The 144,179-nt window shown below is 40.6% G+C and overlaps 1 protein-coding gene across 1 annotated transcript; it reads right to left on the bottom strand.

The window, feature by feature from the left end:
- Nucleotides 1-62,031: 62,031 nt before the first annotated feature.
- LOC149792885 (uncharacterized) lies at nt 62,032-126,912 on the bottom strand. The gene is made up of 8 exons (XM_089966251.1): nt 126,622-126,912; nt 123,476-123,555; nt 87,282-87,593; nt 86,168-86,467; nt 85,255-85,512; nt 84,015-84,152; nt 75,816-76,151; nt 62,032-64,839 (listed from the first exon to the last, which is right to left on the bottom strand). The coding sequence occupies exons 2-8, from the start codon at nt 123,546-123,548 to the stop codon at nt 64,598-64,600; spliced, it is 1,659 nt and encodes a 552-aa protein (XP_089822377.1). The 5' UTR covers nt 123,549-123,555; nt 126,622-126,912; the 3' UTR covers nt 62,032-64,597.
- Between the last annotated feature and the right edge of the window lie 17,267 nt (nt 126,913-144,179).

Here is a 144,179-nt window from a genome sequence, read left to right as displayed (position 1 = left end):
ACTTCACATTTTCTAAAGTAGAAATCTTTACAAACCGTACAAAAGTTATATGACTTTGGCTTCTGACAGTTGTACAGACTCTTCACTTTATAAGTGTCACGAGAAAATTGTGTATCCAAGTTTTACCATTTTCCAAAACACGCACACACTTGCAACGTGACCAGAATCTGTACTTCTTTATTTGTGGATATCCAACAGACCCGTCCCAGCATATATAGCTGGTTAAGAACTGTAGGAATATCACCTCATTTTTTTCAGAAATATCAAAGCTTTTATGTGTATATTCCCTGTTCCACCCTTTATTAGTGCTTAGGTATATTCCCTAAAGACACAAACAATTTGGAACAAAATTAAATTTTAAATTAAGGTTTCTCTCTGTTTATACATTTTTTTCAAGTTGTTGGTACATGGCATATGACATCCAAATACTTTCTCAAACTGAGAGGCATTTCTACACGTCATTGCCTTTGTTAAATTCGGTTTTGTTGGTTAGTCATCGTTAATCTTTAATTCTATTTTTATGATGTATTTCTTTTTTGCTAGAAGATTTAATTTATTTATGTTGTTTAGTCTGTTGCTGCAAAAGAAAATACATGTATCTATAGTAAAGTGTTTAAGTTTGTTCAGTTTTTTATTTCAAGCTCTACAAAAGGTACCAAGTTTGTCTTGCAAGGGGATTGAAACTTTAAGTTACGCGGACGTGAAGGAAAACATACCTTTGTTACTACAATTTGGTGTCTTTGTGTTCGTTCTAATCATGCTTGCCTTATATCTTTTTGTTTTAGGATCACATTTCTTCTGATGTAAATACATACATCAATGGACAGACAGCTTGGGTTATCATCCTTGAGGTTCACTGTACTTTTAGTTTCTTTACTTCATACAAACCCCAAAATCACTAGCTTGAAGGGGAAAAAAATAACAAAACACTGACACCTGGTACTGTAACACATCTGTCTCTGTTGATGTGAGTGTGCTTGACAAAATGTTTGAGTAAGATTAAAAATGTTTGTCAGTTTCAAAACTCGAACCAGTACTGTGGCCGTTTAATATTTTGATGTGGCAAGAAGAAATGGTACAATACGCAACAAAGGGATTATACATTTACATTCCAATCTGTCTGCACTGCAGTGGTAACAACGCTCTTGCGTTGACATTATTTTGCCACACTACCTAAGAAAAAACAATTCATCACTCATCATAAACGATTTCATTGGCTATACTTATTTTCTTACCGCTTTCGCTTCGAATTGACTTCAGTACCTTATCGCACAGCGACAAGATCGGATTTGTTTTTTTTTTTTTTTATTCTGCGGCTGGTCGCTACACTACTTGCTCTGAATTTACAACCAAACATTGTGTTACGCATTGTAAGTGACTTCATTGGCCAACCGATATTTTACACTTCTGTCTCTTTTCATGTGAGTGTGCTTGTCAAAATGTTTGAGTAAGATTCGCACAGTGACAAGATAGGACGTGTTTTTTTTTGTTTTTTTTTATTCTGCGGCTTGGTCGCTACTCTACTTGCCCTGAATTTACACCCAAACAATGTGTTGCACATTGTAAGTGACATCATTGATCAGTCGATATTTTCCACCGCCTTAGCTTCAAATTGGTTTCACTTGTTATTCGCACCGCAAGATGATCAGACGCGTTTTTCTGTACCTGACCATTAGTCACTTCACAAACAATAAAACTAAAACACAAATGATCACTCCATGGGCGACTCATGGAAATTATGTTAGTCATGTTACAAAATATATCACGACTTGTTTGGATGTACTTTTCTGTGGTCACTCTTTAATCACATGCGTCTTCAGTTCACTCTTGTAACATTTTTTAAAGGGTGTATTTTTTCTATGGATGTGATTGTTATGTTCTATATGTTCTTTTATGTTTTCAGTGATTTTACTTTATATCTGTATTTTAATTTAGATGTATAGACTATGTAGTCTGAAATAAAGAATTCTTATCTTACCTTATGTAAGTGGAATGAGTGTTTCTTTGAAACTTTCATAAGGAAAATATACCGTAAAAAAACAAACGTACGTGTCGTGATATTTTAAAAGTAGGAATACATGCTCTCTCTCTCTCTCTCCCTCTCTCTGTGGTTTTGATTTAAACCCTAATGAAATATGTTCCCGTTGGAAGATACCTCTCCAAAATTGTGATCAGTGGTCACCATAATATTACGCGAACTGTTCCGTTTGTCATCTTATTTTCTTCAAAAGTTTACACTCTAAAAAATTGTAGAACGATTTTTTTTCTTCCATCAGTAAATCTTTGGATAAAATAAAAGTTTGAGTTTGCACAATTCTGGTATCTTAACTTTATCCTATTTTGGAACTGCAATATGTCACGGAATTTTTCTTCTTCTAACATTAGATTTACAGTTTTTCAGAAAAAAAGACAATCACAATTCTTTTTCAAGAATGAAGCAAGTGACATTGCACTGTATAACCCTGCCTATGGTTAACTCTGAATTCTAAAGCCAAAACATGGGTTCAGCAAAAAATTGTAACAATGTTCGTTCTATCAGATGAAGAAAACGTGTGTTAAAACAGGGTTGGTAGAATGTATTCAGCGACAAAGTAGAAGTGACTGAGAGAAGGAGACAACGTTGTCGAGTGGCGTAGTTTTCTGGAGTACGTACGTGTCCCAGCGACACAGTGGCGGCGTCTCTAGCTCTCTTGAAGACACCAACTGTCTGGTTTTTTTTTCTTGCAACTTTTTTCTTTCGTGGTAGGGTTTGAATCGAAGGGTCGTCAAGATGCATGAGGTGTTTAAGACGCACCGCTGTCGTTGGGCTCCTATATGCTTGGCTTTCACTTGCCCTTGTGAAATATACCAAGTCATTGTGACAACAAGAGGTAGAGAGGGTATATATGGAGAGAATGAACTTGGTTAAATCATTTGTGAATCAGCAATCGAGATGAAACGATCGCACGATTTCAGTGAGAGAGAAGAAGAACGTAAGAGACAGCGAAGTGACGTATCGCCTCACACACGAAAAGAAGTGTTCGCTCAAATAGAAGACATGAGCAAACCTGAACCAACACCTTCCACGTCTGCGACCAGACATAGAGAGCCCACTCCAAACCAAAGTCCACCAGTTAACCCTGAAAAGTACTATCACATTCGAGAGACGGAAACGCGACCCTCTAGAAAATTTAGAACCACGACTTACACCTACACGGTGAAGTTTAAAGATTTCAAGTCCGACGTACCATTGGAGAAAGCAGAAGGGTTTATCACCGAGATGTGGGATTCTTTGCTCACCACACTAAAGCGACAATGTCAACCCAAAGAAGACGATTTCTTGACACTATCCATAGATCACGACAGCTTGAAATCCCCTGTTTGGATCGAGTTTAGCAGACCCGCAGAACTAACCCCTTCCAAAGTCATGGACAAGATTCAACACGTACAACAATCTAATGATCAGTTTGACATCACCGATGGTAAAGCCACACTGAAAATGGCCCACGTCTCTCCTCCTCAAGGGACTGGACGCAAAAAGGTCTTATTGGTGGACGACCTTCGCAACACCAAAACAAGTCTCGTCCGAATTAACAACCCTCAAGACCAGATGTGTTTAGCCCGTGCCATCGTGGTGGGACGAACCTATGCCAACAAGAATGACACGGTAGAATGGAAAAGAACCTGGAAAACTATTCAACGATCCGACCGAGCCAAACAACGAAATGAAGCAGAACTCCTGTTACAACAAGCCGGACTGTCCAAAGACACACCCTGTGGCATTCCTGAGATGCAAAAATTGCAAGATGCCCTAGCTCCACGATACACCTTGAAAGTGCACCCTCAAGAAGTGCGCGGACCTCTGTTGTTTCGAGGCCAAGACTTTAAGGACGGAAAATACATTCATGTCTATTATCACGATGAACATTTCGATACCATTACCGCCATCCCCGGATTCCTGGGATACAGATATTACTGTGAGAAATGTGACCGTGGTTATAATAATCGAGAGCAACACAAGCATTGTGGATCGAAATGCTCAGGATGTTTGGCCTCTCAACCCTGTCTGAGCGAAGGGCAAGAACCAATGCATTGTCCTGCTTGTCTGCGCACGTTTGTCAGCCTTGCCTGTTACCAACAACATCTTAAGACGCAAGGTTCACAGCAGAAATGTGCTTGTCAACTCCTGAGATTGTGCCCTACCTGTGGACAAGGCATACGTACCAATAGTACCAAGGCACACGTATGTTCAGGAAAAAAAAAATGTCACATTTGTCATCACATCGTGGACTTGGAACACCAATGCTACATACAAAAATACCAACCCCAACCAGAGAAAGAGGATGGTCACAAGAAGAAAAGCAATTTCATCTTTTTCGATTTCGAATGCATGCAAGAGACTGTCATTCACATTCCTAATTTCTGCGTGGCTCATCGAGCGTGCGAGAAGTGCATTCAAGAACCTATCTTCAGTCATTGCCCTCACTGCAGCAAGATTCCTGGAGGACGTGAAAAAATCTTTCGGGGACCAAACACGCTAGCCGATTTTGCTCGATGGGTCTTAGACCCCATCGACAAGACGTGGAGCCAAGAGGACATCGAACGTTACGGAGATTGTCATCGTCATGCCACGGTGATTGCTCCCAATTTCTCCGGATACGATGGACAGTTTCTTCTCAGATACTATACGGAACATGGCACCGAACGTCCTAAAGTGACTTTGAACGAAGCCAAAATCATTTTCATGCAAGTGGGACAAGTACAGTTTAAAGATTCGATGAGCTATTTGGCCATGCCTTTGAGTCGAATGCCTAAAACGTTTGGAATGACAGAAATGGCTAAAGGGTACTTTCCACACTTTTTCAATACGGAAACCAATCAACACGCCGTTCTACCCCATTTACCTGAGGCTCACTATTACGACCCGACAACATGGGTACCGAACAACGAGAAGCTTTCTACGCTTGGTACCAGGCTCACGCCTCGGACCCTTTCGATTTTCAGGAAGAAATGCTAAAGTATTGTCGTTCCGACGTGGACATTTTACGGCGTTGCTGTGGAAAATTTCGAGAACTGTTCATGGAACACGGAGGGGTCGATCCTTTGAAAGAAGCTTGCACCATTGCCAAAGCGTGTTCCTTAGTGTATCGACAACGATTCATGCCTGAAAACACCGTGGCTGTCATCAGCCCTCAAACGACCAACTTTGTCAAACGTCAATACTCGGACAAAGCCCTACGTTGGTTACATTACTTGTGCGACAAGGAAAACAAATGGATTCAGCATGCCCGCAAGGGAGGGGGTGAAAAGACCATCGGAACGTATTCGGTAGATGGCTGGGACTTAGAAAACCCCAAGATCGTGTACGAGTTTAACGGTTGCTTATTTCACGGATGTCCCGTCTGTTACCCTGATCGTAGCACTAAAAATCAGTTTTTACAACGAACCATGGAAGACGTATACCAGGACACTTGTCAGCGACGCCTAAAGTTAGAACAGCAAGGATACCAAGTGGTGGAAATGTGGGAACACGAGTACGATCACCGTTTGAAACTCGATCCCGAATTTAAACGCATCGTAGAAAGTTACCAGTGTGTGGACCCCCTGAACCCAAGGAATAGTTTGTACGGAGGTAGAACCAATGCCACCTGTTTGCTGTACCAAGCCGACGAAGAGAAAGGAGAAGAAATCAAATACTTGGACGTGTGTTCGCTGTATCCCTACGTGTGCAAATATTGTCACTTTCCTGCAGGGCACCCGCAATTGCTGACGGAACACATCGACCTGAAAAACATTCGACAATACGAAGGTCTGATCAAGTGCAAAGTTTTGCCTCCCACGGACTTGTACCATCCCGTGCTACCTCACCATTGCCAAGGGAAACTGATGTTTCCTTTGTGCCGTACTTGTGCCGAAACGTGCAACCAAGATCAGCCTTGTCAGCACACCCAGGAAGAACGTGCCTTGACGGGGACGTGGGTTAGCGTGGAATTGTTCAAAGCTCTGGACATGGGATACCAACTGTTAGAAGTGTACGAAATTTGCCACTTTCCCAAGACACAACAATACCACAAGGGTGACCCCAGTCAGAAAGGCATTTTCGCAGACTACGTGGATGCCTTTTTGAAACTGAAACAAGAAGTCAGCGGCTATCCTTCCTGGTGTCACACTTCCGAAGACGAAAAGACATTCAAAGAGAAATACTATGAACAAGAAGGTATTCCTTTAGACCACATCGAGAAAAACGAAGGCAGGCGATCGTTTGCCAAAGTGATGTTAAATTGCTTGTGGGGTAAAATGGCACAACGACCATGTTTACCCAAGACGGAATATTTGACAGGACCTTCCCGCTACTTCCAGATGATTCACGACAAAACCAAATACATGAAACACGTGGACGTCGTTCGTGAGGATTTGATCTTGGTCAATTACGAAGAAGATCTGGACTTTGTAGAAGCCGACGAATTTGGAAATGTCATCATTGCGGCTTATGTGACAGCCCATGCTCGCTTAAAATTGTACGAAGCTGTAGAACTGTTAGGGGATCGTGTCCTGTACTTTGACACGGACAGTTGCATCTACATCGATCGACCGGGTCAGCAACACCCTAACATCGAAGAAGACCGTTTAGGAGCCTGGACAGACGAACACCCCGACGACAAGATTCTAAGTTTCGCGAGTGGCGGTCCTAAAAATTACGGCTACCAATACCGGGACAAACAAGGAGAAGTGCACACGGAGTGCAAAGTGAAAGGACTGACTCTGAATTATCGTACCAGTCGAGTGGTCAACTTTGGGGTATTGAAAGAAGCCTTGCAATCGGGAGAGGATGGAAACTTTAAAGTGACCACTCACCAACCGAACAAGATTGTACGTTTACCCACTCACCACATCGTCAGTCGACCCCTGGAAAAAATCTATCAAATCGTGTACCAGAAGCGAGTGAGACTTCCCAATCACTTTACGTTGCCGTACGGTCACATCGATATTGGTCAGCATATAAAAAGGGACAACGTCGAAGACCAATAGTTCATTGTCACTACCAAGACCAATCGACAAAAATGAATCCTTTCAAACAGCAAGTATAGAGCGTAAGACTCAAGTCCAACGAGAAACTCGGGTGTGATTCTATGCCTCACGATCACATCACCAATGCAATACCACATCTTAGTTGTTATGTACTAGTGCCATGACAAACTACGTGCAACCAGTGAAACTTCCAGACCACCAAACTTTACCTTATGGACATGCTGATATCACCCAGTATAAAAAGGGACGACTTCCAAGAACGACACTTCATTGCGAGGACAAGCGACGAGAAAGATGAATAACTCTACGCAGAAGAAAAAAGAGAAGGAACAAACATCATTGACCTCTTTCACCACCATACCGTCACAGCAAAGTGCATTCAAGAAGGGAAAGGATTCAATGGACCTAAAGGAGTATTTTAGCATCCAAATGACCCAGACAGCGACCTCGAGAAAATTTAGAACGACAACTTACACCTACACGGTGAAATTTAAAGACTTCGCGTCTGACGTTCCAGCCGAGGAAGTATCAGGTTTCATTACGGATCTACTTGACTCACTGTTAGAGGAACTCAAATGTCATTGCCAAGTCAAAGATGAAGGTCGTTTGAGCCTATCTATGTATCACGACAGTTTGAACTCGCCTGTATGTCTCGGATTTAGCACACCTGCAGAAATAACTTCTTCCAAACTTTTGAGGGCTATTGAAGACGTGCGGTCGGTGAGAGAAAAATTTGACATCACCGATGGAAAAGTGACTATTCATATGGCATATGTTGTACCTCCATGGGAAGAAGACGATCACTGCTCTTGATCTGCTTACCGATAAGTGTACCTAGCACGATGGACGTAACAGCAGATTTACGACTGACAGGGAATACGAGATGGGAAACATCTATGCTGGGACACAAGTGGTAGCTGACCAGATTTTAAACAACGTGTGTGACGGATAGAGAGACAAACACGAACTTTCTCTTATTTGATTGTTTGTTACTTGTTTTGTTTTAGCTTTTTCTTATAAACGAACATTTAATGTAAATTCGTTGCATATGAAGTGATTTTAGAAAGGAGTGAACGTTAATTTTAAACATTAGTTTACTAGAGTCAATAACTAAACAACTCGTAAATATGTTTCTTTTATGTTCAAATGTTTATGTATTTAATGGATAGTGCTTAGACCAAAGCACAGGCCAGAGAGCCCATGTATATATGTACTTGAATAAATGTTTTGAACCCATACAACAGACTTTTCTTTATCGAGTCTCTATTCTGTGAGTCTTTCTTTAGAATAGTTCTGTCCTCTTTTCTGTTTGTTTGAATGTATATTTGTTTGTTTCTGTATATCTATGTTTGTCCCTATCAACCCTTTGTCCCTACAAATACATTTCACCCTATAAAAGGTTTTGACCCTATAAACCTATGACGATACCAATGTTTAATTCCCATTGATCCCCAGGTGACATTCCCATGTTCAATTCCCCTTGACGCTCTACAGTCCCATCCATGTTAAAATGCCCCATGTTAAATTCCCGTTGTCGCCAGAGTGCATGGACCGTTTTTGCATGGTAAAGTCCATTGTCGCTAGGGTGGCCCCATTTACTACTTATATAACTTTGAAACATCGTGATTGGCATATGGTATTTTGAAATCATATAGCAGTTATCGGATCTAAATATAAGCATAAAATTTGAATACCGTTGTAAAGAATTCTTAGCATTTCAGGACGGTGTTGTTCAAATTCATGTTTACTTGATTCTAACAGAACTCTGACACCTTTGTATTTTAATACAGACATCATTCGTCTTATTTTAAAGTGCAGTCATCATAAATTCGTGCTGGCCAACAAGCAAACAATTGTAGTATAATAAAATTTCACCTTAACAAATTTTGTTTTATCACTGTACAGATTAATATAATCTATACTGCGATTGGTACCAAGAAAAGGAAATCCCAGTAATCTGAAAATAACAACAGGTAATAAATAGTTTTATTAGGATAACTGTTAACTTTCACCATTTCGAATTTGGAAAGATTTTGTGGTACCCATTGTCGGTATATTGGGCAAACAGCTTATAGGAAGTGTATCATGTCTGTAATATGTTTTATGTGTTGGACTATTATGGAGAATACTATCAACGTATACTATGCTATTATGGACAATAATGGATCTGTGTTACCGCTCCGGTGGCCTAGTGGTTAGACCGTCCGCCTCGGATGCGGGAGGTTGTGGGTTCGATCCCCGGCCAAGTCATACCAAAGATTTTAAAAGATGGTACTAACAGCTGCCTCGCTTGGCGCTCGGCATTAAGAGGCTAGTGTTAGGACTGGTCGGCTTGGTGTCAGGATAATGTGACTGGGTGGGACATCATGCTACATGTCTGCGGCATGATGCCCCAGTAGTAGTTAAGTGGGATACCCTACGGACAATGGAAATTCCAGTCAAAACACCCCTGGGACACTCTACGGACAATGGAAATTTAACATGGCGAAAAATCGTGGGACAATCTACGGACAAGGGAAATTTAACATGGGAATAAATCGTGGGACACTCTACGGACAAGGGGAATTTAACATGGGATTTTTTTTTAAAAAATTTTTAAAAAAGGGGTAGGCAATTCAAAGACTGTCTCTTTTCGAGAAATATGGCTGGCCCTGAAAAGGGCCTTTGGGTTTTCTTCTTCTAATTTCTTCTTTTCCTCCACCAACTTCTTATTTTATCTCCAACACTCTTTCTCTTCTTTTTTTTCTCCTTCTCTTCTTTCTTCTCTTCCTCCTCTTCTTCTTTCTTCCTCTTCTCATTTTCCTCTTCTTTTTCAATTTTTTCGTTCCATGTTCTTATTCTTATCTTTTCCTCTTCATCCTCCTTCTCCTCCTTGATCTCTTTCATTACACCACTAATCTTGTCCTTTGCTTTCCTTAAATTGTTAATTTCCATCTTTACACGATGGGGACTATAGGAATAATGGTCTTCAACCAGTCTTAATAGCATCTGTTCCATTATTCCTAAGTTGTCTAAAACGTCTTGCAAGGTTTGTAATTTGTCCATTTGGTTTGACGCCATCTTCTTTGTATTCTTTGCAGAATGGTTTGAACGACGAATACTGTGGGTTCTTATACGAAAAGCGCGAACGTGAAGGAAAACATCCCCTAAAACATAAAATGGATCTTACCTAGATGATGACCGAACATCGCGCGGACGTGAAGGAAAACATCCCACTTTTCTCATTTCATATAATATAACCCTAACTATACTCTCCACATTTGCTAAGAAACCCATAATCTACTATTCACACCAACATACCTGAGCTCTTACAAACACACAAACACATACACTTCCACTATTAATAAAGAGTTAGTGTTTATATACACACTACTCCACCTACACACATTGGCAAATTAATAGTTATTTCTTTTCTAGAGTATTGGGTAGCCCTGAAAAGGGCTGTTTTGTTTGGAACTTCATGGGCACCTGGTTAATGGTGGCACCTTCCAGGCCTGGCGCCACATACACATCTTATCCCCCAGTTACTTTTTACCTTTTGGGGGGAGAGAGCAGAGGCAGGATATGTCGCTTCAGAATCCCAATTTTCGCTCTCTGGGATTTTGAAATTTCTTCTCTCCTTTTCCTCCTCCTCTTCTTTGTTTCTTCTTTCCTCTTTATATCTTCTTTCTTCTTCTTCTTTATATCTTCTCTCCTCCTCTTCTTTGTTTCTTCTTTCCTCCTCTCTTATCCTTCCCTCCTCGACAATGGCTTCCGCGGCCAGTTCATTTAATATGCGCCTGGCATATTCCAGATGCACATGAAGCTCCAACAGTTTCTCAAGTCTCGTGTTCATTTTTTGGTGTTGATCAATCAACAAGGGTAGCTGGACTGCCGAACGAGTTTCAATTTATACTGAAAGCGCGGACGTGAAGGAAAACTTCCCCCTAATAACATATAATTCATCTTACCTAGATCATGACCAAAAAAAACAACAACGCGCGGACCTAAAAGAAACAATCACTCACTTTTTATGCTACCCATCACTATTGTAAAATTTTTTATAAATCACTTCAATTGACTATCCACATACGCAAGGCAATCCAATCTAACCCCAAATATACACCTCGAACAGTCCAAAAAAAGATATCATTTTAATCTACTATTCACACCAACTTACTTGAGCTCTTACAAACACAAACACACCAACACATACCCTCACATTTTTTATAAAAGTGTTAGTGTTTATATTCACACTACTCCACCTACACACATTGGCAAATTAATAGTTATTTCTTTTCTAGAGTATTGGGTAGCCCTGAAAAGGGCTGTTTTTTTTGTTTGCTATGGCATTCTTTTTTTAGTTTCTAAGAATGCGATGTCCTCTGAGGATAGACTTTCTGGCGATAGGTCTGCTTCTTCGGAAAGAGAAGAAGAACTCTTTGGTGTCGATACGGCAATCGACAAAGCCTCTGTCAGGTTCAGGTTGCTGCTGCTGCTGTTGTTGTTGCTGTTGCTGCTGTTTTTGAAGTCTGTACTTCTCCGTCCATTCTTCTTTCTCCCTGTTCACTTCTTCTCTAAAGAGCTCTTCTATCAGGTCTTCAGTGACTTTTAGCATTCTCACATTCTCTATTTCTTCTGGCTTCGGTATCAGATTGTGTCTGACCCTATGCAAATTCACGTAGGCTTCGTTGAGCTTAGCTAGTTTGGAGCACATCTTCGTAGGAGGATGAGTCGACAATGGATGGTTAGACTGGAAACAACCCCGGTTCTTAAAGTGAAAGCGCGGACGTGAAGGAAAACATCCCCCACACGGTTTTCGATTCGCAACGTTCAGTGATTTTCATGAGAGGGATAGTAAGAAATGAAAGAGCATCAATTCAACATTCTTATAGCTAAACAAAAGACAAAGGCATTTTTTTCTAAACACAACATTTTTTATTCAAAAATCACTTAACACTAAACAACAACTCTAACATTTTTAACAATAATCCAACACTATAACATCAAACAATTTTTTCAAATCACAAACATTTTTTTCTCAATACACAATCTACTTTAAACAGGGCTGACAACGTTGTGAATGAAATTGTGATTTCCACTGTTGGAAATCATTAGGCCATTGATGGACACTACGTTTCCTAGCTTGAGACAAAAGATAAGCATAATGGTCACAAAACCATCTATCTACTTTCACATCGTTTCTAGCAGAAGAACGAGGATCAAAATGAGTCACTAAATGTTCTAAGGAATAGCCCAGGCTGCGATGATGCAGAAAATACACACAGTACTGTCCACACACCAAGGAATCTGTGCCTTGTAATTTCACATTATTGAATCGGGTGGTTTGAGCATTTCTTCTCATAAAGTCAATGATATCGTCTTCCAAAGGGGGCAATCCGTACGAATCGAAATATTCCACACATCCTTCTTGAGGAAAGTAGACGGCTACCCAGTGGGTTCCTGGGAGATGACTTTCGTCCGTGTTGATCACGTAAGCTTGATGGTCTTTAGGTTTGCGATGAGGGAGTTCATCTTTAGCACAGACGACAGGATTCCAAGAAGCCGTATACGAACTGTGGTTCAAAAGGTAATAAAGTTCCCAGGTATCCATTGATTTGTGTTTTTTCTTCTTCTTCACCACAGGTAATAATAAGTCGTCAATTCGATCCTGACTTTTTGCTTGAAAATGTCTGACGAATAAACGGTTATTCGTTCTGTTTCCTCACTCTGATTCAGGAGAGCTTCGATACGATGGATCTCTTGAGTGGTTAATGGTGGACAAGAATGTTCACGCAAGTCTTTATACCACTGGTGCAACACGTCTTTGTTCGAGATGAGACTCCAAGCTTCGTCCAGATATTCGTCCAATTTTTCTTCTTGACTCAACATCAGGCATTTATCGTGTTTAATTTGACTGGGATGATCGTTTTGACATCCATAACAATTTTTCTTGATCAATTCCGTTATTTTTTCGACCAAGTGTTTGGCAAAACAGGAGACTAAATGGGCTTCTTGTTCTGGCCATCTCGACTTCATCATGACAATTTCTTCGTCTTTGTCTTGGGATTCTCCTTCCACGGTCTCCTCACATTTCATGTCCAAAGTTTCTTCACTAGGTAAAGAGGGATAACAGTCTTCCATGGCTTCTAGTAATCTAGAATGACTTCTCTCAAACTGTTGATTTCTATCGTATTGTCAAATTCTGCATACAGGATCACGTTCAACGTTGGATCAGCAGGGTCTCGATTTGCAAACTGAATTTCCACACGAATCTGACCAGATTTTATAGGGTGGAAATGTCCCTCGTCGCTGCCTTGGTCTGGAGTGAAATCGAAAGCCCACAAAGCATAGCCTCCTACATAATCCTCGTACGTAATACCGTGACTGGTGTTGGTTCCTAACTGACCGGTGGCTTCGTACAGGGACAAGTACGATCTCAAGTAATTGTTCTGGGCAAAGTTAGGCTCAAAGGGTCGTGTACACAAGGTCTTGCCGTCGCGACTGACTTCGATTTTGGACACGCTAGAGTGTCGAAACTCAAAAGGATTTTCGTTGTGAAGTCCATTGAAAGCTGAATTTCTGACGATACCAACGATCAAACGCTTGGGTAACTGTCCTTGAAACAGATGATCTTCGATCATGGATCGCTGTCCAACAGGAATGGTGAACGTTTTCACTTCCACACGTCGTATGGGATACTTGGCGGTCGTTCTGCTCAACGTTTGACTGGTGTCGTTTCCCACTTTAGGTAACACTTCCACACGGCGTACGTAAAGTCTGGCTTCTTGGATAACAGTTTTGTATTCGTTGGCATGGGCCATCAAATGGAAAGCGGCAGTGCTACGATTCAGTCTCAGGCGAATATCCACTCCGTTCAGTAAATACTTTTCTTGTAACCACATGTCCAAATGCAAACGATCCATCAGTTCTAAACTACGTCCTTGCAGAATTTTAGTTCTACGTGTGTTAAACCCCGCATTGTGAGGATTGTCATCTTCTGTCAGGGCTGTGTCGCTAAACGTGGCTGCACCTGCCGTGTCAGGTTTCCATACCACGCAAGCATCCAGATGAGTATTCTTGGCTTCTTTTCCGTACGTCAAGAGATTTTCCAAGTAGGCACGATATGGGTAAGTATCCATGCTGCTGCTGACCAGTTTGTTATTCAAGTACAAGTCCACTTCGCTGAACAAGGAATGCATGAAATTGTTGACGGGCGCTACCCTATCATTGGCTCCAGGATTGGTGTTGTCAGTTTTGATCACTTTGACTTTCAAATACAGGTAACTGCTATTCAGATCGATGTAATCTTCGGGTTGTCCTTTGATTTCGAACTCGATGGGAGCGGAATCCGTCAAAGAGGAGACGGGATGAAATTCCACCCACTGGGATTCTTGCATCGTCATCATGGTGGGGGGCATGGCAAACATATCCAGTTCCGTCTTGGAACAAGCACATGACTCTCGGTGCATCATTTTTTTTCTGTGTCTCAATAATCGAAAACGTCTAAGTCTCGAACGGTTCTTCTTTTCTTGGCTTTTCTAGCTTGAAGTCTGGTGAAAGGGTGTTTTCTTCGTCGTCTCTTTCTGCCTTGTCCTTGCTGAATGCCTGACTCGGTAGCGTGCAGGGCATTTATAGGTGTGTCTCGTCGGCCTAAAATGTCTTTACCCGTTTGCAGCAGGACATTTTTGCCTGCCCTCATGAAGGCTTCTTTAGGGTTTTGTTTGTCGATGATGACATTTTGGAGAAATTCTTTGCCTTGCGTCAGTGCCGCATCTTTCAAGGCGTGCAATCCGCGTGTCACCATCGGTTTCAACACCGGGACCACCGAACGAAAGGCCGATTTTAACATGTCTCCTAAACCGTGTCCTCGCTGTCGTGCAACCCCTTGGTACACTGGATACATGACTTACTTACGAATCGTGAGAGAACCGTTTTCTAAAATGGAGTTTCACCGTGACTTTTCCTTTGGTAAATGGAATATTTTGTCCCAGATCTCCTTTTATAGTAATGTTGACCGTGTCCAAATACGACTTGCTGACTGGCAAATAGTGAGGATGGACAAATTCGCGGTGGACGTGGTAAGTGTTTCCACCTTCCTCGTCAGCGTTCGCGGCAGAATCCACTTTGAAAGGAATGACACGCAGTAACGGTACGGAGGTGTGTCCCACCACGTTATACTCCACCGCATCGGAGTACACGAACATCAAATTCAGTCCTTGGTTCAGTTCTACTGGGGTACGAAATAACTTGCTAAAAGACTCGTTGTCGTAAACGATGGGTAATTCGTTGTTCTTGAGTATGCTCATTCTCAGGTTCATGTCTCCGCCCAACATGTCAAACAATTCAGGACAAAATAAAATGGACATGATTTTACTCCGCTCAAATCTCATCGAGAAGCGACGAGCTACTTTGTGGTACTCCATGGTGACACTTATTTTGGCATGCTCCAAAGCTTTCCCAAACACGCCATTAAACTTGGCAGCTATGACGTTGACCAAATGTTGACCACTGAAATAATAACCTGGGGGAATTAAAAAGTGGTAGGTCCATTTTTGAGTTTTCTCATTATAGATTTTATTGTCATACGTGACTTTCTTATTCAACTCCTGTTGCAATGACTCGTCATGAACTTCCACATTAAAAAAATTTTGATTGGGAAGGACATTGAGGACTTGGGTTGGGTGAATGATTTCCACTAAAGCCACTTCCCAATGGGCTTCGTGATCTAAGGGGATGGCCTGAGGTAATTTGGCCGTGTAACAGCACAACGTGTTGTGGGGAAACACCTCCATGGAACTGTCACTGGGTAAGGTTAAGTAAAATTGGTTTTGGTGACTCATAATTCCAGAGTTCTGTGGCTGTCCGAGGGAATATTAGTGGATGTCAGAGGTGTGTCTCCGCCCAAAATGGGGTTCTGGTTGTTGTTGTTGGAGTGGTGACTGGCACTGGCACTGGACACAACGTTCCCGTTCGAGGAGAATTTCAGGGAGGGATTGGGAAGCAGGTAACCGATGCAGCTGCTCAATAAAATGGTCCACAATTGTTTGTCTCCTTGTTGCAAACTCAAATTGGCGATGGCTGCCCCGATGACACAATACACCACGAAGATTTGGCAGAAAAAGACGATTTGCGTTTTAGGCACACGTTCTCCACACCACACCCACAAGGGTTGTTTTTGTAAATCTTGCACAGAAGAACTAGGGGAAGAAGGACTGGTCGACGTAGCTGCGTCTGCTGCTGTGTGAAAGGGCATGATGGTCACTTCTTCTTTTTATAGTCAATGACTTGCGAAGCGTCGATCCAAGAATCGAAACTGGGTGGATATCCTTTCCAACGTACTTTGACTTCTTTGACACGTCGTTTGCCCACTTTACGGGTTCTGCGTTCGAGAATGCTTTCGATGTCGTACACGTCGTCTTCTTTTTTGGTGACACGTTGTAACTCGGGCAAATAAAACGTTCCTTTGAGTACTTCTCCGTTCATGTCTTCCAATTTATAGACGGCAGGATGACGGCCATGTACTCGTCCAGTGACGCGAAACAATTCGGTCGTCCAGTTAGGTAAGTAACCTTTGTCGAAAGTGCGTTTGGTTTTGCCAATGCGCACCCAATCTCCTACGGTCAACTCTCCACTTTTCTTGGGGACAGCCCTCGTCGGGGACGTACCAAACAGGCGCTCGAACACCAGCACTTCGTTGTCGGGAGTCACGTCTTGCGGGGCACGTCCGATGCTTCGATGGTAAGATTGGTTGTACGCTTGCACCAGGTGCGGTAAGATGTCGATGTACTTCAGAGTGTGGTGATGCGTAAAATATTTCCACATGCGTTCTTTCAAAGTACGTTGAAAACGTTCCACGATGCTGGCTTTGGTTTCGGGATTCTCGGTGGTAAAAAAATGAATGTCACGTTTCTTTAATTCTTTTTGGAAAGCTTGGTTCAGAAATTCGGTGCCTTTGTCCGTTTGCCATCGAAGAGGGTGACGACCACTTTGTTTCAACACTCGTTGCAGGGCTCGCACTAACTCGCTGCTGGATTTGGAAGTCAAGGGCACGACCCAGGCAAATTTGGAAAAGACGTCGATGACACAAAACAGATATTTGTAGCCACGATTGTAGCTGGCCAAATGAGAGACATCGGCTAAATCGGCTTGCCATTGATGATCGATGCCTTCCACTCGGGTGCGACTTCTGGCAAACTTGCGTCGAATGGGTTTGTGCAAAGTGTAGGTAGCTTGTTCTTGTAACCATCGTTGCACTTGAGGTAAACGGAGACTTTTCAGTCGCGTTTTGGCAGCACGATACAATTTTTGAACTCCTGCGTAACCTGCAGGATGCGAGGGATCGTAGTAAATGCTAGCTAAGACTTTTTCCATTTTTTTGTGTTAATAAGGCACCCACTCTTGGAAGAGGCTACTCTTTTTCTCTTGGGGTATTTTCTTGGATTGCAAGGCTTTGCGTGTGCGACCAGCAATAGGTGTCGAAGAGGAGGAGGATGTCTGAGCGGGGGATATCAGTTCTTGTTTCACTTCTGTCTTCACTTTCTTTTTCTCTTGTGAGGAAGAAGGGGTGGCCATCATCTTTTTAATCCATCCAATTCTGGAGGTAGGTGGTGTTGTTAACTTGCGTACTTTTTCTGGTGGAGTTTGAAACCCTTCTTCTTCTTCTCCTTTTTCTGTCTTGACCACTGGTACTGGTACTGGTACTGGTGATGGTGCTGGACTTTTCATCAAGGTCTTAAAATCTTTCAAAGTGGGTAAAGCTGTTTCGTCTAAAGCTTTCTGGTGAAAGAGTTGCAGTCTTTGCAAGAGTTGACCGTACTTTTGCGATTTTTCTGTTTCGGACAAATCTTGGCGATCCATCAAGGATTGCAATTCGTGTTGTAACTGGGACATCTCGCTCAAATGGGGATTGGGAGGTAAATGCGGGGTGCGTTGTTCTTGCCACCGATGGTATTCCATCCATCGTTTGTAAGGCACTAAAGCTAGTTTTCGTCCTTCCATGGGGTTGTCAGGGGTCAATTCTGAGATCTTGGAACTTCCGAGGCCTTTTTATCTTGCTCCCACCAGTCCTCCCAACATGGTTCCCAAGACTCCTTTCAGTATGGGGCCTAAGAAGAGAGGTAAAATGCCTCCACGTTGGACCAACATCTTCTTTTTTTGACGAATGGGAATTTTCTTTTGAACCATTTGGCGAAGAACGTGACGATGTTTGCCTAAGCATTGTTTCTGGTGTTTGGACAAAGGGATCGTGCCTTTCAAAACGTTCAAACAACATTCGCACACGGTATCGATGACCTCTTTGGAGGCCGTTTGAATGAGTTTTTTTCGTAGGGGTGAAGAAGCTTTGGACAGGACAGATAACAGGTCCCCATGTTTAGCTAAACGTGGTGGCAGTCCTTTCCTTTTCTTTCCTTGGGGTTTTCTGGAGGGTGACATTTTTTGCTTGTGGGTTCCGGGACATTCACCGAACAGACACTAACGTCGATGACTTAACGCACGCCCTTTTATCTTTTTTTTGGGACTATCGCTTTGTCATAAAGGTGACAATGTTTTTCCCAAAATCACCAAGGAATCCTCCCCTTTGTTGACGCCTCTTTTTCTTGGAACGACTGTGTCTTTTCTTAGGGTAATGTCGATGCTTGGCTAAGCGCTTTGTCGGATGACGCGTCTGCCTTTGTCTCTTTCTTTTGTGGCTTCTTGGAGGTGACATCTTTTTTACAAGTTCACTGATACCCCGACTTGGTCACAGGCTCTTTTTATACTGGAACGCGTCGCCACTGATTGTCTTTACGTTTTATCAGTTTGAGGACAGGCATGACACGTCGTGCAGGGGTACGCAACGGACTAAATCGAGCCAGTTCTTGCTTGGACAAATCCAGTAAACTTTGTAACATGCCCGATCTTTCTTGGACTTTGATTTTGGGAGAAGGTACTTTGTGAGCAGCAGCCACTGCCACTAAATTGGAGGGTCCTGCCACTGGGGAAGTTCTTTTGGGGGTCATCAACGGAGATGTTCTTGGTGTGATCAACGTCTCCAAGTACTCTTCAGTTCTGGGTGTCATCAACGGAGAAGTGGATGAACGTGAGGATGCCGGAGACGCAGTCACTGCCGTGGCAGGTCGTGGTTTGCGAGTGTAAGGTTGCGTCCTGGCCGAAGTGCCTCTCTTGCGACTAGTTTTCTTCTGTGGACTTTTCTTTTTCTGGGGACTTTTTCTCTGTTTCTTTTTATGGGGGCTTCTTTTCTTTTTCCGGGGTGGTGGTGTCTGGTAAGAGGAGGGTCCTGCCACTGGAGAAGTTATTCTTCTTGGGGACCTGGTCTTTTTCTTTTTCTTCTTGGGGCTTCGTTGGACTTTTGTCTTGGGGATAACTTTGGGGGCATTAGGATCCCATCTTAAGAGTGAGCGAATGATGACCCCTCCTAGAGTACCGCTCCCTCCAGGTTTCAAAATGATTTGTTTTTTGGTTTGAGTGTCGATGCGGGGATCGGCCAGTTGGACCAAAGCGACTTTGTTTCGATCGAAAAAACGTTTGGTTTGATGAGGAATCTGAAGGATTCCTTGGAGTAATTGACGTGCCGTCACCGTGAACCATCGTAAGACTTCTTTGAGACTAGCTTCTAAGACACGGGCTCGTGTTTGTGGATCTTTTTCTCGACTGATGCCATACAAGGCACGAATCAATTTGACGGGAAGATGCGACTGAAGGGACGTCATGTTCACACTGTGTGAGACAGACGAAAAAGGGTCTGAGGTTTTTATAGATTTTTTGATGGGGAGTGAAATGAAGTCGAGGACGGAGACGTGTACAGGACAGGCCCTCCGTCTTGGCACCAGTGGTCAAACAAGTGGGTACGAAATCGCAAATCCTCGGGGGTCGTAGGTTTCAAATCGACGAGTAAATAGGCGTGTGGTGTTTGAGTGGCATCGTCGTACGCCTGAGTCAGCCAAGGCGTTCCTAACTGTTTGGCTAAGACTTGCACTTGCGATTTATCTCGAGGGCTTTTAAACAAGACCACGTAATGCGCATTGAGACTGATGGTGCGATGGGCTTTACTTTGTTGAAACAAATTTTGGGTGATGTAAATGACACTGGCATTACGGTGATGCCCTTTGCGCGTGAACCACAATTTAATTTCTTCTTCGTCTTCTCCTAACATGTCGTCGAAAATGACCAAATGGGTTTGACGGGAGTCAGAGACGATGCCGTCGTCTTCTTTAGGAATGCCTTCCACAAACACGATGGAAACGCCTTGACTTTCTCGCAAGAGGCTGTACGCCGATTGCCACTCTTTGTAACACCACACGATCCGTTGAGGGGGTCGATCGATCAAATGATGTTTATGTTCGATCAAACGTTTGACGAATTCGGTTTTGCCTGAACCGCTAGGTCCAGCAATGAGCATGTTAAAGGGATGGCGAAGATACAAAGCCTCCCAACTGGCACGATCTAAGTGTTCGTCGATGACTTTGACAGTAGAGGAAGAGGGAGCAGAGACAGCAGAGGTAGCCATGGTGTGAGAAATGTCACTTGTGACACGAAAACGAACAAGACAAGAGTTTATATACTTTTTTCAGAACACGTTTATTGAATGTTTTTTATCAAACATGAATACGAAAGACAAAAATACATAAAAGCCAAAGGCTTAAGTACAAGAATAAGAGGCACATGATAACGATGAACGTGGAATAAACACAAGTGTCTGTACAACAATCACATGTTTTGGGTAATGTTCTAACTAGTTCAACAGGGGGTAAGGTCACACAAGTGTCCTCCCGAAAAGGTCTTTCAGGTCTGTCCACGAAAGTCCTGTCTTGGGTGACGGGTTCTTCTGGCACCGTCACTAACACGGGTTGAAAAGTAACTTTTTTCCTTGAACAACTCTCGTGCATACTGGGCCACTTCTTGGGTCCAAGCCTCAAAATCCCATTCTTTCCAGGCACGGACATCTGTCCAATGGGGATGTAAGTCACAAGCTACACACACATCGTCATACACGTCTTGGGTAGCTAAAAGTTGACGAATCTTTTTTTCCTGTTGAGGTCGAGAAGTATCCAGATGAAAACGCAAGGCTTTGAGCAAAAGGAGTTTTTCGTGACCATTTAAGGCCATGGAGGTGGTAAGTACTGATCGTAAAGAGTCCACAAAGAATCGGCTGGTAAACGAAATCCCAAAAAACAAGTCACTAAGACACACACCACTTGTCGTCCCAAATTGAATGGATACAGTTCTTGTAATAATCGATGGTAATGATCCACGGTTTGAATATGGTCATTGAGTTCCTTCCACGGAATCTGTTGGATGACATGTGACATAAGTCGTGGCATGGCAGCCTGTTTTTATAGTCTCTTTGTTTCGGAAACAATACACGTACTTTCTAGCCAGAGATCTTCGTTCTCCAGTAGGGAATCTAAATCTTGCATACTGTAACCGAAACTTCAGAGTTCGTTTAGAAGTTTCCTCTTCCTCTAAGTGGATTCCACGTAAAATATGTTGATAATCCTTTAACTTGTCTTCCTCAATGTATTGCTGTAGGTGAATCTCGAAGTAACCAAAATCATGAACGTTTCGATCATTCACTAACTCAAAGTGTTGAACAAGGTCTGACCACTGAAACAATTTCTGACTAATCAGTTCTCTTATACCATTCAGGTACCAGTGGTTAAAGATCTGGTGACGTAACGGATGCAATTGTTCTTTACGTTTGACTTGTATTTTCACAAGCTCTCGGTAAATGCGTTCTCTCAACTCCACAGGCAAAGCACGAATGTTCTCTTGTAAAGTATCCATGAATAGGTCATACTAAATCCTCTTTGGTCTGACACAAGAAATGTACTCTTTGCACAAACATGGTTTCACTTCAGTGTCAAATTTAAATCGTTGAGTCACTAATCTACACATTACAATTCGTTCAGAAGTTTCCTCTTTCACTAAGTTGACATTGTGTTCAAGATGTTGGTAATTCGTTAACTCTTCCTCTGGAATTCGATGCAGTACGTTTACAATGTAGTAACTACAATCGTCCATACCAAACCATTCCTTTTTATAACCAGAAGGTCGTTGATCAATGTCTGTCCAATGGAACACTTTCAATTGAATCAGTCCTTGTATAGCCTTCAGGTACCAGTGGTTCAAACACCGGTGACGTATCGGATGCAATTGTTCTTTACGTTTCACTTGTATTTTGACCAGCTCTCGGTAAATGCGTTCTCTCAACTCCACAGGCAAAGCACGAATGTTCTCTTGTAAAGTATCCATGAACAGATGATTATGGTAAGAAGTTACTTCAATGTCTCGGTCCCACTAAAGGTAAGTAATGACAATTCGGTGACCATCGAGCATGTTCTACGTAGGCCGAATCTTGTGGTTCCCAGTGGTGAAGTGACACACCGCAACTGAAGCACTTGACTTTATCTCCTTCGCCCAAGTAGAAAAATCCGGCTCTGGCTAATTCTTCGGGGGTCGGTCCTCCCAGATACTTTGGCCATTTTCCTTTGAACGATTGAAGACGATTTTCAAAGTCGCAGTATTCCGACAAACGCACAGGAAACGAATATTCGTTTTTCACAGGTTCGTTTCGATGAGGGTTGAGTGACATGGGTAGGAGTTTGCTCAAGGCTGGATGACATCCGTAGGGGGGTAGACGTGAAGGTGAACATTCCCCTTTAAAACGAAACCCAGTAAAATGTCCAAGAGGACGAGCGGCATCACTTTCGCATCCGACAGGTTTGACACGCACAGCATCACTTTCCATGACAGGGGTAGGGGCACTAAAGTTCCCATGATGCTTTACGGCATCGCTCAGGTCACAACGTACAGCATCGTATCCATCGCAAGGCTCACAATCGCACTCGTCTGCAAACTCCGTTACGCAATTACAATGGTAACCACATGGACAATCGCAGTTTCCTTCCGGACATTTTCCGTCGCAATGTCTGGGTCTTATCCATCCAGTAGAGAAAGATACAGCTTTTTTACAATCCCCAAACTGGAACGATGTCTCTTTCAAAGTATTCATCTTGTTAGCTTGGTCTTGGTAGTCACAATGAACTATCGATCTTGACCATAGCCCCCTTTTTATACTAGTCGCAATGCAGTCTCCAGTTTGTACATCTTTCCTTTTTTACGTTTTTTATGTCTTGTTTCGGAAGGTACCGTCTCTAAGGTACCGTCAACATTGTACCGTAGTGTAATGGGTGGAAAGGCCATAGAAAGGTAAGGGCAGTGCGGAGACCATCGAGTATGTTCCAGAATAGCTGAATCTTTATAGATACATAGATCCATTCGTAACTTCAGTCCGCAAGCGAAACACTGTACCTCGTATCCCAATCCTGACTCAGGTCCCAAGTAGACAAATCCTGTTCTAGCTAAAACATGCGAAGAAGGTAATCCTTCCCTATCCGTAGGCCATTTCTGAAACGTGTCCAATCGACGGGCACAATCACAATAGTCAGGTAAGAAGACTTGAAAATGGTAGGGTTTGAACTTGGAGTTCTCATCGGTTTTCTCACTCGATTCTTGCTGTGGCGAAGTCATCTTTCTGGTGGGTGGCTATCCTCTTACAACCAATGTTTTATACCAACGTGTCCATACGGTAAGGTGAAATGATTGGGAAGTCGAACTCGCTTCTGGTACACGATTTGATAAACTTTTTCCAAAGGTCGACTGACGATGTGGTGAGTGGGTAAACGTACAATCTTGTTCGGTTGGTGAGTGGTCACTTTAAAGTTTCCATCCTCTCCCGATTGCAAGGCTTCTTTCAATACCCCAAAGTTGACCACACGACTGGTACGATAATTCAGAGTCAGTCCTTTCACTTTGCACGTCGTGTGCACTTCTCCTTGTTTGTCCCGGTATTCGTAGCCGTAATTTTTGGGACCGCCACTGACGAAACTTAGAATCTTGTCGTCGGGATGCTCGTCTGTCCAGGCTCCTAAACGGTCTCCTTCGATGTTAGGGTGATGTTGAATCGGGTGATGGATGTAAATGCAACTGTCCGTGTCAAAGTACAGGACGCGTTCTTCTAACAGTTCTAAAGCTTCGTACAATTTTAAGCGAGCATGGGCTGTCACGTAAGCCGCAATGATGACATTTCCAAAAGGATCGTCTTGTACAAAGTCCAGATCTTCTTCGTAATTGACCAAGATCAAATTCTCTCGAACGACGTTCACGTGTTTCATGTATTTGGTTTTGTCGTGAATCATCTGGAAGTAGCGGGAAGGTTCTGTCAAATATTCCGTCTTGGGTAAACACGGTCGTTGTGCCATTTTACCCCACAAGCAATTTAACATCACTTTGGCAAACGATCGCCTGCCTTCGTTTTTCTCGATGTGGTCTAAAGTGATGCCTTCTTGTTCGTAGTATTTCTCTTTGAATTGTATTTGGTCTTCGGGAGTGTGACACCAGGAAGGATAGCCGCTAGCTTCTTGTTTCAGTTTCAAAAAGGCATCCACGTAGTCGGCGAAAATGCCTTTCTGACTGGGGTCACCCTTGTGGTATTGTTGTGTCTTGGGAAAGTGGCAAATTTCGTACACTTCTAACAGTTGGTATCCCATGTCCAGAGCTTTGAACAATTCTACGCTGACCCAGGTTCCCGTCAAGGTCCGTTCTTCCTGGCTGTGATGGCAAGGTTGGTCTTGGTTGCACGTTTCGGCACAAGTACGGCACAAGGGAAACATCAGTTTGCCTTGACAATGGTGAGGTAAGACGGGATGGTATAGGTTCGTGGGAGGCAAAACTTTACACTTGATCAAGCCTTCGTATTGTCGAATGTTTTTCAGGTCGATGTGTTCCGTCAGCAATTGCGGGTGCCCTACAGGAAAGCGACAATATTTGCACACGTAGGGATACAGCGAACACACGTCCAAGTATTTGATTTCTTCTCCTTTCTCTTCGTCGGCTTGGTACAGCAAACAGGTGGCATTGGTCCTTCCTCCGTACAAACTATCCCTCGGGTTCAGCGGGTCCATGAACTGGTAACTTTCCACGAGGCGTTTAAACTCGGGATCGATTTTCATACGGTGATCGTACTCGTGTTCCCACATTTCCATCACTTGGTATCCTTGCTGTTCTAACTTTAGGCGTCGCTGACATGTGTCCTGGTACAAGTCTTCCATGGTTCGTTGCAAAAACTGATTTTTAGTGTCACGGTCAGGGTAGCAGACGGGACATCCGTGAAATAAGCAACCGTTAAACTCGTACACGATCTTGGGGTTTTCTAAGTCCCAACCATCGACCGAATACGTTCCGATGGTCTTTTCGCCCCCTCCGTTGCGGGCATGCTGAATCCACTTGTCTTCCTTGTCGCACAAGTAATGTAACCAACGTAGGGCTTTGACCGAGTATTGACGTTTGACAAAGTGGGTCGTTTGAGGGCTGATGACAGCCACGGTGTTTTCAGGCATGAATCGTTGTCGATACACTAGGGAACACGCTTTGGCAATGGTGCAAGCTTCTTTCAAAGGATCCACCCCTCCGTGTTCCATGAACAGTTCTCGAAATTTTCCACAGCAACGCCGTAAAATGTCCACGTCGGAACGACAATACTTTAACATTTCTTCCTGAAAGTCGAAAGGGTCCGAGGCATGAGCCTGGTACCAAGCGTAGAAAGCTTCTCGTTGTTCGGTACGCATGTTGTCGGGGTCGTAATAGTGAGCCTCAGGTAAATGGGGTAGAACGGCATGTTGATTGGCTTCCGTGTTGAAAAAGTGTGGAAAGTACCCTTTAGCCATTTCTGTCATTCCAAACGTTTTAGGCATTCGACTCAAAGGCATGGCCAAGTAACTCATCGAATCTTTAAACTGTACTTGTCCCACTTGCATGAAAATGATTTTGGCTCCGTTCAAAGTGACTTTAGGACGTTCGGTGCCATGTTCCGTATAGTACCTCAAAAGAAACTGTCCATCGTATCCGGAAAAATTGTGAGCCATCACCGTGGCATGACGATGACAATCTCCGTAACGTTCGATGTCCTCTTGGCTCCACGTCTTGTCGACGGGGTCTAAGACCCATTGGGCAAAATCGGCTAACGTGTTCGGTCCCCGAAAGATTTTTTCACGTCCTCCAGGAATTTTGCTGCAGTGAGGGCAATGACTGAAGATAGGTTCTTGAATGCACTTCTCGCACGCTCGATGAGCCACGCAGAAATTAGGAATGTGAATGCCGGTCTCTTGCATGCATTCGAAATCGAAAAAGATGAAATTGCCTTTCTTCTTGTGACCGTCCTCTTTCTCTGGTGGGGGTTGGTATTTTTGCACGTAACATTGGTGTTCCAAGTCCACGATGTGGTGACAAATGTGACATTTTTTCTTTCCTCGACATACGTGTGCCTTGGCATTGTTGGTAAGTATGCCTTGTCCACACCTAGAGCACAATCTCAGGAGTTGACAAGCACATTTCTTCTGTGAACCTTGTGTTTTCAAATGTTGTTGGTAACAGGTAGGGCTGACAAACGTGCGCAGACAAGTGGAACAAGGCACTGGTTCTTCGCTCAGACAGGGTGGAGAGGCCAAACATCCTGAGCATTTCCATCCACAATGTTTGTGTTGCTCTCGATTATTATAACCATAATCACATTTCTCACAGTAATAACCGTATCCCAGGAATCCGGTGATACTGGTAATGGTATCGAAATGGTCATCGTGATGATAAACATGAATGTATTTTCCGTCCTTAAAATCTTGGCCTCGAAACAATAGAGGCCCGCGCATTTCTTGAGGGTGCACTTTCAAGGTGTAGCGTGGAGCTAGGGCATCTTGCAATTTTTGCATCTCAGGAATGCCACAGGGTGTGTCTTTGGGCAGTCCGGCTTGTTGTAACAGGAGTTCTGCTTCGTTTCGTTGTTTGGCTCGGTCGGAACGTTGAATAGTGTCCCAGGTTCTTTTCCATTCTACCGTGTCGTTCTTGCTGGCATAGGTTCGTCCCACCACGATGGCACGGGCTAAACACATCTGGTCTTGAGGGTTGTTAATTCGGACGAGACTTGTTTTGGTGTTGCGAAGGTCGTCCACCAATAACATCTTTTTGCGTCCTGTCCCTTGAGGAGGAGAGACGTGGGTCATGTCCAGTGTGGCTTTACCATCGGTGATGTCAAATTGATCATTGGATTGTTGTACGTGTTGAATCTTGTCCATGACTTTGGAAGCAGTCAATTCTGCAGGGGTGCTAAACTCGATCCAAACAGGGGATTTCAAACCGTCGTGTTGTATGGAAAGTCTCAAGCGATCGTCTTCTTTGGGTTGACATTGTCGCTTGAGTGCAGTGAGCAAAGAATCCCACACCTCGGTGATGAACACTTCTGCTTTCTCTAACGGCACTTCGGACTTGAAATCTTTAAACTTCACCGTGTATTTGTAAGCCGTGGTTCTAAATTTTCTAGAGGAGCGCTTTTCCGTCTCTCGAATGGAATAGTACTTTTCAGGGTTGACTAAGGGTGGTGAACTTGGTTTAGAGGGTTCGGATTCTGGTTCACTCATGTCCTCTTCAAAATCACTGGCATGAATTTGTGCCAAGATTTCAGCCCTGGTACGAGGCGATAGATCACGTTTCTGCCTCTTACTTTCTTCTTCTTTCTTCTCGAATGAATGGGATCGTTTCATCTTGAAAGCAAAAAGTCAAATGACTCAAGTTCAAACACCATAAACTACTTTATAGTCATAGCAGACCAGCGTATATAAAAGGGTGCGTGTCTTGTCCTTTCACTATTCATTTCACTCTCAAGCCGAGCACAACGATGGAAGAGACTAACCAGATGGAACGTTTCGTCAGAGCTTTGCGAGGGGTCATTAGAAAATTCTCTTCAGACCAGCCTACGGACTACTCTCCTTCCTTTAGAGATAAAAGTCAAGATACTTGCTATATCTGTCAGAAGAAAGGGCATTGGTCTTCAGAGTGTCCAGACCGTGCAAAACGAAAAAAAACAGGGGATAAAAAAGACAAAAGTCAAGATACCTGTTATTATTGTAAAGAAAAAGGACATTGGTCTCCAGATTGCCCAAAAAAGAAACAAGAGGAGTCAGAAGAAAAGAGGGATTCTTCAGAAGAAAGGGATTCTTTGAAAGAAGAGAGGGATTCTTCTGAGGAAGAAAGCAGACAGGTGAAGAAAAAGAAACAGGAGAAGAAAAGAAGAAGGGAAGAAAGTGAGGAGGAAGAAGAGGAAAAGAGTGTGACGGTGAAAAAATTCAAAAAACCGAGAGACTAAACAAGGAGAGAGAAGAAGTAAATGAACTTTTTATTAAAGTGTTGTATTGTGAATTGAATTGTAAAAAATGGAGAAAAGAATAAATGAATGATATAAGGTAAGTGTCTTTGAGTTGTGATTTTAAAATAAGAAGCTACACTCACGCACTCATACACAGACACGTACTATAAGGGTAAAAATGGGTAAGTTTTTTTGAGTTATTGGCAAATTGAAATTGTATTTCTTTTCGAGAAATGTGGGTGGCCCTGAAAAGGGCCTTTTTTTCTTTATGGTGTAGGGGTGAGTTTAAGCAATCAACTTTAACTGCCTTAAGCCTTTGCCACGGCCAAGGCCTACTTCTGGACTGCGTAATGTTGATGATGATTGGGTTGAAATCACTAAGGGTGGTACGGTAGGCTTAGTCACAGGGTTAACGTGTTTAGCTCGGGAAGGTCGTATTCTCTTCGGTCGTGATAAAGAAGTCTGATACATTTGTTTCAGACTTCTTAACTCTGCTAAAATGTCCAACAGTACCGTGACCGTTTGATTTTCACCCTCTTGTTTCTTTGCTGCTACTTCTTCTTGCTGTTGCTGCTGTTGTTTTTTTCTTACCTCTTCTTCTTCTTGTTGCTGTTGCTGTAGGAGAAAAGCCTGTTCCGCTTCCTTTTGTCGTTGTATAAATTTCTCCAATTCTTCTTTTTGTCTCTGTCTAAAATTCTCCACTTGCGGTAACGAAGAAGGTAACGAAGGTTCCGGAACAAATTCTTGCGAGGAGAGAAAATCCACAAAATCCCAATTCACCTCTTCTGAAAGTAAGTCCGAGTTCCCTTGGGCAGTCTCCCCTGATGGTGCACCCCACTGGATCGTTTTCTGAGTTTCCGTCATGTTGAATCACTGTCGCATAGATTGACTGCACACAAGCGCTAGCGAATCTATATTGACTACGTGACGTCACAGACTGCTCTCTTCGGATTGGATGCGAGCTGACTAAATTCTGTAACGCGTGTTCGGATTGGTGAATGAACTCAATCCGTTTCAATCCTTTCTGTCCCTATAAATAAGCGCCGTTCACTGCATTGATTCACCTATTCTCGGAGCCTCAACATGTGGACCGACGTTGAATCTTCCACCCTTGTGTCAACAATGATGTTCAGGACGGACATGCTCATGTATGTCCGATCCAAGTGGACCGTTGTCCACAGGACCAACAGCAGCCTGTGGATAAGAAGAGTCTATATAGAGAGACAAGGTTGCCTCAAGAGGACTCTGATGTATGGCCCTGCTGTAAGACGAAGTTTGAGAACAAGAAGATGTCGCAAATGCCCTTTATGTTAAGGGCATATTAACATAAACCAAAGGCCCTTTTCAGGGCCAGCCATATTTCTCGAAAAGAGATAGTCTTTGAATTGCCTACCCCTTTTTTAAAATTTAAATTTAAATTTAAATTTAAAAAAACTTTTTTAAAAAAAATCCCATGTTAAATTCCCCTTGTCCGTAGATTGTCCCACGATTTATTCCCATGTTAAATTCCCCTTGTCCGTAGATTGTCCCACGATTTTTCGCCATGTTAAATTTCCATTGTCCGTAGAGTGTCCCAGGGGTGTTTTGACTGGAATTTCCATTGTCCGTAGGGTATCCCACTTAACTACTCCCAGTGCTATACATCACTATAAACTGTCACAATACAGACATCGTAGCGATATGACTGAAAAATTGTTAAAGCTACGTTAAAAATCCAAATCACAGTCACACACACACACAGATCTGTGTTACCCTCATATAGAACAGATGAAACTGCATGTGCCATAAGATCACCACCAAGTATTAAATTCTCCTCAAACACAATATCCAGCTGAAAACATGAGAATGAGATTTCTAATTCATGATTTTCTTGGACATTTCAGTTTCCCATCCTGGAAACATGGCAAGTGTAGCTATTATTAGTGAAATTATATGCTACAGGGAACTATATTGGTTGAATAGCGTGTGGACTGATGAACGAATCACGCTGATTCGAAAGTGCCGGCGTTTTCATTTGCAATTGCATTATGTTTGATTCGCCGAAGCGGTTATGGGGCGTTGAACAAAGTTTGAAGAAAGCAGCTTGAACACAACACATTTTTGATTATTGCCAAATTCGCTGTAGTTGTTGATATAGTTTTGATTTTTGTGACCAGTGCCACTGATGTGTATATCTTATACCTGGGAAAGTGTTTTCTGTTAGTTTCTATCAAACATTTTCTCTCGCTAGAGTTTTTTTTTTTTTTGTAATATGTTTAAATGTCAACTTGGGCGAATTTGTTTTCATAACCTTTTTATTTTCATTAAGGTACTCACCTTTCTTGCCGCAACTGGTGCCCATAAAGCTACATTGCTCACTTGGTCCAGGTGCACCCAGATGGGTTTCAAGGGTTAGGAAGGATGGAGAGTCAGGTCACAAAAATCATTGGGACGTTTGTTATTTTATAGTTTGTAGATGCAAGACACCTATCTGGAGAAACAGGGTTAGCGTACATTTTTTTTTTAAAATTGCTTTTTGTTTCTTACGTCGCCCGTGTCATTGTCATTGTCTGTCTCTTGTTAAACTTGAAGTATTTATGAGTCACGCTCTAAAGAGATATCTCCCCACTAGTTGTTTCTGTATTCTTCTCCCTCTCCTCGTACCCGAAAGTGCGATATCTAGTTAAACCATAACGTGTTAATAAAGTTCATGGTATGTTAGGATCCAACAAGAAGGATTAAGCTAACATGTATTAATGTGATCAACACTTATGGCCTTAGCAGTTTTGAATTGTATGATACAGTTATACTTATGAGCAATACCAAACCGGTTATATTTCGTTTGTGTGTTTGTCTGGATTAAGTAATACCAAACAGGTTATATTTCGTTTGTGTGTTTGTCTGGATTTCTTTCGAAATGTTGTGTATGATGTGTTATTAATGTTGGAAAGGCATTAAGCTCTTTTATGAGTGAATTTCCCTTTGTTTATTGATCCCTTGAGGTTCTTGCAGTTTGAATTTAAGACAACTCTGTCTGGCATAGCGGCAGACAACATGGGTTTCTTCCCTTGAAAAGTGGTTCCTAGCGCATGAACACCTTGACTTAAACAATTTAGACCTCTGGCTTATCTGGTATTTTGTATTTTGTCTAACAATTTTTGTTTCAATCTTTCTGTAATAAATTACGTTTTGATCAGCTATTTGCTTTCCTGTCATTTTCTTTGGATCATAGTTCCATCATCAGTATAACATGATATACCGAGTGGGTTTTTCGTTATTGAAGGTAGAATGAATGACAAGATGTAAAATGACATTTTACAGTCTACATGTGTATGGTAATAAATTCATTATTACACTCTCATATAAAATTATGATACCACCAAAGTAATAAATTTCCATCTTGTATTCAATTTTGATTAAACAATTGCCTCTTAAAATGTACATGTATGTACACTAAATACTGTTGTTTCAATGACAAGCTTAATTCAAAATAAAATAATTCCAATTCTTTATAAATGAAACGGATTTTCTGCAATACGATTTTTTGTAAACGGTCACGTGATATTGATCTGGAACTTTTTACATATCGATAAATTCTGGGACTACTTTCGGTTTTTGTAATGGCTCCTAAAATGTACATGTATGTGCACTAAATAATGTTGTTTCAATGCCATGCTGAATTCAAAATAAAGTATTGAGACGTTCTTTCATACGCTGCACAAATAACTACATACATTCGCTTAAAATACATTAGCATATTCATATGCATGAATAAATATTGACAAAAAATATTCTATTAACATAACACATCAGACATTTTTCTGTTTATTTTGGCAAATTTCAGGAGGTAGCGTTGACCCATCAGACTTTAGATAAGCCTAACAAACGGGTTTACCTGCATTACCGGAGTCAGATAAGTACACAAATGAATTAGTACATTTTAGTTCAAGCACCAAAATACATGGCATGCATGCTTGCTCAATATACGACCTGGCTAAACATTAAAACTATTCTCGATTAAGAACGACTATGTCGAGTTAAACGGTAAGCAGGTTGGTATATGAACTTATTTACAACAAAAATAATGAAACAGGATTATTGACACTTATAATGCTTTTGCTATATGCACCCAACGGAATTCGATCCAAATGTCAATTCAGATGAAAATATGACTGTAATATAAATTTACGATATTAAAGCCGATAGCATTTTTTATTATGAATTATGTCTGGCCAAATGGAACTTCGGTTGAATTCCGAAACATTTTCAAGTGGCAAGCTGTTCTATCAAACACAAATGATATAAAGTAAATACGAATGTATACATGTCTTACAGGCCTATACAGCTGAAATGTTACTTTCTTAAAAATGCTGAATTCCTGGCATAGTGTAACATTATGCAGAAAAGTATCTTGTACTACATTTGTACTTGATGGTAACCACATATAGAAAACATGAGGCGACTTCCTACCAATCCTACTGTAATAACCTAGGGTATATACTATTTGTAGTTATCACATACCATTTAATCTCTCAGACTTGATTATAGCAGTTCAGTCCCTATTTTGTGTCATAAATATAGATTCGAACTAATTAGATGTCTTCTATGACATCCGTGCATCAATATTTTCAAACGCAGTGAATCAAATGTTAATCAACGCCAGCTCTTTTGCATTTTCATTTATATTGCAAAGCTGAAATATTTCAAAAGCGTAAATAAGGAATATGAAAAATATATAAAACCTCATCCTTGTTTTGTACGAAAGTGCACGTTTGTTAAAGCTTATAAACATATATCTGTCTGATGGATTATCCCGAAGCCATATTAATCTCTTTCTTTCTGCCGAATCAGTAGAAGATTGTAGTGATTATTTATTGACTGTTGGGAGTCGTTGTTGGAAAGATATTTATCATGTTCATTATTTGGATAATTTATAGTAGCATACATCATAATGTACAATAATAACGACACTTTATGTATCATTAGAGAGGAAATATAATGTACACGTGATTTGATATAATACTAATTCCTTGTTCTAGGTGTTTGGTTCGTGTTTCCTGGTGTACGGCGTATAATACTTGACTGTGTATTCTGCTTGGAAAGCCTACAAATATACAAATATGAAACAAGAAAAAACAAGCAAGTGTTAAGTTATAACTTTGTCCCACACACACACACACAGACACACGCAGGCACGCACACACACATACATACCATATATATATATATATATATATATATATATATATATATATATATATATTAAAGGAGTATTCAATATGCAAAAGAAAGGATGGATGTTTTACCAATTTGCAATCAAATTCAGTTAACGTTCAAAATATTGGCACAAGTTTGGATACTTTTTTCCTCCGTACAATCGTACACGAGTGGGTGTTTTCGCTTTTGATTTGTTCATCAGTTATATTCTTTGTAAGGGTGTTGGCTCTCTACACAACATGTATGTGTTATTTTTAAATGGTCATTGAACAAAAACAACTTAGATTAAGTTCAATAGATGTTAACTGCGAAAGCTTGGGACTTGGACAATACAATGAAGAACACTTTGTACATGGTATACTAATGTCGTAAATGTATTCATTGTTATGTTATGACACTGTTTCAGCGCTGGTCTTGACAAGTTTATCAATCAAGGACTAGTCGTTCCAATGTATTATTTCTTAGAAATATTGACAGTGTGTAGGACAATGGAGTTAAATCCTAAAATGGACAGCAAATCGGAATAGTCTTTTTTAAGTAGCGACGAAGTAGAAACTGTTCTATTTTGGGCATTGAAGTGGGATATAATAGTTTTCATGTCCACATAAATCACAATGAGGAGCGTTCCGATTGGCTGAATTAGATAAACTGTGCAACCAATGAATCACTGTTACAGGTTTCACTTTACATCAACCATAATTTCGACATAACACAGAAATTCTAGGATGACGGCCACACATACAATAAATTCCCATATGTGTATTCCTTTGTCGTATCTACTAATGCTTTGCATATTTAAAATTATCCAGGTTCAGACAACTTAAGACTTTCCAAAAAAGATATATATCCATCCCTTATAGAGCCAATAGTATATTTCATTCATCTAAAGTAACAAAGCTTCCTAACTAAAGAGCACTTCAAGTTCTTTACGGTGTATGCATTATTTCAGAATGAAAATAAAAGCAAAAGTATGATATATGTATATATGTACATAGAGCGTCTTTTTTGCAAAATTGATAGGCGTGGCTGTGATCTGTCTATCAGTATCAAAGATGTAATTTATCTAATGACGATTATTCTGCCGTAAATATTAATTTCATCTGAGTTTACGCAATTCGAGGATCTACACAGTGTAGTTGCTACTTGATCTAAATTACATATTGCAATTACAATAAACAATTTATCATCCTTTTTTTCAAGTTATCCACAAGTTATGACACCTGCTTTGCCCCCGAAATGTACACTTATGATAACGTACATTCAGTTATAAACCGAACTAATTTGTCTATTAAGAGAGAACTGTTTAACAGAATAATAAAAATTAGTAGCAAATAAAATCGATTATAATATTATAAAATTATCATTATTTAAGTTATGAATGACGAAATTATACTTTTTAAGTGAAGACAAGTATAATTATAGAAGAGGAGGATGCAAAGAGAAATATTGAAATATTGCATGATTGTTCACGATTGCCATTAAGTGGGGGCCACCATGATATTATGCTAATCGTTATGTAGAGTTCCGCAAGGAAATCATGCATGGTTAAGGACTCACACGTTTTAACCAATAACTTTCTGTAGTTTAGGCCTACGTAATTACATCTTTATCAACGATCAATGATCACTTAAAAGCCTATATAAGTTAATCACCTACCTGCACATAAGTGTATAAAATTAAGTTTACCTTGATTAAAGAATTTTAACACTTGTGTTTACAAGACTAAGAGTGCATTGAACATGCAATCGTGAAAAGTCTGGAAAGTCTACTGAAAAGTGTGACGTGTACTGAAATGTGTGACGTCTACTGAAAGATGTGACGTCTACTGAAAGGTGTGACGTATACTGAAAGGTGTGACATCTACTGAAAGGTGTAACGTATACTGACAGGTGTGACGTCTACTGAAAGGTGTGACGTCTACTGAAAGGTGTGACGAGCAAGGATAATATCTTATCATGCTTGTGTTTTTTTTGCGTGTATTTTTTTGTTGTTGAAATAAAGTATCTTAATAACAGATTATATTATGACTCTTAACAAATTAGTAGTATGAAATCAGTTATAGATAGGTATACAATCAAAGAAAGGATTAATAAACATACTGCCATGGCATAAGCCTTTTCACCAAAATTCATCCGGACGACATTTTCTATTATCGAACGAAATATTGAAGCTACACATTATACTTACTTCACTATTGAGATGTGTAGCAATTAAAACAAATTTTGACAACAGAAGAAGTGTACTATATTATATCCCATTTAATTACTCATTTCTGAAACACTATATTGTACTTAATTCTCACAAATACAAAACTTTCATGCATATCGTTAAAACCGCATTTATTCAAGAGTATTGCTTGAACATGAATTTTGAAAATATTAGTATTTTACACACGTTGGTAATCCAAGAGTAACCGGTTCGACAATTGCTCACGATGGCTCGCTCTATGACGGCTGTTTTATTTTTATTTAAATTTTTTACATAAGGGACGTAACTCATTTCCTCGATATAGCACAGTCAGTACGGTGGGTTAAAGGCCTTTTCATGCATGTACTTTGTCGTTAATAACGAATTAATCAACTATACCTCAAATAGCAAGATATGCAACTGCATAACGTTTAACTTTTGCATCAAATATTTAATTAGTCTCATGCATAAATGTGTGAGCCAGTCTCCTATCCGTACCAGGACAAAAGAGTTTCAAAGAATATGTTACGTGGTTATATGTTCAATAAATTCTATACAGGACTTGACAGCTACATCATTTTCACTTGCTCAGGTGACATACGTTCGTGTTTCACCCTGGTTAGTATTGCGTATTATACTATAAAGAGCACCATACAACAACAACAGCTCAAGAAATGTCACCAGAACAAACAAACCTATCTATTAGCCCTATTTCTAATTTGGTTGGCGCTTGTTGGTCATGGAAGAATCCTCATCTTTAACGGACATTTGATATTTCTCAGCAAGGCATCCCCAGATATCTTCCGGCAACGCTTTCATGTGAAGCAGAAAATATCGAGAAGTCAAAAGGGATTCTTCCCTTAAAATGCAGTTCCTAACGAGTGGACACTATGACGGCGGAAACCGGGCCGAGACAGCCAGACTGAGACAAGACAAATAAGGTTAGCAAATCAGCTAGATATCTCTCTCGCATGCGTGCGAAAAACTGTGTTGCATGATATGGCTCAATTTATATTGATTATATAGTTTTTAATATGACGATTATTTATCAGAAATAATCTTATAGCTACTGCTAAGCAAAATACAATGTTCACCTATAACTCGTAAATATAATTTACTTCTCTTGTGACCCCAGCAAAAACAATTAATATTTATTTAATAGCTTATATTTTAAATCAACTGGAAATTCTCTCTTCATTTCTCTTTCCGTTTTAGTCTCTCTCTCTCTCTCTCTCTCTCTCTCTCTCTCTCTCTCTCTCTCTCTCTCTTACGTGTTCTGGAATAGCAGGCCCATCTAGCGTATTTTACACAACCTTTCGACCACTGGAACATATAGCTGTAATAAAATACGTTTTGACCAGATATTTGCTTTCCAGTCATTTTCTTTAGATCATAGTTCTAGGTCAGTAGTAAATCATAGACCAAGTGTTTTCTGTATTAGATATGATACATAGTTGTACAAAGACATATTGTTTTACAATGCACATGTGTATGTTTATGAATTAGGTCTTTCACTATCATATCCCATTATTATACCAACTAAGTAAAATAATTTATATATTGCAATCAATTTGATTACAAAATATCTCCTAAAATTTATATGAGCGTGGTTTAAATACTGTTATTCAATGACAAGTTGAATTTAACATGACGTATGTGAGCATATTTTTCACATGTTGCACAATTAACTATATTCATTAGCATGTAATATAATAAATATTAACATCACTTACGTTTACACAGCACAATTGGCATTGTTCGTTTCATTCTTTTACAGATGTGAGGAGGAAATTTGTTACCTTTGACCTTATTTTGGGCCAAACAAATGGTTGATCAGATTAACGGCGTCAATTAATATATACAGCTAAACTAGTGCATTTTAGACCAAGCACAAAAATATGTGCTATGAACGTTTTCTCAGTAAAAGACCAGGCAAGCCATTGAAGCTGTTGTCGAATAAGAACGTCTAAGAAGAATTACACGGTAACCAGGTCGATATTTGAACCTACCCACAACAAAAACAAGGAATGGAATTATTGAAACTTATAATTATTTTCATTGTTTGCTAAATTCGTCACATATAATTCAATCCAGCTTGTCAATTCAGATGAAAACACGAATGTAACATAACTAGACTATATGAAAGCTCGCATCATTTTCTAATTCGAATTTTGCCTGGAACAATGGAAAGTTCCGATTGATTCCGAAACATTTTCAGGTTGCAAACTGTTCTATCAAACGCAAAAGATATAAAGGAAATAGTAATGTTGGCACTTGACACCTATACAGCTGAAAGATTGCTTTCACAAAGATGCTAACTTCCTGGCAAAGCATCTACGCAGTGTAACCTCATACAGAAAAGTAGCACTCAATACATTTGTACGTGGTGGTAACCGCATACAGAAAACACGAGGTGAGTTCCGATCTTCGGTACTTTTGAACGTCCCACATTTAACATTTTAACCAGTTGAGTATGCCTTTCATAGTCACGTGACCTACGTTATGGGTAATATGGTACGTGGTAAAGAAACACGGACTATAAATGTATTTCAGCATCCAATTCAATTTTCTTTCAGCACAAAATTCGGTGGCAATCATTATTCAGATTTTAAACTAGTAAATTGAGATAGGACTAATTCGGTATGTGTTTCGTGGTGCGTAGCGTAAAGTACCTTTATTTGACTTGGAACTCTCAACAGACAGGCCATGCAAATGTGAAGCAACGAACAAAGTATGAAATTATAGTTTCATGAGACATATATTTATTTGTATCTAAACGTAGTATTGACTATGCTAAAGAAAGGATAGATGTTAAACAAGTTTCAATAAAATTCAAGGAATGTTCAGATATTACCACAAGATTTCATAATTTCTTTCTCCGCCTTATATTTAACCGTGTTGTATATTGATTAGTACTCATTGTAAGAGCGTTGGCGCTGTGCACACACGAGTATGAGTCATTCTTGAAATGGTTATTAAACAAAGTACAACTTAGATTATGTTCAGTAAATAATAACAGCAAAAACTTAGAAATTTGATAATGAGTTGCAGAAGAATTTGTTTCCTTGGCAGCAAATGTATGATAGGCTTCTTGAAGTTCCACGAAATGTATGTCCATCTACTCTATATGCGCATCTAGTGTATATGTGTATCTAGTCTATATGTGTATCTATTATATATGTGTATCTAGTGTATATGTGTATATGGTCTATATGTGTATCTAGTTTTTATGTGTATCTAGTTTCTATGTGTATATAGTGTATATGTGTATCTAGTCAATATGTGTATCTAGTGTATATGTGTATCTAGTCTATATGTGCATATAGTCTATATATGTCTATATCTAGTGTATAGGTTTATCTAGTTCATATGTGTATCTAGTGTTTATGTGTATCTTGAGTACAAGTGTATCTAATGTACATGCATAGCTAGTGTATATGTGTATATAGTCTATATGTGTATCTAATATATGTGTGTATATAGTCTATATGTGTATCTAGTGTATATGTGTATCTAGAGTGTAAGTGTATCTAGTGTATATGTGCATCTAGTGTATATGTATATCTAGTGTATATGTGTATCTAGTGTGTAAGTGTATCTAGTGTGCATGTGTACCTAGTGTATATGTGTATCTAGTGTGTAAGTGTATCTAGTGTATATGTGTACCTAGTCTATATGTGCATCTAGTCTATATGTGTATCTAGTATATATACCTTTCTATTATACATGTGGATCAAGTCTATATGTGTTTCTATATGTGTATCTAGTCTACGTGTGTACCTAGTGTATATGTGTATCTAGTGTATATTTGTGTTTATATGTGTATTTAGACTATATTTGTATCGAGTCTATATGCGTATATATTCTATGTGTGTATCCAGTCTCTATGAGTATCCAGTCTTTATGTGTTTCTAGTCTTCATGTGGTTCTATATGTGTATCTAGTCTATATATGTATCTAGTGTGTATGTGCATCTAGCGTACATGTTTATCTAGTGTATGTGTGTATGTTTATGTTTATCTAGTGTATATTTTCATCCAGTCTATATGTGCATGTAGTGTGTAAGTGTATCTAGTCTACATGTGTATCTATATTTGAATCTAGTATATATGTGCATATATGGCATATGTGTATCTAGTGTACATGCGTATCTAGTGTATATGTGTATATAGTCTATATGTGTATATAGTCTATATGTGTATCTAGTATATGTATCTAGTCTATATGAGTATCGTGTTGATATGTGTATCAAGTCTATATGTGTATCTAGTATATATGTACGACTAGTGTATATGTGTATGTAGTGTATATGTGTATGTAGTGTATATGTGTATCTAATGTGTATATGTATCTAATGTATATGTGTATCCAGTGTATATGAGTGCCTATATTATGTATATAGCATATATGTGTAACTAGTTGATATGTGCATCTAGTCTATATGTGTATCTGGTGTATATGTGTCTATAGTGCAGATGAATATCTAGTGTATATGTGTCTAGTTTATATGTGTATCTGCATGTGTATCTAGTCTATATATGTTTCTAGCCTATATGTGTATCTAGTATGTATTTGTACCTATTCTCTAAGTGGCTACATCTATATCTAGTCTATATGTGTATCTAGCCTATATGTGTCTAGTCAATATTTGCATATAATCTCTATGTGAGTCTATATTTGTATGTAGTCTATTTGTATATCTAGTCGGTATGCCTGCATATGTGTGTATGTAGTCAGTATGTGTATTTAGTATAGATGTGTATCAAATCTCTATGGATGTCTATATGTGAATTTATTGTGCATGTGTATCTAGTCCATATTTGTGTCAAGTCTCTATGGGAGTCTACATATGTGTCTAGTCTATATGTGTATCTAGTCTCTATATGTGTCTATATATGCATCTAGCCAATATGTCTATATAGTTTATGTGTATATAATCGATATGTGTATCAATTGTATATATGTATGTAGTTGATATGTGTATCTAGTCAATAGATGTGTCTATATGTGTTCCAAGTCTATATCTGTATCTAGTCTATAGGTGTATTTAGTGTATATGTGTATCTAGTGTATATGTGTATCTAGTGTATTTGTGTATCTAGTGTGTTTGTGTATCTAGAGTATATGTGTATCTAGTGTATATGTGTATCTAGTGTATTTGTGCATCTAGTAAATATTTGTATCTACTATATGTGACTCTAGTGTAAGTAGTGAAAGGGGACGATTCAGCCTCAATGGGAATTAGCATTACAGACCCCCCCGGGACTGTTTAGCCTCAATGGAAATTTAACATGGAGAAAAATCGTGGGACTGTTTAGCCTCAAGGGAAATTTAACATGGACGAAAAATCGTGGGACTGTTTAGCCTCAAGGGGAATTGAACATGGGAATATGGGACTGTATAGCGTCAAAGGAATTTAAACAGGGTGGGACTATATAGCGTCAAGGGAATGGGATTTAACATGGGATTTAAAAAAAAATAAAAATAAAAAAGATAAAAAAAATGGGGTAGGCAATGGAAAGTCAATCTCTTTTCGAGACCTATGAGTGGCCCTGAAAAGGGCCTTTGGGTTTCTTCTGCTTCTAATTTCTTCTATTTCTCCACCAACTTCTTATTTTCTCTCCTACACTCTTTCTCTTCTTTTCTTTCTTTTCTTCCTTTTTTCTCTTCTTTCTTCTTCTCCTCCTCTTCTTTCTTCCTCTTCTCATTTTCTTCTTCTTTTTCAATTTTTTCATTCCATGCTCTTATCCTTATCCTTTCCTCTTCATCCTCCTTCTCCTCCTTTATTTCTTTCATCACAGCACTTATCATTTCCTTTACTTTTCTTAAGTTGTTAATCTCCATCTTCACTCGATGGGGGCTATAAGAATGGTGATCCTCGTTTAACCTCACTAACATTTGCTCCATCATACCCAAATTGTCCAGGACGTCTTGCAATGTTTTCATTTTATCAAGCTGGTTCGAAGCCATCTTCTTTTTTATTCTTTGTAGAATGGTTTGAACGACGAATATTGTGGGTTCTTATAGTGAAAGCGCGGACGTGATGGTAAACATCCCCCTAAAACAAAATTGATCTTACCTAGATCATAACCTAACAAACGCGCGGACCTAAAAGAAACACTCACTCACTTTTTTATACTGCCCATCACTATTCTAAAAAATTTTCATTAATCACTTCAATATACTATTCACATACGCAAAGTAATCCAATCAAACCCCAAATCTACTCTCCCCACACCTCAAACAGCCAAAAACATGATCTTAATCTACTATCCACACAAACGTACGTGAGCACTTACAAACACACAATCATGTACACAAACACATACACTCACACTATAAAAAAGAGTCAGTGTTTATATTCACACTACTCTACATACACACATTGACAAATCGATTGTTATTTCTTAATAATCCAACAATAAAACATCAAACATTTGTTTTCAAATCACAAACATTTTTTTTAATTAACACTCTACTTTAAACAGGGCTGACAACGTTGTGAATGAAATTGTGATTTCCACTGTTGGAAGTCATTAGGCCATTGATGGACACTACGTTTCCTAGCTTGAGACAAAAGATAAGCATAATGGTCACAAAACCATTGATCTACTTTCACATCGTTTCTTGAAGAAGAACGAGGATCAAAATGAGTCACTAAATGTTCTAAGGAATAACCCAGGCTGCGATGATGCAGAAAATACACACAGTACTGTCCACACACCAAGGAATCTGTGCCTTTTAATTTCACATTATTGAATCGGGTGGTTTGAGCATTTCTTCTCATAAAGTCGATGATATCGTCTTCCAAAGGGGGCAATCCGTACGAATCGAAATATTCCACACATCCTTCTTGAGGAAAGTAAACGGCTACCCAGTGGGTTCCTGGGAGATGACTGTCGTCCGTGTTGATCACGTAAGCTAGATGGTCTTTAGGTTTGCGATGAGGGAGTTCATCTTTAGCACAGACGACAGGATTCCAAGAAGCCGTATACGAACTGTGGATCAAAAGGTAATAAAGTTCCCAGGTATCCATGTTTTGTTTTTTTTCTTGTTCACAGGTAATAATAAGTCATCAATTCGATCCTGACCTTTTGCTAGAAAATGTCTGACAAATAACCATTTCTTCGTTTCGTCTCCTCACTTTGATTCAGGAGAGCTTCGATACGATCGATCTCTTGAGTGGTTAATGGTGGACAAGAATGTTCACGCAAGTCTTTATACCACTGGAGCAACACGACTTCGTCCGAGATGAGACTCCAAGCTTCGTCCAGATACTCGTCCAATTTTTCTTCTTGACTCAGCATCAGGCATTTATCGTGTTGAATTTGACTGGGATGATCGTTTTGACATCCATAGCAATCTTTCTTGATCAATTCCGTCATTTTTTCGACCAAGTGTTTGGCAAAACAGGAGACTAAATGGGCTTCTTGTTCTGGCCATCTCGACTTCATCATGACAACTTCTTCGTCTTTGTTTTGAGATTCTCCTTCCACGGTCTCCTCACATTCCATGTCCAAAGTTTCTCCACTAGGTAAAGAGGGATAACAGTCTTCCATAGCTTCTAATAGTTTAGAATGACTTCTCTCAAACTGTTGATTTCTATCGTATTATCGAATTCTGCATACAGGATGACGTTCACTGTCTCTTTCACTTCTTCTGCAAACTGAAGTTCCACACGAATCTGGCCGGATTTTATAGGGTGGAAATGTCCCTCGTCACTGCCTTGGTCTGGAGTGAAATCGAAAGCCCACAAAGCATAGCCTCCAGCGTAATCGTCGTATGTAATACCGTGACTGGTGTTGGTCCCTAACTGGCCGGTGGCTTCGTACAGGGACAAGTACGATCTCAAGTAATTCATCTTCGTGTCACTAAAGTCAGGTTCGAAAGGTCTGGTACACAAGGTCTTGCCATCGCGACTGACTTCGATTTTCTTCACCTTAAAGTGTTTAAACTTAAAAGGATTTTTAGTGAAGTCTCCGTTGAAGGCTGAATTCTTGACCATACCAAGGATTAAACGTTTGGGTAACTGTCCTTGAAACAGATGATCTTCGATCATGGAATGATGTCCAGTGGGAATGGTGAAGGTTTTCACTTCCACACGTCGTATGGGATATTTGGCGGTCGTTCTGCTCAATGTCTGACTAATGTCGTTTCCCACTTTGGGTAACACTTCCACGCGTCGTACGTAGAGTTTGACCTCCTCGATTTTCCTTTTAGGATTGCCACCAGTAGTAGCATCAGAATCAGCCAACAAATGGAAAGCAGTACTGCTATGATTCAGTCTCAAGCGAACATTTACCCCGTTCAGCAAATATTTCTCTTGCAACCACATGTCCAAATGCAAACGATCCATCAGTTCTAAACTCTTTCCATCTTTGATTTTGTTTCGTCTTTCCTCAATGCCGTCATTGTCTTTATCTATTATGTCAAACTTGGTCGCTTCTTCAGGTTCCCATAGCACACAAGCATTGAGATGAGTATTCGTGGCATCTATTCCGTACGTCAAGAGATTTTACAGGTAGGCACGGTAAGGGTAAGTATCCATGCTGCTGCTGACCAGTTTGTTATTCAAGTACAAGTCCACTGAGCTGAACAAGGAATGCATGAAATTGTTGACGGGAGCTACTTTCTCGTCACCATCTATACCACCTCCATTCTTATCTAGAACTTTGACTTTCAAGTACAAGTAACTGCTATTCAGATCGATGTAATCTTCGGGCTGTCCCTTGATTGCAAACTCGATGGGAGCAGAATCTGTCAAAGAGGAGACGGGGTGAAATTCCACCAATTGGGATTCTTGCATGGTCATCATGGTGGGGGGCATGGCAAACAGATCCAGTTCCGACTTGGAACAGTCTCGAACGGTTCTTCTTTTCTTTGCCGTTCTAGCTTTAGACGTGTGAATTCTGGTGAAAAGGTGTTTTTTCGTCGTCTCTTTCTGCCTTGTCCTTGCTGAATGCTTGACTCGGTAGCGTGCAGGGCATTTATAGGTGTGTCTCGTCGGCCCAAAAGGTCTTTACCCGTTTGCAGCAAGACATTTGTGCCTGCCCTCATGAAGGCTTCTTTGGGGTTTTGTTTGTCGATGATGACATTTTGGAGAAATTCTTTGCCTTGCGTCAGTGCCGCATCTTTCAAGGCGTGCAATCCGCGTGTCACCATCGGTTTAAACACCGGGGCCACCGAACGAAAGGCGGATTTTAACATATCTCCTAAACCGTGTCCTCGCTGTCGAGCAACCCCTCGGTACACTGGATAAATAACTTACGAATCGTGAGAGAACCGTTTTCGAAAATGGAGTTTCACCGTGACTTTTCCTTTGGTGAATGGAATATTTTGTCCCAAATCTCCTTTTATAGTAATGCTGACCGTGTCCAAATACGACTTGCTGACAGGCAAATAGTGAGGATGTACAAATTCGCGGTGGACGTGATAAGTGTTTCCACCTTCCTCGTCAGTGGCCGTGGCAGAATTTACTTTGAAAGGAATGACACGTAGTAACGGCACGGAGGTGTGTCCCACCACGTTGTACTCCACCACATCGGAGCACACGAACATCAAATTCAGTCCCTGGTTCAGTTCTACCGGGAAACGAAAATACCTTGCAAAATACCCGTTGTTGTCAATCTCTGCTTTCTCAATCTTTTTGGTCTTTTTATCCGTGACCAAATTGAGGTCTCCACCCAAAATGTCATACAATTCTGGGCAAAATGTAATACGTATACTTTTTTCCTCACTTTCAAATTTGGTGAGTAGACGGTGAAACAGTTTGTGGTACTCAATGGTGACACGTTTTTTCAGTCCGGTCAGAATTTTGTCAAATGTTGCATAGAATTTTTCAGCGATGGCCTCCACCAGATGTTGGCCACTAAAATAATGGCCTGAGTTAATTTTAAAGTGATAAACGTAAAAAGGAGGAGAAGGGTCACTGCTGCTGCGGGGTATTGGGGTCTTGGAAAGTGATTTATGTTGAGAAGTGGCCGTCATGGTTTGCTGCACTATTGGGTCCAGAATTTCGACGTCAAAAGTGTTTTGAGTTTCAGTGATGTTTTTGATTTGTGTTGGATAAATCATTTCTACCAAAGCCACTTCCCAATGGGCTTCGTGATCTAATGGGATGGCCTGAGGTAATTTGGCCGTGTAACAGCACAACGTGTTCTTGGGAAACACCTCCATGGAACTGTCACTGGGTAAGGTTAAGTAAAATTGGTTTTGGTCACTTATAATTCCAGAGTTCTGTGGCTCTCCGAGGGGTTACTGGAAGTTAGAGGCTTGTCTCCGCTCAAAATGGGGTTCTGGATGTGGTTGGAGTGGTGACTGGCACTGGCACTGGACACTAGGTTCCCGTGGTTCCCGTTCGAGGTGAATTTCAGGGAGGGATTAGGAAGCAGGTAGCCGATGCAACTGCTCAATAAAATGGTCCACAATTGTTTGTCTCCTTGTTGCAAACTCAAATTGGCAATGGCTGCCCCGATGACACAATACACCACAAAGATTTGGCAGAAAAAGACGATTTGCGTTTTAGGCACACGTTCTCCACACCACACCCACAAGGGTTGTTTTTGTAAATCTTGCACAGAAGAACTGGGTGAAGGAGTGGTCGACGTAGCTGAGTCTGTGTGAAAGGGCATGATGGTCACTTCTTTTTATAGTCGATGACTTGCGAAGCGTCGATCCAAGAATCAAAACTGGGTGGATATCCTTTCCAACGTACTTTGGCTTCTTTGACACGTCGGGTTCTGCGTTCGAGAATGCTTTCGATGTCGTACACGTCGTCTTCTTTTCTGGTCACACGTTGTAACTCGGGCAAATAAAACGTTCCTTTGAGCACTTCTCCGTTCATGTCTTCCAATTTATAGACGGCAGGATGACGGCCATGCACTCGTCCAGTGACACGAAACAATTCGGTCGTCCAGTTAGGTAAGTAACCTTTGTCGAAAGTGCGTTTGGTTTTGCCAATGCGCACCCAATCTCCTACGGTCAAGTCTCCACTTTTCTTGGGGACAGCCCTCGTCGGGGACGTACCAAACAGGCGCTCAAACACCAGCACTTCGTTGTCGGGAGTCACGTCTTGCGGGGCACGTCCGATGCTTCGATGGTAAGATTGGTTGTACGCTTGCACCAGGTGCGGTAAGATGTCGATGTACTTCAGAGTGTGGTGATGCGTAAAATATTTCCACATGCGTTCTTTCACAGTGCGTTGAAAACGTTCCACGATGCTGGCTTTGGTTTCGGGATTCTCGGTGGTAAAAAAATGAATGTCACGTTTCTTTAATTCTTTTTGGAAAGCTTGGTTCAGAAATTCGGTACCTTTGTCCGTTTGCCATCGAAGAGGGTGACGACCGCTTTGTTTCAACACTCGTTGCAGGGCTCGCACTAACTCGCTGCTCGATTTGGAAGTCAAGGGCACGACCCAGGCAAATTTCGAAAAGACGTCGATGACACAAAACAAATATTTGTATCCGCTATTGTAGCTGGCCAAATGAGAGACATCGGCTAAATCGGCTTGCCATTGATGATCGATGCCTTCCACTCGGGTGCGACTTCTGGCAAACTTGCGACGAATGGGTTTGTGTAAAGTGTAGGTAGCTTCTTCTTGTAACCATCGTTGCACTTGAGGTAAACGGAGACTTTTCAGTCGCGTTTTGGCAGCACGATACAATTTTTGAACTCCTGCGTAACCTGCAGGATGGGAGGGATCGTAGTAAATGCTGGCTAACACTTTTTCCATTTTTTTGTGTTTGTGTGTTAATAAGGCACCCACTCTTGGAAGATGCTACTCTTTTTCTCTTGGGGTATTTTCCTGGATTGCAATGCTTTGCGTGTGCGACCGGCAATAGGTGTCGAGGAGGAGGATGTGTGAACAGGGGATATCGGTTCTTGTTTCACTTCTGTCTTCACTTCTGTCTTCACTTTCTTTTTCTCTTGTGATGAAGAAGGGGTGGCCATCATCTTTTTAATCCATCCAGTTCTGGAGGTAGGTGGTGTTGTTAACTTGCGTACTTTTTCTGGTGGAGTTTGAAACCCTTCTTCTTCTTCTTCTTCTTCTTCTTCTTCTTCTTCTTCTTCTTCTTCTTCTCCTTTTTCTGTCTTGGTCACTGGTACTGGTACTGGTACTGGTAGTGATGATGGTGCTGGACTTTTCATCATGGTCTTAAAATCTTTCAGAGTGGGTAGAGCTGTTTCGTCTAAAGCTTTCTGGTGAAAGAGTTGCAGTCGTTGCAAGAGTTGACCGTACCTTTGCGATTTTTCTGTTTCGGACAAATCTTGGCGATCCATCAAGGACTGCAATTCGTGTTGTAACTGGGACATCTCGCTCAAATGGGGATTGGGAGGTAAATGCGGGGTGCGTTGTTCTTGCCAACGATGGTATTCCATCCATCGTTTGCAAGGCGCTAAAGCTAGTTTTCGTCCTTCCATGGGGTTGTCAGGGGTCGATTCTGAGATCTTGGGACTTCCGAGGGCCTTTTTATCTTGCTCCCACCAGTCCTCCCAACATGGTTCCCAAGACTCCTTTAAGTAAGGGGCCTAACAAGAGGGGTAAAATACCTCCACGTTGGACCAACATCTTCTTCTTTTGACCAATGGGAATCTTCTTTTGAACCATTTGGCGAAGAACGTGACGATTTTTGCCTAAGCATTGTTTCTGGTGTTTGGACAAAGGGATCGTGCCTTTCAAGACGTTCCAACAGCAAACACGGTATCGATGACCTCTTTGGAGGCTGATTGAATGAGTTTTTTTCGTAGGGGTGGAGAAGCTTTGAACAGGACAGATAACATGTCCCCATGTTTGACTAAACGAGGAGGCAGTCCTTTCCTTTTCCTTCCTTGGGGTTGTTTAGAAGAGGGACGTTTTCTGGAGGGTGACATCTTCTGGAGCACCAAAACACTGATACCCTACTTGGTTACAGGCCTTTTTTATACTGGAACGCGTCGCCACTGATTGTCTTTACGTCGTATCAACTTCAGCACAGGCATGACACGTCGTGCAGGGGTACGCAACGGACTAAATCGAGCCAGTTCTTGCTGGGGCAAATCCAGTAAACTTTGTAACATGCCCGATCTTTCTTGGACTTTGATTTTGGGAGAAGGTACTTTGTGAGCAGCAGCCACTGCCACTAAATTGGAGGGTCCTGCCACTGGGGAAGTTCTTGGGGTCATCATCGGAGAAGTTCTTGGTGTGATCAACGTCTCCAAGTACTCTTCAGTTCTTGGTGTCATCAACGGAGAAGTGGATGAAAGTGAGGCTGCCGGAGATGCGGTCACCGCCTTTGCAGGTCGTGGTTTGCGAGTGTAAGGTTGCGTCCTGGCTGAAGTGCCTCTCTTGCGACTAGTTTTCTTCTGTGGACTTTTCTTTTTCTGGGGACTTTTTCTCTGTTTCTTTTTCTGGGGGCTTCTTTTCTTTTTCCGGGGTGGTGTCTGGTAAGAGGAGGGTCCCGCCACTGGAGAAGTTCTCCTTGGGGACCTGGTCTTTTTCTTCTTCTTGGAGCTTCGTTGGACTTTTTTCTTGGGGAGAAGTTTGGGGGCATTAATATCCCATCTTAAGAGAGAGCGAATGATGACCCCTCCTAGAGTACAGCTCCCTCCAGGTTTCAAAATGATTTGTTTTTTTGGTTTGAGTGTCGATGCGGGGATCGGCCAGTTGGGTCAAAGCGACTTTGTTTCGATCAAAAAAGCGTTTTGTTTGATGAGTAATCTGAATGATTCCTTGGAGTAATTGACGTGCCGTCACCGTGAACCATCGTAAGACTTCTTTGAGACTAGCTTCTAAGACACGAGCTCGTATTTGTGGATTTTTTTCTCAACTGATGCCATGCAAGTCACGAATCAATTTGACGGGAAGATGCGACTGAAGGGACGTCATGTTCAAAATGTGTGTGAGACAGACGAAAAGGGTCTGAGGTTTTTATAGATTTGTTTTGTGGAGTGAAATTAAGTCGAGGACGGAGACGTGTACAGGACAGGCCCTCCGTCTTGGCACCAGTGGTGAAACAAGTGGGTACGAAATCGCAAATCATCGGGGGTCGTAGGTTTCAAATCGACGAGTAAATAGGCGTGTGGCGTTTGAGTGGCATCGTCGTACGCCTGAATCAGCCAAGGCGTCCCTAACTGTTTGGCTAAGATTTGCACTTGTAATTTATCTCGAGGGCTTTTAAACAAGACCACGTAATGCGCATTGAGACTGATGGTGTGATGGGCTTTACTTTGTTGAAACAAATTTTGAGTGATGTAAACGACACTGGCATTACGGTGATGCCCTTAGCGCGTGAACCACAGTTTAATTTCTTCTTCGTCTTCTCCTAACATGTCGTCGAAAATGACCAAATGAGTTTGACGGGAGTCAGAGACGATGTCGTCGTCTTCTTTAGGAATGCCTTCCACAAACACGATGGAATCGCCTTGACTTTCTCGCAAGAGGTTGTACGCCGATTGCCACTCTTTGTAACACCACACGATGCGTTGAGGTGGTCGATCGATCAAATGATGTTTATGTTCGATCAAACGTTTGACGAATTCGGTTTTGCCTGAACCGCTAGGTCCAGCAATGAGCATGTTAAAGGGATACAAAGCCTTCCAACTGGCACGATCTAAGTGTTCGTCAACGACTTTGACAGTGGAGGAAGAGGAAGGAGAGACAGCAGAGGTAGCCATAGTGTTAGGAATGTCACTTGTGACACGAAAACAAACAAGACAAGAGTTTATATACTTTTTTTCAGAACACGTTTATTGACTGTTTTAAACATGAATACGAAAGACAAAAATACATAAAAGCCAAAGGCTTAAGTACAATGATAAAAGGCACATGATAACCATCAACGTGGAATAAACACAAGTGTCTGTACAACATGTTTTGGGTAATGTTCTGACCAGTTCTATAGGGGGTAAGGTCACACAAGTCTCCTCCCGAAAGGGTCTTTCAGGCCTGTCCACGACAGTCCTGTCCTGGGTGACGGGTTCTTCTGGTACCGTCACTAACACTGGTTGAAAAGTAACTTTTTCCCTTGAACAACTCTCGTGCATACTGGGCCACTTCTTGGGTCCAAGCCTCAAAATCCCATTCTTTCCAGGCACGGACATCTGTCCAAAGGGGGTGTAAGTCACAAGCTACACACACATCGTCATACACGTCTTGGGCAGCTAAAAGTTGACGAATCTTTTTTTCCCGTAGAGGTCGAGAAGTATCCAGATGAAAACGCAAGGCTTTGAGCAAAAGGAGTCTTTCGTGACCATTTAAGGCCATTGGGGTGGTAAGTACTGTTCGTAAAGAGTCCACAAAGAATCGGCTGGTAAACGAAATCCCAGAAAACAAGTCACTAAGACACACACCACTTGTCGACCCCAATTGAATGGATACAGTTCTTGTAATAATCGATGGTAATGATCCACGGTTTGAATATGGTCATTGAGTTCCTTCCACGGAATCTGTTCAATAACATATGACATAATCCGTGGCATGGCAGCCTGATTTTATAGTCTCTTTGTTTCGGAAGCAATAAAGGTAATTTCTAACTAGACATCTTCGTTCTCCAGTAGGGAATCTAAATCTTGCATACTGTAACCGAAACGTCAGAGTTTGTCTAGATGTTACGTCTTCCGCTAAGCAGATTCCACGTAAAATATGTTGGTAATCCTTTAACTCGTCTTCCTCAATACGTTGCAGTAGGTGAATCTCGAAGTAAACAAAATTACGAACGTTTAGTTCATTCACTAACTGAAAGTGTTCAACAAGGTCTGACCACTGAAACAATTTCTGAAGAATCAGTCCTCTTATACCATTCAGGTACCAGTGGTTAAAGATCTGGTGACGTAACGGATGCTACTGTTCTTTACGTTTGACTTGTATTTTGACCAGCTCTCGGTAAATGCATTCTCTCAACTCCACAGGCAAAGCACGAATGTTCTCTTGTAAAGTATCCATGAATAGGTCAGTCCGTACAATTCACAATCTTCTCCTAGAGCAAAAGTAATCCACATAGTGAGTAATTTCTGACCACTGTCATTCAGGGTAACGTCCAAGAATGTCACTGAACTCTTTTGATGTAAACGGTCTAAAGCGATATAATAGGATGAATACACCCTTGACCCAGAGAAATCTAACACACTGGTTGGCTTTTTTTCACTTTCCTCTTGTGAATTTCTCGGCACAAAAGTTCTACAGTCACCCATTGAGATTTCACTCTGGCAAGTCCCTGCCAAACTTCCTTGTAAATCCTCTCTTGTAGTTCTTTAGGTAATGATTCAATATCGTTTTTGAAATGAAGTTTAAATACTGGTCTCGGTGATGTCCAACATTTGACTCCTAGCCAAACTGGTTTCTTCTTCGTCAACGACATGGTAAGTTACTTTAATGTCTCGGTCCCACTAAGGGTAAGTAATGACAATTCGGTGACCATCGAGCATGTTCTACGTAGGCAGAATCTTGCGGTTCCCAGTGGTGAAGTGACACACCGCAACTGAAGCACTTGACTTTATCTCCTTCGCCCAAGTAGAACAATCCGGCTCTGGCTAATTCTTCGGGGGTCGGGTCTCCCAGATACTTAGGCCATTTTCCTTTGAACGATTGAAGACGATTTTCAAAGTTGCAGTATTCCGACAAACGCACAGGAAACGAATATTCGTCTTTCACAGGTTCGTGTCGATGAGGGTTGGGTGACATGGACAGGAGTTTGCTCAGGGCTGGACGACATCCGTAGGGGGGTAGACGTGAAGGTGAACATCCACCTTTAAAACGAAACCCAGTAAAATTTCCAAGAGGACGAGCGGCATCGCTTTCGCATCCCTCAGGTTTGACACGCACAGCATCACTTTCCATGATAGGGGTAGAGAGAACAAAGCTCCCATGATGCTTTACGGCATCGCTAAGGTCACAACGTACAGCATCGTACCCATCGCAAGGCTCACAATCGCATTCCACTTCAGAAGCCCCACACTTGAATTGTGCCTTTCTAAACTTGTTTTGCGTTTCTCTGAAAGTATTCATCTTGTTCGCTTGGTCTTGGTAGTCACAATGAACTATCGATCTTGCCTAGGGTTCCTTTTTATATACAGACCAATACTAACGTGTCCATACGGTAAGGTGAAATTATTGGGAAGTCGCACTCGCTTCTGGTACACGATTTGATAGACTTTTTCCAAAGGTCGACTGACGATGTGGTGAGTGGGTAAACGTACAATCTTGTGGGGCTGATAGGTGGTCACTTTAAAGTTTGCATCCTCTCCAGATTGCAAGGCTTCTTTCAATACCCCAAAGTTCACCACACGACTGGTACGATAATTCAGAGTCAATCCCTTCACTTTGCACTGCGTGTGCACTTCTCCTTGTTTGTCCCGGTATTCGTAGCCGTAACTTTTAGGACCACCACTGACGAAACTTAGAATCTTGTCGTCGAGATGTTCGTCTGTCCAGGCTCCTAAACGGTCTCCTTCGATGTCAGGGTGCTGTTGACTCGGGTGATGGATGTAAATGCAACTGTCCGTGTCAAAGTACAGGACGTGTTCCCCTAACAGTTCTAAAGCTTCGTACAATTTTAAGCGAGCATGGGCTGTCACGTAAGCCGCAATGATGACATTTCCAAAGGGGTCGTCTTGTACAAAGTCCAGATCTTCTTCGTAATTGACCAAGATCAAATCCTCGCGAACGACGTCCACGTGTTTCATGTATTTGGTTTTGTCGTGAATCATCTGGAAGTAGCGGGAAGGTTCTGTCAAATATTCCGTCTTGGGTAAACACGGTCGTTGTGCCATTTTACCCCACAAGCAATTTAACATTACTTTAGCAAACGATCGCCTGCCTTCGTTTTTCTCGATGTGGTCTAAAGAGATGCCTTCTTGTTCATAGTATTTCTCTTTGAATTTTATTTGGTCTTCGGGAGTGTGACACCAGGAAGGATAGCCGCTGGCTTCTTGCTTCAGTTTCAAAAAGGCATCCACGTAGTCTGCGAAAATGCCTTTCTGACTGGGGTCACCCTTGTGGTATTGTTGTGTCTTGGGAAAGTGGCAAATTTCGTACACTTCTAACAGTTGGTATCCCATGTCCAGAGCTTTGAACAATTCTACGCTGACCCAGGTTCCCGTCAAGGCACGTTCTTCCTGGGTGTGCTGACAAGGCTGATCTTGGTTGCACGTTTCGGCACAAGTACGGCAAAAAGGAAACATCAGTTTGCCTTGGCAATGGTGAGGTAACACGGGATGGTACAAGTCCGTGGGAGGCAAAACTTTACATTTGATCAGACCTTCGTATTGTCGAATGTTTTTCAGGTCGATGTGTTCCGTGAACAATTGTGGGTGCCCTACAGGAAAGCGACAATATTTGCACACGTAGGGATACAGCGAACACACGTCCAAGTATTTGATTTCTTCTCCTTTCTCTTCGCCAGCTTGGTACAGCAAACAGGTGGCATTGGTTCTTCCTCCGTACAAACTATCCCTCGGGTTCAGAGGGTCCATGAACTGGTAACTTTCCACGAGGCGTTTAAACTCGGGATCGGTTTTCAAACGGTGATCGTACTCGTGTTCCCACATTTCCACCACTTGGTATCCTTCCTGTTCTAACTTTAGGCGTCGCTGACAAATGGCCTGGTACAAGTCTTCCATGGTTCGTTGTAAAAACTGATTTTTAGTGCTACGATCAGGGTAACAGACGGGACATCCGTGAAATAAGCAACCGTTAAACTCGTACACGATCTTGGGGTTTTCTAAGTCCCAGCCATCGACAGGATGCGTTCCGATGGTCTTTTCGCCCCCTCCGTTGCGGGCATGCTGAATCCATTTGTTTTCCTTGTCGCACAAGTAATGTAACCAGCGTAGGGCTTTGACCGAGTATTGACGTTTGACATAGTTGGTCGCTTGAGGACTGATGACAGCCACGGTCTTTTCAGGCATGAATCGTTGTCGATACACTAAGGAACACGCTTTGGCAATGGTGCAAGCTTCTTTCAAAGGATCGACCCCTCCGTGTTCCATGAACAGTTCTCGAAATTTTCCACAGCAACGCCGTAAAATGTCCACGTGGGAACGACATTACTTTAGCATTTCTTCTTGACAGTCGAAAGGGTCCGAGGCGTGAGCCTGGTACCAAGCGTAGACAGCTTCTCGTTGTTCGGTACGCATGTTGTCGGGGTCGTAATAGTGAGCCTCAGGTAAGTGGGGTAGAACGGCGCGTTGATTGGTTTCCGTATTGAAAAAGTGTGGAAAGTACCCTTTAGCCATTTCTGTCATTCCAAACGTTTTAGGCATTCGGCTCAAAGGCATGGCCAAATAGCTCATCGAATCTTTAAACTGTACTTGTCCCACTTGCATGAAAATGATTTTGGCTTCGTTCAAAGTCACTTTAGGACGTTCGGTGCCATGTTCCGTATAGTACCTCAAAAGAAACTGTCCATCGTATCCGGAGAAATTGTGAGCCATCACCGTAGCATGACGATGACAATCTCCGTAACGTTCGATATCCTCTTGGCTCCACGTCTTGTCGATGGGGTCTAAGACCCATCGAGCGAAATCGGCTAGCGTGTTCGGTCCCCGAAAGATTTTTTCACGTCCTCCAGGAATCTTGCTGTAGTGAGGGCAATGACTGAAGATAGGTTCTTGAATGCACTTCTCGCACGCTCGATGAGCCACGCAGAAATTAGGAATATGAATACCAGTCTCTTGCATGCATTCGAAATCGAAAAAGATGAAATTGCTTTTCTTCTTCTTCTTGTGACCGTCCTCTTTCTCTGGTGGGGGTTGGTATTTTTGCACGTAGCATTGGTGTTCCAAGTCCACGATGTGGTGACAAATGTGACATTTTTTCTTTCCTGAACAAACGTGTGCCTTGGCATTATTGGTACGTATGCCTTGTCCACAGGTAGTGCACAATCTCAGCAGTTGACAAGCACATTTCTGCTGTGAACCTTGCGTCTTCAGATGTTGTTGGTAACAGGCAGGGCTGACAAACGTGCGCAGACAAGTTGAACAATGCACAGTTCCTTCGCTCAGACAGGGTTGAGAGGCCAAAGATCCTGAGCATTTCAATCCGCAATGTTTGTGTTACTCTCGATTATTATAACCATGGTCACATTTCTCACAGTAATATTTGTATCCCAGGAATCCGGTGATACTGGTAATGGTATCGAAATGTTCATCGTGATAATAGACATGAATGTATTTTCCATCCTTAAAGTCTTTCCCTCGAAACAACAGAGGCCCGCGCATTTCTTGAGGGTACACTTTCAAGGTGTATCGTGGAGCTAGGACATCTTGCAATTTTTGCATCTCAGGAATGCCACAGGGTGTGTCTTTGGACAGTCTGGCTTGTTGCAACAGGAGTTCTGCTTCACTTCGTTGTTTGGCTCGGTTCGATTTTCGAATATTCTCCCAGGCTCTTTTCCATTCTACCGTGTCGTTTTTGTTGGCATAGGTTCGTCCCACCGCGATAGCCCTGGCTAAACACATCTGGTCTTGAGGGTTGTAAATTTGGACGAGGCTACGCTTAATGCTGCAAAGCTCGTTCACCAATAACATCTTTCTGCGTCCAGTCCCTTGAGGAGGAGAGACGTGGGTCATGTCCAGTATGGCTTTTCCATCGGTGATGTCAAACTGGTCATTGGATTGTTGTACGTGTTGAATTTTGTCCATGACTTTGGAAGCGGTCAATTCTGCAGGGGTGCTAAACTCGATCCAAACCGTCGTGTTGTATGGAGAGTCTCAAGCGATCGTCTTCTTTGGGTTGACATTGTCGCTTGAGTGTGGTGAGCAAAGAATCCCACACTCCGGTGATGAACCCTTCTACTTTCTCTAACGGTACTTCAGCCTTGAAATCTTTAAACTTCACCGTGTATTTGTAAGCCGTGGTTCTAAATTTTCTAGAGGAGCGCTTTTCGGTCTTTCGAATGGAATAGTATTTTTCAGGGTTGACTAAGGGTGGCGAACTTTGTTTAGAGGGTTTGGATTCTGGTTCACTCATGTCCTCTTCAAAATCACTGGCATGAATTTGTGCCAAGACTTCAGCTCTGGTACGAGGCGATAGATCACGTTTCTGCCTCTTACTTTCTTCTTCTTTCTTCTCAAATGAATTGGATCGTTTCATCTTGAGTGCAAAACGTCAAATGACTAAAGTTTAAACACCATAGACTAATTTATAGTCATGGCAGACCAGCGTATATTAAAGGGTGTGTTTCTTGTCCTTTCACTATTCATTTCACTCTCAAACCGAGCACAACGATGGAAGAGACTACCCAGATGGAACGTTTTATCAGAGCTTTGCGAGGGGTCATTAGAAAATTCTCTTCAGACCAGCCGACGGACTACTCTCCTTCCTTTCGAGATAAAAGTCAAGATACTTGCTATATCTGTCAGAAGAAAGGGCATTGGTCTTCAGAGTGTCCAGACCATCAAAAAAGAAAAAAGGGGCTAGAAAAGACAAAAGTCAAGATACCTGTTATTATTGTCAAGAAAAAGGACATTGGTCTCCAGATTGCCCAAAAAAGAAACAAGAGGAGTCAGAAGAAAAGAAGGATTCTTCAGAAGAAGAGAGGGATTCTTCAGAGGAAGAAAGCAGCCAGGTAAAGAAAAAGAAACAGGAGAAGAAAATAAGAAGGGAAGAAAGTGAGGAGGAAGAGGAGGAAAAGACTGTGACGGTGAAGAATTTGAAAAAAACAGAGAGACTAAACAGTGAGACAGAAGAAGTGTATGAACTTTTTAAAGTGCTCTGTTGTGAATTGTGAATTGGATTGTAACTATTGATAAAAGAATACATTAATTATATAAGGTAAGTGTATTTGGGTTTTGATTTTAAAATAAGAACGTACACTCACGCACTCATACACAGACACGTACTATAGGGGTAAAATGGGGTTTTTTTGGGGGGGGGGGTTTGGGGGGGGTTGTTGAGTTATTGGCAATTGAAAGTGTATCTCTTTTCGAGAGAAGTGGGTGGCCCTGAAAAGGGCCTTTGGTTTTTGTTGTAGGGGTGAGTTTAAGCAATCAACTTTAACTGCCTTAAGCCTTTGCCACGGCCGAGGCCTACTTCTGATGATGATGATTGGGTTGAAATCACTAAGGGTGGTACGGTAGGCTTAGTCACAGGGTTGGCGTGTTTAGTTCGGGAAGGTCGTATTCTCTTCGGTCGTGATAAAGAAGTCTGATACATTTGTTTCAGACTTCTTAACTCCGCTAAAATGTCTAACAGTACCGTGACCGTTTGATTTTCACCCTCTTGTTTCTTTGCTGCTGCTTGTTGTTGTTGTTGTTGTTTTCTTCTTACCTCTTCTTGCTGTTGTTGCTGTAAAAGAAAAGCTTGTTCCGCTTCCTTTTGTCGTTGTATAAATTTCTCCAATTCTTCTTTCTGTCTCTGTCTAAAATTCTCCACGTGTGGTAATGAAGGTGACGAAGGTTCCGGAACAAATTCTTGCGAGGTAAGAAAATCCACAAAATCCCAATTCACCTCTTCTGAAAGTAAGTCCGGGTTCCCTTGGGTGGTCTCCACTGCTGGTGCACCCCAATGAATCGTTTTCTGAGTTTCCGTCATGTTGAATCACTGTCGCATGGATTGACACCGCACAGGCGCTAGCGAATCTACATAGACCACGTGACGTCACAGACTGTTCTCTTCGGATTGAATGCGGACTGACTGAATGTTGGAACGCGTGTTTGGATTGGTCAGTGAACTCAATCCGTTTCAATCCTTCCTCTGCCTATAAATAAGCGCAGTTCACTGCATTCATTCACCTGTTCTCGGCGCCTCAAGGTGTGGACCACAGTCGAATCATCCACCCTTGTGTCTTCAATGATGTTTAGGACGGACATGCTCATGTATGTCCGATCCAAGTGGACAGTTGTCCACAAGTCAGACACCAGTCTGTGGATACGAAGAGTCTATGTGGAAAGACAAGGATGCCTCAAGAGGACTCTGATTTATGGCCCTACACTAAGGCGCAGCTTGAGGACAAGAAGATGCCGCAGATGCCCTTTAAGTTAAGGGCATATTAACATAAACCCAAAGGCCCTTTTCAGGGCCACTCATAGGTCTCGAAAAGAGATTGACTTTCAATTGCCAACCCCTTTTTTTATTTCATTTTTTTTATAAAAAAACCCATGTTAAATTCCCCTTGTCCCTAGACAAGCCCAAACTCTATTCCCATGTTCAATTCCCCTTGTCCCTAGAATTGCTTTTTTCTCCCATGTTAAATTTCCCTTGTCCCTATATCGTCCCACGATTTATTCCCCATGTTAATTCCCCTTGTCCCTATATCGTCCCACGATTTTTCCCCATGTTAAATTTACATAGTCCCTATATCGTCCCAGGGGTGTTTTTAATGATAAGTCCCATTGTCCCTATGGTGTCCCCCTTAACTACTAGTGTATATGTGTATCTAGCCTACATATTTTTCTATATGTTTTAATCTATATATGTATCTAGTCTATATGTGTATCAAGTCTTTACGTGTATACGCGTGTCTATATGTGTATTTATTCTATATTTGTAAGTTATATATATGTGTATCTAGTCTATAGGTGAATCTGGTTTGTTTGTGTCTATATGTTTATCTTGTGTATTTGTGTATCAAGTGTATATGTGTATCTAATGCGCATGTATATCTAGTCTATATGTGTTTTTTTCTATTTGTGTCTTTAATATATATGTGTATCTGGTGTTCATGTGTATCTATTCCATATGTGTATCTAGTCAATATGTGTATATTGTCTCGATGCGTGTCTATATGTGTATTTAGTCTTTATGTCTATCTATTGTATATTTGTATCTAGTTTACATGTGTTTTGCGTATATACGTGCATCTTGTGAATATTTTTATATAGTCTATTTGCATCTCTAGTGTATATGTGTATCTAGTTTATATGCATATCTAGTGTATAAGTGTAGATGGTCAGTATGTGTGTTTATATATGTATCTAATATAGTGTATATGTAAATCTAGTCTACATGTATATCTAGTCTATATTTGTATCTAGTCTATATATGTTTCTATGTGTGTATTTAGTCTATATGTGTATTTAGTCTATATGTGTATCTAGTTTATATATGTGCATATGTTTGTCTATATGTGTATCTAGTTTATGTGTGTATCTAGTCTATGTGTATCTAGTATGTATGTGTATTTCTATGTGTGTCTATATGCGTATTTAGTCCATATGGGTATCTAGTTAATATGTGTATTTAGTCAATATACGTATATAGTGTACATGTTTATCTAGTCTATATGTGTATTTAGTCTATATGTATCTAGTCCATAAGCGTATCAAATCTATATGTGTATCTAGTCTATATTTGCATCTAGTCTGTATATGTGTCTATATATGCATTTAGTCTTTGTGTATCTATTCGATATGTATATCAAGTCAATATGTGTATCTAGTCTATATATGCATCTAGTCTAAACGTGTATCTTGTATATTTATGTATCTGGTCCAATATATATATATATATATATATATATATATATATATATATATATAAGTGTATCTAGTCTATTTATATATCTAGTCTATATATGTATCTAGTCTATAAGTGTATCTAGTCTATATGTGTGTCTAGTCTATATATATATATATATATATATATATATATATATATATATATATATATATATATATATATATATAGTCTATTTATGTATCTAGTCTGTAAGTGTTTCAAATCTATATGTGTATCTAGTCTATTTGTGTATCTAATCTATATATATATATAGTCTATTTATGTATCTAGTCTATATATGTATCTAGTCTATTTGTGTATCTAATCTATATATGTATCTAGTCTATATGTGTATCTAGTCTATATCTCAATCATTACAATCTGGCGTTCTTTCAAACAAAACGTTGCAAATATCTAAGAGATGTTTTAGGGAAATAAAGTAGTCAATGCTTCTATTGCATAAAATGTTGCAAATGTCTTAACGTTAATGTTACGATAATCTTTCATCTTTGGTCTTGACAAATTTATTGATTCCAGGACTAGTCTACCAAATATATTATTTCTTGCCAATATCGACAGTCTTATTATTTTGACGATAAGGAAGCACCAATTCAACGCTATCATTTTTAAGTAATGATGGACTAGACATTGCTTTGTTTTGTAAAATGAAACGAAAACTAACAGTTTGATGGTCGACAAGGAAAGCTCCAATAATATAAATTTATTGAATTAGATAAAATGTGCAATCAACGAATCCCTGTTTATGGTTTTTAGGTCAACCATAATTTCAGTGTAGGAAAGAAAGAGTGGAATGAAGGTCACGTGACAAATACAATCTCATTATTCATGTGTGCTGTGTATTTTGAAAATTATAAATAATGCCGGTTTGGACATTCCAAAGACGGAACTCTAAGAAAGTTATGTTTTCTTTCATGCATCCAAAATAGTAACATGTTCTACCTGGAGAAACACTCCAAGCTGTTTACAGTGTATGCATTATTTCAGGATGAAAATAAAAAACAATACTGACATGTATATTTGTACATAAAGCGTCGTCTTTGTAGCATACACATTCCTAGTAAAATAAGGCTATACAATCAAGAAATATGTTATGTTTTGAAACAGTCTTCACAACAATTTAGTGTTGTTCTAAAACAGGAAATAACCAACCGACATCATATCATGTATGCAACACATGTATGGGGGTAATTATGTGTTCAGGTGTGTGTTCATGTATGTAATACATGTATGGGGATATTTATTTGTTCAGGTGTGTGTTCATGTATGTAAGATGCTGCTGCATTTAAGATCATTATGTGTCATTTATAAAGGCAGTCGCTCACTTATACATGTTATATTTCCAGAAACATATGAACTAGGAATCCACGCATTATGTTCAAGGCTGTCGTTTGTAGTGGGATAATGCGGAAGTGATAGGTGTGGTTGTAATCCGTGTATCAAAATGAAAATGTTTTATTAACGGCAATGACGATTTGTATGCGTATTAATTTCATCAGAGTACATGCAAATATAGAACAAGTGTGGCCAGGGCCGACAAGAGGGGAAGGGGGCAACCGGGGATATATCATAAGAGAGCCCGGGCCAAACAACACTTTTTAATTTTTATTTTAATGTTTTTTTTTTATTAAACAAGAACAAAGAGAGGCCCTGGTGTTTCTTACCCCAGGTTCCGTGATCGCTCTCTACGGCCTTGAGAGTGGCTTTAGATTAGTTAAATGACGATCTATATAGTAATATCTATCTACATATTGTAATTACGGTAAAACGAATTTTATCTGGATGCCGATTATCAGAATCATCCGGTTATTCACAAGTATGGGCATCTCCAGACAGATATTATTATTATTATTATTATTATTATTACATGTAGTTATAAACTAAACTAATTTGCCTTCCAAGAGAACAAGACAGAACAAATGTACAATCTTTATTGCAAAGTAAATCTTTCTTTTGTGATTAACAAATCCTTTTAGATTTTTTCACCTTTATAGTCCACTGTTTGCGGTTAATAAATCTTATCAAACTTGTTTATTTCAATCAACTATATATATATATATATATATATATATATATATATATATACAAAACATTATTTTGTATCATTAAACATCAAAACTACTTAGAAAAAATGCATGCATATCAATATTTTTCAATTATAGAAAAAAACTTTACAAAAAGTGTTCTGTGATTTAATAGTGCCAAAATTAGGAGACTTAAACTGTCATGCGCACATTAGTATAAATTGTCCTACATGTCATGCGCACATTATTATAAATTGTCATACATGTCATGCAGACATTAATATAAATTGTCCTACATGTCATGCGCACATTATTATAAATTGTCATACATGTCATGCAGACATTAATATAAATTGTCCTACATGTCATGCGCACATTATTATGAATTGTCATACATGTCATGCAGACATTAATATAAATTGTCCTACATGTCATGCGCACATTAGTATAACATGTCCTACATGTCATGCGCACATTATTATGAATTGTCATACATGTCATGCGCACATGAATATAAATTGTCATACATGTCATGCGCACATTATTATAAATTGTCCTACATGTCATGCAGACATTAATATAAATTGTCCTACATGTCATGCGCACATTAGTATAACATGTCCTACATGTCATGCGCACATTATTATGAATTGTCATACATGTCATGCGCACATTATTATGAATTGTCATACATGTCATACGCACATTAATATAAATTGTCATACATGTCATACGCACATTAATATAAATTGTCCTACATGTCATACGCACATTAATATAAATTGTCATACATGTCATACGCACATTAATATAAATTGTCATACATGTCATACGCACATTAATATAAATTGTCATACATGTCATACGCACATTAATATAAATTGTCCTACATGTCATACACACATTAATATAAATTGTCCTACATGTCATGCATATATGTGAACAAATATATACATTATCAATACGTTTCTTAGTGTCTACATTTTCGATTTCACATTCATACAAAGTGGCACATCGGTAGTACGTTCTAAATATTGATGTACAGTGTTTGCGGCTGTGGAGTACAGATTACCCTAAATTCTGAAACACCAGTCAGGTCTTAAGACAACACATAAAAGAAGAGAGACCAATAAGCACGCTTTAATGCGAAACCGCTACGTCTGTCAATGAACGTGCTGTTTAGATTTTATGTGTGTGTATTGATCTTGTGAATATATTGTACCTTTGGAATATTGTATTTACCAAAATACCATCGATGTAAACTATTTTCCTCATACACTAAACAAGCCACTTTAACAGTATGAACATGAAACGTAGCTGATATCCACGCAATGGAGCATTGCATGATTTCCCATAAGACTGCGAAACTGCACGTACGATGTCAAAGGTAATTGCATCCGATATTTGGATGAAAAGGGAACAAATGAATATAATGTTCTCGTAGATTCAAACTCAAAATTCACGAATAGAAAAAAGTAGAGACATATGGTATGAATGAAAATCCGTAAAATAAAATATATATGACATGCATTTTAAGTACTGTCGATATATTATCCTTCAAATAAAAATGAAGTAATGATATGGGACCAAATTATTCTTTACTGAATCAATCCTAGTGTTGTGTATGGAGATTTGTAACAAAAGGTTTTTAAAGTGTGACAGGTTATTTATTTATTTGCCTTCTATTCACGCCGAAATTTTTCAATACAGCATAGCTTTTTGTCAACTATTTGCTAGTATTTATTACTATTATTATTATTATTATTATTAGTATCATTATGTTTATTAATAGTAGTATTATTATGTTTATTATTATTAACATATTTATTATTTGTATGTTTATTATTATTATCATTATTATGTTTATTATTGTTGTTGTTGTTATTATTATTAATATATTTAATTTTTGTATGTTAATTATTTTGGCTATAATCATTATTATGTTTATTATTATTATTATTATTATTATTATTATTATTATTATTTGAGCACATCAAATTAGACTACCTGTACAAGTCCAACGTCTACAGGTCTGGATTATCAGCCACACAGTTCTGTTCAACGTTTCATTTTATTACAATTTTGAATAATTTAACCCATGTTGCCGTCAGGTGCACTATCAGATCTTTCAGTACAATCAAGACTAAAATTTAGAATTCTGGAACTTAGATACATTTGTCACAATCTGACTTTTTCAGTTTTGACTGAAACATTTGTCCTGAGGAAATATGTAAACTATAATACCATGCAAGGTTGACTTCAAAGTTTATTTTGACGGCACATATGAATGATGACGCGTACATTAAGAGATTTAAAGGTTGTATATAAACTCCCAAATGACGAGTTCCTGATGCTTATTTGTTCGTGTTTCTATGCATGTGCTTTAATAACGAATTAGTCTACTATGCCTCCAATTGCACGACATGTATCTACATAACTTTTGAACTGTTCTATCAAAAAATTTATCAGATTTGTAAGCCAGTCGCATGTCCATACTAGGACAAAACATTTCAACCAATACGGCAGGTGGTTATGTTTTCAATATATACTCACAGAAACACATCCATAAAATGACACTTACAACATCTGCAATTGTTCGGGTGATGTACTTTTGTTTTCCTTCTGGCTTGTCTTGCATCTTTTACAATAAAAGCACAATACAATTACACCCAGTCCAAGAACTGTCACCAAACCAAACCCACATATCAGTCCTATTTCCAGCTGAGTTAGCCCTTGTTTAACACGGGGTGAAGAATCCTCATCATTAACTGAGAGTTGATCTATCGAAGCATGGTATCCCCAGAGTTCTTCCGGCAACACTTTCAAGTGAAACATAACATACTGAGAAAAGATGTTATATATATATATATATATATATATATATATATATATATATATATATATATATATATATATATATATATATATATATATATATATATATATATATATATATATTTTCTACGTAACAGTGTTTGCTATGGGATCTCATTACCTGCAGTGTGTACTATGGGATCTCATTACCTGTAGTGTTTCCTGTGGGATACCATTACCGGTAGTTGCTACGGGATCACATTATCCTGACACCAGGCCGACATGTAGTGTTTGCTATGGGATCTCATTACCTGTAGTATTTGCTATGGGATCTCATTACCTGTAGTGTTTGCTATGGGATCTCAATACCTGTCGTTTTTGCTACGGGATCACATTACCTGTAGTTTTTGCTACGGGATCACATTATCTTGACCCCAGGCCGACATGTAGTGCTTGCTATTGGATCTCATTACATGAAGAGTTTGCTATGGGATCTCATTACCTGTAGTGTTTGCTGTGGGATCTCGTTACCTGTAGTGTTTGCTGTGGGATCTCATTACCTGTAGTGTTTGCTATGGGATCTCATTACCTGTAGTGTTTGCTATGGGATCTCATTACACGTAGTGTTTGTTATGGGATCTCATTACCTGTAGTGTTTGCTATGGGATCTCATTACCTGTAGTGTTTGCTATGGGATCTCATTGCCTGTAGTGTTTGCTATGGGATACCATTACCTGTAGTGTTTGCTATGGGATCTCATTGCATGTAGTTTTTGCTATGGGATCTCATTACCTGTAGTGTTTGCTATAGGATCTCATTACATGGAGTGTTTGCTGCGGGATCTCATTACCTGTAGTGTTTGCTATGGGATCTCATTACCTGTAGTGTTTGCTATGGGATCTCATTACATGTAGTGTTTGCTATAGGATATCATTACCTGTAATGTTTGCTGCGGGATCTCAATACCTGTAGTGCTTGCTGTGGGATTTTATTACCTGTAGTTTATGCCACGGGATCACATTACCTGTAGTTTTTGCTAGGGATCACATTATCCTGACACCAGGCCGACATGTAGTGTTTGCTATGAGATCTCATTACCTGTAGTGTTTGATATGGGATCTCATTACCTGTAGTGTTTGCTATGGGATCTCAATACCTGTCGTTTTTGCTACGGGATCACATTACCTGTAGTTTTTGCTACGGGATCACATTATCTTGACCCCAGGCCGACATGTAGTGTTTGCTATTGGATCTCATTACATGAAGTGTTTGCTATGGGATCTCATTACCTGTAGTGTTTGCTGTGGGATCTCATTACCTGTAGTGTCTGCTGTGGGATCTCATTACCTGTAGTGTTTGCTATGGGATCTCATTAACTGTAGTGTTTGCTATGGGATCTCATTACACGTAGTGTTTGCTATGGGATCTCATTACCTGTAGTGTTTACTATGGGATCTCATTGCCTGTAGTGTTTGCTATGGGATACCATTACCTGCAATGTTTGCTATGGGATCTCATTGCATGTAGTTTTTGCTATGGGATCTCATTACCTGTAGTGTCTGCTATAGGATCTCATAACCTGGAATGTTTGCTGCGGGATCTCATTACCTGTAGTGTTTGCTATGGGATCTCATTACCTCTAGTGTTTGCTATGGGATCTCATTACCTGTAGTGTTTGCTATAGGATATCATTACCTGTAATGTTTGCTGCGGGATCTCATTACCTGTAGTGCTTGCTGTGGGATTTTATTACCTCTAGTTTATGCCACGGGATCACATTACCTGTAGTTTTTGCTACGGGATCACATTATCCTGACACCAGGCCGACATGTAGTGTTTGCTATGAGATCTCATTACCTGTAGTGTTTGCTATGGAATCTCATTACCTGTAGTGTTTGCTATGGGATCTCAATACCTGTCATTTTTGCTACGGGATCACATTACCTGTAGTTTTTGCTACGGGATCACATTATCTTGACCCCAGGCCGACATGTAGTGTTTGCTATGGGATCTCATTACATGAAGTGTTTGCTATGGGATCTCCTTACCTGTAGTGTTTGCTGTGGGATCTCGTTACCTGTAGTGTTTGCTGTGGGATCTCATTACCTGTAGTGTTTGCTATGGGATCTCATTACCTGTAGTGTTTGCTATGGGATCTCATTACACGTAGTGTTTGTTATGGAATCTCATTACCTGTAGTGTTTACTATGGGATCTCATTGCCTGTAGTGTTTGCAATGGGATACCATTACCTGCAATGTTTGCTATGGGATCTCATTGCATGTAGTTTTTGCTATGGGATCTCATTACCTGTAGTGTTTGCTATAGGATCACATTACCTGGAGTGTTTGCTGCGGGATCTCATTACCTGTAGTGTTTGATATGGGATCTCATTACCTGTAGTGTTTGCTATGGGATCTCAATACCTGTCGTTTTTGCTACGGGATCACATTACCTGTAGTTTTTGCTACGGGATCACATTATCTTGACCCCAGGCCGACATGTAGTGCTTGCTATTGGATCTCATTACATGAAGTGTTTGCTATGGGATCTCATTACCTGTAGTGTTTGCTGTGGGATCTCGTTACCTGTAGTGTTTGCTGTGGGATCTCATTACCTGTAGTGTTTGCTACGGGATCTCATTACCTGTAGTGTTTGCTATGGGATCTCATTACACGTAGTGTTTGTTATGGGATCTCATTACCTGTAGTGTTTGCTATGGGATCTCATTGCCTGTAGTGTTTGCTATGGGATACCATTACCTGTAGTGTTTGCTATGGGATCTCATTGCATGTAGTTTTTGCTATGGGATCTCATTACCTGTAGTGTTTGCTATAGGATCTCATTACATGGAGTGTTTGCTGCGGGATCTCATTACCTGTAGTGTTTGCTATGGGATCTCATTACCTGTAGTGTTTGCTATGGGATCTCATTACATGTAGTGTTTGCTATAGGATATCATTACCTGTAATGTTTGCTGCGGGATCTCATTACCTGTAGTGCTTGCTGTGGGATTTTATTACCTCTAGTTTATGCCACGGGATCACATTACCTGTAGTTTTTGCTAGGGATCACATTATCCTGACACCAGGCCGACATGTAGTGTTTGCTATGAGATCTCATTACCTGTAGTGTTTGATATGGGATCTCATTACCTGTAGTGTTTGCTATGGGATCTCAATACCTGTCGTTTTTGCTACGGGATCACATTACCTGTAGTTTTTGCTACGGGATCACATTATCTTGACCCCAGGCCGACATGTAGTGTTTGCTATTGGATCTCATTACATGAAGTGTTTGCTATGGGATCTCATTACCTGTAGTGTTTGCTGTGGGATCTCATTACCTGTAGTGTCTGCTGTGGGATCTCATTACCTGTAGTGTTTGCTATGGGATCTCATTAACTGTAGTGTTTGCTATGGGATCTCATTACACGTAGTGTTTGCTATGGGATCTCATTACCTGTAGTGTTTACTATGGGATCTCATTGCCTGTAGTGTTTGCTATGGGATACCATTACCTGCAATGTTTGCTATGGGATCTCATTGCATGTAGTTTTTGCTATGGGATCTCATTACCTGTAGTGTCTGCTATAGGATCTCATTACCTGGAGTGTTTGCTGCGGGATCTCATTACCTGTAGTGTTTGCTATGGGATCTCATTACCTCTAGTGTTTGCTATGGGATCTCATTACCTGTAGTGTTTGCTATAGGATATCATTACCTGTAATGTTTGCTGCGGGATCTCATTACCTGTAGTGCTTGCTGTGGGATTTTATTACCTCTAGTTTATGCCACGGGATCACATTACCTGTAGTTTTTGCTACGGGATCACATTATCCTGACACCAGGCCGACATGTAGTGTTTGCTATGAGATCTCATTACCTGTAGTGTTTGCTATGGAATCTCATTACCTGTAGTGTTTGCTATGGGATCTCAATACCTGTCATTTTTGCTACGGGATCACATTACCTGTAGTTTTTGCTACGGGATCACATTATCTTGACCCCAGGCCGACATGTAGTGTTTGCTATGGGATCTCATTACATGAAGTGTTTGCTATGGGATCTCCTTACCTGTAGTGTTTGCTGTGGGATCTCGTTACCTGTAGTGTTTGCTGTGGGATCTCATTACCTGTAGTGTTTGCTATGGGATCTCATTACCTGTAGTGTTTGCTATGGGATCTCATTACACGTAGTGTTTGTTATGGAATCTCATTACCTGTAGTGTTTACTATGGGATCTCATTGCCTGTAGTGTTTGCAATGGGATACCATTACCTGCAATGTTTGCTATGGGATCTCATTGCATGTAGTTTTTGCTATGGGATCTCATTACCTGTAGTGTTTGCTATAGGATCACATTACCTGGAGTGTTTGCTGCGGGATCTCATTACCTGTAGTGTTTGATATGGGATCTCATTACCTGTAGTGTTTGCTATGGGATCACAATACCTGTCGTTTTTGCTACGGGATCACATTACCTGTAGTTTTTGCTACGGGATCACATTATCTTGACCCCAGGCCGACATGTAGTGTTTGCTATTGTATCTCATTACATGAAGTGTTTGCTATGGGATGTCATTACCTGTAGTGTTTGCTGTGGGATCTCGTTGCCTGTAGTGTTTGCTGTGGGATCTCATTACCTGTAGTGTTTGCTATGGGATCTCATTACCTGTAGTGTTTGCTATGGGATCTCATTACACGTAGTGTTTGTTATGGGATCTCATTACCTGTAGTGTTTACTATGGGATCTCATTGCCTGTAGTGTTTGCTATGGGATGCCATTACCTGCAATGTTTGCGATGGGATCTCATTGCATGTAGTTTTTGCTATGGGATCTCATTACCTGTAGTGTTTGCTATAGGATCTCATTACCTGGAGTGTTTGCTGCGGGATCTCATTACCTGTAGTGTTTGCTATGGGATCTCATTACCTGTAGTGTTTGCTATAGGATATCATTACCTGTAATGTTTGCTGCGGGATGTCATTACCTGTAGTGTTTGCTGTGGGATTTTATTACCTGTAGTTTATGCTACGGGATCACATTACCTGTAGTTTTTGCTACGGGATTACATTATCCTGACACCAGTCCGACATGTAGTGTTTGCTTTGAGATCTCATTACCTGTAGTGTTTGCTATGGGATCTCATTACCTGTAGTGTTTGCTATGGGATCTCAATACCTGTCGTTTTTGCTACGGGATCACATTACCTGTAGTTTTTGCTACGGGATCACATTATCTTGACCCCAGGCCGACATGTAGTGTTTGCTATTGGATCTCATTACATGAAGTGTTTGCTATGGGATCTCATTACCTGTAGTGTTTGCTGTGGGATCTCATTACCTGTAGTGTGTGCTGTGGGATCTCATTACCTGTAGTGTTTGCTATGGGATCTCATTAACTGTAGTGTTTGCTATGGGATCTCATTACACGTAGTGTTTGCTATGGGATCTCATTACCTGTAGTGTTTACTATGGGATCTCATTGCCTGTAGTGTTTGCTATGGGATGCCATTACCTGCAATGTTTGCTATGGGATCTCATTGCATGTAGTTTTTGCTATGGGATCTCATTACCTGTAGTGTCTGCTATAGGATCTCATTACCTGGAGTGTTTGCTGCGGGATCTCATTACCTGTAGTGTTTGCTATGGGATCTCATTACCTCTAGTGTTTGCTATGGGATCTCATTACCTGTAGTGTTTGCTATAGGATATCATTACCTGTATTGTTTGCTGCGGGATCTCATTACCTGTAGTGCTTGCTGTGGGATTTTATTACCTCTAGTTTATGCCACGGGATCACATTACCTGTAGTTTTTGCTACGGGATCACATTATCCTGACACCAGGCCGACATGTAGTGCTTGCTATGAGATCTCATTACCTGTAGTGTTTGCTATGGAATCTCATTACCTGTAGTGTTTGCTATGGGATCTCAATACCTGTCATTTTTGCTACGGGATCACATTACCTGTAGTTTTTGCTACGGGATCACATTATCTTGACCCCAGGCCGACATGTAGTGTTTGCTATTGGATCTCATTACATGAAGTGTTTGCTATGGGATCTCCTTACCTGTAGTGTTTGCTGTGGGATCTCGTTACCTGTAGTGTTTGCTGTGGGATCTCATTACCTGTAGTGTTTGCTATGGGATCTCATTACACGTAGTGTTTGTTATGGAATCTCATTACCTGTAGTGTTTACTATGGGATCTCATTGCCTGTAGTGTTTGCAATGGGATACCATTACCTGCAATGTTTGCTATGGGATCTCATTGCATGTAGTTTTTGCTATGGGATCTCATTACCTGTAGTGTTTGCTATAGGATCACATTACCTGGAGTGTTTGCTGCGGGATCTCATTACCTGTAGTGTTTGATATGGGATCTAATTACCTGTAGTGTTTGCTATGGGATCTCAATACCTGTCGTTTTTGCTACGGGATCACATTACCTGTAGTTTTTGCTACGGGATCACATTATCTTGACCCCAGGCCGACATGTAGTGTTTGCTATTGTATCTCATTACATGAAGTGTTTGCTATGGGATCTCATTACCTGTAGTGTTTGCTGTGGGATCTCGTTGCCTGTAGTGTTTGCTGTGGGATCTCATTACCTGTAGTGTTTGCTATGGGATCTCATTACCTGTAGTGTTTGCTATGGGATCTCATTACACGTAGTGTTTGTTATGGGATCTCATTACCTGTAGTGTTTACTATGGGATCTCATTGCCTGTAGTGTTTGCTATGGGATGCCATTACCTGCAATGTTTGCTATGGGATCTCATTGCATGTAGTTTTTGCTATGGGATCTCATTACCTGTAGTGTTTGCTATAGGATCTCATTACCTGGAGTGTTTGCTGCGGGATCTCATTACCTGTAGTGTTTGCTATGGGATCTCATTACCTGTAGTGTTTGCTATGGGATCTCATTACCTGTAGTGTTTGCTATAGGATATCATTACCTGTAATGTTTGCTGCGGGATGTCATTACCTGTAGTGTTTGCTGTGGGATTTTATTACCTGTAGTTTATGCTACGGGATCACATTACCTGTAGTTTTTGCTACGGGATTACATTATCCTGACACCAGGCCGACATGTAGTGTTTGCTTTGAGATCTCATTACCTGTAGTGTTTGCTATGGGATCTCATTACCTGTAGTGTTTGCTATGGGATCTCAATACCTGTCGTTTTTGCTACGGGATCACATTACCTGTAGTTTTTGCTACGGGATCACATTATCTTGACCCCAGGCCGACATGTAGTGTTTGCTATTGGATCTCATTACATGAAGTGTTTGCTATGGGATCTCATTACCTGTAGTGTTTGCTGTGGGATCTCGTTACCTGTAGTGTTTGCTGTGGTTTCTCATTACCTGTAGTGTTTGCTATGGGATCTCATTACCTGTAGTGTTTGCTATGGTATCTCATTACACGTAGTGTTTGTTATGGGATCTCATTACCTGTAGTGTTTACTATGGGATCTCATTGCCTGTAGTGTTTGCTATGGGATACCATTACCTGTAGTGTTTGCTATGGGATCTCATTGCATGTAGTGTTTGCTATGGGATCTCATTACATGTAGTGTTTGCTATGGGATCTCATTACCTGTAGTGTTTGCTATAGGATATCATTACCTGTAATGTTTGCTGCGGGATGTCATTACCTGTAGTGTTTGCTGTGCGATTTTATTACCTGTAGTTTATGCTACGGGATCACATTACCTGTAGTTTTTGCTACGGGATCACATTATCCTGACACCAGACCGACATGTAGTGTTTGCTATGAGATCTCATTACCTGTCGTGTTTGCTATGGGATGTCATTACCTGTAGTGTTTGCTATGGGATCTCAATACCTGTCGTTTTTGTTACGGGATCACATTACCTGTAGTTTTTGCTACGGGATCACATTATCTTGACCCCAGGCCGACATGTAGTGTTTGCTATTGGATCTCATTACATGAAGTGTTTGCTATGGGATCTCATTACCTGTAGTGTTTGCTGTGGGATCTCATTACCTGTAGTGTCTGCTGTGGGATCTCATTACCTGTAGTTTTTGCTATGGGATCTCATTACACGTAGTGTTTGCTATGGGATCTCATTACCTGTAGTGTTTACTATGGGATCTCATTGCCTGTAGTGTTTGCTATGGGATCTCATTACACGTAGTGTTTGTTATGGGATCTCATTACCTGTAGTGTTCGCTATGGGATCTCAATACCTGTCGTTTTTGCTACGGGATCACATTACCTGTAGTTTTTGCTACGGGATCACATTATCTTGACCCCAGGCCGACATGTAGTGTTTGCTATTTGATCTCATTACATGAAGTGTTTGCTATGGGATCTCATTACCTGTAGTGTTTGCTGTTGGATCTCGTTACCTGTAGTGTTTGCTGTGGGATCTCATTACCTGTAGTGTTTGCTATGGGATCTCATTGCATGTAGTTTTTGCTATGGGATCTCATTACCTGTAGTGTTTGCTATAGGATCTCATTACCTGGAGTGTTTGCTGCGGGATCTCATTACCTGTAGTGTTTGCTATGGGATCTCATTACCTGTAGTGTTTGCTATGGGATCTCATTACCTGTAGTGTTTGCTATAGGATATCATTACCTGTAATGTTTGCTGCCGGATCTCATTACCTGTAGTGTTTGCTGTGGGATTTTATTACCTGTAGTTTATGCTACGGGATCACATTACCTGTAGCTTTTGCTACGGGATCACATTATCCTGACACCAGGCCGACATGTAGTGTTTTCTATGGGACCTCATTACCTGTAGTGTTTGCTATGGGATCTCATTACTTGTAGTGTTTGCTGTGGGATCTCATTACCTGTAGTGTTTGCTCTGGGATCTCATTACCTGTAGTGTTTGCTATGGGATCTTATTACCTGTTGTGTTTGCTATGGGATCTCATTACCTGACGTGTTTGGTACGGGATCTCATTACCTGTAGTGTTTGCTATGGGATCTCATTACCTGTAGTGTTTGCTATGTGATCTCATTACCTGTAGCGTTTGCTATGGGATCTCATTACCTGTTGTGTTTGCTACGGGATCACATTATCCTGACACCAGGCCGACATGTAGTGTTTGCTATGGGATCTCATTACCTGTAGTGTTTGCTATGGGATCTCATTACCTGTAGTGTTTGCTGTGGGATCTCATTACCTGTAGTTTTTGCTATGGGATATCATTACCACTACATATTTGCAGAAAACACGTTCCACTGATGCGCTATATATTTACTGGATTTATTGATTGTTGTTTTGTCAAACCTAAGTTTACTTGATAAGCTAAAGGGTAGACTTATGAAATGCAAAGAAAAAATAAAGCAAAAATGTTTGTCACTCCTGGGAAGTCGACTATACTTCGGAAATAATGAAAATCTTAGTGTTGCCAATTCATATTATGTATAAAACCAAGCTGTCAAAGTAGGTAGAGTAATCAGTTATATCGCGAAAAATGATGTTCCATACTTTCAAAATGCTTGTTGACTGAAACATTAACCGCTCCGGTGGCCTAGTGGTTAGAGCATCCGCCTCGGATGCGGAAGGTCGTGGGTTCGATCCCCGGCCATGTCATACCAAATACTTACAAAAATGGTGCTAACAGCTGCCTCGCTTGGCTCTCAGCATTGAAAGGTTAGTGTTAGGATTGGTCGGCCTGGTGTCAGGATAATGTGACTGGGTGGGACATCATGCTACATGTCTGCGGCATGAAGCCCCAGTGCTAGACATCAATATAAACTGCCACACTGCAGATATCGTAGCGATATGACTGAAAAATTGTTAAAGCTACATTAAAAAATCCAAATCACACACACACACACACACACAAACACACACACACAGTGAAACATTAGTATGACTATCTTGTGTATCGCCTATAAAAATACTGTCACTGTATATTGTGTATCGCCTCTCAAACACTGCTATTGTATCTTGTGTATCACCTATAAAACACTGCCATTGTATCTTACCTATAAAACACTGCTATTTTATATTGTATATCGCCTATAAACCAGTCACTTTATCTTATGCATCGAATATAAAGCACTGCCATTGTAACTTGTGTATCGCCTATAAATCACTCTAATTGTATCTTGTGTATCAATTATAAAACACTACAATTGCATCTCGTGTATCAGTTATAAAACACTGTCATTGTATCTTGTGTATCGTCTATAAAACATTGCCACTTTATCTTGTGCATCACCTATAAACTAGTCACTGTATCTTGTGCATCGAATATAAAACACTGCCATTGTAACTTGTGTATCGCCTATAAATGACTGTCATTGTATCTTGTGTATCAATTATAAAACACTGCCATTGTACCTTGTGTATCAATGATAAAACACCGTCATTGTATCTTGTGTATCGTCTATAAAACATTGCCACTTTATCTTGTGTATCACCTATAAACTAGTCACTGTATCTTGTGCATCAGTTATAAAACACTGTCATTGTATCTTGTGTATCAATTATAAAACACTGTCATTGTATCTTGTGTATCGTCTATAAAACATTGCCATTTTATCTTGTGTATCACCTATAAAACACTGCCATTGTATCGTGTGTATCGCCTATCAAACACTGTCATTGTATCTTGTGTATCACCTATAAAACATTGCCATTGTATCTTGTGTATCGTCTATCAAACACTGTCATTGTGTCTTGTGTATCGCCTCTCAAACACTGCCATTGTATCTTGTGTATCAATTATAAAACATTGCCATTGTATCTTGTGTATCAATTATAAAACACTGCCATTGTATCTTGTGTATCACCTATAAAACTTGCCATTAAACACTTTTGAATGTTAAACACATCCACATGTTTCAAGTTACTGCAATCAAGAGATATACATTTCCAAATACAAAGTCATGAATTTTGCGTATTTTATTTACTGCGAATGACATATGTTTACTTTATTTACCTGGCAAGTATTTCAATTTACATGATGTATGTACTTTATTTACCTGGCAGGTAGGTTGTGTGACAAGCTGTTTCTGCTGAACTGGTGTCCATAAGTCTATACTTCAGAAGAACGGAAATCTTGAAGTGTCCAGAGTCATTTATTGAAAGGTTATGGAGTGATATCTGAAATGTTCCAAAGTTCTCCAGCCTTCCTATATAACTATCGCAAGGTGTAAGTGTACTATTCGAAGCTTTGGCTATAGGCGTGGTTTCCTTGAGCCACATTACACCAAGCACAGACTCATTCGGCAACAACGAACAGTCCCTCAAAACATCCACCGATTGTGTACTGCCACCGTTGAAGCTGATAGTCTCTGTTGCAACCGGGCATTCAAAGACTGAAATAAGGGCTTTTTATCAATGCTGGTATAGATGAAGGTGTATTTTTAGCCTACAAACTTGCATATGCTACTAAAATAAAGTTCATAAATATCATCTCAAAAATGTTTGGTTCATCCATTTTTAATAAATTCGAAATTCAAAGTGTTTCTTATTCTAAACTTGTTGTGCAAAAGAATTTTGTTAACATTCGGATTTGATGACTCTGTAGGGCCCTTATATACAGACGCACTCTATCGTGTGCTAAAATGTAAACTGAGATAATACCATTGATTTGTTTTCAGCGTTTCACAGTGACTAATATTGGCAAATAATTTGGCAAAATGAGCATCAGAGTCAAACGCAGACAAATGGGGATATGTACTGTTCCGTTGCCCAAATGTACGTAACATGTAAATAGCATAGTACATATAAATCCGAGAGTTGTGCGTTGTGCACGCATATCACAATTTAAATGAAGAAGCTAAAATAATAAGTTAAGCGTTCTTAAATGCACACAGCATATGTATAGTTAAGTACCATGCATTTGTGATGGACCTGCAAACTGATATACCTCAGGAAAGTAGACTAGTTCCACCAAATAACAAAAACAACTGGCTGCACACACTGGATAATGCAAAACTTGTTTTACAAATCCTCAGTTATTAAAAGCAGTACCATTGTAATCTCCAGTAATCCCCCGAAAACTCATCATGCCAATTTGGACAATCTGGGTGGATATTTCAGGTAGAGTAATTGTTTTATATAGTTGTAAATTAGATTAGGGTGGGAATGTATCCTTAAATAACACAAGGTAGGAATCGAACCGTATAAATATTGAACCCATGAGTCCATGACTATTTGTTAGTGTTGTTGGTGTTACTGTTGTTTTGGGTTTCACCCATTTCACAGCGCTAGATAGACAATACATGAAGGACAGTATAACGGCTGGAGAATAAACGCCAGAGAACCCGGTAAAGAACCATCGACCCACGGGAAGCTACTGGCACGCTGTCTCAAATACACACATTGTCCCACAACGAGTCTCGAAACCACGCTGACAAAGTTGAATTGGCAGTGATCGGCTCTATTTGCACATGGTTACACTGAGGACAAATCTCATTTAAGTCGTCTCAGACTTGATTCGTAAAGATAAATGTAACGTATGTTCTCCCGTGAAAGGTATCCAAGGAAACCAACAAAGATGGGTGTTTCACTTGAATAACTCTCCATGAACTACTGTGTCAAATAAAGTACACCTTTTTTATACGGCACATCATAACAAGAAAGGTCATTTAGTGTTAGGCCAAATGACTGTTTGTGACAGTACAGTAAAATATTTTGTTTTCGTTTCTTACTTCATTGATATTTAGTTGCTTTGTTTCAACATCATTTATTTAATTAGTTTCCACATTCCTTTCCACACGAAACTTACCATTGCGAATCAAGCGGAGGAAACGGAATTCTGATTTCTATTCAAGCAGGTACATGTACGCAGTTACCAAATGACTACAATTATTTACTGATTAGATATGTAGCGGTAAGGAAAACCAATATAATCAATGCAAAGATATTAAATTATCGGAATGTTAACAATATGCAACAAATAATATTCCGTATATGACAAAAAAATAATTAAACATTAATATAGAAATACAAAAAAAAAAAAAAACAACCCCATAATTTAAAATATAGTAATGTTTTGCTTTGTTGGGTAAATCTCTTAAAAAAATACAACTCGAAGGTAACGGTGATAATGATACTGACAAATCTAGGCCAAAACTAAGCAGAGACAACACCTAATTAAGAATGGACATTACGGGTAAGCTTAACGAAGTAAAGTTTCTTTGTTTCTCTGTTAGTAAGTAAAGGTCGTTATGTCTGAAGTATCGATTGGGGTATTAAGTCAATACCATACAAGTATTGTATCGCTTTAGTTTTGTAATAAAGAATAGTATCACTTGCAGAAACGTGCAATTTTCTTAAAGCTAAACGCATTTCTGTTTTCGTATAAAATATGCAAAACCGCATCTTTAAAGACTTTTTTGAAATTATGTGTATTACAGCACAAACCAGACTATTGCCTTAATACTGCGCATGTTAAGGCGTTGGGTTTTCTTGTTTTTATTATTAGATTAAAATATATATTATAATATGTCACAATTTGTTTTGTTCATGAGGAGTAAGTATTATTTCCTAATTGCTTATGCCTCAGAAGTATAGAAAATGGCTTTATTCCCCCATAAACATGCTTTTGTGAACAGGACGGTGATATTTTGAAATGTACCTATTTCCTAAAACATTCCAGATAGATTAAGTGCTGAGTAAACTTGGAGCTACTTCTAGACCTTTGCAGACCTTTCAGGTAATATAAAAAGTAGTAAAAATACAGGGGCCTTAAACCCACCAGTTTAGTTTAGTTCCAGCTGCCTAAGAGGATACATATCTGCATTTTTCTGAGATGGCATCAAAAGGCTGAAAGCATCCGGCAAACGCATTTTGCTATGTCTAAGGCCAATTTATCAAGACAAGAGCGAAAAATACTCTCCACGGAAGCATCTGCTAACATGTGTGAGGCCTACAAGGCATATTTCGGCAAACCCTGGGCATCTCATTTCACCTGACAGCACTGCAAAACAAACTCTGGAAGGCTAGATGGACAATTGTTGCTCGGAATTTTATGTTAGAAAATTTTTAAAATTTTTAAAATTGTAAAAGATTTTAATATTCAAATGTTTTTCAATTTTCAATGTTACTGAAAAAAATATATCATATATGAAAACTGTTGCGAGAATACTACCCCAACAAAAGAGACCTCAACGACTTGATCAGAGATCTTGGTCTCACCAAGCCCAAGCAGTGGAATTTGTTGGATGCGAGTCGCAGATCAGAGGAAGCGTCACCAAGATTTTACCAGCTTCTTCACCCGTCAAAATAGGCTCTGCTTCTGCCACAATGTGACTTGTCTGTTCGAGGCAATTGGAATCGCCTGTAACCAGAATGAGCGACGTCTCTTCATTGACAGCTCATCTAGGCTCCTCAAAGTTGTGCTGCTCCATAATGGGAACAAGTACACGTCTTTTCCCCTGGCTCACTCGGTGCACCTCAAAGAGGAAAACAACAGCACCAAGACCTTGTTGGACGCCTTGAAGCATGATAAGTGCGGCTGGGAGGTCATCGGAGACTTCAAAATGGTAGGATTCCTGATGGGTCTCCAAGGAGGTTTTACCAAGTTTTCCTGCTATCTTTGGCTTTGGGATAACAGGGACACCAAGGATCATTACCACAGGCCGGACTGGCTACAGCGGACCGAGTTCGCTGTGGGAGGAACAACGTCAATTGGGAGCCACTGATGCCACCACTGCGCATCAAAATGGACCTTATGAAACAATTTGTCAGAGCTCTAGATAAGGAGTCTGCAGCCTTCAAGTTCCTTCAAGACTTCTTCCCGAATCTGTCTGAGAAAAAGATCAAAGCCGGTGTCTTCATCGGACCACATATAAACAATATCCTGGAGTGCAATGAATTCCCCAGGATGCTCACTAGTAAGGAGAAAACGGTTTGGAACAGCTTTGTCTCAGTGGTTCAAGGCTCCCTGGACAATCACAAGGCCAAAAACTATCTGGACCTGATTGAGACTCAGTGGGCACAATGGGTTGCAGGATGTCCCTAAAAGTCCATATCCTTGATGCTCATCTTGATAAATTCAAGGAGGACATGGAAGCGTACTCGGAAGAGCAAAGCGAGCGTTTTCACCAGGACATACTGGACTTTGAACGCTGCTACCAAGGACAGTATAACGAGAACATGATGAGAGACTACATTTGGAGGCGTTTCGTGACAGTGATTTACAGCATAATCGTAACTCTCGATAAACTACACACTTCTAAATCTTTCGTGGTCATTTTTGTTTTACTTTAGTATAAAAACTATGTTAATTTTGATTCATATGTTTTTTTCCTGACTTTATGTGAACGAAAAGACATAAATTCGCCTATTTTCTCATTGGAAATAGGTAAATTTCAAAATATCATTATCCTGGTCACGAAAGCTAAGTTTGTGGGGAATAGTAGCCATTTAAAATACCTTTTAGGCGTAAGTACTTACTAAATAACACTTACTACCCAGAAACAAAAATTGTATTACAGATAATTATCAACAAATGATAACGATAAACTTTTCGAACGTAAGATACAAAATAAAACAACATTCAAGAGACAAAAGGATAAGACTATTTGTCATCTATTTACATAATGTCAATACATTTTACATCATCATTTGCAATACCCCAATTATCAAACAGGGTACGCGTCTCAATATTGGAGTAATATACCACACAAACATAATTTGCTTTCATATCAATACAGATGTCCTCATTACGATTTATTAGGGAAACCCTGTTTGTACGTAAACATCTTCTAATCGTAAATTTTAAATCGTGTATAAAATGGGTATGTAAATAAAAAATAGATATTCATGTTTAGTCTTATCCATCAACATAGCTTATCTGGCTATTGTGCATAACAACAATGCAAATTCAACTGGTTTCTACGATATATATATATATATATATATATATATATATATATATATATATATATATATATATATATATATATACGGTACCATACCACTCACATTGATTTCGTCATTACAATTTAAATTAAAGAGTTCTGATGGAACCTGCTACTGTAACTCATAGCGAATTCAAATGAAGAAAGAAGGCAGTCTCGTCACTAGAGTCAGAAAAATAGGTACACATATCTTTGCGAAAAGTTTAACCCACTATTGTTTGACCCTTTTCATGAAATTTATTATTATTATTATTATTATTATTATTATTATACTTTCACCGAGATTTAATACCTTTTATGTGTTGTACTTGCTGATTCTAGAGGCGTTGCAATATCGCTTTCTTTGATATATATCCTTTGCCTTAAGGATGGTTATTGCGATTCGGTTTAGCATATGTATAACTTCGGTTTACACGCATATCAACCCACATTCAATAATTTCTCATGTATTTTGCTGTTCTGACAGCAATATTAAGTATATATGTAGTTATCATGTTGTCATACTGCTTTTTGAACTGTACTGTTTTATCCAATCATTCGCTAAAAAATGGAACCAAGGTATGAGTGAACCTGATCCCCATAGTTCTTTATCTTTTTGTTCATTCAGTCAGTTAGAAAATCGCGAATGCTTACAACTTATGGAAAAATTACGACACCTTATCCGAGGTTAGTGAGGTCCGCATTTTACGAATATCTTATTGAAATGCATATGTATGTAAGATCTGCGGCTTTAAAGAAGTCGGAGAAGACGAAAAGCTACATAAACAGATATGTCTTCCAAAATCTGATTCAATGACAACGAACCTAGACAGAAGTCCAATTGCAGAGCACTTCTCTTCCCCTGGCTACACCTTCAGTGATGTAACTCTGCAAGTGCTCCAAACCCCCCAGCTGTACGTCCGAAACAATGAAATGGATTATTACGTCATAACCACATGCCAAAAATAATCATCAAATGTTCACAGCCACTACTTTTTCATCTGAATAATTCAATCAGTTTGCTCTTTATTCACCAATTTACCCATAATTACTATTATTTTATTTTTTTGGGGGGGGTAATTATTTATGGTGATATTATTACTATGTTTATTACTCTCATTACATAAACAAAGAATCAAGAGATAGCGCTATTGCACCTCAATTTTTATTGGTCAATAGGAACTACAGTACCACCTAATCTCTCAGGTTCAGGACAACTTTGCGAAACATGACATTTTTCAAGATTTAATTACATTTGCAATAGTTGTGTAAACCGTAGCTAATTCAACGAATTATTGTGCTTATTGTTGGTCTTCTCCTTGTTTTGCATTTACCTTCGAAAAACACAAAGTGAAAGTGTATAGGCCAGTTAAAACTACCTTTGCTGTGTTGTTGTTGGTTTGTTGCATTATATATCATCAGTCTTCCAACGAAAGGAATTCTGAATCTGTGTCAGACCAACCGAACAATCACCCTCATCAGTCAACCAATCAGGCTTATGCTTGCGATGATCCTCAATAGACTCAATAGACTTACGATGATCCTCAATATGCTCAATAGACTTACGATGATCCTCAATAGACTCAATAGACTTACGATGATCCTCAATAGACTCAATAGACTTACGATGATCCTCAATAGACTCAATAGACTTACGATGATCCTCAATATGCTCAATAGACTTACGATGATCCTCAATAGACTCAATAGACTTACGATGATCCTCAATATGCTCAATAGACTTACGATGATCTTCAATAGACTCAATAGACTTACGATGATCCTCAATAGACTCAATAGACTTACGACGATCATCAATAGACTCAATAGACTTACGATGATCCTCAATAGACTTACGATGATCCTCAATATGCTCAATAGAATTACGATGATACTCAATAGACTCAATAGACTCACGATGATCCTCAATATGCTCAATAGACTTACGATGATCCTCAATAGACGCAATAGACTTACGATGATCCTCAATAGACCCAATAGACTTACGATGATCCTCATTAGACTGAAACCATAAGCAGAACACATCATTGTTGAAGAACAGTCTTGTTACGAAGTAAGACTTATCACTATAAGCATATATCCAACCTTAGAATCCTCGGTGAAAAGGATCATCAGTATTAACAGGACCTCTGTAATGTCTTGACTGACTCCAAGATGGCTTTCGACAAGGTATGGTACACACCCTTTGGGCCACCATGCGGATACACAACATAAACGCAAAATTAATCAGTAGCATAGAAAACCTGGATGACAAGGCGACTAAGGCATTTTTTGTCAATGGCAGTATAAGAGATTGGTTCAGAACCATACCCGAAGTCAGATAGTGGTGCCTCCATTTACCAACTGTGTTTAACATCTACCTGAAAAATCCGATGCCTTGAAAGATCAAGAGGGCAGTGGCAATGTTGGAGGCAGAACAATGGAGATTAGCAATGAAAAGACCGAGTTAATGACAACCAAACCGAGTGGCATCAAGAAATAAGTGTGAATGGACAGAAGCAGGGTACAGTGATAAGCTTCAACTACCTAGGTGCTATCGCCTCTGATGAAACCTGGGGTTCTGTTACGGATTGCGCAGACAACAGTTACACCAGCTAGGCTGAAGCACATTTGGAATGACAGCAACATCAAGTTTGGGTCCAAGATCAAGCCTATGCAATCCCTTGTCATGTCCGTATTCCTGTATGTGTCTGAGACGTGTGAGACATGGTCCCAGACAGCAGAACTAGAGAGAAGAAACAACGCCATATAGATGAGATGTTATCGAAGGATCCTAAGCATTTAATACTTCATACTTAGACCTCATCTCTAATGAGACGATGGGCATTATAATCTAAGATGCAATTGGACCACATAACGATCTGCTTTCCACGGTAAAGAAAAGCAACTAAGGTAACGTCTGATGCTCATCTGAGCCGCCAAAGACAGTCCAACAGGGCACAGTGAGAGGAAAGCGAAATCAAGGCACACAGAAAAAGAAATAGGAAGATAAAATCAAAGATTTGACAGACATGGGCTTTACTCAGTCGCTGGAGGTAAAAATCATTAATATTTTAGGATTATTGTTCAGTCATATGCCAAGTGTATTATTGTAAGGCGCCAATATATATTCTACTTCAGTGAAAGTATAGGGATTAAATAGATAAATCAAACTACATGCCGTGGAGCAGCTCAGTGTAGCGGTATGCTCATATATACATCAATAATTCAAGATACAGCTGTAAAACATATCGAATATATAAACAAGGGTACATGGATATATATTTACATTTCTAAACGAATCGCAAAGGATCTTATTAGTTGACTTACAGTGGTTATACCCATTGTTTCGATATTCGTGTGTAGACGAAATCTGTCTACTTTCCGCAGTAGTTGCTGGAGTGGATCTCGACGATGAGCATAATTCGACGCCACAGGTACCCGGTAAACAGGAGCAGTTTTTTCCCGCTGGAGGTAAAAATCATTAATATTTAGAATTATTGTTCGGTCACGTGCCAAGTGTATAATTGTAAGGAGCCAACATATATTCTACTTCAGTGAAAATACAGGGATTCAATTAATAAATCAGGCTGCATGCCGTGAACGTGTGAAATATCATTTTTACTATATGCTCATATATGAGGTAAGTCATGTGCAAACTTTCTAATTCATGAACATTATTGCGCAATGTCTTAATACTTTAAAGTTAAATGTTTAAATAATCATGTATTATAAGTTATATTTTAACTGTTGTGCCACCTACTGTATGTTTACTGCTAGACTGTCAATGATTTAAAATCAGACGTGGAAAGAATAAAATAATTGTTATAATATTAAATGTCAATTTGATTTTGATAAAATACATTATTGGTTTATGAAGCTGGGGAAAATTTAATATCCTAATTTATAACGAAACAAGTTATACTGCAATTCACCTTGTTTTGTCACTAGGACATAACCTCAGTGTGAAATAAACAAGCATTTCTTGTTTTTGTTCTCGTTCTCAAAATATGTTTTTGGTATCTAAGTTTCCGGCTTCATATCCGATTGCGTAGTAACTATCAAGTCTTTTTAACCAGGTAATACGTAGAATAAAAATGAAATACATTTCGAAACCTAGTTGAGATAAAAATTAGGCTGAGTTTCCTTGTATCTCTCTCATCAAGACAAAACTTCAAATGAAGTGATGCGAAGATGCGGCTCATACATTTATCATTGGCTTCTTATCGTCACATGCTAGTTGTCGAACCATAGTTTCTATGTTAGGCTTCTGTTTTCAAAAATGTCTATAATGACTGCCCGGTAAGAAATATAAATCTTTTCGCTATTCGAATGTGTTCCTTTTAGAACATAAATTATATACAGTCAAAACCACGTATAATGACCACTTCGTGCATATACAAAAATGATTTTCGTGAGAATATTGTCCTAATATGCGAAAGCAAACAAATAGTGATTTATACACGGAACATAAATGGCATCGATTTTTTCTACATATGTTCATAAACATTTGATCGCTATTCGGCAGGTTTGAATGTTAAGTGTTTAAAGTAATAAGGATAATACATACTAACAAGAATTACTTCAAAAGACGTTGACAAACTGACATTGGTAATTGGATTCCGAGCAGTACATCTATAAATGCCGGTCTTCTCTCCATCAATTACACCAAGCAACAGCAATGCACCCTGCATGACGCCCCTGTCCCATGTATAAATACAGCCAGGGTGACAGTCTGCCGAGCACGTGATATTCCTCATCTCAAACCCTGCTTCAACAAAATATGTCCTGTTCGATGGATCGAGAGCCAGCTTTTCAGATGGACCGTCTATAACATAAAATAATTTCTCTTTCTCCATGAATTATCGTTTGAAACATAAAGCAAAGCTGCTTATACTATGCCGACCTTTGAAGCTATGCTTTTATATCTTCGTTATTATCTAAATATATACAAAGCAATACAAATATCTCTAACAATTATTACATCTGGATAGCACACGATCCAATAGTAAAGCTGTGAAATACAAATGGTTCTTGACTAATTAATAAACACACTCACAAACACACACACATACTCTTTGAGAACGTTCTAAATTTAATCAGCATACATTTGTATTAAAATATAATCACGAAAATGTAAATAGGTTCGATATTTTTCAAATCGACAAAATATTCCTTGTCAATATTACGTTGCCTCATATAGTGTTTGCTACATCCACGTGTTCTTGCAACCTGCAGCCCTCTCCACTTATATTGTTGCTGCTAATTTTTCACAATGTTGGTGCAATCTGTATTGTTCAAGTGGGGCATGACATAATGAAGACTTTCGTTCTCTGGAAACGTCTCTACGAAAATCTTTTACTGTGTAATAAATATAGCGGCAAACAGATTGTGGTGCAAGCAATGTAACATATAGAATAAAAGTGAAGGTAATGATGTCTGTATTTGATGCAGAAATATGTACAATTCTGATTTGCTCTTACACTTTGGATCAATCTGGTAGTAGTCGCTTGCATTTGTTCTCAGTTTTGGACTGTCGTACGCCTCGCATGTGTATTTATCAAAACGGGCTCTTCTGTGAAGGTTGTGAATGCGAAGTATTTGTCCTTCAACAGTGTAGTTTGAGTTATTCTCCACGTTTGTGTCGTTTAGTTTCCACGTGAAACTCATCCTAAAACCATTCTTTTCGGGTCTGCTATTGGAACGAGCTTTACATTCCAGGATATGGTCCTTGTTCACCTGGGCAATTGTCCTCTCAACTATTGTAGGACTATCTGGCCGCCCTGGATATAAAAAAAAATAAATAAATGAGAGCTAGATAATTAGTTATTGCTATATGTCGGACATTAAAATATATATTCATAGGTTTATATATGACATAAAGGGTCATTACGGCAAAGAAAAGAGTCGTTTCGGTGTACCCTCGATAATGCTCTAAAATTGTAAACTCCTAGTTACTGTACTGTCCATCCCCATCCATTATCGGTGGGGTGAAACTTGAACGAACACCTGGGAATACGGAAGCAGATTATATGTGAATACAATATTTTTGATAACAAGATGAAGATTATAATTTCTTAGACCTTGTGCATTCCAAATCTGAGCTCATTTAAATGAAACCCGTTGAATTTGATCTGTCATCCCAGTCAATGAGTAGATAAATACTTTGTAATAATTAGAGAGCTCATTTCTGCTGAATAGGCCATACATGGATCATAATGCATGAATATAATCTGACACAAATACTGGTCCAAAACTGCAACACGATCTTTAAGGTATTGATATCATCTATACAATTATTAATGCACTCAAAATGAACTTAGCGCATTTCAACGCAAATTAATATAAACTAAAGTCAGTACCATTCTGTTGTATCAAGCATATTTGAATGGTCAATCCAATTAAAGATTGAAAGAAAATACCAACAATTAAGATAATATAATGACTAAAGTGTATGTTTATATTAATAGTGGAAACAATGAAACAAGGAGGGTACATCTCAGTCTTGATCTAAGTATTTTGAAACATTTACATAAGTTTCTAGTTCCTATTGGTGACAGGCAGAAGGAGGAACAAAGCTGATTTCATTATAATAACCTGCAACCGCGAGTAACTGTGAGCCATAAACTTTCCGAATTCCGACAGGAACAACACGAAATTCCCCTGCGTCTTCCATCGACACATTGTAAAGCCAGAATGTCATTTCTCCACGTGCTATATTCCCTGTGTACTTTATCCGAGCTCTGTATGGACCGGCAATTTCTGGGGGATTTATTCTGTCCAGGAATACCATGAGCTTGTGTCGTTCGTCTGTGCTCTTCTCCAGAGCGATGAAGCCGCTGTCCAAATGGTCAGTTGTGATGGAGATATTAAAGAGTACGTCCTCACCATGTACAGCAAACAATATTCCTTGAAAATATAATTTGAAGAAAAGACTGATTCTACAAAATAAAGATCGTTTAAAATGTTATGTACACATTTTTGAAAACATACCTACTCTCTTATGGTGGTCAAATTATCCCATGAAAGGACCAGTTTAGTATAATTGACATGTTATTTAAGGGATAAAAGATATTTCCAGACTTACGACAGCTACATTGCATTTACACTACATAGTTGTACGAAGTTTAGTTACACGATAGCAGTATTTTGCTAGTATGTTGATGATAAAATTGATAATTACAATATTGATAACATCCCTATACTTTCTTGGTATACCCTGGTACACTTAGTTTATGATGAAGAAACCAGATTAAAGACGAGTAAGACCGACTCCAGAGGAAAGGTCAGTGCAAAAGGATTTACTAATTTACTTGCTTTAACACTCATATGATGCCAGTACAGACACAGTAATATCACCAAAGCAGCCATCTTGCACTATAGATGGACTCTAGAACATCCTGATCTCGACAGGCTCTCTTTCGAGTAAACTAACACATGATGTATATTAATGAGCTAATTGAATAGTGTATTTGTATGAAATATTTACAAATCGGTGAAAAAGCAATGTGTATGACCATGAGTTCAAGGGCCGGATTTCCGGTCTATTGTCAAATATCCGGTCCCTTTTATTTTATCTAGATTGTATAGATATGGCGCTTTATTCCGAATTCAACATCACATATGAAGACTTGGGCCAAAGATTGGAACAAACGTTTAGTGATGTGAAGAAAAGGGTGGAATGGAACTCTAGAACAATAACTTTTCTGCAACGTTTCCATGGAGAGACCTTACACATAACTTGTATCCTTTTATCATTAAGGTGGCGCTCTACAGTTTCATATTTTGCATAGGGTTAGGATTTTAAACAAAAAGAATTTCCCCGGATTTCCTCACTGGTTATACTGGCTATTTAAAAAAGACCTTGTATATCTTAGGTATAATTCAAAGAACCTTTAATTCCCTTTAGTTTGGTGTATGATTTATGGGTGTAATATGGGTTATAGAGTATACAGCTTGGCCTTACTCCAGATGTGCACCATTCAAAAAACTGCTAGCTCCACATGGTCATTTTCACTTCCTGAACTTCAGAGGTAAATTGTATAAAAAAGAGCCGATAACTTTTTTTACATTTCATATATTTGGTAATTCATTCATTGCACTTTCAGAAGCTGGTATTGTCTAGTCTGGAAAAATTAATTTTCCCTATTTTAATACCTGCTATGGATAATGTTCTTTAAACTAATTCAGGCTGATGTTTTAGCACAAGGGAGCAGTCATTTTAGTTAGCAGTGTGTTTAAATCATGTACAATTTTCAAAAGTACAATATCCAAAATAAATATCATCCACATTACACTAATGTAGCATAGAGGTACGCCAACATTCTCTCCATTGTGCATGTTTTCAATGCAAACAACGTCACCTTGCATACGTCACTCTCCCAAAAGTACATAATAATTGTTGAGAGCCCCCTAAGGTAGGGCGAATTATATAATATGTTAAGAACAAAAAGACCCTAACAGCCCATGTACTTTTAAAAAGACCTCCTGTTTAGGGAATTGAACAAAATCAACGTATCTTTCGTATCGTTTATAGAAATTCCCAACTGCGCTTGAAACTCTTCGATAGTGTCTATACTAGCAAGCGTGATGATCATTACTTCGAAGTTTCACAAGCCCCTGGTGGCGAAATATGTTTACTGAAATAAACTTATATCGGTTTAGAACTTTTTTATATAAAGAGCGGTGATAATTCGTACGAAGCTTGTAGTGGCATCAAATTACAGCATGAGTTCTTTAAACCAGTGTATTAAAAAAAGGGTAAAACTTTGATTTCACATTAATCGTCTGTCTGTTCCTCTGTCGGTAACTTTATCTTCTCCTAAATTGATTATTAAAAAGTATGTATATAGCTTTAACATGTGATAACCACCATCAAGCATATTATCTTTTGGTCCCTCTCCAGTGTGTCTAGACGTGGTCAAATAAAAACTATACAAAATCTCAAGTACAGTGACATTATAGAGTATTTTCTTGACCACATTTGAAACATGGTGTTTCTTGCAGATGATAGGCAAGAGATGCAACACACTTTGTTTACGACCCTAGATAGCAATCTCAGGGAATGGATGTAAGTGTAAAGAGAAAATGATAAAGATTACACGAAGCTAAATGAGATGCAACTGCTATATGGACTTGCCATTGATTCAGACTACGTCGATTGTACGTTTGATCACTTCTACATCCTGCATATATGGAGTTTTGTGTTTGATCTTTGACTGCAACGTTATAATTTATAAATTTCTCCTTCAGTCAACAGACAAAGGGCAATAACTCTTGCCCATTACCTCCCCATAAAACCCCAGGTGTAGCTAGTTTTTAGCTTCGTGTTTTTGGACTAGAGGTTATACATGTTACACAGTTCATCCTCCGATAATCCAGCCGTTTTTGTGTTTCTACGGGCCCAACCAACGTTGATTTTGGATTTATTGTTTGGATTTATTGATGTACTGCAGATCGTATGCATTATTTTACAATTTCGGCCGACTTCGACTGATTTTATTACCTTTCGGAACTTCGTCTTTTAAGACCAACGTCCCAGCACGCTATCGTTGTCCTTATACAAGGTCATTATATGTTAGCGTACCTTTGACAGTGTTGGCAAAAACTCAGTCCGTTACGGAACTCTTCTAAGCGAAATTCTGTAGTGATACTTGATATTTAAGCTTAGTTTATTCGTATTTCACGCTGTTTTGATATAAGTATTTAATTATTAACTAAGCAGTGTGCATAAGTTCATAACAGAGCCATAAGATTCTGATGCGACACATTCCTTGCTGTGTTAGTAACGACAGTGTTTTAGTATGTTAGTAATTTCATACATTACTAGTTTCTGCTTTTATTTGTGTTTTGTGCCGTCTCAGCAGATGCCAATATAAATGATTTCTATGCAACTACAGAGCATGGAAGCCTACCATGTCTCTTGTTTTACATATGCTACACCGTTTATGATATGCATCGTCTATAATACGTAGTCAGTAGAAGTCTAAGCTTCCGTTTTAGCTAATTAGCTATATACTGCTTTATTAGTTTGTGTTAGTTGCTATTTAATCACATACTAATTTGCCAATCTATGCTTTGTTTTATCATGTTTTGTTGTTTCATGAAAAAGAGTTTATTATACGCATGAATTGCACGTTCAATGCGACTGTCCTTTTTGTTATTGAAGGGAATGAAAGACGGAATAACTCGAGGTACACATCCTAAGGTTCGTTTCTGGCGATACCGATTCTTTGGGGAATATTCCCCAATTGTATGCAGTCCACGTGGCATATGTCCCCCACATGTCCGAGCATGGCCTTCGGGCCTATAATTCAGGGCGCATGAGATTCATGCCGGATGTGTTGGATCAAGCTCGTAATACTGGCCGTCCAGCTGTCACCGATCGTCCCGACATCGCCAACCGTCAGCCGACACTGGCAGACCAGCCATTCTGGCATGGGAACCAATTCGTCGAATTAGTCAAGACAACTATGATTTACAGAGATGTTGATGACAGATCGGTCGGTCCAACCGATTCGTCGGCGACATGCTCTTTCTCTGATAGAGACTTCAGTGAGAAATCTGTATGTCCAGCCAGGCCTATGGAGCGGCCGGTAGTGGTGACAGCCGAACCGTCTTGTATACAGCGAAGTTCCAGACCGATCATTCACCGGATAAACCAGTCGGCAGTGCCGGACTTCCGTATATTAACTATTTGTCCACTATGGAAAGCTAGTGCGGTTTTTATAGGGATGAAATTGAGTCTTCATACCACATGGTACGTCTTCTCTAGCGCTGCAAGTATACCATGTTGGGCGTTGATGCATTGTGAACGCGAAGGATCTCCTTCACATCATAATCAGATCCGACCATGGAATGGACTGAAGTTCTTCAAGGCGCCGTTGAGGACATTTTTAGTGCATTGGCTGCTTCATAATGCCTTCCACCCTTACTGCTGCTCTATAGAATCAGTCGATCTTTATTATTAGAATGAAGCAACGGACTTAAGGCGACAGTGCCTTTCTACAACAGGAGATAAGTTCGCTCATGAAAAAGCGATGGAACCTGTGCCAAGTCAACAATTCCATTTCTTTTCCTCAAGGTTGTTTCTTTTCGGAAAGAGTCACCTCAATCAATTCAAGATGAGACAGCAAGTTCAATCCGCCTTACTGTTTGGTGGGATGAGCATGCCATCAGTCGCGATCTGACCGAAACATATTTTTCACATTCCTATCCGCGAATATTTTCTCAGCTTTTGTTCCTTTCTGCGATACAATTATCAGTTCACCGTTCTTCCGACCCCTGTGCTTTTACTCTGATTATGAATTGCGTTCGCTCCCTGTTCCGGTTCACGTCATCTGCAACGATGGCAGCGTACCTGGACAATATCCTACAAAACACAAGGCAAGTTCTATCCTACTGCAAGGCAGTAACGATCTTATTTCTCTCATAGATCATCTAGGTCTTTTAGTGAGCTGCAAAAGTCAGAATTGTGTGCGGGTTCATTGTATTTGCTTTACCTGAATCGTTGAATTCGTCGATTCCGTTTCCCACAAGACTTGGATTCAGAGAGAGAGTTCAGGCAACTCTTCGATGTATTCTATGGGGTAGCGAACTTGATCCCGTTTGGCCGTTTTTTATAGGGACCTTACCAGCACAATGGTATTTTCCCCCCTTTTCAAGTTCTCTTGTTCAAACAGTCATGATCACGCCCGACATTCGATCATTCTTGCATCAGTGGGGCACCCCATATCGGCTAATCGTGGTGATCCCACTTGAGAAACCCCAAGTAGAAATAACGGCAGGTATCGATTCCAGTGCTCTCTGACCTTCACTGCCATCAGTGACACATGGGATCCAGGAGAAGTGCTTCTTTACATCAACATTATAGAAATAAACTCTATCTTGAACGCCTTTCACTTCTGAAAAGATCGACTCTGAGGCTTGCATGATCCTCATTAGGTCTGACGAATCTGTAAATCACTCAATCTATTTGTTTTGATTTGGCAGTTTCCAAGTTGGAGCAACAATCTCGATATCAACATACGAATCAGATGCATTCCTGCCAGACTCAGTGTCTTAGCCGACACTCAATCCAGAAGTGGTCAAGTCCTTTACACAAAAGGGTATCTGCATCAATTGGTCTTATTCGGAATCAATCGCTTTAAAGGCCTCCGATGATAGACCTCTTGGCGACGAGGTGAAATCACAAGCTACCCACCTTTGTCCTACAGTTTCAAACCTAAAATATTCGACCGTGTATGCAATGTCACTCATTTGGTAGAGGTTATCGACATTTGCTTTCCCTCCGACGGTGGTAAGTCCGAAAATAATTCAGAAGTTACTGGGTCAAAATTGCAAGATGATTCTTATAGCGGCTATCAGAATCATCTAGTAATTCAGACCCAGTAAGTTCTAGTAATGAGGGGATCTCAGATGGGACGAATCGTGGGTCACCGATCTACTCGTTCAAGCCGAATCTACTCCACCATCCACATTCATTGGTTGTCATTCTCTGCCCGTGCCGTCTTCAAGAGAGCATAAAAATCTGAAGGATTATGAGGGAAAGGATTATGAGGGAAAGTGACGTATTTTCAGGAACTGGTGCCATGAAAACAACATCTTCCCTCAATTCCTCAACTGGGCAACTTTTTCCTCTGGCTCTAGCCCAAAATAGGTTACCATCTCTCCGTAATCAAAGAGTCCTCACTCGCTCGCTCTCTTCCATAGACAGATCGAGAACAGCAGTCATGCACGATTTTGTTCGCGCTCTCATTCAAGCACTAACTTTAAGAGCGCAGAGACAAGTCGTGGCACGCGACCGCCTCTTCCGTCCGTGTGAGCCGGAATACACAATATCACGCCTCAAGCCCATTCTTCTTGGCTGAAGTGGGTCGTACGTTTGGTTTACTCTAAGCTCACCAGATCAGAGTTACCTCAAGAAGATTACTGCTTAAAAGTTTCGAGCAATCTGTGACAGCCTAGTTTTCGAAAGCAACGTTCGGAATCGAGATATCATAGAAGCTGTTGGCTTGCATGCAGAGTCAACCTTCGCGAGCCTCCATTTTAGAGATTTCGATTCCCAGAGGCAGCTTTTAATCTGGTAGGTCAAATATCTCAGCAGGGACGGCTACCAGAACCTGCTGAATCAATCAACACAACCTGTTAGCTTCCTCTGGATTCGCTGGTGAAATTTCAATGATTATTTTCTTAACATTTATGCTAGGGTCACAGGTCAAGTAATCCCAATCTGTGTTGGTTATGTAATTGGGATATAGGTTTATCATTCGCATGGGGAATTCAGCTATTCTACCCCGGAAGGATATTCGAGGTAGAGGTTGGTTGCGCAGCATCCATTACTCCTGTTACTTAATCTCCTTAGTGTGATTTGGGAACGTATTTGAATGAGAAAGCAACTTCTTAAGTAAATTATGTTTCTTCGAGAATACTTACCAACCACATTGTTTAAAAACCCTCCGAACCACCCCGTCATGCGAGCACCATCGTTAGTATCTCGCTCAGATAAAATCTAGTGACACCGGGAGGTGCCAAGGGTAGGTAATGTGGAAGAATTATGGCCCTTAACATTTTGTCTTTTATTTGGGCTGAATTCGAGAGATAGCAAGCTATTATTCCTAATGTAATGAGACTGGGTAAATATTTTCGGAGAAACATAATTTACTTAAAAATTTCCTTTCTACCAAGCTAACTTCATAAGCACGATTGCAGAAAATGCTGGCCAAATTATATTGACGTTGTAGCTACTAAATACATCTACCACTTTTCTATACTCTACTTAGGTTCGTGTAGCATTTTTGATGTATCCAACGAGCATATGGAGCAGAAAAGGCCGTTTCTACAGCAATCATTGGTTATTTGTTAACGTTGCATTGATTTGTTTTCACTTCTGTATTTCTTCTTTTCTTCCCTTCGTCTGCTGTAGATGGTAACGACATCATCTTTCTGACCGTAGATTTAATTTATTCTCCCCTTGGAGTAGGTGAAATTGTTAACAGGGTTGCCATGCAATGGGAACGATGCCGATGCTCATCATGATAATGTGATGATGATGATGATGATGATGATGATGATGATGATGATAATGATGGTGATAATCATAATATATATGACATCGAACAATAATAAATGAATTGAAAAAGTTACTTATCGCTTTTGATGTAATTATTCTACTGATGTTTGCTTTGTTTCATGTCCAATTTTTATGCAGTTATAATATTTCTTGTTATTTCGAAAGCCTTAAGTATCTAGTATCTTGGGCTGCGTAACGTAGATGTAATAGTAATGCGATTTCTAGATAATGCATTATTTTATAAAATTAAGGTGGTTTTGCATAATAAATGTTATTTACAATATGAAAAAACTACTTACTGGATATTAGCAAACTGAAACCGATATTCTAGATTAATTGATACTTAATTCCTTCATTTTTCCAAACACCATTGTTTAAGGATATTGTTGCTAAGGATGATAAAAATGTGTAAGCAGTCAACAGCCGAATTACACATAGAGTGGTTGTAAATGTTCTCTTGTGTAATATTCCAGACATTGACAGTGTATACGCATTTCTTGCTTTTATGCAACGCATTAAAAAAGTGATAGTTTCCAGGTTTTCTTTGGAAATCTAATCCAATTTACACGGTTGGTTTAATCTGGATTTAACATGCAGACCATTTGCATCATATTTTATTTAACAGCAACGGTCAGTCAAATAGGTTTGTCACACATTTCTGTGCATATTATTGAAAACCACTAGATATCTAATAGGTTTCAGGTGATAATCAAGCCAGGGTAATAGCATGGCTATTGATTTAAATTCCTAATCCTCGTTAAATTTCTCCCTCTCCCTGTAAGGTACTCCGACGAAATTTGCTGAGATGATGAAAGTGGATGAAACGTGAAGGTCTTTGAACAAACATGAATCAGTAGTAGTGAATGGGGATACTATACGTACAATGGGAATTAGCATTACAGACCCCCTTGGGAACATATACGTACAATGGAAATTTAACATGGAGAAAAATCGTGGGAACATATACGTACAAGGGGAATTTAACATGGCGAAAAATCGTGGGAACATATACGTACAAGGGGAATTTAACATGGGAATAAATCGTGGGAACATATACGTACAAGGGGAATTTAACATGGGATTTTTTTTTAAAATTTTTTAAAAAAATAAAATAAAATAAAAAAGGGGTAGGCAATTGAAAGGCTATCTCTTTTCGAGAAATATGGCTGGCCCTGAAAAGGGCCTTTGGGTTTATGTTAATGTATTCATAAACATAAATGGCACCGCATTGGTCTTCTTCTTGTCCTTAGGCTGCGTCTTACTGTTGGTCCGTACATCAGCACTCTTTTCAGGCATCCTTGTCTTTCGACGTAGATCCTACGTATCCACAGGCTGGTGTTTGTCCTGTGGACAACGGTCCACTTCGATCGGACATACATGAGCAAGTCTGTCCGAAACATCATGGAAGACACAAGGGTGGATGACTCAACTGTAGTCCACATCTTGAAGCGACGAGAACAGGTGAATCAATGCATTGAACGGCGCTTATTTATAGGCGGAGGAAGGATTGAAACGGATTGAGTTCATTCACCAATTCGAACACGCGTTACAGAATTCAGTCAGCCCGCATCCAATCCGAAGAGAGCAGTCTGTGACGTCACGTAGTCTATATAGATTCGCTAGCGCTTGTGTGCAGTCAATCTATGCGACAGTGATTCAACATGACGGAAACTCAGAAAACGATCCATTGGGGTGCACCAGCAGGGGAGACTGCCCAAGGGAACTCGGACTTACTTTCAGAAGAGGTGAATTGGGATTTTGTGGATTTTCTCTCCTCGCAAGAATTTGTTCCGGAACCTTCGTTACCTTCTTCATTACCGCAAGTGGAGAATTTTAGACAGAGACAGAAAGAAGAATTGGAGAAATTTATACAACGACAAAAGGAAGCGGAACAGGCTTTTCTCCTACAGCAACAGCAACAAGAAGAAGAGGTAAGAAAAAAACAACAGCAAGAAGAAGTAGCAGCAAAGAAACAAGAGGGTGAAAATCAAACGGTCACGGTACTGTTGGACATTTTAGCGGAGTTAAGAAGTCTGAAACAAATGTATCAGACTTCTTTATCACGACCGAAGAGAATACGACCTTCCCGAGCTAAACACGTCAACCCTGTGACTAAGCCTACCGTACCACCCTTAGTGATTTCAACCCAATCATTATCATCATCATCAACATTACGCAGTCCAGAAGTAGGCCTTGGCCGTGGCAAAGGCATAAGGCAGTTAAAGTTGATTGGTTAAACTCACCCCTTCACCATGAAGAAAAAAAGGCCCTTTTCAGGGCCACCCACATTTCTCGAAAAGAAATACAATTTCAATTTGCCAATAACTCAAAAATAAACCCACCCATTTTACCCTTATAGTACGTGTCTGTGTATGAGTGCGTGAGTGTACGTTCTTATTTTAAAATCATAACTCAAAGACACTTACCTTATATCATTAATTTATTCTTTTATCCATTTTTTTTTACAATTCAATTCACAATTCACAACACAACACTTTAATGAAAAGTTCATTGACTTCTTCTGTCTCCTTGTTTAGTCTCTCTGTTTTTTGAATTTCTTCACTGTCACACTCTTTTCCTCTTCTTCCTCCTCACTTTCTTCCCTTCTTCTTTTCTTCTCCTGTTTCTTTTTCTTCACCTGTCTGCTTTCTTCCTCTGAAGAATCCCTCTCTTCCTCTGAAGAACCCCTCTCTTCTTCTGAAGAATCCCTCTTTTCTTCTGATTCCTCTTGTTTCTTTTTTGGGCAATCTGGAGACCAATGTCCTTTTTCTTTACAATAATAACAGGTATCTTGACTTTTGTCTTTTTTAGCCCCTGTTTTTGTTCTTTTTTGACGGTCTGGACACTCTGAAGACCAATGCCCTTTCTTCTGACAGATATAGCAAGTATCTTGACTTTTATCTCGAAAGGAAGGAGAGTAGTCCGTCGGCTGGTCTGAAGAGAATTTTCTAATGACCCCTCGCAAAGCTCTGACGAAACGTTCCATCTGGTTAGTCTCTTCCATTGTTGTGCTCGGCTTGAGAGTGAAATGAATAGTGAAAGGACAAGACACACACCCTTTTATATACACTGGTCTGCTATGACTATAAAGTAGCTCATGGTGTTTAAACTTGAGTCATTTGACTTTTTGCTTTCAAGATGAAACGATCCTATTCATTCGAGAAGGAAGAAGAAGAAAGTAAGAGGCAGAAACGTGATCTATCGCCTCGAACCAGAGCTGAAATCTTGGCACAAATTCATGCCAGTGATTTTGAAGAGGACATGAGTGAACCAGAATCAGAACCCTCTAAACCAAGTTCACTACCCTTAGTCAACCCTGAAAAGTACTATTCCATTCGAGAGACGGAAAAGCGCTCCTCTAGAAAATTTAGAACCACGGCTTACAAATACACGGTGAAGTTTAAAGATTTCAAGGCTGAAGTGCCGTTAGAGAAAGCAGAAGTGTTTATCACTGAGGTGTGGGATTCTTTGCTCACTGCACTCAAGCAACAATGTCAACCCAAAGAAGACGATCGCTTGAGACTTTCCATACAACACGACGGTTTGAAATCCCCTGTTTGGATCGAGTTTAGCACCCCTGCAGAATTGACCGCTTCCAAAGTCATGGACAAGATTCAACACGTGCAACAATCTAATGACCAGTTTGACATCACCGATGGTAAAGCCACATTGGACATGACCCACGTCTCTCCTCCTCAAGGGACCGGACGCAAAAAGATGTTATTGGTGAACGACCTTCGCAGCATTAAGCGTAGCCTTGTCCAAATTCACAATCCTCATGACCAGATGTGTTTAGCCCGTGCCATCGTGGTGGGACGAACCTATGCCAACAAGAACGACACGGTAGAATGGAAAAGAACCTGGAACACTATTCAACGTTCCTATCGAGCCAAACAACGAAACGAAGCAGAACTCCTGTTACGACAAGCCGGCCTGTCCAAAGACACACCCTGTGGCATTCCTGAGATGCAAAAATTGCAAGATGCCCTAGCTCCACGATACACCTTGAAAGTGCACCCTCAAGAAGTGCGCGGGCCTCTGTTGTTTCGAGGGCAAGATTTTAAGGAAGGAAAATACATTCACGTTTATCATCACGATGACCATTTCGATACCATTACCAGTATCACCGGATTCCTGGGATACGGTTATTACTGTGAGAAATGTGACCATGGTTATAATAATCGAGAGCAACACAAGCATTGTGGATTGAAATGCTCAGGATGTTTGGCCTCTTCACCCTGTCTGAGCGAAGAACCAGTGCCTTGTTCAACTTGTCTGCGCACGTTTGTCAGCCCTACCTGTTACCAACAACATCTGAAAACGCAAGGTTCACAGAAGAAATGTGCTTGTCAACTCCTGAGATTGTGCCCTACGTGTGAACAAGTCATACGTACCAATAGTACCAAGGCACACGTATGTCGAGGAAAGAAAAAATGTCACATTTGTCACCACATTGTGGACTTGGAACACCAATGTTACGTGCAAAAATACCAACCCCCACCAGAGAAAGAGGACGGTCACAAGAAGAAAGGCAATTTCATCTTTTTCGATTTCGAATGCATGCAAGAGACCGGCATTCACATTCCTAATTTCTGCGTGGCTCATCGAGCGTGCGAGAAGTGCATTCAAGAACCTATCTTCAGTCATTGCCCTCACTGCAGCAAGATTCCCGGAGGGCGTGAAAAAATCTTTTGGGGACCCAACACGTTAGCCGATTTTGCCCAATGGGTCTTAGACCCCGTCGACAAGACGTGGAGCCAAGAGGACATCGAACGTTACGGAGATTGTCATCGTCATGCCACGGTGATGGCTCACAATTTCTCCGGATACGATGGACAGTTTCTTTTGAGGTACTATACGGAACAAGGCACCGAGCGTCCTAAAGTGACTTTGAACGGAGCCAAAATCATTTTCATGCAAGTGGGACAAGTACAGTTTAAAGATTCGATGAGTTACTTGGCCATGCCTTTGAGTCGAATGCCTAAAACGTTTGGAATGACAGAAATGGCTAAAGGGTACTTTCCACACTTTTTCAATACGGAAGCCAACCAACATGCTGTTCTACCCCATTTACCTGAGGCTCACTATTACGACCCCGACAACATGCGTACCGAACAACGAGAAGCTTTCTACGCTTGGTACCAGGCTCACGCCTCGGACCCCTTCAACTTTCAGGAAGAAATGCTAAAGTATTGTCGTTCCGACGTGGACATTTTACGACGTTGCTGTGGAAAATTTCGAGAACTGTTCATGGAACACGGAGGGGTCGATCCTTTGAAAGAAGCTTGCACCATTGCCAAAGCGTGTTCCTTAGTGTATCGACAACGATTCATGCCTGAAAACACCGTGGCTGTCATCAGTCCTCAAACGACCCACTATGTCAAGCGTCAATACTCGGTCAAAGCCCTACGTTGGTTACATTACTTGTGCGACAAGGAAGACAAATGGATTCAACATGCCCGCAACGGAGGAGGCGAAAAGACCATCGGAACGTATTCGGTAGATGGCTGGGACTTAGAAAACCCCAAGATCGTGTACGAGTTTAACGGTTGCTTATTTCACGGATGTCCCGTCTGTTACCCTGACCGTGACACTAAAAATCAGTTTTTGCAACGAACCATGGAAGACTTGTACCAGGACACATGTCAGCGACGCCTAAAGTTAGAACAGGAAGGATACCAAGTGGTGGAAATGTGGGAACACGAGTACGATCACCGTTTGAAAACCGATCCCGAGTTTAAACGCCTCGTGGAAAGTTACCAGTTCATGGACCCTCTGAACCCGAGGGATAGTTTGTACGGAGGAAGGACCAATGCCACCTGTTTGCTGTACCAAGCCGACGAAGAGAAAGGAGAAGAAATCAAATACTTGGACGTGTGTTCGCTGTATCCCTACGTGTGCAAATATTGTCGCTTTCCTGTAGGGCACCCGCAATTGCTGACGGAACACATCGACCTGAAAAACATTCGACAATACGAAGGCTTGATCAAGTGTAAAGTTTTACCTCCCACGAACCTATACCATCCCGTCTTACCTCACCATTGTCAAGGCAAACTGATGTTTCCCTTGTGCCGTACTTGTGCCGAAACGTGCAACCAGGACCAACCTTGCCATCACAGCCAGGAAGAACGGTCCTTGACGGGAACCTGGGTCAGCGTGGAATTGTTCAAAGCTCTGGACATGGGATACCAACTGTTAGAAGTGTACGAAATTTGCTACTTTCCCAAGACACAACAGTACCGCAAGGGTGACCCCACGCAGAAAGGCATTTTCGCCGACTACGTGGATGCCTTTTTGAAACTGAAGCAAGAAGCCAGCGGCTATCCTTCCTGGTGTCACACTCCCGAAGACCAAATACAATTCAAAGAGAAATATTACGAACAAGAAGGTATCACTTTAGACCACATCGAGAAAAACGAAGGCAGGCGATCGTTTGCCAAAGTGATGTTAAATTGCTTGTGGGGTAAAATGGCACAACGACCGTGTTTACCCAAGACGGAATATTTGACAGAACCTTCCCGCTACTTCCAGATGATTCACGACAAAACCAAATACATGAAACACGTGGACGTCGTTCGAGAGAATTTGATCTTGGTCAATTACGAAGAAGATCTGGACTTTGTACAAGACGACCCTTTTGGAAATGTCATCATTGCGGCTTACGTGACAGCCCATGCTCGCTTAAAATTGTACGAAGCTTTAGAACTGTTAGAAGAACGCGTCCTGTACTTTGACACGGACAGTTGCATTTACATCCATCACCCGATTCAACATCACCCTGACATCGAAGGAGACCGTTTAGGAGCCTGGACAGACGAGCATCCCGACGACAAGATTCTAAGTTTTGTCAGTGGCGGTCCCAAAAATTACGGCTACGAATACCGTGACAAACAAGGAGAAGTGCACACGACGTGCAAAGTGAAAGGACTGACTCTGAATTATCGTACCAGTCGTGTGGTCAACTTTGGGGTATTGAAAGAAGCCTTGCAATCGGGAGAGGATGGAAACTTTAAAGTGACCACTTACCAACCGAACAAGATTGTACGTTTACCCACTCACCACATCGTCAGTCGACCCTTGGAAAAAATCTATCAAATCGTGTACCAGAAGCGAGTGAGACTTCCCAATCATTTCACCTTACCGTACGGTCACGTCGGTATTGGTCTGTATATAAAAAGGAACCCTAGACAAGATCGATAGTTCATTGTGACTACCAAGACCGAGCAAACAAGATGAATACTTTGAAAGAGACATCGTTCCAGTTTGGGGATTGTAAAAAAGTTGTATCTTCCTCTAGTGTGACTAATATTGGATGGATAAGACCCAGGCATTGCGACGGAAAATGTCCGGAAGGAAACTGCGATTGTCCATGTGGTTACCATTGTAATTGCGTAGCGGAGTTTGCAGACGAGTGCGATTGTGAGCCTTGCGATGGGACCGATGCTGTACCTTGTGACCTGAGCGATGCCGTAAAGCATCATGGGAACTTTGTTCTCACTGCCCCTGTCATGGAAAGTGATGCTGTGCGTGTCAAACCTGAGGGATGCGAAAGCGATGCCGCTCGTCCTCTTAGACATTTTACCGGGTTTAAAGGGGAATGTCGACCTTCACGTCTACCCCCCTACGGATGTCATCCAGCCCTGAGCAAACTCCTGTTCCTGTCACCCAGCCCTCATCGAAACGAACCTGTGAAAAACGAATATTCGTTTCCTGTGCGTTTGTCAGAATACTGCGACTTTGAAAATCGTCTTCAATCGTTCAAAGGAAAATGGCCAAAGTATCTGGGAGGACCGACCCCCGAAGAATTAGCCAGAGCCGGATTTTTCTACTTGGGCGAAGGAGATAAAGTCAAGTGCTTCAGTTGCGGTGTGTCACTTCACCACTGGGAACCGCAAGATTCGGCCTACGTAGAACATGCTCGATGGTCACCGAATTGTCATTACTTACCTTTAGTGGGACCGAGACATTGAAGTAACTTTTTACCATAATAATCTGTTCATGGATACTTTACAAGAGAACATTCGTGCTTTGCCTGTGGAGTTGAGAGAACGCATTTATCGAGAACTGGTCAAAATACAAGTGAAACGTAAAGAACAATTGCATCCGATACGTCACCGGTGTTTGAACCACTGGTACATGAAGGCTATACAAGGACTGATTCAATTGAAAGTGTTCCATCGGACAGACATTGATCAACGATCCTCTAGTTTTAAAAAGGATTGGTTTGGTATGGACGATTGTAGTTACATCATTGTAAACGTACTGCATCGAATTCCAGAGGAAGAGTTAACGAATTACCAACATCTTCAACACAATGTCAACTTGGTGAAAGAGGAAACTTCTGAACGAATTGTAATGTGTAGATTAGTGACTCAACGATTTAAATTCGACACTGAAGTGAAACCATGTTTGTGCAAAGAGTACATTTCTTGTGTCAGACCAAAGAGGATTTAGTATGACCTATTCATGGATACTTTGCTAGAGAACATTTGTGCTTTGCCTGTGGAGTTGAGAGAACGCATTTACCGAGAACTGATCAAAATACAAGTGAAACGCAAACTCAAAGTGATTCATCCGTTTTTAAATTATGCTCTGTTCCAAAGTACAAGAAGACTGATTATGAGTGGATATTACATTAGGCACAAAGTTAAACGAGGCTATTGGCTACCACCCAGCGATTCCAAAAACAGTGTATATACTTATGGATACTTTACAAGAGTACATTTTGGGCTTGCCTGTGGAGTTGAGAGAACGCATTTACCGAGAGCTGGTGAAAATACAAGTGAAACGTAAAGAACAATTGCATCCGTTACGTCACCAGATCTTTAACCACTGGTACCTGAAGGGTATAAGAGAACTGATTCGTCAGAAATTGTTTCAGTGGTCAGACCTTGTTCAATACTTCCAGGCCCCCGATGATTCACGTGTTGATCATTTTGGTTACTTCGAGATTCACCTAGAGCAACCCATTGAGGAAGACGAGGTAAAGGATTACCAACATATTTTACGTGGAATCTACTTAGCGGAAGAGGAAACTTCTAATCGAACTCTGACGTTTCGGTTACAGTATGCAAGATTTACATTCCCAACTGGAGAACGAAGATCACTGGCTAGAAAGTACGTGTATTCTTTTCGAAACAAAGAGACTATAAAAACAGGCTGCTATGCCACGACTTATGTCGTATGTCATCCAACAGATTCCGTGGAAGGAACTCAATGACCATATTCAAACCGTGGATCATTACCATCGATTATTACAAGAACTGTATCCATTCAATTTGGGACGACAAGTGGTGTGTGTCTTAGTGACTTGTTTTCTGGGATTTCGTTTACCAGCCGATTCTTTGTGGACTCTTTACGATCAGTACTTACCACCTCCATGGCCTTAAATGGTCACGAAAAACTCCTTTTGCTCAAAGCCTTGCGTTTTCATCTGGATACTTCTCGACCTCAACAGGAAAAAAAGATTCGTCAACTTTTAGCGACCCAAGACGTGTATGACGATGTGTGTGTAGCTTGTGACTTACACCCTCATTGGACAGATGTTCGTGACTGGAAAAAGGGGGGTTTTGAGGCTTGGACCCAAGAAGTGGCCCAGTATGCACAAGAGTTGTTCAAGGAAAAAAGTTACTTTTCAACCTGTGTTAGTGACGGTGCCAGAAGAACCCGTCACCGAGAACAACCACTCGCTTCAGGACAGGACTGTCATGGACATTCCTGAAAGGTCATTCCGGGAGGACACTTGTGTGACAATACCTCATGTAGAGACTGTAAGAACATTACACACTGTCCCTAGGACATCTTGGTTACCCAAAACATGTTGTACAGACACTTGTTTATATTCCACTTTGATCGCTTTGCTGTGTTTTATATTCCTGTACATCACTATTTGGGTTGTATGTATTTTTGTCTTTCGTGTTCATATTTGAAACATTCAATAAACGTGTTCTGAAAAAGTATATAAACTCTTGTCTTGTTTGTTTTTCGTGTCACAAGTGACATTTCTCACACCATGGCTACCTCTGGTGTCTCTGCTCCCTCTTCCTCTACTGTCAAAGTCATCGACGAACACTTAGATCGTGCCAGTTGGGAGGCTTTGTATCTTCGCCATCCCTTTAACATGCTCATTGCTGGACCTAGCGGTTCAGGCAAAACCGAATTCGTCAAACGTTTGATCGAACATAAACATCATTTGATCGATCGGCCCCCTCAACGGATCGTGTGGTGTTACAAAGAGTGGCAATCGGCGTACAGCCTCTTGCGAGAAAGTCAAGGCGATTCCATCGTGTTTGTGGAAGGCATTCCTAAAGAAGACGACGGCATCGTCTCTGACTCCCGTCTAACCCATTTGGTCATTTTCGACGACATGTTAGGAGAAGACGAAGAAGAAATTAAACTGTGGTTCACGCGCAAAGGGCATCACCGTAATGCCAGTGTCGTTTACATCACCCAAAATTTGTTTCAACAAAGTAAAGCCCATCGCACCATCAGTCTCAATGCGCATTACGTGGTCTTGTTTAAAAGTCCTCGAGATAAATCGCAAGTGCAAGTCTTAGCCAAACAGTTAGGAACGCCTTGGCTGACTCAGGCGTACGACGATGCCACTCAAACTCCACACGCCTATTTGCTCGTCGATTTGAAACCTACGACCCCCGAGGATTTGCGATTTCGTACCCACTTGTTTCACCACTGGTGCCAAGACGGAGGGCCTGTCCTGTACACGTCTCCGTCCTCGACTTCATTTCACTCCCCATGAAAAAAATCTATAAAAACCTCAGACCCTTTTTCGTCTGTCTCACTCACAGTGTAAACATGACGTCCCTTCAGTCGCATCTTCCCGTCAAATTGATTCGTGCCTTGTATGGCATCAGTCGAGAAAAAGATCCACAAACACGAGCTCGTGTCTTAGAAGCTAGTCTCAAAGAAGTCTTACGATGGTTCACGGTGACGGCACGTCAATTACTCCAAGGAATCATTCAGATTCCTCATCAAACCCAACGCTTTTTCGATCGAAACAAAGTCGCTTTGGTCCAACTGGCCGATCCCCGCATCGACACTCAAACCAAAAAACAAATCATTTTGAAACCTGGAGGGAGCGGTACTCTAGGAGGGGTCATCATTCGCTCACTCTTAAGATGGGATCCTAATGCCCCCAAAGTTATCCCAAAGACAAAAGTCCAACGAAGCCCCAAGAAGAAAAAGAAAAAGACCAGGTCCCCAAGAAGAATAACTTCTCCAGTGGCGGGACCCTCCTCTTACCAGACACCACCCCGGAAAAAGAAAAGAAGCCCCCAGAAAAAGAAACAGAGAAAAAGTCCCCAGAAAAAGAAAAGTCCACAGAAGAAGAAAACTAGTCGCAAGAGAGGCACTTCGGCCAGGACGCAACCTTACACTCGCAAGCCACGACCTGCCACAGCGTCTCCGGCAGCCTCACGTTTGTCCACTTCTCCGTTGATGTCACCAGGAACTGAAGAGTACTTGGAGACGTTGATCACACCAAGAACTTCTCCGTTGATGACCCCCAAAAGAACTTCCCCAGTGGCAGGACCCTCCAATTTAGCGGCAGTGGCTGCTGCTCACAAAGTACCTTCTCCCAAAATCAAAGTCCATGAAAGATCGGGCATGTTACAAAGTTTACTGGATTTGTCCAAGCAAGAACTGGCTCGATTTAGTCCGTTACGTACCCCTGCACGACGTGTCATGCCTGTCCTCAAACTGATACGCCGTAAAGACAATCAGTGGCGACGCGTTCCAGTATAAAAAAGACCTGTGACCGAGTAGGGTATCAGTGTTTTTTTGGTGCTCCTAAAGACTCAAAGATGTCACCCTCCAGAAAACCCCAAGGAAAGAAAAGGAAAGGACTGCCACCACGTTTAGCCAAACATGGGGACATGTTATCTGTCCTGTCCAAAGCTTCTCCACCCCTACGAAAAAAACTCATTCAAACGGCCTCCAAAGAGGTCATCGATACCGTGTGCGAATGTTGTTTGAACGTTTTGAAAGGCACGATCCCTTTGTCCAAACACCAGAAACAATGCTTAGGCAAACATCGTCACATTCTTCGGAAAATGGTTCAAAAGAAAATTCCCATTCGTCAAAAAAAGAAGATGTTAGTCCAACGTGGAGGTATTTTACCTCTCTTGTTAGGCCCCATACTGAAAGGAGTCTTGGGAACCATGTTGGGAGGACTGGTGGGAGCAAGATAAAAAGACCCTCGGAAGTCCCAAGATCTCAGAATCGACCCCTGACAACCCCATGGAAGGACGAAAACTAGCTTTAGTGCCTTACAAACGATGGATGGAATACCATCGGTGGCAAGAACAACGCACCCCGCATTTACCTCCCAATCCCAATTTGAGCGAGATGTCCCAGTTACAACACGAATTGCAATCCTTGATGGATCGCCAAGATTTGTCCGAAACAGAAAAATCGCAAAAGTACGGTCAACTCTTGCAAAGACTGCAACTCTTTCACCAGAAAGCTTTAGACGAAACAGCTTTACCCACTCTAAAAGATTTTAAGACCTTGATGAAAAGTCCAGCACCATCATCATCATTACCACCACCACCACTTCCATCCCCAAGGGTCACCAGAGATGCTACCCCACAAAAACCTGAGGAAGAAGAGATGCGCGAAGTGTTTCAAACACCGTCAGCAGCTCCCATTTCGAGTAAGATTGCAGCATCCTTGTTGACCCCGTCCCCCACACCCCAACGAGAAGAAATGAAAGCTTGGGTTAAAAAGATGATGTCCACGCCTCCTTCGACAGAAGTGAAAAAGAAAGAAGGGAAACCAGAAGCGAAAAAAGAAAAGAAAACCAAAGCCATTCCATTGCCACCTCCACCACCACCACCACCACCACTACCTTCGACTTCTACTCCCGTAGCCCATCGGACACGTAAATCCGTTTCCAAACCACCCTTTCGACCCACCCAAAGCAGCATCACCGAAGAGTGGGTGACTTATTAACACACCAACACACAAAAAATAAAAAAATGGAAAAAGTCTTAGCCAGCATTTACTACGATCCCTCCCATCCTGCAGGTTACGCAGGAGTTCAAAAATTGTATCGTGCTGCCAAAACGCGACTGAAAAGTCTCCGTTTACCTCAAGTGCAACGATGGTTACAAGAACAAGCTACCTACACTTTACACAAACCCATTCGACGCAAGTTTGCCAGAAGTCGCACCCGAGTGGAAGGCATCGATCATCAATGGCAAGCCGATTTAGCCGATGTCTCTCATTTAGCCAGCTACAATCGTGGTTACAAATATTTGTTTTGTGTCATCGACGTCTTTTCCAAATTTGCCTGGGTTGTGCCCTTGACTTCCAAATCGAGCAGCGAGTTAGTGCGAGCCCTACAACGGGTGTTGAAACAAAGCGGTCGTCACCCTCTTCGATGGCAAACGGACAAAGGCACCGAATTTCTGAACCAAGCTTTCCAAAAAGAATTAAAGAAACGTGACATTCATTTTTTTACCACCGAGAATCCCGAAACCAAAGCCAGCATCGTGGAACGTTTTCAACGCACTTTGAAAGAACGCATGTGGAAATATTTTACGCATCACCACACTCTGAAGTACATCGACATCTTACCGCACCTGGTGCAAGCGTACAACCAATCTTACCATCGAAGCATCGGACGTGCCCCGCAAGACGTGACTCCCGAGAACGAAGTGTTGGTGTTTGAGCGCCTGTTCGGTACGTCCCCGACGAGGGGTGTCCCTAAGAAAAGTGGAGAGTTGACCGTAGGAGATTGGGTGCGCATTGGCAAAACCAAACGCACTTTCGACAAAGGTTACTTACCTAACTGGACGACCGAATTGTTTCGCGTCACTGGACGAGTGCATGGCCGTCATCCTACCGTCTATAAATTGGAAGACATGAACGGAGAAGTGCTCAAAGGAACGTTTTATTTGCCCGAGTTACAACGTGTCACCAAAAAAGAAGACGACGTGTACGACATCGAAAGCATTCTCGAACGCAGAACCCGTAAAGTGGGCAAACGACGTGTCAAAGAAGTCAAAGTACGTTGGAAAGGATATCCACCCAGTTTTGATTCTTGGATCGACGCTTCGCAAGTCATCGACTATAAAAAGAAGTGACCATCATGCCCTTTCACACAACAGACGCAGCTACGTCGACCAGTCCTTCTTCCCCTAGTTCTTCTGTGCAAGATTTACAAAAACAACCCTTGTGGGTGTGGTGTGGAGAACGTGTGCCTAAAACGCAAATCGTCTTTTTCTGCCAAATCTTCGTGGTGTATTGTGTCATCGGGGCAGCCATTGCCAATTTGAGTTTGCAACAAGGAGACAAACAATTGTGGACCATTTTATTGAGCAGTTGCATCGGTTACCTGCTTCCCAACCCCTCCCTGAAATTCTCCTCGAACGGGAACGTTGTGTCCAGTGCCAGTGCCAGTCACCACTCCAACAACAACCACAACCAAAACCCCATTTTGGGCGGAGACACGCCTCTGACATCCACTAACCCCTCGGACAGCCACAGAACTCTGGAATTATGAGTCACCAAAACCAATTTTACTTAACCTTACCCAGTGACAGTTCCATGGAGGTGTTTCCCAATAACACGTTGTGCTGTTACACAGCCAAATTACCTCAAGCCATCCCCTTAGATCACGAAGCCCATTGGGAAGTGGCTTTAGTGGAAATGATTCACCCAACCCAAGTCCTCAATGTCCTTCCCAATCAAAATTTTTTCACGGTGGAAGTTTATGACGAGCAATTGCAACAGGAGTTGGATAAGAGAACCATATCTGACATTAAAACCTATGATCAAATCACTAAAACGACCACCTACCACTTGTCCATTCTCCCAGGCTATTATTTCAGTGGTCATCATTTGGTCAGCGCCATAGCCTCCAAGTTTAATGGCGTGTTTGGGAAAGCTTTTGACATTGTCAAGAACAAAAGTGTCACCATGGAGTACCACAAAGTAGCTCGTCGCTTCTTGATGAAATTTGAGCGGAGTAAAATCGTGGGCATTGAATTTTGTCCTGAATTGTTTGACATGTTGGGCGGTAACATGGAGCTGAGGAAGAAATTAAAAGAAGAAAAAAACGAATTACCAATCATTTACGACAACACGACTTTTGGCCAGTATTTTAATACCCCGGTAGAACTGAACCAAGGACTAAATTTGATCTTTGTGTACTCCGATGTAGTGGAATACAACGTGGTGGGACACACCTCCGTACCGTTACTGCGTGTCATTCCTTTCAAAGTGGATTCTGCCACGAACGCTGACGAGGAAGGTGGAAACACTTACCACGTACACCGCGAATTTGTCCATCCTCACTATTTGCCGGTCACTAAGTCGTATTTGGACACGGTCAACATTACTATAAAAGGAGATTTGGGACAAAATATTCCATTCACCAAAGGAAAAGTCACGGTGAAACTCCATTTTCGAAAACGGTTCTCTCACGAATCGTAAGCAAGTCATGTATCCAGTGTACCAAGGGGTGGCTCGACAGCGAGGACACGGTTTAGGAGACATGTTAAAATCGGCCTTTCGTTCGGTGGCCCCGGTGTTGAAACCGATGGTGACACGCGGATTGCACGCCTTGAAAGATGCGGCACTGACGCAAGGCAAAGAATTTCTCCAAAATGTCATCATCGACAAACAAAACCCTAAAGAAGCCTTCATGAGGGCAGGCAAAAATGTCTTGCTGCAAACGGGCAAAGACATTTTAGGCCGACGAGACACACCTATAAATGCCCTGCACGCTACCGAGTCAGGCATTCAGCAAGGACAAGGCAGAAAGAGACGACGAAGAAGAAAACACCCTTTTACCAGACTTCAAGCGAAAAAGGCCAAGAAAAGAAGAACCGTTCGAGACTTAGACGTTTTCGATTATTGAGACACAGCAACAACAAAAAATGATGCACCGAGAGTCTTGCGCCTGTTCCAAGACGGAACTGGATCTGTTTGCCATGCCCCCCACCATGATGACCATGCAAGAATCCCAATGGGTGGAATTTAATCCCATCTCCTCACTGACCGATTCCGCTCCCATCGAATTTGAAATCAAGGGACAGCCCGAAGATTACATCGATCTGAATAGCAGTTACTTGTACTTGAAAGTCAAAGTTCTAGATAAGGATAATGGTGAAGTAACAGACACTGAGAATATAGCTCCCGTCAACAATTTCATGCATTCCTTGTTCAGCTCAGTGGACTTGTACTTGAACAACAAACTGGTCAGCAGCAGCATGGATACTTACCCTTACCGTGCCTACCTGGAAAATCTCTTGACGTACGGAACAGATGCCAAGACAAGTCATCTCAATGCCTGTGTGCTGTGGGTAGATGACGATGCGACCCAGTTTGACATAATAAATAAAGACAATAGCGGCTTTGAGGCAAGACGAAGCAAAATCCTAAAAGAAAAGAGTTTAGAACTGATGGATCGTTTGCATTTGGACATGTGGTTGCAAGAGAAATATTTGCTGAACGGGGTCAATGTCCGCTTGAGACTGAATCGCAGCAGTGCCGCTTTCCATTTGTTGGCTGATGCTGATGCTACTAAGACTGGCAATCCTAAAAGCAAAATCGAGGAGGCCAAACTCTACGTACGACGCGTGGAAGTGTTACCCAAAGTAGGTAACGACATCAGTCAGACGTTGAGCAGAACGACCGCCAAGTATCCCATACGACGCGTAGAAGTGAAAACGTTCACCATTCCCAAGGGACAGCATTCTATGACCGAAGATCATCTGTTTCAAGGACAGTTACCCAAACGTTTAATCCTTGGTATGGTCTCGAATGCAGCCTTCAACGGAGCCTTCGCTGAAAATCCTTTCAACTTTCAACACTTCAACGTGAAGAAAGTCGAAGTCAGTCGCGATGGCAAGACCTTGTGTACCCGACCTTTCGAACCTGACTTTAGTGACACGAAGATGAATTACTTGAGATCGTACTTGTCCCTGTACGAAGCCACTGGCCAGTTAGGAACCAACACCAGTCACGGCATTGAGTATGAGGATTATGCAGGAGGCTACGCTTTGTGGGCGTTTGATTTTACTCCAGACCAAGGCAGCGACGAGGGACATTTCCACCCTATAAAATCAGGCCAGATTCGTGTGGAACTTCAGTTTGCAGATAAACTACCAGCGACAGTGAACGTCATCCTGTATGCAGAATTCGATAATACCATAGAAATCAACAGTTTGAGAGAAGTCATTCTAGATTATTAGAAAGCCATGGAAGACTGTTGTCCCTCTTTACCTAGTGGAGAAACTTTGGAGATGGAATGTAAGGAGACCGTGGAAGGAGAAGAATCTCAAGACAAAGACGAAGAAGATATCATGATGAAGTCGAGATGGCCAGAACAAGAAGCCCATTTAGTCTGCTGTTTTGCCAAACACTTGGTCGACAAAATGACGGAATTGATCAAGAAAAATTGTTATGGATGTCAAAACGATCATCCCAGTCAAATTCAACACGATAAATGCCTGATGTTGAGTCAAGAAGAAAAATTGGACGAGTATCTGGACGAAGCTTGGAGCCTCATCTCGAACAAAGACGTGTTGCACCAGTGGTATAAAGACTTGCGTGAACATTCTTGTCCACCATTAACCACTCAAGAGATCCATCGTATCGAAGCTCTCCTGAATCAGAGTGAGGAAACAGAACGAATAACCGTTTATTCGTCAGACATTTTCAAGCAAAAAGTCAGGATCGAATTGACGACTTATTATTACCTGTGAAGAAGAAAAAAACACAAAACAATGGATACCTGGGAACTTTATTACCTTTTGAACCACAGTTCGTATACGGCTTCTTGGAATCCTGTCGTCTGCGCTAAAGATGAACTCCCTCATCGCAAACCTAAAGACCATCAAGCTTACGTGATCAACACGGACGAAAGTCATCTCCCAGGAACCCACTGGGTAGCCGTCTACTTTCCTCAAGAAGGATGTGTGGAATATTTCGATTCGTACGGATTGCCCCCTTTGGAAGACGATATCATTGACTTTATGAGAAGAAATGCTCAGACCACCCGATTCAATAATGTGAAATTACAAGGCACAGATTCCTTGGTGTGTGGACAGTACTGTGTGTATTTTCTGCATCATCGCAGCCTGGGCTATTCCTTAGAACATTTAGTGACTCATTTCGATCCTCGTTCTTCTGCTAGAAACGATGTGAAAGTAGATCGATGGTTTTGTGACCATTATGCTTATCTTTTGTCTCAAGCTAGGAAACGTAGTGTCCATCAATGGCCTAATGATTTCCAACAGTGGAAATCACAATTTCATTCACAACGTTGTCAGCCCTGTTTAAAGTAGAATGTCTATTGAGAAAAAAAATGTTGGTGATTTGAAAAAATTGCTTGATGTTATAGTGTTGGATTATTGTTAAAAAATGTTGTTGTTTAGTGTTAAGTGATTTTTGAATAAAAATGTTGTGTTTTGAAAAAATGCCTTTGTGGTTTTTTAAGTTATAAGAATGTTGAATTGATGCTCTTTCATTTCTTACTATCCCTCTCATGACACTCACTGAACGTTGCGACTCGAAAACCGTGTGGGGATGTTTTCCTTCACGTCCGCGCTTTGACTTTAAGAACCGGGGTTGTTTCCAGTCTAACCATCCATTGTCGACTCATCCTCCTACGAAGATGTGCTCCAAACTAGCTAAGCTCAACGAAGCCTACGTGAATTTGCATAGGGTCAGACACAGTCTGATACCGAAGCCAGAAGAAATAGAGAATGTGAGAATGTTAAAAATCACTGAAGACCTGATAGAAGAGCTCTTCAGAGAAGAAATGAACAGGGAGAAAGAAGAATGGACAGAGAAGTACAGACTTCAAAAACAGCAACAACAACAACAACAACAACAGCAGCAACCTGAAGCTGACAGAGGCTTTGTCGATTGCCGTATCGACACCAAAGAGTTCTTCTTCTCTTTCCGAAGAAGCAGACCTATCGCCAGAAAGTCTATCCTCAGAGGACATCGCATTCTTAGAAACTAAAAAAGAATGCCATAGCAAACAAAAAAAAAAACAGCCCTTTTCAGGGCTACCCAATACTCTAGAAAAGAAATAGCTATTAATTTGCCAATGTGTATAGGTAGAGTAGTGTGAATATAAACACTAACTCTTTCTTAAAAAATGTGAGGGTATGTGTTTGTGTATAGGATTGTGTGATTGTGTGTTAGTAAGTGATAAAGTAGGTTGGTGAGGATAGTAGATTAAAATTATGTCTTTTTTGGTGTTTGAGGTGTATATTTGGGGTTAGATTGGATTGCTTTGCGTATGTGGATAGTCTATTGAAGTGATTTATAAAAAAATTTTAAAATAGTGATGGGTAGCATAAAAAAGTGAGTGAGTGTTTCTTTTAGGTCCGCGCGTTGTTGTTTTTTTTGGTCATGATCTAGGTAAGATGAATTTTATGTTTTTAGGGGGATGTTTTCCTTCACGTCCGCGCTTTCATTATAAATTGAAACTCGTTCGGCAGTCCAGCTACCCTTGTTGATTGATCAACACCAAAAATGAACACGAGACTGGAGAAACTGTTGGAGCTTCATGTGCATCTGGAATATGCCAGGCGCATATTAAATGAACTGGCCGCGGAAGCCATTGTCGAGGAGGGAAGAATAAGAGAGGAGGAAAGAAGAAACAAAGAAGAGGAGGAGAGAAGATATAAAGAAGAAGAAGAAAGAAGATATAAAGAGGAAAGAAGAAACAAAGAAGAGGAGGAAAAGGAGAGAAGAAATTTCAAAATCCCAGAGAGCGAAAATTGGGATTCTGAAGCGACATATCCTGCCTCTGCTCTCTCCCCCCAAAAGGTAAAAAGTAACTGGGGGATAAGGTGTGTATGTGGCGCTAGGCCTGGAAGGTGCCACCATTAACCAGGTGTCCATGAAATTCCAACCTAAACAGCCCTTTTCAGGGCTACCCAATACTCTAGAAAAGAAATAACGATCAATTTTGCCAATGTGTGTAGGTAGAGTAGTGTGAAAATAAACACTAACTCTTTTTAAAAGATGTGAGGGTATGTGTTTGTGTGTTTGTAAGAGCTCAGGTATGTTTGTGTGAATAGTAGATTATGGGTTTCTTAGCGTATGTGGAGAGTATGGTTTGGGTTATATTATATGAAATGAAAAAGTAGGGGGATGTTTTCCTTCACGTACGCGCGTTGTTGGGTCATGATCTAGGTAAGATCCATTTTATGTTTTTAGGGGGATGTTTTCCTTCACGTACGCGCTTTAAGTATAAGAACCCACAGTATTCGTCGTTCAAACCATTCTTCATAGAAGATGGCTTCAAACCACCTGGATAAATTTCAATCATTGCAAGACGTCCTTGACAATTTGGGAATGATAGAACAAATGCTCGTACGACTAGTTGAAGATCACTATTCTTATAGTCCGCATAGAGTAAAAATGGAAATTAATAATTTAAGAAAAGCAAAGGATATGATAAGTGGTGTAATGAAGGAAATAAAGGACGAGAAGGAGGATGAAGAAGAAAGGACAAGGATGAGAGCATGGAATGAAAAAATTGAAAAAGAAGAAGAAAATGAGAAGAGGAAGAAAGAAGAAGAGGAGGAAGAGAAGAAAGAAGAGGAGGAGAAAAAAAAGAAGAAAAAGAGTGTAGGTGAGAAAATAAGAAGTTGGTGGAGGAAAAGAAGAAATTAGAAGCAGAAGAAGAAGAAAACCCAAAGGCCCTTTTCAGGGCCAGCCATATTTCTCGAAAAGAGATAGCCTTTCAATTGCCTACCCCTTTTTTATTTTATTTTATTTTTTTTAAAAATTTTAAAAAAAAAATCCCATGTTAAATTCCCCTTGTACGTATATGTTCCCACGATTTATTCCCATGTTAAATTCCCCTTGTACGTATATGTTCCCACGATTTTTCGCCATGTTAAATTCCCCTTGTACGTATATGTTCCCACGATTTTTCTCCATGTTAAATTTCCATTGTACGTATATGTTCCCAAGGGGGTCTGTAATGCTAATTCCCATTGTACGTATAGTATCCCCATTCACTACTATCAGTTGTCATCACTGCCTCTAGATTATCATACCCGATTGTATGTACCTGACATATTGACTGCCTATAGATTATCATACCCGATTGTATGTACCTGACATACTGACTGCCTATAGATTATCATACCCGATTGTATGTACCTGACATACTGACTGCCTATAGATTATCATACCTGATTGTATGTACCTGACATACTGACTGCATATAGATTATCATACCCGATTGTATGTACCTGACATACTGACTGCATATAGATTATCATACCCGATTGTATGTACCTGACATATTGACTGCCTATAGATTATCATACCCGATTGTATGTACCTGACATACTGACTGCATAGATTATCATACCCGATTGTATGTACCTGACATACTGACTACGTATAGATTATCATACCCGATTGTATGTACCTGACATATTGACATGTATATTTAATTTGCTTTATGTGCTTGCCCTTTGTCGGTGACTGAGGGTATACATTTTGCCTACCTGTCATCTGTCATTTTTAAAGATAGTTATTTCGATTGGAGTTCAAGGTCTAACCTTGTTTACTGACTCGGAATGTTCTAGAACCAAACATGTTTACAAGTGGATGGAATTGTCAATTTAAAATGACCAACATCCCGGGAATTTTATGGTGTCTTAGGCTAAGTGAAATTATTATAGAATGAGGTAAACAAAATTATTCATTTGTCTTTAAAGTTCAGTCTGTGTTTAGATATAATTTGAGAGAAATCGATATATGTATCTACGATAGCTACCATAATGATTGCTGCTGTTTTCTAAAGTTTATAAATCAGGTCAAGCCGAGCTTTCGCACCCTTTCTCACTACTGGTAGAATATATGAATTGTAGTAACGAATGAGAGTTTCTGTGGGTAATGTTTTCTTGATTCTACAGAGTAGGAAAATTTTGGATGGCTTTGCCTTATAAAACTTGTCAATATGGTCATACAACTGTACTATGAAGGCATAACGCACCATATAATACGGTTCAAATCAAATCTGCAAACACGTCACTCAAATGAGCTTGCATCATCTGCGTTTGTTCCGGCAATATGTTTATTTTTTTATCAAGTTGGCGTTTTACCTTCTGTGAACCGGTAGGAAGATAACTGTGGTATTCTAAAGTACAGAATGCGTATCCACGATTAACTCGAGCGTCTACCAAACAAAGTGAAGAGTAAGTGCTTTCAGTGTCCTAGAACTACTTTTAAACGAAGCCCGTCACACATAGCCTGCTTTGCCTTATCACATGAAAAGGCCTCATTCAATACACAAAACAGTAAGATGTACGCAGTACATATCAAAAGTCTGGAGAAAGTCTTGTTTTCAAATATTGTGGTCACCCTATGAAGTCATTATTATACACTTCTGCATCACAGGGCTTAAAGTGAGCTGAAGAAGCCGAGTTGTACAATCTGTGTGGATCTGGCTTCAAAGACTATTTTTTTTCTAAACAATCGAACATTCGACTTGGAAAGGAATGTAGCTTTAAATCATCATCATCACTGGCGGCTCAGTCTCGAGAGAACATGCTAGTAGTGCACTTGGTCTGTCGTCTGTCTTTGGGGTTTTCGCAACGTCAGCTGTGGCTGTGCAGGCCTATGTGCGAGTGACAGTCCCTATTGCAGTTGGTGCAGACGTACTGAGATGTCTGACTTGCTGTGGTTTCTGCCACGCTCTTCTTTCTCTCAGGTTTCTCTTCCGCCAGCTAGCATCTCCTCATATCAACGACTGCTCTGTCTTTACGGACCGTCTGTATCCAGTTGCCTCGGTCCTCGGCCTGCACATTCCATCCGTCGGTTGAAATGTCACATGCCTTCATGGCCCTCTGGCACATATCCTCGAAGCGAAGCGAGGAAAGGCCGACTCTTCTGGTGCCAATGTCCAGCTATCCATATAGAATGTCCTTTGTCAGCCTTCTATCCTCTATGCGTCGGAAGTGTATCAGCCGTTGAAGGCGGTGTTTGCTAAGCAGAAAGTACATGCTGGGGATACTTGCACGCTGCAGGATCTCGCTATTTGGGACGCGGTCTTGCCAGCTGATTTTATTGATGCGTTTTCGGCACCGTATATGGACGGAGTTGAGCCGACGCTCTTGCCTCATATAGGTGCTCCAGGTCTCACTTCCTTATATTTATATAACGGTGCTGGGAACGCAAGCCTGGTAGACTTGCATCATGGTGTGCTCTGTCAGCGCAGTGTTTTCCCACACCCTCTTTGTTAATCGTGCCATGATGGTGCTTGCCTTTCCAAGCCTTCTGTCCAGCTCCACATTGAGCGAGAGAGTGTTGCTGATGGTTGACCCCAGGTAAGTAAAATTGTTGACTTCATCCTGGGTGACACGGTCGATTTTGATGGAAGGCGCAGTGGTGTCATCTTGCGTGCTGACGTTTGTCTTGTTCAGATGATGGTGAGCCCAAACTACTTGCAGGCATCAGCGATACGGTCTCCCAGTCTCTGGAGGGCATCCTCAATGTGGATCACAAGATCCGCGTAATCCGCAATGAGCATCTCCCTGATGAGCACCGAGCTCACTTTGGTCATGCCAGGTTTAACCTGGTGTGCAGATATACACCATCAGTAGACTAGTAGAAGGAGTAAGAAAGGTGCAGGAAAAAGAAGATCCCGGAAAGGGTCGGTGGCAGCACGCAGCTCTGCTTAACGCCGCTGTTAATGGGGAAGGAGTCTGAGGAGGATCCATCGTACAGGACTGTCCCCTTCATATCAGCATGGAAAGAAATCATCATGCTGCAGAGTTTTGGGTGGGGGCAGCCAAGCTTACTTTGAAGTTCAAATAGGTCATTCCTGCTGACCAGGTCGAAGGCCTTAGTGAGGTCGATGAACATCATATAGAGTGGCTGACCTTGCTCTCTGCTTTTCTCTTGGAATTGTCAGAGGGTGAAAATCATGTTTGATGTCGACCTGCCTGCTCAGAAGCCGCACTGAGATTTCGGGTACACACGGCCCGTTAGCAGCTGCACCCCGTTGAGGATGATGCGGGAGTACACTTTGTCAGCGATGCTCGGGAGCGAGATCCCTCTGTAATTGTCACAGTAACGGTGACTGATGTTTCTCGGGAGTACAGCTCTGAGTAGTGCTCCACCCATCTGGCCAACTGTTCTTCTCTCCCGTCAGAGATATCAGGAGGACGACCTCTTTCACAGTAGGGCCTAAAGCCTTCTTGATGCCACAGTACATAACTTGCATGTTTCCAGACTCGGCACTGCGCTGGATTTCTTCACACAATTGCTGACAGTACTCGTTAGCGCACTGTCTAGCGATGCGTTGGGTGACGCTTCAGGCACTTCTGAGGTCAGCAAGCGTCCATTCATTGGGACATATTTTTTTTAAGCTATGAAGGCTTTTCGTTTGTCCTCGATGACCCGTTCAATCCTTGAAAGGTGTGCATTGAACTAGCCCTGACTGGGCCGTTCCTTCTTGTCAAACGTGGACATGGCTGTGCTGTAGATGGCACTCTTCATGGCGTTCCACTTGGCTGTTAAATCGTGGTCTGGCAGGTCCTGGAGAGCCTGGTCCAGGGCGGACACATACTCATCCTACTTTTAGGGGACTGAAATCTGCGCAGTGTTGATGCGAAGACGACCTTTTGGTTTTGAGTGGTGTAGTGTGTGTGGGTGTAAGCGCACCCTGCTGATCAAAGGGGCGAAGTCGGAGTCGCAGTCTGCACTGTAGCATCGTCTGGTAGAGAGGACACTGTTCAGGGCAGAGCGCCTGGTGATGACCAAGTCGATCTGGTACCTGCGATGAGACATGGGATGTTTCCATGACACTTTGTGTTGTGGCTTATACTTGAAGACTTACACTTTTACTAGCTTTCAATACACATAAGTAAAAAAATAGGAATATAGTGTATATATATATGTGTGTGTGTGTGTGTGTGTGTGTGTGTGTGTGTGTGTGTGAATGTAGCTTTAAATCAAAATACGTACGACTAGGAATATAGTTTCAAACACACAAACACGTACCCGTATGAAGGTACGTTTTAGTACACATACGTAAGGATAAGAATATTATTTAAATTCACATACGTACGAATAGAAATGTAGTTTTAAATTCACATACGTACGAATAGAAATGTAGTTTTAAATGCACATATGTACGGATAGAAATGTAGTTTTAAATTCACATACGTACGAATAGAAATGTAGTTTTAAATGCACATACGTACGAATAGAAATGTAGTTTTAAATTCACATACGTACGAATAGGAATGTTGCTCTAAATAGCCATACGTACGAATAAGAGTGTAGTTTTAAATACACATACGTAGGAATAAGAGTGTTGTTTTAAATACATATATGTACGAAAAAGAGTGTAGTTTTAAATACACATACGTACGAATTGGGGTGTAGTTTTAAATACAAATAGGTACGAATATGAATGTAGGTTTAAATACACATACGTAAGAATAGGAAAGTTGTTTTAAATTCCCATACGTACGAATAAGAGTGTAATTTGAAATACACATGCGTACGAATAGGAGTGTAATGTTGAATACACATACGAACGAACAGGAATGTAGTTTGAAATATACATACGAATACGTGTGTAGTTTGAAATACACAACCACCGAATAGGAACGTTGTCTTAAATACACATGTGTACGAAAAAAACTGCCAAAATAAGTAATAAATACTACTGTTTGTAAATTTGAAAAAGGGAGACAATTTCTATCCAATTCATTTAAGGACCTAATCTAATATATGCACTCGTGTTGCAAAATGTATTCGAGGAGAACAGTGAGTGTGGATCATTCGCTGGAATTAATCTGGCAGGGTCCAATTTTGTAAATTGGCCCTCATAAGTCGACAGCGAACACAGCAGCAAGCAGTACATAAGCAGTAATGACGCTAGCGATGGATATGATTCCCGCCATGAACGCTCTGAAAGGCCTTGGTCTTTCTATTGTGGCAGGATGGAGCTTGCGAGCACAGGACAAAAGAACCACATTACTCCTAATATGGGAAAAACCTAGAAGAAGCAATGGCAACAACAAAAACCGGAAAGAAAAAAGGAATGTACAGCAGCCTCAACAACGGACTACTATCCTTCCAGCTATAGCCGCCATTGCAAGTACTTCAACCGCAGCTACGCAGGAGAAGCTGACTACTCCATCAAAACAACCGGAACCTGTAGCACAACAACAGCAACAATGACAAGGCAAGCAACAACAGGGGAAAGCAGTAACATTCGCCATTTATGTTGCCAAAACGCCTTCGGCTACCAAAAATTAGGAGATTGCCCAAGACTGGCACTCCTATAACTTCTACAATTCCGCAAGTTCAACAAGAGCAAATATCACTGGACCTACAGAGGCTCTTAGAAACAACACGAGGGCAGAGTTTACCAGCTCCGGAAACAACAGTAAAGGCTACAGTGCAAGCGGAATTAGGTGCGACAGCACAGCCGGACGACAGCGACCCAGGCATCTGGAAGCTAACTTCATTGGGGATAGAGATGGCAGTGGGAGATCTCAGGTTAGCAAATGACCTTATTAAGTCAACTATGTACCTAGCCTAGAGATCCCTTAAGTATAAAAATCAGAACCTCCAACAATGGCACGCAGCGAGACGCTTTTTGCAGAAACGGTTTAATGTGGCGTATGCTGAACACCCGCTATCTAACAGACGCAGCTGACTTCTTGTGTAGCTTCCACGGGTAAGAGGCATTCCCGTCAAAAAAAAAAGAAAGAATCTCGAACGGCCGCTGAAATCTGCGAAGAAAAAGACCGCCGGAACACCTTCCCTCTTGCGGAAAAATAAACAGCCCTTCTAAGGGCTAACATGCAAATTGACTCTTATTTTAGAGAACCATTTTGGCTTGGTTTCCTAATTCGATCAACCACACTAAACTGACTTGATCCTTTCGGTCGCCTGCATCAGAATTTTTAACCAAATTACCTTACAGTGACTATACTTTTATTTATCGCTTAGACAGTTAGTAAATTAAATTGTTATGGCACTTTTATTATGTACACTGTGTACTAGTATTATTCGAATTTGTTAGGAGTTAGGAAAATTATCAGACTCAGTTGAATTTGACTCAATTACACAGGTGGCTTACACATTATTGGTTGATAGGGTCCATTTTAAAACAACTGGATATAAATTTGGCTAAGAAAGGGCTGGTCTTCAGTAACACCTTGCGGATGGCCTTCTTGCCGAAATTTCCCTCACTTTCCACGTCCGGAGGTTCGTAAACAGGGCGGAGATCTGGAACGATTTCCACCCGCCTAAATCAGGTGTCCCAGTGTGACGTCATTGTCGCCGACCAATCGCGACTGACGTTACAAACTGCATTGGTTGACACCACAGTGATTGGTAAAGAGACATTTTTAATTAGTATCATGAGTGCGTGGGTCCATTCCCTCTCATGAAACAGCCCTCCATTCAGTCCGCAATGGGTCCAAAAAAGGACTTGCGACTGAGGCTAAAATTATCAGTGCACTTTGTGCACATAAACGCCTGGGGGATGAGGCTCTCTTTCCTTCTCACATGAATAATTATCAGGTCGCTCTGCGATCATAAGCCAGAGGCATATGCACATATGCGCGCTAGCCTCTTAAATCCAATTAAGCAAGCAAATTGGCCCCTGGCAAATTTCTTAATTTAAAGCTATGGTGTTACTTTTCAGCTATTATTGTTTACTATTTAACGATATTGATATATTTTTGAACTAGATGTTTCGGGCTTATGTTCTTCTTGAAACTGATGTCAGGCATGTACACCTTCCATTGTTACTCTGCAGTATGTTGATAGTGAAATACCAATAGATGGCTAGGAAGAAGAGCTAGCCTCCCATAGCAGTAAACGTATGGGTTTAGGGCAAGTAGAATATCTCAAAAATTGCTTGGATGACAACTATTTTCAATTGCATCAGCCTGTTTAGTACACAATGTTTTGCAGAATTTTCATCTAGGAAAAGGGCTGGTGTTTGCACTGTGAGCATCACATGGTGTTACAAATGACCTTCGGACATGAAAATTTCTTGTATAAATGTGGGGTTGGGGTGCAAAACCATCTTCTGCTATGAACTACCATTGTTTATTCTGGTCAAGCGGATAATATTCTTATGCTTTGTTTTAATATAGGTATCCAAAACTATGGACCTTTTTGACCTCACTTCTGTATTTGATATTTTATGATTTTTTTATACTAGGTCGCTGATTGTGGCATTAAATTTGTACATAAAAACTGGTCCCTGCCCCATTAGCTCCATCACACACACACACCCATCAATAAAGTTCTCCATCATTCAGATAAGTGCCCATTCCTCTGTGAAAGAATGCAGTTTCCCGTGTTTCACGAAGCAGCTCAATTTACTTATGTAAGAGCGACCTAAATTTATTTTCCAATGTACGGTGAACATAGGTATATATCTTTAAAAAATGTGTTGCACAGTTTTAATTTCATTTTCAGTTTCTCGGACTTTGGTGGCTCTTATAATTAGCTTTTCCTGCATGACAAATTGTGTAAATGTGTGGCTAAAAATGTGGCTACAAATGCGTGGCTAAAAATGTGGCTACATATGTGTGGCTACAAAAAACGTGGCTACATATGTGTGGCTACAAATGTGTGGCTAAAATGTGGCTATATATGTGTGCCTTAAATGTGCATGCCAGACAGCCACTAATCAGACAATGTATTGCCCTAGACTTGTAAAATTACTTACCATCGCCTTTACTGACGTTGTACAGACACAGAAAGAACACAAGTGCCGTAAACTGGTCTTGGCTACTTTGCATCCTCGTTCTGTAAATACACATTCATCAAGAGGATGAACAAATCTTGATCATAATTTCTTAAGTTCGCTTTCATAAGACATTTATTGTCTAAACACTTTTCCGTTAGAGCACGGATGCTGAAATTTAGTTCCACAAAGTCAACTTGTCAAAAGAGTACTAGGTTTTACATATACTGAATTATGAGTTTAATAAAAAGATTTGGCCTTATCAAAAGTTCGTGTTTCTACTTCCTTAAACTGCGCTTTTTTATGACAAATTGTCGCTTATGAATTGTGTTCAAGTAAACACCATTATCTGTGAATGCATCCGAGATGTCAATATTACTCCGGGCGATAGCAAACAAAACGAATCGTGGCACTAATTCAACTTCAATAATTAACTAATCGAAACATTATCAGATTAAAAACACATTATATTAAACTTTCTCAATATTTATGATCAAACCTATACTTCTGACTCAATATTATGCATGAGGAAAACATTATGAGCCGCTGCAGCTTTTATCTACATGTGTTTTTATCTTTGCATCTAGAAATTAGGTACAACTTTTTGTACTGAGTTAGGTCTGTGAGAGGAATCAACTTACAAAAATAGAACATTATCTATTTATCAGTCTCAAATAAAAAAAAATTTTTTTTATAACTTTACTTTTCATTATCACCTACTCATGGTTCGCCAAAACCGTTTATGATGAGTTTTATATTCACGCATTTTCAGCCTGGTTCACATTTTCTACATAATTATTAATTAAAACTTCCACAAAAACATCGCATAAGCAAAGACCATCATATTAAAACACGATAATTTTAAATTTAAAATACTCATAAGCAAATCTATATCTCTCGGTATAGACTCATCCTTGATGCAGGCTTTTGCATAACATAAAACCATACGCGCCAAGGCATTTTTTTATTAGTGTGTTTTTAATACTAACTAATTAGATATTACTTTCAGTACCGAGTGTTGTTGTTGTTGTTGTTGTATTTGTGGGGTTTAACGCCATTTTTCAACACACGATAGGCTATGTATGGCTGCCAGTATTAATGGTGGAGGAAGAACCCGGGAAAACCCCGGGAAGAAGCACCGACCCACGAGAAGCCACTGGCAAGCTTTCTGACATACCCACACTGGCCGAATCCTAGACTCGAACCCACGCAGACAGAGGTGAGATGGCAGTGATCCGTAACGGAGAGCGCTTTAGACCACTCGGACACTCGTGACCCTAGTACCGAGTGTTGCAAAATCTAAGTCTGTAAAAGGACTGTAATGGCATCAATAGAATATACTCTCTAACATTTTGTAAAATTAAAAATAGGATAAGCTATCAAAATATTCCACTTACAAAAAATGTTTTTTTTTTTTAATTTTATTTTTTATTATTATATAAACCCAAACTAGACCTTACAAGTCGTATATACTCCATGTTATCTTCACTCGTGTCCAGACTGGTTCCTTTTTTATCACATAATTAGAATAATAAGTCACAAGCAATACAAACATCCGTGTGAGCAAACATGTTATGTTTCAAAACCACAAACCAAGCTTGTGTCACTTCTACATGTACCCTGATTATCGAGCACGTGACCTTTAAATTATCACGAACATGATCTCCTAAGCATTGGCGTACCCGTGATATTTGGGTCCCTATGCAAAGCATATCGATGGGCTTCAACCTAATCTAAAGTGTAAGAAAATAATTCGTGGCCCTATTTTTGTTATACTCTTGCTATATGGTACCTACGCGCATGCGACTACTACTAAAGCAGCACACTTGTTCCTGCGATGTGATTGTGGAAGATAGTACGAGGGTTGTTGTTGTTGTTGGTTTCGTAGTGTTTAAAGCCATTTTTCAGCACAAGATAGGATATACATGGCGGCCAGCATAAATGATGGAGGAAGAACCCGGGAAAATCCCGGAAAGAACCACCGATCCACGAGAAGCTACTAGAAAGATTTCTAACATACCTTCATTGGCCGAATCCGAGACTCGAACCCACGCAGAGGTGGGATGGAAGTAAATCGTAACGGTGAGCGCTTTAGACCACTTGACCACTCTGGGCCCCTAGTACACGGGTAATTATGACCTCAGTCGTACCTTTTACTATTTTGCAGTGATGCATCAATGTAATCTTTAACATTTCATTATGGAGGACCCGCATAATTATTTTCTGGGGTGGGTGGTCAGCTATTAGGATGGATTTGGACAGATTTAGATTTTTGGATTTTTAACGTAGCTTTAACAATTTTCTTTTATATCGCTACTATATCTGCAGTGTGGCAGGTTATAGTGATGTCTAGCACTGGGTATCATGACGCAGACATGTAGTATGATGTCCTACCCAGTCACGTTATCCTGACACCAGGCCGACCAGTCCTAACACTAACCTCTTAATGCTGAGCACCAAGCGAGGAAGCTGTTAGTACCAATTTTATAAGTCTTTGATCTGACTCAGCCGGGGTCGAACCCAAGACATCCCGCATCCGAGGCGGACGCTCTAACCACTAGGGCACCGGAGCGGTCAGCTATTAAGTATTTTGTATGTATGCCAAAAAATGTTAAGAGGTAAAACTGGGGACATGGGTGGGAGCGGGGACAAATGCCTCCACCCTCACGTGCCCCAATGTGCAGGCGCCCGTGATTTCATTGGATGTAAAGTACTAATCACACCCAAAGTTATACTACATATCGCCTCGATTGAATTAACAAAATTAACAGTGAATGCCAGCCAATATTGCATCACATTTTATATTAGGGATAGTTTAACCTTTAATTTACACGATTCAAAACTTTTGAAAAACGGCATTCCATGCATATTGTAATGCATCACACATCACATTCAGTTTAACATATACAATATAATTTCAGCATAACATATACGATGTAATTTCAGTATAACATATACGATATAATTTCAGTATCACATATACGATATAATTTCAGTATAACATATACGGTATCATTTCAGTATAACATATACGATATAATTTCAGTATAACATATACGATATAATTTCAGTATAACACATACAATATAATTTCAGTATAACATATACGATATAATTTATAGACCCACCTTGATATCACCAAGAAAAATGTATATTTCCACTGGGAAAGTTGATTATCCAAGTAAGACTACGTGTAATGGCTATGTTGAATTCAGAACGAAACTGACTTCCGTTAAAACCAGGTATTTTTAAAATAGGTTGATTGCTACTTCCTTCCCATTTGATTTTATTCATCTCATAACAACATCCTGCAGAAATTCGGTCTTCTCGATTTTGTTCAAGTTTCAGGAAAATATGTTGTTTATTTGACCATTTGAATGTGCTTTGCCTTAGACACCGTCTCAAAACAGATACCCGCAGTAAGAAGAAATTCGATACATCGAATCTGAGAATCTAAAGGAATTTTCTACATGAACACAAGATAAACCGTTGTTGAAATGTTAGATAAAGATTGTTAAACGTCGGACTAACTAAAGCTTTTGATTTAAAGTACAGTGTGGGATAAAAGTTACGTATATAGGTGTTGGCGGTGCGTGTTCCTTTCTTAGATTCATTTACGTTAATATACTGTAGCTTCGAACAAATGCATCACCTTTGCAGAGTAAGATGTATTACAATTAACATATTCATCCGGAAATTTTGTTTTTAACTTCTAAATTTAACCCCTATATGTAGATGTTTTAAAGATCGAAGCATAATAACGGGTTTTACTTGAAAATTTTTTTTTGGTCAAGTCAGCATTAGATTTTCAAAAATCTGTTATAAATTTAATTGGTGTGTTGTACATATAACTGGCGATTTTTTTTTTATCCGTCTTTATACATATAAATGGATATGCAATATTGTGAAGCTGGACCACCTGAAATTATATATTGATATATAAATATAAATATCAGTGGACCCTTCCTACTCTTTCGCACTCTTAAATGTTGCTATCCAGCTATTGCCGCCATTAACAATAATTTTAGGAAAATGTCAACTGATTTCTTATTTTTGTTTGTTTTTCTTTTGGAGGGCTATCTTCTGTTTTCATTTATTATGATTAAATAAATAAATAAAAAATATAAATAAATAAATGAAACACGATTTAAACGTGAAAACCGGTATAAATGAAAAGCGTTTAGAACATTGAACGTTTAACGATTCAATTCCCAGTAAGTACATAACACGAGTTGATTATATGCTTAGCGCAATGACGATCCAAAAAGTAATTCAAAAATTTGAAGTAATTGTCCCATCTCTCTCTCTCTTTGTCTGTCTCTCTGTCTCTCTGTCTGTCTGTCTGCCTGCCTGTCTGTCTCTGTCTGTCTCTGTGTCTCTATCTTAATTCCTTAGACAAGATCGGCTACGCTACATTTTTACAGAATTTCACCTGTGGATATCGACGTTGAGAGAGGGTGAAAGAGAGTGGAACAGGTGAGGTGACATCACGGTACTGAAGATTGGTAACAATGCTGCAACAATGTGGCAAGGGGCTGAGCTCAGTCGGGCCAAACAGCAAACAGTGACATGGGGTAGAGGGTAAGTTCATCTAGTTCATAAACTATACCATCATAACAGCGCTTGACGACGGGGGCGGGACTGGCGGGACATAAAAATTCTCTCTCTCTCTCCCTCTCTCTCTCTCTCTCTCTCTCTCTCTCTCTCTCTCTATATATATATATATATATATATATATATATATATATATATATATATATATAATTATATATATATATATATATCACATACAACATACAAACATAAACAACTATGCAACCGACTAAAAGTATTTAGGCAAAAAAGCAATTCTTTTCGAGGCATGTGAATAGGTGTGTAGTTTGAAATACACAACCACCGAATAGGAACGTTGTCTTAAATACACATACGTACGAAAAAAACTGCCAAAATAAGTAATAAATACTACTGTTTGTAAATTTGATAAAGGGAGTCAATTTCGATCCAATTCATTTAAGGACCTAATCTAATATATGCACTCGTGTTGCAAAATGTATTCGAGGAGAACAGCGAGTGTGGATCATTCACTGGAATTAATCTGGCAGGGTCCAAATTTGTAAATTGACCCTGATAAGTCGACAGCGAACAGAGCAGCAAGCAGTACATAAGCAGTAATGACGCTAGCGATGGATATGATTCCCGCCATGAACGCTCTCAAAGGCCTTGGTCTTCTTCTGTGACACACCCGGGGATGCTGTTCTTGTCTCACACGCTCCTCCTCCCAGTTTTCTGTTTGGTGGACAGCGATTCTTGGTACTGGTACTGGTAGTAGTAGTGGCTGTTGTTCTTGTTGACGTTGTTGTTGTGGCTGTGGTAGTGGTAGTGACTGTGGAGGTGTACTCACCTCAGGCTTGATCTCACAGAGATCTTAGCATGAGGTGAGGCAGGATAGTTCTTTTCCTTTCATTCTCCTCTTCCTTCTTCTTTTCCTTCTCTTCTTCTTTTATTCTTGCACTTTCTGCAATGGCCGCCATGACTAGCTCGTCCAGGAGGCGTCTGGCATACTCCAGGTTGACACTGGATGTTCTGTGTACGCCACGTTAAAAAGTCTCTGAAGGATGCGTCTTCCCTGGTGCCAGTTTGGCTGTGGGTGTCTTTGTCTTGAGGGATCTCCAGGCTATAATTTCGGTTGATTTGATGAATTCTATTGATAGCCTGATGTCCGCTACTGCCAAACTTAGTCCCACTGTGTTGAGCCATTTGATGTCTGGGTCGCTATCATCAAGTGTTGTTACCCCTTTTGTCGCTCCTTTGTCCCTTTCGACTGCGGTTATTGTTATTGTTTCCGGGAAAGTTGAACTCGTCCTCTGGGGTGTTTCCAAGAGCCTCTGAATATCTTGGAATACTTGCTATTGACTTACCTGCTGTATTCTTATTGTAGGAGTAGGAGTACTGGTCATTGGTGGTGTCCTAATTTTTGGTGGTGGTGGTGATTTTACAACAACGGTAGCAAATGATCCCTTGAGAGATTGTTGTTGTTGTTGCTGTTGTTCGTGCAGAAAGTGGTCTGGTTGTTCCAGGGCAGTCAGTACCGGTGGCCGGGCACTAGTAGTAGTAGTAGTAGTAGTTGGCTCGTTAGGCTGCTCTAGTCTGGACTCTTTGTGGGTGGTAGTAGGCGGTTTGCAGTTCGACTGGGTCCGCATAAGCTCCCTCTGTGTCTGCTTTTTACTCCCCTTTCGACTCCTGTGCCTTTTCTTCTTATCTTCTGCTTCATTATTTTACCACAGTAAGAGCAAAGTCGTTCTATTGGCTTTCGCTCTTAAACTCCAGCCTGTTGCGACTACAAGGCCGAGGCTTTTTAGTGCTGCAAGTGCATGGGCGGGAATTATCTCCGTCGCTAGCTCTGTTATTTCCTAGCCAGACTGACGAACGCATTCGATTTATATTTGTGAAGCGCGGACGTGAAGAAAAACATCCCATGATACCAAATTGTACAAGACTCATATCATCACAAAAATGTAGAACTTGCGGACCTAAAAGAAACACTGACGTTTTACCTATAAACATTAACTAAAAACACAAACACATACAGACTATTGTTTGACAAGCTACGGAAACGAAGTGCTTATAGAGACATTTTTAACAAAGTTAAATAAACGAAGTGATTATAGACACACATTTGTTTAAAGCTTACTAATATACCATTTGCAATTGAACTAGTATATCATTTCTAGAATATTGGGGTAGCCTTGAAAAGGGCTGTGGACGGGGAGTTATTGCAATCTTGTATTGTCTAAGATTGCATCCCCGTCTGGCGCCAGGCTTTTCCACAGGATAGGGCCGGCTTCTTCGGAAAGAGGAGAACCCTTTCGTGTTTACACGGCAGTCGACAAATCCTCTGTCTGGTTCCTGCTGTTGCTGTTGCTGCTGTCTCTGCTCTCTCTCTCTCTCTCTCTCTCTGTTTATCAAGTCCGTGCTTCTCCGTCCATTCTTCTTTATCATTTTTGATTTCCTCTATGAAGAGCTCTTCTATCAGGTCTTCGGTCTCTTTAACATTCTGACATTCTCTATCTCTTCTGTTTGGGGTGTCAGACTTTGCCTGACACGATGAAAACTCACGTAAGCTTCGTTTAGATTGGCTAGCCTTGAACATATCTTCATAGGAGAATGTGTCAACAATTGATAGTCAGACTGGAGACTGCTTCGCTCTACATGGTTCAAGCGCGGATGCGATAGAAAGCATCCCTACAATGTTTAGAGTCGGAACGCTATGACAGTTTGATTTGAGAGTGAGGTATGGATAGAGTGAAGTCAGAGGGCATGTATCATGACGAAATTGAAAACAAACGACAGACACATATTTTTCAAAACACAACAATTTTTATTCAAATAACTAACAACCAACAATTAACAATAAAACAAACAAACAAATTATGTTTGACAAGGTTGACAACGTTGTGAAGTGAAGCTAGACTTCCACTGTTGGAAGTCATTTGGCCATTGTTGTACACTACGTTTCCTAGCTAAAGACAAAAGATAACCACAATGGTCACAAAACCATCGATTTACTATGTCATCGTTTCTAGAAAAGTGACGATCAAAATAATTCACTAAATATTCTAAAGAATATCCAAGACTGCGTTGATGAAGAAAATACACACAATATTGTCCACACACCATGGAATCTGTGCCTTGCAATTTCACATTATTGAGTCGTGTCGTCTGGGCATTCCTTCTCATAAAATTAATGATGTGGTCTTCCAAAGGTGGCATCCCATACGAACCAAAATACTCCACATATCCTTCTTTAGGAAAGTAGACGGCTACCCAGTAGGTTCCTGAGAGATGATCGTTGTCCGTGTTGATGACATAATGTTGATGATCTTGAGGTTTGCGATGAGACAGTTAATCTTTAGCACATACGACAGGATTCCAAGAAGCAAAAAGTAATAAAGGTCCCAGGTATCCACTTTTTGTTTTTCTGTTTTTTTCACAGGTAATGACAAGTCATCAATTCAATCCAAAATTTTTGTTTGAAAATCTCTGACAAGTAACCGTTTCCTCGCTTCGTCTCCTCACTTTGAGCCAAGAGACCTTCGATGTGATGGATCTCTAGAGCCATCAGTGGAGGAGAGAAATGATCACGCAAGTCTTTACACCATTGGTGCAACGCGGTTTCTTCCGAGATGAGACTCCAATCTTCGTCCAGATATTCGTCCAATTTTTCTTCTTGACTCAGCATCAGACATTTATAGTGTTGCATGTGACTGTGATGATCGTTTTGACAACCATAGCAATCTTTCGTGATCAATTCCGTAACTTGTTCTGCCAGGTGTTTGGCAAAACATGAGACTAAATGTTGTTCTTGTTTTGGCCATCTGGACTTCATCAGTATTTCCTTTTGGTCTTTGTCTTGGGGTTGTGTTTGCACTGTATCCTCCCATTCCTTTTCCAAGGATTCTTCACCATGCAAAGAGGGATTACAGTCTTCTATTACTTCTAATAGTCTAGAATGACTTCTCTCAAGCTGTTGACTTCTATCTTATTATCAAATTCAGCATACAGGAGAACGTTCAACGTCTCGAATAGAGGTTTAGCAAACTGAAGTTCCCCACGAATCTGGCCGGTTATTATAGGATGGGAATGTCCCTCGTCGCTGCCTTGATCTTAAGTGAAATCAAACGCCACAAAGCGTAGCCTTCTGCATAATCCTCGTAGGTAATGCCGTGACTGGTGTTGGTCCCTAGCTGCCCCGTAGCTTCGTATAGGGACCAGTACGATCTCAAGTAATTCTTCTTGGCAAAGTTAGGTTCGAAGGTTCTGGTACACAAGGTCTTGCCATCTCGACTGACTTCGATTTTGGACCCGTCGATGTGATGAAAGTTGAAAAGATTTTTATTGAAGGCTCCGTTGATGGCTGAATTCTCGACGATACCAATGATCAAACGTTTGGGCAACTGTCCTTGGAACAAATGATCTTCGATCGTGGATCGCTGCCTTTTGGGAATGGTGAAGGTTTTCACTTCCACGTGCGTATCGGATGCTTGGCGGTCGTTCTGCTCAATGTGTCACTGATGTCGTTTCCAACTTTAGGTAACACTTCCATGCGTCGCGCGTAGAGTGTGGTTTCTTGGATAATGGTTTTGTAATCGGGACAGTCAGCCAATAAATGGAAAGCGGTACTGCTTCGATTCAGTCTCAATCCGATATACAAGCCGTTCAACAAACACTTCCATTGCAACCACATGTCCAACTGCAAGCGATCCATTAGTTGTGAAACAATTATCTTTGATTTTGTTTCGTCGCTCTTCAAAATCTATCATTGTCATTCTATATTATGTTGAACGTTTTGCATCGTCAGGTTCCCATACCACACAGGCATTGAGATGAGTGTTCTTGGCGAAAACAGTTTGGCAAAACAGGAGACTAAATGGGCTTCTTGTTCTGGCCATCTCGATTTCATCATGATCACTTCTTCTTTTTCCACGGTCTCCTCACATTCCATCTTTAAAGTTTCTCCACTAGGTAAAGAGGGATAACAGTCTTCCATGGTTTCTAATAATCTAGAATGACTTCTCTCAAACTGTTGATTTCTATGGTATTATCGAATTCGGCATACAGGATGACGTTCACTGTCTTGTCCAGTTTATCTGCAAACTGAAGTTCCACACGAATCTTACCTTATTTTAAAGGGTGGAAATGTCCCTCGTCGCTGCCTTGGTCTGGAGTGAAATCGAAAGCCCACAAAGCATAGCCTCCTGCATAATCCTCGTACTCAATGCCGTGACTGGTGTTGGTTCCTAACTGGCCGGTGGCTTCGTACAGGGACAAGTACGATCTCAAGTAATTCATCTTCTTCTTGTCACTAAAGTCAGGTTCGAAAGGTCGGGTACACAAGGTCTTGCCATCGCGACTGACTTCGATTTTCTTCACGTTGAAGTGTTGAAAGTTGAAAGGATTTTCAGGGAAGGCTCCGTTGAAGGCTGAATTCGAGACCATACCAAGGATTAAACGCTTGGGTAACTGTCCTTGAAACAGATGATCTTCGATCATGGAATGATGTCCAGCAGGAATGGTGAACGTTTTCACTTCCACACGTCGTATGGGATACTTGGCGGTCGTTCTGCTCAACGTTTGACTGATGTCGTTACCCACTTTGGGTAACACTTCTACGCGTCGTACGTAGAGTTTGGCCTCCTGGATTTTGCTTTTAGGAGCCTTAGCAGCCTCAGCCAACAAATGGAAAGCGGTACTGCTGCGATTCAGTCTCAAGCGGACATTCACCCCGTTCAGCAAATATTTCTCTTGCAACCACATGTCCAAATGCAAACGATCCATCAGTTCTAAACTCCTCTTGTCTAAGATTTTGCTTTCTCTTGCCTCAAAGCCGGGATTGGTTCCATCCAATTTTTCGAACTTGCCCGCTTCGTCAGGTACCCACAGCACACAGGCATTGAGATGAGTATCCTTGGCATCTATTCCGTACGTCAAGAGATTTTCCAGGTAGGCACGATAAGGGTAAGTATCCATGCTGCTGCTGACCAGTTTGTTATTCAAGTACAAGTCCACTCCACTGAACAAGGAATACATGAAATTGTTAACGGGAGTTACATTCTCGACTTGTGGAAACTTTTCGTCAAATGGTTTTGTGTAATGTGTACTTGGCTTGTTCTTGTAGCCATCGTTGCACTTGAGGTAAACGGAGACTTCAGACAGGTTTTGGTAGCACGATACAATTTCTAACGTTCTCCCTAACCTAGAGGATGGCATTGATGGTAGTAAATGCTGGCTAGCATCTTCTCCATGTTTTAATGAGTCACCCACTCTTCACTGATGCTACTTCGGATGGGACTAGGTGGTTGTTTGGAGACGACTTTTCGTGTCCGATGGTAATTGAATGGCTGTGGTCTCCTTTTCTTTTTTCACCTCTGGTTTCCCTTCTTTCTTTTTCACTTCTATCGAAGGAAGAGTGAACATCATCTTTTTATCCCAAGCTTTACGTTTTTCTCGTAGGGTAGTGGGGAAAAGGGTCAACAAGGACGCTGCAATCTTATAAGGAATGGGAGCTGCTGATAATGATTGAAAGACTTCTCGTACCTCTTCTTCCTCAGGCATTCGTGGGGCTGCGTCTGTCTTGACCGCTGCAGGTGGTAGTGTATTGGACGCTGGTGGTGGTGGTGATGGTGATGGAATTTTCATCCAGGCCTTAAAATCTTTCAGAGTTGGAAGAGCTGTTTCGTCTAAAATGTTCTGGTGAAAGAGTTGTAGTCGTTGCAATAGTTGTCCATACTTTTGGAATTTTTCTGTTTCGGACAAATAGTTGCGATTTATCAACGACTGCAATTCGTGTTGTACATCTCGATCAAATGAGGATTATTAGGCAAATGCGGGGTTCGTTGTTCTTGCCAACGATGGTATTCCATCCATCGTTTGTAAGGCACTATAGCCAGTTTTCGTCCTTCCTTTCGATTTCGATGGTCGCGTCTGAGATATTTTCACTCCAGAAGTCCCTTTTATCTTTTGTTCTTTTTTATCTTGCTCCCATGAGTCCTCCCAGCATAGTTCTCAATACTCCTTTCAGCGAGTGTCCTAACAACAGGGGCAAAATTCCTTCCAGTTGTACCAACATCTTTTTCTTTTCACGAATGGAGATTTTCTTTTGAATTATTTGGCGAAGAACGTGACGATGTTTGGCTAAGCATTTTTTTTCTGGTGTTTAGACAAAGGTATCGTAACTTTCAAAACATGCAAACAACATTCGCACACGGTAATGATGACGTCTTTGGAGACTGTTTGAACGAAGTTTTCTTGCATGGGTGGAGAAGCTTTGGACAGGACGGGCAACATGTCACCATGTTTGACTGCACGAGGAGGAAGTCCTTTCCGTTTCTTTCCTTATGGGTTAGAAGAGATACGGTTTGTGGGGGTGACATCTTTGGGTGTTGAGGAGCACAAAAGCACTGATTTTCATTCTTGGTCTCAGGTCCTTGTATACCGGAACGCGTCCCCACAGATTTTCCTTACTTCGTACCAGCTTGATGACAGTCATCACGAGCCCTGGAGGGGTTCGCAACGGACTAAATCGGACAGTTCTTGCTTGGACAAATGCAGTAAACTCTATAACCAGCCCCCTCTCTCTTGGGCATAGATTTTGTGAGCAGGTACTTTGTGGGCAGTTGCCATTGCAGCTAAAGAGGAGGAACGTGTCACCGCTGGAGGAGAAGATTTTGGAGACGCGGGTTTTCACCGTTTCATCAAATGTAGAAGAACCGGTGTCAAATTGGGTTTTACTGGACACGCGGTCACCATCGCTGCAGGTCGTTGCCTGCGAATGTAAAGTTGCGTCCCGGTCGAAGTGTCTCACTTACGGTTAAAAGCTGTTTTCTGTGGGCGTTTCTTTATCTGGGGACTTTTCTTTTTCTTTTTTTGTGGGTTTTTCTTTTTCTGGGCTTGTGACCTGGTCTTGACACCGTTGCTTTTTTTCTTCTTTTGAGGTTTGTTTGGCATTTTGGGGAGTGGCTTTTTTCTTGGAAAGAATTTTGGGGGCATTGGTATCCCATTTTAATAAGGAGCGAATGAGGACACCCCCTAGAGATCCGTTACCTCCAGGTTTCAAAATGCTTAGCTTTTTGGTTTGAGTGTCGATGCGGGGATCAGCCAGTTGTGTGAAGGCTACTTTGTTTCTCTCAAAAAAGCGTTTGGTTTGATGAGGAATGTGAATGATGCCTTGCGGTAATTGACGTGCTGTCACCGTAAACCATCGTAATACTTCTTTGAGACTGGCTTCTAAGACACGAGCACGTATTTGTTGATATTTTTATGTTGATAATTTGACGGGAAGTTGAGCCTGAAGGGACGTCACGTTGACACTGTGTGAGACACACCCAAGTGTCCGAGGTTAGTAGTTAAGTGGGGTACATTAGCGACAATGGGAATTAGCATTACAGAGACCCCTGGGTCAGATTAGCGACAAGGGAAATTTAACATGGTGAAAAATCGTGGGTCAGATTAGCGACAAGGGAAATTAACATGGAGAAAAATCGTGGGTCACTCTAGGGACAATGGGAATTTAACATAGAGTTTGGGACTGTCTAGGGACAATGGGAATTTAACATGGGAATAGAGTTTGGACTTGTCTAGGGACAAGGGGAATTGAACATGGGGGAATAAAGTGTGGGTCTATCTAGGGACTAGGGAAATTTAACATATGGAAATTGAACATGGTGGGTCTGTATAGCGTCAAGGGGAATTGAACATGGTGGGATTGTCTAGGGACAATGATGGTAGAGGGTCAAACACAACAGAGACAGAAACATACATACACTAGTACAAGCGTGAGATTTATATATAAAGCATTACCAAGACCTGAAATCTTGCTGGGGTGTTCAAAAATTTGCATAATTGTAATGATGCTATAAATAGCTATAATCAAGGAAATGCTCAACGACAAAATGGATGTGACTAAAAGTAACGCTAAAATGACGAAATTGTCCCAGAATTTAAAGGAAAATAAACATATCCCTGAAAATTAAGTTACAATGGTTTAGACTAAAATGGATAAAATTAGTAACTACTTACAATATCAACTTCTGTGACGATCGTGGATAAATACCTATGTATCGATGATCAGCTGAAATTCCTATGAAATCCCACTATCTATTTATAGCTCCAACTTGTGGGTTTTTCCTTTGGAAAATCCCACTATCCTTTTATAGCCTCAGCCTGAGTGACGTTCCTGTTTATGAATTCTAGTATATATGTATAGCTACAAAATGTGGAAATCCCCAAGTCGATATTTATAGTCTCAAAATTTCCAGCGTCAGTGACGTCACTGTACTGAACACTAGGGGATAAATGGCAACAGTGTTGCAAGTGGCTGACCTGAATACGCGCTACTGTAGGTAGGTAGGTAGAGTGTATCTGATAGGGATAAAGTGAGTTTTATAGGGACAAACAGAGACCAATACACACACACACACACACAACATACGCGCGCAGACTCACACACACACACTCACACACACACACACACACACACACACAGAGGGAAGAGGAAAAAACAAACCCCAAAATATACTATCCACACTCGGGAGGAAGAAAAAAAAACAACCAAATATACGATCTACACAACGTACGCGAACACACACACACACACACACACACACAACATACGCGCGCAGACTCACACACACACACTCACACACACACACACACACACACACACACACACACACACACAGAGGGAAGAGGAAAAAACAAACCCCAAAATATACTATCCACACTCGGGAGGAAGAAAAAAACAACAACCAAATATACGATCTACACAACGTACGCGAACACACACGCACACACAACATACGCGCGCAGACTCACACACACACACACACACACACAGAGGGAAGAGGAAAAAACAAACCCCAAATATACACCCCAAATATACTATCCACACTCGGGAGGAAGAAAAAAACAACCAAATATACGATCTACACAACGTAAGCGAACACACACACACACACACACACAACATACGCGCCCAGACTCGCACACACACACATACACACACACACACACACACACACACACACACAGAGGGAAGAGGAAAAAACAAACCCCAAATATACTATCCACACTCGGGAGGAAGAAAAATAAAACAACCAAATATACGATCTACACAACGTACGCGAACACACACACATACACACACACACACACACAGAGATGGAAGAGGACAAAACAAACCCCAAATATACTATCAACACAGAAGGGAGATAATACAAACCCCAAATAAACTATCCACACAAACGTACGCGAACGCATACAAACCCCAAATATACTATCAACACAGAAGGAGATAATACAAACCCCAAATAAACTATCCACACAAACGTACGCGAACGCATACAAACCCAAAATATACTATCCACACAACGTCGCTAACGCATACAAACTCCAAATATGCTATCCACACTCGGGAGGAAGAAGAAAAAACAACCAAATATACGATCTACGCAACGTACGCGAACACACACACACACACACACACACACACACAGAGGGAAGAGGAAAAAACAAACCCCAAATATACTATAAACACAGAAGGGAGATAATACAAACCCCAAATAAACTATCCACACAAACGTACGCGAACGCATACAAACCCCAAATACACTATCAACACAGAAGGGAGATAATACAAACCCCAAATAAACTATCCACACAAACGTACGCGAACGCATACAAACCCCAAATACACTATCAACACAGAAGGGAGATAATACAAACCCCAAATAAACTATCCACACAAACGTACGCGAACGCATACAAACCCCAAATACACTATCAACACAGAAGGGAGATAATACAAACCCCAAATAAACTATCCACACAAACGTACGCGAACGCATACAAACCCCAAATATGCTATCCACACAACGTCGCTAACGCATACAAACCGCAAATATACTATCCACACTCGGGAGGAAGAAGAAGAAAAACAACCAAATATGCGATCTACACAACGTACGCGAACACACACACACACACACACACACACACACACGCACACCACAGAGGGAAGAAGAAGAAAACCATTATAAACTATCCACACACAGTGAAGAAATAACCCTTTATATATACTATCAACAGAGAGTGAAGAAAATAACCCATTATATTCCATCAACACAGAGTGAAGAAGAAAAAGTTTTTTGAAAGCACCTAAACCCTCACCTGCAATGACCAACTCTGCCAAACACCTACACCCCACCCACCCCCACTCCCAACACTACAAAACCCATTTAACCCGTTATTTTATGGCATCAGTGTGTGATTTAGGAAACATCAAGACACAAAATGATGGACGAATAGACTGACTATTGATTACGGACTTGCATGCCTGAAGAGCGTGCGTGAAGGAAAACATCCTTCCATTTCAATTCTAACTAAAACATGATCCAGAGGGATAGAGAGAGGTGAAAGAGCACAATTTCATAAAGTGTGAGTAAAAACAAAACACGCCATCCTTATTATACAATGTCAAGACCAAGAGACACTTACGTTTTCTTTCTGGTCTATTCTCTTTTAGAAGGTAGTATGAAATTTCACATCAGGGCCAACGCATCGGCTCACATTGTCAATTTTTCCATTTCCATGTTTTTACTGGCACAAGTTCTTCATCATCTTCAATTTCTTCTTCTTCTGAATCCCTCTTCTCTGTTTCGTCTTGTTTTTGTTTCTTCTCTTTTCTCGTAGGGCACTCTGAATTCCAGTGTCCTTTCTCCTGACAACGATATTAGGTATCTTGACTTTTGTCTCTCTTTCTTAGACGAAGCAGGTATTCTGGAGACAAATACCCATTTACCTTTGCAGATATAGCAAACTTCATTAGCACTTACACACTTTCGTATGACTCTCATCAAATCAACGACCAAAAGAGTAAGTTTTGTTGCCACTTTCGCATGCGAATTATGCTTTCGTATGACTTTTAGCAAATATTTGACCAGCAGGTCGATCTGTGCTGACTCTTCCATCTTCTTGATCGTTTGAGAGCGGAATGAATACTCTGACGCTAAGATACTCTCCTTATATACATGGACCCGCTGCGTATGAAACCTAGTCAAATGTAATTTTGCAATAAGATGAAACGATTTCATTGAGGAAGTAAAAAGCAACGATGTACCGTAGCGCCTCACACAAAACCTGAAGTTTTAGTTCAAATCGGTGTCAGCGATTTCGAAGACGACATAACTGAGCTTTAATCAATGCTCTCCAATTATGACACAAAACCACGAGTCCTGATTCACGCCAAAAGAAATTTCGTTCGGTCCATAAAAAATAGTATCACATCTGAGAAACGCAAAAACGAACTTCCAGAAAACTGAGAACGACGGCTTACACCTACAACGTAAATGTGTGAGTTCAAGTAGTGCGTAAAACTTAGTCAAATTAGATTTTTATAGTCAAGACGAAACGATCTCTTTTCGAACAAGAAAGCAGACACCAAGCGACAATGGCGATCCGTGTCACACAACACTTTTCCAAATGTATATTATCAGAGGTTTGTTCTAGCGATCTGCACGGTTAAATTAAATGTTGATGTATTTTGCAATAAGACGGACACAATTTCCATGGGATCGCCCATGGTACGATTGTTCGTGCATTAGTTTAATTTTTAAAAATATTTTTTTATATAAATCGCCTATAGGATAGACCCAGTAAAGCGTGGCCATACTTAAGTCAATTCGAAGCGAACGCGGTAAGAAAATAAGTATAGCCAAAGAAATGGCTTACAACGGGTGATGCATTGTTTTGTTCTAGGGCTGTGTGGCATAATAATCCCGATGTTCTTGCGTTGTTACCATTACAGTGCAGACAGACTGAAATGTGAACTTACAAGCCCTCTTTGTGTGTGTTGTACCATTTCCTCTTACCACATCAAAATACTGAGCGTCACAGTATTGGTTCGCGTTTTCAAGCTGACCATTTTTTTATATCTCACTTAAACATTTCGACATAAACACTCACATCGGTAGAGTCAGAACAGACGTGTTACAGTATTGAGGGGCATGTTATCTTTTCTTTTTCAAACTAATAAATTTGGGGTTTGTATGAAGTAAAGAACCGAAAGTACAGTGAAACTCAAGGATGATGACCCAATCTGTCTGTCTATTGATGCGTGTATTTACTTAAGAAGAAATATGACCTCTAAAATACAAAGAGATACGGCAAGCATGATTAGATTAAACACAACGATGTTTTCCTTCACGCCCGTGTAATTTAGAGTTTCAATCGTCTTTGAAGACAAACTTGGTTTCCTTTTGTAGGGCTTGAAATAATAAAAAAAACTGAAAAATCTTAAGCACTTTGCTATAGATAATTTCATCAACAGACCAAACAACATAAATACCGTTACAACAATAGAAAGCCTTAAATCTTCTATCAAAAAGAAATGCATGAAATAAATTAAAGATTAACGATAACTAACCAATGAAACCGAATTTAACAAAGGCAATAACATGTGAAGAAATGCCTCTCACTTTGGAAAGGTAGGCGAATGTACTCTGCCATGCACCGTCAACTTGAAAAAAATTATAAACAGAGAGAAACCTGAATTCAAAATTCAGTTGTTTCTTTTTCTTCAAAATTATTTCGTTTCTTTTTTCTTTTTTTTTTTTTTTTCTTTTTTTTTGAACAAATCTAAGCACTAATATAGAGTGGAAAAGGGAAAATGCACATACAAGCTTTGATGTTTCTGAAAAAAGGAGGGGATATTCCTAACGTTCATAACCACCTATATATGCTTGGACTTTTCTGTGACTTATCCACAAAACAAGATATACATATTTCTGGTCAAGCTGCAAGTGTGTGCGTGTTTTTGAAAATGGTAAAAATTGGATATACAATTTTCTCATGACACTTATAAAGTGAAGAGTCTGTGCAAGTGTCAAAAGCCAAAGTCATATAAGTTTTGTATTTTGTACGGCTTGTAAAGATTTCCACTTTAGAAAATGTGAAGTATCACAAGTTATTATCACAAACAGAAGTGGAACATAGGGGCTTGCAAGAAAGAAAATAACCCAGACAGTTGGTGTCATCAAGAGTGCTAGAGACGGTACCCGAACTTGCTTGCCTGCTTACTTGAATTAAAGTGATTTTCGCTCTAATGGAGCATGTATCACTGGTTTAATAACGCACCGCGTGATTTTTAATTACTCCTGGGGAAGGAAAGAGAGCCTCATCCCCCAGGCTTTTATGTACTCACAGACTATTTTTAAATTTAGCCACTCAGGTGTAGGACTAACTAGTCCTTAACAACCTGACTGAAAGACTTTAAACATGAGTGGGAATTGTCTCACCACACACTCATTTTTCTGTCCGAGCGTGGTAAAGGAGGAAAAAGGTGCTCAGCAAGACAGCCATGGATGTTAAGTACTCACCAAAACGCTAGCCCGTACTTATTTCAAATCAAGTCCCGTTTTTGCTAATGGACAATAAAAGGTACCAATAATGTGTTAACCACCTGTGCAATTAGTTCAAATCTAACGAGTCTGTTAAATTTCCTACTTCCTAACATATCTGTCTAATATTTGTACTTAGTGTACATAAAAATAGCCATACTGATCTTATTTTAAATTATTATGTCTAAGCGACATATACCAGTTTGGTCACTGTTAGGTTTAAAAAATTAAGTTTGTTGTGGTGTTCCAATGGGTCAAGTTTGTTTCGAGAATAGTTTAGTCAAGGAGGGATACCAAGCCAAATATGGCTCCCTATTTAATAAAAGCAATCTTTTGGAGCCCTAAAAAAAAGTCTGTTTTTTCTGTTAGAAGGTAACACGTCTCTCTTTTGCTTTCACGTTCTTTCCCGCACTCCATGGCTGTCTTGCTGAGCACCTTTTTCCTCCTTTACCACGCTCGGACAGAAAAATGAGTGTGTGGTGAGACAATTCCCACTCATGTTTAAAGTCTTTCAGTCAGGTTGTTAAGGACTAGTTAGTCCTACACCTGAGTGGCTAAATTTAAAAATAGTCTGTGAGTACATAAAAGCCTGGGGGATGAGGCTCTCTTTCCTTCCCCAGGAGTAATTAAAAATCACGCGGTGCGTTATTAAACCAGTGATACATGCTCCATTAGAGCGAAAATCACTTTAATTCAAGTAAGCAGGCAAGCAAGTTCGGGTACCGTCTCTAGCACTCTTGATGACACCAACTGTCTGGGTTATTTTCTTTCTTGCAAGCCCCTATGTTCCACTTCTGTTTGTGATAATAACTTGTGATACTTCACATTTTCTAAAGTGGAAATCTTTACAAGCCGTACAAAATACAAAACTTATATGACTTTGGCTTTTGACACTTGCACAGACTCTTCACTTTATAAGTGTCATGAGAAAATTGTATATCCAATTTTTACCATTTTCAAAAACACGCACACACTTGCAGCTTGACCAGAAATATGTATATCTTGTTTTGTGGATAAGTCACAGAAAAGTCCAAGCATATATAGGTGGTTATGAACGTTAGGAATATCCCCTCCTTTTTTCAGAAATATCAAAGCTTGTATGTGCATTTTCCCTTTTCCACTCTATATTAGTGCTTAGATTTGTTCCAAAAAAAAAAAAAAAAAAAAAAAAAGAAAAAAGAAACGAAATAATTTTGAAGAAAAAGAAACAACTGAATTTTGAATTCAGGTTTCTCTCTGTTTATAATTTTTTTCAAGTTGACGGTGCATGGCAGAGTACATTCGCCTACCTTTCCAAAGTGAGAGGCATTTCTTCACATGTTATTGCCTTTGTTAAATTCGGTTTCATTGGTTAGTTATCGTTAATCTTTAATTTTTTTCATGCATTTCTTTTTGATAGAAGATTTAAGGCTTTCTATTGTTGTAACGGTATTTATGTTGTTTGGCCTGTTGATGAAATTATCTATAGCAAAGTGCTTAAGATTTTTCAGTTTTTTTTTATTATTTCAAGCCCTACAAAAGGAAACCAAGTTTGTCTTCAAAGACGATTGAAACTCTAAATTACACGGGCGTGAAGGAAAACATCGTTGTGTTTAATCTAATCATGCTTGCCGTATCTCTTTGTGTTTTAGAGGTCATATTTCTTCTTAAGTAAATACACGCATCAATAGACAGACAGATTGGGTCATCATCCTTGAGTTTCACTGTACTTTCGGTTCTTTACTTCATACAAACCC

The sequence above is a fragment of the Sinohyriopsis cumingii genome, chromosome 8, assembly GCF_028554795.1.
Source record: "Sinohyriopsis cumingii isolate HCF-2022 chromosome 8, ASM2855479v2, whole genome shotgun sequence".
In the NCBI taxonomy this organism is placed as follows: Eukaryota; Metazoa; Mollusca; class Bivalvia; order Unionida; family Unionidae; genus Sinohyriopsis; species Sinohyriopsis cumingii.
Note: the sequence above shows the minus strand (reverse complement) of the source record. Positions and strands in the feature narration are given on the sequence as shown.

Excerpts from the sequence above, each read along its gene's own strand:
- LOC149792885 (XM_089966251.1), bottom strand. The coding sequence starts at position 123,548 with ATGCAAAGTAGCCAAGACCAGTTTACGGCACTTGTGTTCTTTCTGTGT. Across the intron at positions 86,468-87,281 it reads ACAGTTACTCGCGGTTGCAG|GGCGGCCAGATAGTCCTACA; the intron begins GTTATTATAATG and ends TTTTATATCCAG. Across the intron at positions 64,840-75,815 it reads TCACACAACCTACCTGCCAG|TGTTGCCGGAAGAACTCTGG; the intron begins GTAAATAAAGTA and ends TTCACTTGAAAG.